The sequence below is a fragment of the Oryctolagus cuniculus genome, chromosome 2, assembly GCF_051225735.1.
Source record: "Oryctolagus cuniculus isolate XC-2025 breed Fujian yellow rabbit chromosome 2, ASM5122573v1, whole genome shotgun sequence".
Lineage (NCBI taxonomy): Eukaryota > Metazoa > Chordata > Mammalia > Lagomorpha > Leporidae > Oryctolagus > Oryctolagus cuniculus.
The window spans coordinates 181460852-181582747 of NC_142868.1; the positions used below are offsets into that span (position 1 = coordinate 181460852).

At 50.9% G+C, this 121896-nt stretch overlaps 4 protein-coding genes and 1 long non-coding RNA gene across 17 annotated transcripts in view; 3 read left to right on the top strand and 2 right to left on the bottom strand.

Moving 5' to 3' along the window:
- Positions 1-3816, top strand: part of ADGRF3 (adhesion G protein-coupled receptor F3) — an 11592-nt gene extending 7776 nt beyond the window's left edge. The window contains exons 4-8 of one of the 2 annotated variants that reach the window (XM_089326703.1): positions 1-423; positions 1550-1591; positions 1679-1741; positions 2146-2201; positions 3276-3816. The exon at positions 1-423 is cut by the window's left edge and continues 945 nt beyond it. In XM_089326703.1, the coding sequence (XP_089182829.1) occupies positions 1-423; positions 1550-1591; positions 1679-1741; positions 2146-2201; positions 3276-3291 (600 nt within the window). In that variant the 3' untranslated portion in view covers positions 3292-3816. Of the gene's footprint in view, positions 424-1549; positions 1592-1678; positions 1742-2145; positions 2206-3275 lie in introns of those variants that run through there. The other variant, XM_008254656.5, reaches the window with a different exon arrangement.
- Positions 3817-9926: 6110 nt separating this feature from the next.
- On the bottom strand, positions 9927-47121 carry HADHB (hydroxyacyl-CoA dehydrogenase trifunctional multienzyme complex subunit beta). 7 transcript variants are annotated; one of them, XM_002709975.6, is made up of 16 exons: positions 47059-47121; positions 37691-37765; positions 37538-37582; positions 34126-34225; positions 32311-32355; positions 26463-26562; positions 20967-21054; positions 19094-19281; positions 18613-18793; positions 18012-18133; positions 15339-15418; positions 15215-15262; positions 14464-14551; positions 13731-13805; positions 12700-12864; positions 9927-10465 (listed from the first exon to the last, which is right to left on the bottom strand). In XM_002709975.6, the coding sequence occupies exons 2-16, from the start codon at positions 37755-37757 to the stop codon at positions 10430-10432; spliced, it is 1428 nt and encodes a 475-aa protein (XP_002710021.4). In that variant the 5' UTR covers positions 37758-37765; positions 47059-47121; the 3' UTR covers positions 9927-10429. The 7 variants fall into 7 exon arrangements, with proteins under 7 accessions (XP_002710021.4, XP_008252879.4, XP_089182835.1 ...); XM_008254657.5 differs by having other exon boundaries at positions 46798-47121; XM_089326709.1 differs by lacking the exon at positions 20967-21054.
- A 299-nt stretch (positions 47122-47420) lies between these two features.
- On the top strand, positions 47421-99203 carry HADHA (hydroxyacyl-CoA dehydrogenase trifunctional multienzyme complex subunit alpha). The gene is made up of 20 exons (XM_002709814.6): positions 47421-47523; positions 53013-53054; positions 53148-53218; positions 56202-56335; positions 58958-59096; positions 59699-59818; positions 60721-60823; positions 73879-74001; positions 74463-74581; positions 76770-76826; positions 81223-81332; positions 84170-84304; positions 87707-87878; positions 91009-91095; positions 95747-95887; positions 96558-96626; positions 97215-97410; positions 97922-98036; positions 98485-98630; positions 98717-99203. Exons 1-20 carry the CDS (start codon positions 47457-47459, stop codon positions 98860-98862), a joined length of 2292 nt encoding a protein of 763 aa, XP_002709860.1. The 5' UTR covers positions 47421-47456; the 3' UTR covers positions 98863-99203.
- Positions 99204-100190: 987 nt separating this feature from the next.
- GAREM2 (GRB2 associated regulator of MAPK1 subtype 2) lies at positions 100191-111777 on the bottom strand. 2 transcript variants are annotated; one of them, XM_089326704.1, is made up of 7 exons: positions 111522-111777; positions 109223-109363; positions 105016-105146; positions 103480-104481; positions 102700-102869; positions 102236-102320; positions 100191-101488 (listed from the first exon to the last, which is right to left on the bottom strand). In XM_089326704.1, the coding sequence occupies exons 1-7, from the start codon at positions 111631-111633 to the stop codon at positions 101300-101302; spliced, it is 1830 nt and encodes a 609-aa protein (XP_089182830.1). In that variant the 5' UTR covers positions 111634-111777; the 3' UTR covers positions 100191-101299. The 2 variants fall into 2 exon arrangements, with proteins under 2 accessions (XP_089182830.1, XP_069925444.1); XM_070069343.2 differs by having other exon boundaries at positions 100191-102320.
- Positions 111778-112348: 571 nt separating this feature from the next.
- On the top strand, positions 112349-119963 carry LOC149128170 (uncharacterized). 5 transcript variants are annotated; one of them, XR_016229535.1, is made up of 3 exons: positions 113999-114134; positions 114925-115534; positions 117647-119963. It is a non-coding gene; the product is annotated as an uncharacterized LOC149128170 (long non-coding RNA). The 5 variants fall into 5 exon arrangements; XR_016229537.1 differs by having other exon boundaries at positions 114001-114134; positions 114925-115144; XR_016229536.1 differs by lacking the exon at positions 117647-119963 and having other exon boundaries at positions 114001-114134; positions 114925-115144; positions 115296-115702.
- The last annotated feature ends 1933 nt before the right edge of the window (positions 119964-121896 follow it).

Genomic DNA, 121896 nt, shown 5'->3' on the forward strand with positions numbered 1-121896 from the left:
TTTGTCTTCCATCAGCTGTCCAAGCACCAAGTGCTCCCCATCATGGTGATCCTTGGCTACCTGTGCCCACTGGGGTTTGCAGGGCTCACCCTGGGCCTCTATCTACCTCGAGGGCAATACCTGAGGGAGGGAGAATGCTGGTTGGATGGGAAGGGAGGGGCGCTCTACACCTTCGTGGGGCCAGTGCTGGTCGTCGTGGGCGTGAACGGACTGGTCCTGGCCATGGCTGTGCTGAAGTTGCTGAGACCATCGCTGTCAGAGGGGCCCCCGGCGGAGAAGCGCCAGGCTCTTCTGGGGGTGGCCAAAGCCCTGCTCATCCTCACACCCATCTTTGGCCTCACCTGGGGGCTGGGCCTGGCCACTCTGCTAGAGGAAGTCTCCATAGTCCCTCATTACATCTTCACCATTCTCAATGCCTTCCAGGTAGGTGGTAAGGTGGTGGCTGTGTGAGCTGCCCTTTCTCAAGGTGGATAGGTTCAGGATAGAACTGAAAGAGCAGGCCCAGGGACGATAGAAGGCTTAAGAATGGATCCCTTGGGGCCGGCATTGTGGCATAGTGGGTAAAGCTACTGGTTCGAGTCCCCGCTACTCCACTTCCGATCCAGCTCTCTGCTATGGCCTGGGAATGCAGTAGAAGATGGCCCAAGTCCTTGGTCGCCTGCACCTGAGTGGGAGACCTGGAAGAAGCTCCTGTCTCCTGCTTCGGATCAGCACAGCTCTGGCCTTTGTGGCCAATTGGGGAGTGAACTAGTGGATGGAAGACCTCTCTGTCTCTCCTCTCTGTGTAACTCTGACTTTCAAATCAATAAATAAATCTTTAAAAAAAAAAAAAAAGAATGGATCCCAGTGCCTACACTGACCAACTGGATCACTCTGAACAGATTACATAGCCCCTCTGAGCTTTTCTCTCTCTCTCTCTCTCGCTCTCTCTCCCTCTTTTTTAAGACTCATTTATGTATTTGAAAGAGTTTTAGAGAGAGAGACACACACACACAGAGCGAGATCTTGTATCCTCTGGCTCCCTCCCCAGGTGGTCTTAATGACCAGGGCTGGGCCAGGCTGAAGCCAGGAGCCAGGAGCTTCATCCGAGTCTCCCATGTGAATGGCAGGGACCCAAGTACTTGGGCCGCCTTCTGCTGCTTTTCCCAGGCCATTAGCAGGGAGCTGGATCGGAAGTGGAGCAGCCAGGACTCAAACCAGCGCACTCATGGGATGCCGGCATTGTAGGCAGCAGCTTTACCAGCTACACCACAGCACCTGGCCCCTGAGCTTTGGGTTTCTTGTCTGTAAAATCCCATCTGGTTTTGCCAAAGAAATCAGGAAATTGCCAGTCCCCAATCCTTTAATACCCCGCTTTGGGACCATAGCAATAAGCGAAGCACCTGCGTGGATCCAGTGCGACAGTTGGGCTCATGTGCAGAGAGGTGGAGTCGGGAAGCCTCGGCACGTGGGTTACCAGGAGGACGGAGGCTGCGGGCAGACGAGGGGGAGCGAGGTGTCCGAGTCGGTCCCCTGCCGGTGACCAGCCTGCCCCACGTCCCTCTCTCAGGGTGTCTTCATCTTACTGTTTGGCTGCCTCATGGACAAAAAGGTGAGTCTGCCCACGTAGCCCCTGGCCTGCTTCCAAGTCCCACGTGGGGAGTTGGGCTGCCTACGTGGGCACTTCCCTCGCCTGCAGGTACGAGAGGCCTTGCGGAAACGCTTCTGCGGCACCCAAGCCCCCAGCTCCGCCATCTCCCTGGTGAGTCGCCGGCCTCCAGCCCTCAGCTGTCCCCCAGCAAGGCCACAGGGTGTCCCGCAGCTGCCCTCAGGGGCTGGGGAAGATCAGGGCTGACTTTGAGGAGCAGCTTTCAGGTTCAAGGTCTCCAACAGTGGAGGGAGCAGTCAGAATCAGCTTCCTGGGACTTGGACTCCTCCCGGCTCTCTGGTCGCTGATTTCCTATCTGAGAGGCCGTGTCTGGCTAGATGGGAAGGGAGAAGGGAGGACGGTGCTCATGGGAGCTGCTGTCGCCGAGAGCAAAGTCCCAGGATGACTGCAGCCCAGGCAGGAGGGCAGCAGGCCAGAGTGCAGAGTGGGCGCCCCTTTTCCGGGCGGAGTCGCCGGTGATGACCGCCCTGCAGCTGGGCCTCTCCACCTCTTCCCAGGCCACAAATGAAACCCAGGTCTTGGACCACAGCAGAGGAGGAAGTGAAGACAGCAGGTGAGACCCAGGGAGCAAGGCTGAGTGTAGCAAAGCCCCCAGCAAAGCTGTGACAGAGGCTTCTCTTTCTAGACCTGGCCCAGCCCAGAGGGTGGGGGCAGGCTTTTCTAGGGGAGCTGTTCCTGGTGGGTGGGGGCAGGTGCAGGCCTCAGAGAGCAAGGCACAGCCTCTTCTATCGTTCTCCCAGAAAGCTGGGGACTCTAACTACCAGCCTCCCCCGCCTCGGTTCACTCTGAAATTTTCCTATCATGCTATCAAATTTTTAACTCTTCTGAAACGCCTTGAAGCCTTGGTGGGCTTGGAGCCCTGGAACTGGGCTGGGGGCTGCCTGCAGAGGCTGGGCAACTTGTCCCCTCACCAGCACTGAACTTAAAGGCAAGCTCTTTCCCAGAGAAGACGGACGCTTCAGAGTGAGCCACATACTGGCCCGTGTTCTGCGAGGGAGTTGGCGGGTGCTGGCACCTACTAGATGGGCTCTGACCCAACACCCTGAGCCCTCGGGAAAGGCAGGCTGATGTTTCCATCAGTCACACTCAATCCTCTTGCAGCCCAGCTGTCCCCACCTCAAAGTACCTAAGCAGGAGTAGCATGAAAAACTGACTCACGCTACCTAGGGGATAAACTTGCTTATGATATGAAACTCATCAACAGAAGCCAAAGTCCAAAATAATTGGAAGTAAAGCAGTCTCAACCAGGTTTTAACGAATAGCAGTACATGGTATATATTTGATACACATAGCTTCCACTGTCCAGTGAGTTCTGTTTTGATGATTTCTTGTTGATAGTTATGAAGAAAAGACCACTTAATCAACAGGAACCTCTGATCTTCCAAGCTTCGGAGATGGAGGGCAGAATGTGGTATCTTTTAAAGGTCTAGGAAGAGATGCTCATTGGTTCCTCTTTATTTCACCTTTAAAAAGTATAAATATGAAATGCAAGTTGCAGAGACACTGATGGGGGCACATTAGTTAAAAATGCATTATGGGTAAGGCTATTGCCTGCAGTGCCGGCATCTCACATGGGTGCTGGTTCGAGTCCCGGCTGCTCCACTTCCGATCCGGCTCTCTGTTACAGCCTGGGAGAGCAGTAGAAGATGGCCCAAGTCTTTGGGCCCCTGCAACTGCATGGGAAAACCCAGAGGAAGCTCCTGGTTCCTGGCTTTGGATCGGCACAGCTCCAGCCATTGTGGCCATCTGAGGAGTGAACCAGCAGATGGAAGACCTCTCTCTCTCTCTCTCTCTCTCTCTCTCTCTGCCTCTTTGTAACTCTGCCTTTCAAATAAATAAACTTTCGGAAAAAATGCATTATAAAATTTTAAAGTAGTGGGGAAGACATCACTGACTGACGGGAACGAAAGAGAAAAGGTTGCAAACACTGGCGGTTAAGTGTCAGTCTTAGAGCTAAGACACTGAGGAATGACGTAAGGAAAGCTCTGAGGAGACACAGAATTAGCTACAGAATTCATGAGAGGAAGATGATGAGTTTCTGAAAACATTTAAAGGTAAATAAATAAAAAATCATATGCATCGGTCTTTTGAAATTACACAATTCAGGGATGTTTTTATAAAGTGGGGTGGGGACATTTTCTGTTTAAATAAAAATGGATTTGCTGGCACACGCTGTTGAGACATCTTTTCATGTAGTTATGTTGTGCCTTCACTTAATTACTTTCGTGACTATTTAAAAAATGTTTATTGTTTCTTTGAGGGAGACAGTTGCTCACTTTCCAAATGCCTGCAGCTGTGTCAGGGACAGCGTGCCCAGGGGCATGTAGTCTAGGCCTCTCCCACGGGCAGCAGGGGCTCACTCACAGGAAGCTGGAGGCTGGATGTGGAGCCGGGAGTTGATGTGGGCCGTCTCAAACGTTTTGTGTAGTTAAGAGTATAAGTATGGCCGGTGCCGCGGCTCACTAGGCTAATCCTCCGCCTGCGGCGCTGGCACCCAGGTTCTAGTCCTGGTTGGGGCGCCGGATTCTGTCCCGGTTGCTCCTCTTCCAGGCCAGCTCTCTGCTGTAGCCTGGGAGTGCAGTGGAGGATAGCCCAAGTGCTTGGGCCCTGCACCCCATGGGAGACCAGGAGGAGAAACCTGGCTCCTGGCTTCGGATCAGTGCAGCCAGCCGTAGCAGCCATTTGGGGGGTGAACCAACGGAAGAAATAAATAAATAAAAATAAATAAATAAAGAGTATAAGCATGACAAGCAGAGAAACAAACAAAACACTCCCCGGAAGTGATGATTCAAAAGCATCCCAGTCCCTAGCTGGAGCACTGCTTTGGGAATCAGTGTATTTGGTCGCGGAAAGCCCTTTAATTCCAGAGCTAGCAAGGGCTCCTGGTGGAGTCCTCGCAGCTCCCAACATTGCCTGCACGGCTCCACCCTGCTCCCTTTCCGCACAGTAGCTCCACTCACGGATTTTGTCCCCCCATCCCGACATCCTCTTGTTTCCTCTCAACTTGTGATCACTCTTCGTGGAAAAAGCAGAATGGACCAGTGTGGGGTCTCCTGTATACCCCAGTGGACGTACACGGAGGACCTCAGAGCCAGCCACTGAAATCAGACAGAGCCTGGGTACCCTGCTTCTGCCTTCCAGGTCTCAAGAGAGACCAGAGGGGGCCGGCGCTGTGGCTCAGTAGGTTAATCCTCCATCTGCAGCCCCTGTATCCCATATGGGCGCCAGTTCCAATCCAGCTCTCTGATGTGGCCTGGGAAAGCAGTAGAAGATGGGCCAAGTCCTTGGGCCCTTGCACTCACATGGGAGACCTGGAAAGAAGCTCCTGTCTTCTGGCTTTGGATCGGCGCAGCTCTGGCCATTGTGGCCATTTGGGGAGTGAACCAGCAGACGGAAGACCTCTCTCTCTGTGTCTCCCTCCTCCCTCTCACTGTCTGTAACTGTACCTTTCAAATAAATAAATAAAATCTGAAAAAAAAAAAAAAAAGAGAGAGAGAGAGAGAGAGAGACCAGAATTAGAGGGCCCTGGGAGAAACAACAAAATGAAGGCAGGGTTGCAGAAGATAAGCTGAGAAGGGGACCTTTTTTTGTTTTTATTTTAAAGATTTATTTATATGAAAGAGAACAGAGCAGAGAGAGAGAGAGAGAGAGAGAGAGAGAGAATCTTCCCTTCTCTGGTTCATTCCCCAAACGCCCACAACAGCTGGGGCTGGGCCAGGCCAAAGCCAGGAGCTGGAGCCCAGTCTGGGTCTCCCACATGGGCCATCGCCTGCTTCATCCCAGGGTCCACAATAGCAAAGAAGTTGGATGGAAAACTGAGGCAGGACGGAAGCCAGCGAACTCTGACGTGGGATGCGGGCATCTCAGGTGGCATCGGCACAAATGCCGGCCGCAGGGATTCTTTTCCCTGGAAAGACGGATGCAAGGAAGGCAGGGATTTTTGTGTTTTCTTGGCTGCAGCAGTGCCTGCTACACGGCCAGCACTGAATGTGTATCTGTGGGCGGAATGAACAGCGAGTGTTAGAGATCACCAGAAGCGAACAGCTTCCGAAGTCTTAATGGGGGGAAGAAAGCAAACACAGGGGCTCCAACCCCACGCGCTTGTTTGGTGGCACAGAGGGTCAGATCAAAGTTCTACATGAAAAGAGGCACTGAAGTGGGGACCTTTAAGAGTAAGGATCACTTTAAGATATCTAAGGACAAACATCAAGGGCCACAGTAGACAGAGGCCAGGTCGAGCCATGGATGACTTTGCACAGCAGTCACGCCAATGAGACAGCAAACGACTCATGGGAAGTTGGGTGAACCCACAGCCAAGAACTGGGACGCCAGCAACACCAGTGAAGCCAGCTGTGTCCCCAGCCCGGAGGACACCTCTATCCTGAATATGTCTTCCTCCCCTAGAACTCCTTAAAATTGCCCTTTAAACAAATATATTTTTATGTTCTTATATATTTTATTTGAAAGGCTCCCATTCACCGGTTCACTCCCCGAAATGCGCACAGCAGGGGCTGGGCCAGGCTGAAGCTGGGAACCAGGAACTCAGCCTGGGTCTCCCACATGAATGGCAGGGGCCCAAGTACTTGAGCCATCATCTGCTGTGTCCCAGGGTGTATATTAGCAGGGAGCTGAACTTGGGCACTCCAATGTGGGGTATGGGTGTTCCAAGCTGCGCCAAAAGCCCACCCCCATTTTAACCATTTGTAGGTGTATAATTCAGCAGAGTACAATGATGTCGCTATTCAGCCAATCTCCAGATTTCCTCTTTCAAAACCAAAGCCCCTCATCCAGGACACAACTGCTCCCTAGTTTCCCTCCCTCCCAGAACCCGTGTCCCATCACTGTGAACCAATTTTAGACACCTCACATTAAGCAGAAACATACAGGATTTGTCTCTTAATAACCGGATTATTTTGTTCCCAGAAGTCTGGTCCTTGTCGATGGTGCTGAATCAGAATAATGAAGACGAGGTCTGACAGTCAGGGAGAGAGCGTCCCCTTTAATCTACCGGGAGAAGGTGACGATCGCAGACGGGGTCTCAAGAACTTCTGTCCTGCTCAGTGAGGGTGGTCTGGGGTTCTTGAGGGGTGCAAAAGGGAGGTTGGGTGCCGAGTCAGGCTGTGGGTCTGATAACAGGGTATCTCAGACATCAACACAGCTTCTTGAGAAACTGGCTAGATGGCTCGACTTTATTGAGGAGGGAACAGCAGGAGATTCTGCACAACTAAGCAGCTACACAATGCTGTGAGGCTGAGACCTGAGAGAGGCCATGTATTCTGTTAAGATTTCAGTGTTTAACAGGCTGGAGCCCGCTCAGCCTGGAGCCTGGAGCCCGTGTTCACTGCGCCCTTAAGCTATTCATTCCCTTTTCATTCTGTTACAATAATTCAAACCTCTGGTCATGCTGACCCAGGAGGGCCGGATTACTGTGTAAGCGAGCATTAGTTATCTGTTTGAACACAGGCTTTAGTCCTAGGCTTGCAGTCATCAGAACAGGAAATGAGAAACAATGTGTCTGGTCTGGTTACAACTCCCTGAGCAGAATGGCCTCAAGACCCATCCGTGGGCATGTCACGATTGCCCTCTCTTAAGACTGCCAGTACACACAGTGTGTAGAGGTCACGCCTTGCCTACTCGTCTTATTTGCTGATGGACATCAGGGCTGTTGTGAATAATCCTGCTGTGAACGTGGGTATGCAAATATTTCTCCAGGACCCTGCCTGTGATGCCTTTGCATATCCAGCCGGAAGTGGAACTGCAGCTCTACGACTTTGCATCCCCACAAATACTGCCACATCCTCACGGACACCTGCTACCTCTGTTCCTCTGACAGCAGCCATCCTAGTGACACGAGGCAATCGCTCATCGCAGTTTCGATTTGCATCTACCCGGCCGTGAGCGCTGCTGGACGTCCTCTCACGTGCTTATCGGCTATCCGCATCCTTGGAGAAATGTCTACTCAAGTTGCTTGCCCGTTGGGTAACGGGTTGGTTCTAAATTACAGTTCTATTTTCTGGATATTAACACCTTACAGGATATAGGACTTGAATACATTTTCTCCCACTCCCTTGGTTGCCTCTTCACTCTGCCGACTGTGCTCTTTGATGAAGTGTAAGTTACCTCTTTTTTCTTTTATTATAGCCAAGAAATGAGGCAAAGTCCAGTGCCATTTACTTTCCCTAAGAAAATAATTCCTTCTAAGAGTTCTGTACTTCTGGCTTTCATGTCTAGTTCTTTGATCTATTTTGAGTTAATTTTTGTGTATGGTACGAGGAACCAACTCTTTCGGATAGCCAGTTCATGGAATGGATTTTTTGGTTGTGATTATAGCCTTTATATATATACATTTTTTATTTGAAAGGCAGAGTTACAGAGAGAGACAGAGGTCTTCCATCCGCTGGTTTACTCCCCAGATGGCTGCAATGGCTGGAGCTGTGCTGATCCAAAGCAAAAACTTCTGGGTCTCCCACACAGGCGCAGGGGCCCAAGGACTTGGGCCATCTTCTACTGCTTTCCCAGGCCACAGCAGAGAGCTGGATCAGAAGTGGAACAACTGGGACTCGAACCAGCGCCCATATGGGATACCAGCACTGCAGGCGGCAACTTTACCCATTATGCCAGAGCGCTGGCCCCAGCTCTTTATATATTTTTCGATATTAACCCCTTATAAGCATTATGACGTCCTTTCCCCATTGAATGGTCTCAGCACCCTTGTTGAAAATCGTTGGTCATATATGCAAGGGTTTATTTCTCCGTTTTCAAAAGTCCATGAACTAAATCTGAGTTTATTCGGATTTTACCAGTTTGTCCTTTAATGTCTTTTCTGTTTCAGAATCCAATCCAAGACACTGTGTTACATGTAGCTGGCAGGTCTCCATAGCCTCCTCTGGTCTGTGAGATTCTTAGTATTTCCTTCATGTGATCTTGATGATTTTGAGTACTGGTATTTTGTATAATGTCTTTTAAGCTGGGTTTGCCTGATATATTTTGTGCTCAACTGGATTAAAGGTATTTGGAAAGAATAGCACAGAGGTGAAGTGCCATTGTGACCCCATCTCCTCAGGAGACGTGTGGCAGTCACATCACACACTGATTTCTGTCTCTTAACTGTTTCTACCTCATCTGAAGGCATCCTAGGAATTACTTACCTGTGCTTGTGTTTGAACCTTTCCTGTCAATGAATGCAAGTTATTTACGGTATTTTTCGAGGAAGAGCAAGGCTCTGTGAACAGTCGCGCCGGCTCCCTGGACTCCTGTGCGAGTTTCTTTGGGGAATCCTCAAGAGGGGGCAGTGGGGGCCCAGACCTTGCATCACCCCTGGATCCATGTCCAAGGCAGCGCCACACTGTCCCCCCAGTGGCTGCGCCAGTTTACATCCTTAGCCAGTGCGCAAAGCTCCTACTGTCCACATGTTCACCAATCGCTATCCTCATCTTGTGAATTTGTGCCAGTCTGGGTATAAAATAATATTTCATTAGGACTTAATTTTTCTTCTGATTACTATCAAGCATCTTTTCATGTTATTTCATGTTTTCATGGTGACATTTGTGGATTATTTCCTAAAAAATGTGTGTTAAGATCTTTTGTCCAGGGGCCGGCACTGTGGCATAGCGGGTAAAAGCCGCTGCCTGCAGTGCTGGCATCCTATATGGCTACTGGTTCAAGACCCGGCTGCTCCACTTCTGATCCAGCTCTCTGCTGTGGCCTGGGAAAGCAGTAGAAGATGGCCCAGGTCCTTGGGCCCCTGCACCCACGTGGGAGACCCAGAAGAAGCTCCTAGCTCCTGGCTTCAGATTGGCACAGCTCCAGCCGTTGTGGCTAATTGGGGAGTAAAACAGCGGACGGAAGATCTCTCTCTCTCTCTCTCTCTGCCATTCCTTCTCTGAGTAACTTGTTCAATAAAATAAATATATCTTAAAAAAATTGTTTTTTTGTCTGGGGCCTGTGCAGCGCGTTAAGCTGCCATCTGCATTGCTACTATCCCATATGGGCACCAGTTCAAGTCCCAGCTGCTCCACTGCCAATTCGGCTCCCTGCTAATGCACCTGGGAAAGCAGCAGAGGATGGCTGGCCTGAGCGCTTGGGCTCCTGCACCCACAAGCGAGATGCGAAGGAAGCTCCTGGCTTCAGCCTGGCCCAGCCCAGTGCCGTTGTAGCCATGTGGGGAGTGAACCATTGGATGGAAGATCTCGCTCTAATCTCTCCCTCTCTCTATAACTCTGGCTTCCAAATAAATAAAATAAACCTTTTATTTTATTTAAAAAAAAAAGGCAAACAATTCTCCAGCACTTCTCCACTTTATTAAGGTTAAGTAGCATGGTATTTATGTATATAAACATTTAAGTCTTCAGTAATGTTTAGATTCTGAGTCATTCTCCATAATTAGGTTAACTTAGGCACATCGGTTTGTATTTTAGAGAAAACACTTATCTTGAGGACAAGGATAGGAGCAAGTAAAATCTGCAAATATTACGACAGCGATTCCAAGTCTCACTAACCTGCAAGCACTCTTTTAGTCTTTGTGACAAAAGAGACCCGAACTCAGTTCCTAAACTTATCTGCGTGGGAGCCTGGTGGCTTAGAAGTCCCTGAAGAGCAGTCAGCGGTGAGCTCCGAGAGGCTCAGAGCACTGGCAAAGCTTAATCGCAAAGCATTAACAGAAGCCCCACAGCTGTTTTCCTAGGAGGAGCTGGAACTGTGGGTGTCATCTGGGAATGCATTGGAATGGCACTGCCTAGTCCGAGAGTGGCACGGAGCTTCCGGTCGCCTCCTCTGCGTCCACTATTTCGGGTAGGCTTCCACGATCATAGCATGGCCCTGAAACAGAAAGCGGGAAAACTGTGGCTGCGGAGCTGGACGCTGGCCCTGCCACTCACCCACGGGAGTGCCGGCAGCCGCTCGGAACCTCGATTCCCTCCGTACGCGGGGCTCGCAGTGCTACTTCATGGGCTTCCGTGAGCGTCAGGGTGGCAGACAGTGTATGTGAGGGGCTTCAGAGTTGGTGAAAGTGCCGTTAGAAGGTAAATTTGTGTTGGTGGGAAAAATATTGAAATCTACACAGCTTTATCATAATATGCATGTTCATGAACTTTTTAAAAATTTATTTGAAGGGCACAGTTACAGAGAGACAGAGACAGAGACAGAGAGAAAGAAGGAGAGAGTTAAGGAAGTGAACAGCTGGGACTCGAACTGGGCTCACAGGGGATGCAAGAGTCCCAGGTGGGGGCTTAACCCGCCACGCCACAATGCAGCCCTTCAAGGACTTTTGAAAGACCTCTCATATACTTGGATTTCAACATTTTCTTGCACCAACATAAACTTGCCTTTAATTCCATGTTCCATGTACGTTTTGGAGTACCTCGTGTTTACACACACACACACACGCACAGAGACGTATCTATTTACAGACGTGTACGTGCCCACATCAGGCTCTGCCTGGCACAGTCTGATTCTAGTGGATGCGCTACACATGGTCGCGCTTCAAATGAGAAGTCACAGAGGCTTTAGTGGTACAGAAGTAAACACGTGAATGGCAGCAGATGTAACTTCTGCAGGAGAACGCTGAGGCTCTGAGAGGTTTGGGGCTCCCTCCAGTGACAGGGCGGGACTGGGAGGCGGACCCCGGCCTCCGCACTGCTCTGCACAGTGCTGTGTGCTGCATGACGCCGCACCCTGCCTCACTCACGTCCAACCCGGGGACTGCCTCCAAGGTTCACAGCTAGCTCATCTCCCTGCTTCTAGGCTCAACTTAATCCCCACAAATGTCTACGAGAAACTATTGCTTATAAGGCACCAAGCTGAGCACAGGGTGGGGTGAAAGACTTGCTACACACTCTGTCCCCAGTCGAGTACATTACAGTTCCGGACAGCTAAGTGTTTTGAAAGAACACAAGCCGAGCAAGAGTGAGAGCAGGGCCGGGCCGTGTGGCTGGCGCGGAGACTGCCCTGAGGGACCGTGACGGGCAGGACACTCCTCTGCGGCTTCATTTCAGGTGCAACCTGCATGGCCCAGCGTGCATTGTACTGCTCTCGGCGCCCCCACGCTCCTCGGAGGACGCGGGGCCACGTCTGGAGCCACTTCCGGTCATGTGACTGTGTCCATATGGCCTCAGGGAGGGGAGGGGAGAAGGTGGTTGCTCTCAGAGTCTCTCAGGGAGAGGCCCTGCTGGACACCCCACAGCACGCAGCATGGGCCCCTGCCACTGTCAGTGGTGCCTGAGGGAGAAAGAAGCCCTGCCCAAGAGCCGCGGTGACCCGTGCCTCCTCTCACCACCTGACCACGCAGGTGCCGCCCGCCTGGCTGGCGAGAACAGTGCCAAGTTGAATGGAGTTCCTTCTCACCACACCGAGGACCTCTCCCACACAGGTGCTGGGCGTTAGACTTTGCTCGCCCATAAAAGCATCTACTGTTGTGTAATTTTGAAGGGCCGCATGTCAGACGGAGGCCAGCCGGGTGAGGCCACACAGGGTGACCGCCCTCCAGCAAGCCTGGCCCGGGGGCCTGAGGGAAGGCTCCAGCCCACCTGCACTCACCGTGGTTTGGGGGAGATGAAGCTACACGGGTTAAGAACGCTTCTGACTGTGAGGCTAAACCGTCCCTCCTGTAAGTGACCGGCCCCGTCTCTCCGGGGACAGCATCGCCCGCGGGCTTTTCCGTGGCGGGCGTTTGTGCTTCTGAACACCGTGGCTACTCATCCTCACCAGGAGCAAAGGATCTGTGGGAAATGAATCTCTGCACAGCAGGGCAAAGCAGAGGAGCGGACTCCCCTGGATTTGACTCCCGGAGGTAGCTCCAGGGCAGGTGCGGGGCTGGTCTGTAGTGCACACGAGGGAGGCAGGCGGAGAAAACTGTAGGATAACACGCGTTCCCCCGGCTGAGCAGCAGGGACAACCCAGAGGTCGATCCACCTAGCTAAGGTGTCAGTCAGTTTTCCAGAAAGACAGTTTACCTCTTGTACAGATAAAGGCGCACGGGGATTAGACCAAAGGAATGGAAGTGCACCGCTGAAGAAGTGACTTTCTGGAAGCTCCCGGAAGCAGCTGCCACATACCTGCCCTCCAGCGGCACAGGCGGCCACCAGGCTGTACTGGCCACCTTCTTTCCGCAATCTGTTGGCAGCTGCCATGACCAAGCGGCAGCCGGTGGCTCCGAACGGGTGTCCCAGGGACAGCGAGCCGCCCCAGTTATTAAACTTCTCCAAAGGCAGCGATCCAACCTGGCTCCCACGAAAATGAAACAAAACAAGACACAACACGAAGATGAGTTAACTTACAAACCACGCCAGACTCTTAGCTTTAGGAAGTAAAGAGATGGAGGGATATGACGAACATGAGCCTCATCACAAATGATTTCACTGCAAAAGGAAGTCTAGGTCAGAACTAAAAAGACAAAGGCCTATTTACTCTTCACTTAATGCCTGGGAAAAAAATCATAGAACTTTTTTATATATATTTATATAATATTTATATATATATATATATATTTATAGACACAGCGAACTCCCATCCACTGGTTGACTCCCCAAATGCCCTCAATGGTTGGGGCTGGGCGTGGGACCAGAACCCGGAAATCAATCCTGAAACTATGTTTGTAAGAAATACAAATTCTTTGTAAGAAGCAGCTTCCCCCTCATATACTATATGTATATGCATATGAGGGGTAATATATATCTATAAATTTGAGAGACAGAAAGAGCTCCACTTGCTGGTTCACTCCCCACATGTCCACAACGGTCTGGCCTGCATATGAGGGGTAATATCTATCTATAAATTTGAGAGACAGAAAGAGCTCCACTTGCTGGTTCACCCCCCACATGACCACAATGGTCTGGCCGGGCTGGGCCAATCCAGACCTACCATGTGGGTGGCAGGAAGCAGTTCCTGGAGCCATCATGCTGCCTCCCAAGGCCCAACACAATCCATTACATGGGCTGACGTGGGACACGGGCACCTCCATCACTGGGCCAAGCAGCTGCCTGCTCCCCACCCCTGCACCCTGCCCCCAGTTCATATCCCCATTAACAGGCACACCCCAAACAGGAAAGTGGTTTGGAAATGCAAGTACTCTTCATCAGAGCCTTACCTTGGTTTTTCTACCCATGTAGTTTTGTGCAAACCAATCAGAATCCATGGCTTTGAAATTAGCCAAAATCTGACCCTACAAGGGAAAATAATTCCATGAGAAGCTTGTTGTTAATGTCCCTCCAGGCTTTCTTTCAGGCACGGGTTTGTCTGTGTAACTACAAGGTTGAGCCAATCTTTAAACCAGGTTTGAGTGAAACTCCTCGAGAAACAATGTGGTGCTTTAGAAGGTCTCCAGGGCATAGCTCCCAAAGGTGTTTCCAACCTCCCGTGTGCGACCTGTGGCTCCCTCCTTTTTTTTTTGACAGGCAGAGTGGACAGTGAGAGAGAGAGACAGAGAGAAAGGTCTTCCTTTGCCGTTGGTTCACACTCCAATGGCCGCTGTGGCCGGCATGCTGTGGCCGGTGCACCGTGCTGATCCGATGGCAGGAGCCAGGTACTTATCCTGGTCTCCCATGGGGTGCAGGGCCCAAGCACTTGGGCCATCCTCCACTGCACTCCCAGGCCGCAGCAGAGAGCTGGCCTGGAAGAGGGGCAACCGGGACAGAATCCGGCACCCTGACCGGGACTAGAACCCGGTGTGCCGGCGCCGCAAGGCGGAGGATTAGCCTAGTGAGCCACGGCGCCGGCCCCTCCTCTTTCACTCCTAATAAGCAATGCCAGGCTTTCTCCCACAAGCATGGGCTCTGTTTCCATGACTACATGTCCCTGGATGTGTCTGTCAAATGACTTACTGAGAAAGCTTCGTGGAACTCAAAGACGTCAATATCGTTCATGGTTAATCCTGCCTTTTCTAGAACTTTTGGAGTAGCATACGTAGGTCTGGAGGAAAAAAAAAAAGTAGTGTCTTAAAGCTTTAACTTTTAACCCAGGAGTTCCTTCATATTCCCCAAAGTGAGTTCTCCACAGTTATTACAATGTTCCTTGGTTCCACCGTGCAGATACCAAGCACTGGGGACACAACAGTGGACTGAACAGACGTGCCCTCTGCCATGACTCAGCTTATGCCATGGAGCACTGGGAACACGTAATAAGGAAGCAATGAGGGCAGGGACAAGCTAACAACAGGAAGAGCGCGAGAGGCGTGGGCGAAGGCGCAGCTCGTGTCAATGTCACAATGGAGGCTCGGAGGCGGGGCCCTGAAAGGGATGGGCCATGGTACACCCATCTGGAGGCTCTTACACAAGGTTCTAAGGAAAACTGGAGAGCACGGTGCACAGTGACATGAAAAAGTGCTTAGGACATCTGAATGGGAAAAAGAATACACGATCGTATATATGTAATAATTACAAGTACAAATGCGTATGGAAAACAACCCCAAACTGTGCAAGGAAAACAGTAACATAAAGAATTATTATTGTGTTTAAAAACCTACCATACGAACCTATTCTGAACTCAGGGCATAATATACTTTAAGATCTCCGTAATAAATGTGAGTAATCAAATGCTTTTGGTTATAGTCCAAGGATACACACCGCTACCTACCCAAGTAGGAGTTGATCTTTCGGATCCTGAGACACATACACAAAATCCCTGGAGAAGAACAGAGGGGTCAGCTCCAGCAGTGGCACAGTGACACAAGACAGTGCGCTCGAATGCTTTACCTTACCTCAAATACGCCTTCGGCTTATAACCCATAGCCAGAGCCTTTTCCTCCGCCATAATCAGCATTGCAGACGCACCATCGGTCTGAAAAGTTACCCAGACAACAGCGCTCAATTCTTCAGCTTCACTCATCTTCTAAGTCCTGTTCCAGAATCTACAAACTCGCCACACTTAAACAGTGATTCTAGGGAACAACCCTGACTTCTCTGCTCCATCATTAAATCGCAATTCAAACACACACTGACCCACTTTTGGAGGACAGGGGAGGGGCCGGCTCAGACACTATCACAAGTGCCAAAATAGATAAAGAGAAGAGGTAACTTTAGAAATATGTGGACTTATGGGGCCGGTGCAGTGGCACAGTAGGATAATCCTCTGCCTGCAGTGCCGGCATCCCATATGGGCGCCGGTTCTAGTCTCGGCTGCTCCACTTCCAGGCCAGCTCTCTGCTATGGCCTGGGAAAGCAGTAAAAGATGGCCCAAACTTGCATGGGAGACCAGGAAGAAGCTCCCATCTCCTGGCTTCAAATCAGTGCAGCTCCGGCCGTTGTGGCCATTTGGGGAGTGAACCAATGGAAGGAAGACCTTTCTCTCTGTCTCTCCCTCTCACTGTCTGTAACTCTACCTCTCAAATAAAATAAATAAAATCTTAAAAAAAAAAAAAAAAGAAATATGTGGGCTTTTTGGGGGCCAGCGCTGTGGCGTAGCGGGTAAAGCCGCCACCTGAAGTGCCAGCATCCCATATGGGCACTGGTTCGAGTCTCATCTGCTCCACTTCTGATCCAGCTCTCTGCTAAGGCCTAGGAAAGCAGTGGAGGATGACCCAAGTGCTTGGGCCCCTGTACCCACATGGGAGACCTGGAAGAAGCTCCTGGCTCCTGACAGGCCCAGCTTTGACTGTTGCAGCCATTTGGGGAGTGAACCAACAGATGGAAAATCTCTCTCTCTCTCTCTGCCTCTTCCTCTCTGTAACTCTCTGCCTTTCTAATAAACAAATAAATCTTTACAAAAAAAAAAAAAAAAAAAAGAAATACACAGGTTTCTTTTTTCTTTTTTTTTCTTTTGGCACAGAATCGGAGGATTTTTAAAATTAAAATCATTTCTCATTATTCAGTTATGTCTAAATACCTGGGTTATTTCTCAGCTGCTCAAGCCTGCTGATTTTAGGTGATTTTCTTCTGGTTCTAGACTTCACAGCAAGCAAATCAAAACATCAGAATAAAGGCCTGCCTTCTAGGGACACACTTTTCCCAGATGACAACTGAGAATTTGGGGGCCACAAAAGGAATACCACTGAGGGCAAAAAGCCTTTTACCATTATTTCAAAAACAAGAGCTGCCCCTAAAATCCAAAACTCCAAAGAAACTACTCTGTACAGTTTGCAAAATCAAAACTAGTTCTACCACACCCGACTACAGTTTGGTTAATTCGGCAACCCTGAAGAAACCACGGCCACCAACAGGAGGGACATAAAGACGGGGCACACAGGGCACTGCACAACAGAAGCGTGTGCTACTCCAGTAATAGTACGGTCACGGTGCCACTGTGTGAGTTACAATTATAATGAGTGCAGTGCACCACTCATTTCTAAAAGCCCATGTACCTGTGATCTGTGTCTCTGACGTTCGCTGAGTAAACCCCAGAAGTGGTCCAGGGGACTTAGCCCTGATGAGAAAAGCCCACGCCACGTGGCCCTGCCATCCAGTCAGCTCTGGGAATGACCAGCCCTTTACTGCTTGGCCTCACAGATGGCGTACCATGCAGTCAGAGCCAGTCCAGGGGCCTCCACCTAGCCCATCGACAACAGGCACTGGTCACTCACCGTGGGCAATTCTATCTCCAGACTTTATGGCTGGACAGGGGAGTTGTAGTGTAAGACAAACGCTGACCAGTCGGAGAATAGCCAAAGGCCATACCCAGGATGGCAGGAGACACACATCTGACGAGCACAGCAGAACTAGTATGGACGGTTCACTAAGGAGGTGGCAAGCAAGCAAGGAAGGCTATGAAGCCGCACGCAGACAAGTGAGAAAAGGGGGATAGATTCATTTCATGGTACCTTCAGGAAATAATTTTGAGGTCAGTAGAAAACCTCAAAATTTTCTAGCTCTCAGGGTTGGAAGAAGTATCCTGTTACTCTTTCTGCCTACTTTTCCATATCCTCCATGACTCCCCAGTTCGGATCCCATGCTGTACCCAAGCTTTTCCCCGAACAGGCCCTTGCCCTCAGATCTCCTGGGTTTGCATTTGCTGCCCCCCTGGCCTAGAAATGCCTGTGTTACGCTTCTGAAACTGGCTTTTCCCCTCCCTGGGAGAGCTGCTCGCTGCTCTCTGACCCCTGTTTGAGTCAGGGTCCTTTGTTTATTTTCTCCACTGGCCCACACAACCCCCACAGCACTTTCTCACCGCATCACAACCATCTCTCACATTCCTAGTGTTTTGCGTGGGCAGTACAAGTTTTCTGAAAAGCACAGCTTTTGTATCGTAACAGCGTGGCTGCATCAGATGAAGTCTCAGGCCTTGAAACTACTGTGCATCCTGTTTAATGATTCTCTTGTCACCTTATCTCCAGCATGAATGACTTGATTGTTAAGCCTCTGCTCCTAACACCCACAAATAAATCTCCTTTAAGCTTTTCCATTGAGAGTGCAGAAACACAAATAGCAGCGGTAGCTACCAGGAAAGAGGAGTTCGCAGCTGTCACGGTGCCGTAGGGCTTGATGAAGGCAGGCTTCAGTTTGGCCATCTGCTCCAGGGAGGAAGGACGGATGCCACTGTCTTTGGTGACAGTATCTTTTCCTACAGAAACACAGACTTTTTAACTCTAAGGAACTATAGGCGCGTGTAAGCTGTCCAGAGAAACACGCTTTAAAAATTATGCCAGATGAAAATGTGAACATCAACTACTCACTAGAAAGCCTTTTACAGTGACCATGAGATGATCACATTTTAAACTAAACCCCTAAGACAAGCGAAAAGGCAACGGAGTGGTTTAATAAAAAGGGCGTCCTGTCTTACAGAATTCATTCCCACTGGCTATTCTGTACAGAAGCTGGAGGAATCTGGAATTTTAAAAGTGGGCATGCACCAAAGATCTCACATAGATCCCAATGTGCACCTGCTGTCACAAGCGCAACCAAGACTCGACTCTCTGTTTAGGAATAAAGGCTGAGGGTTTAAAACAGAACCAAAAGGCTTGCTGAAAAGTCACTTGGGGTTTTGTTGAGTTTTGGGAGCGTTTGCGGCCACCTGGAAGTCCACGAGGCAGCTCGCTTTACCTGGTACTTTAAAGGGCACGACATCGGAAAGGAGCCCCTCGTCCTGCGCCTTCTTGGCCAGCGTGTGAGAGCGCAGTGCGTACTCGTCCTGCTCCAGCCGAGACACAGCAAAGGCAGCAGCCAGTCGGTCTGCGGAGTGGCCCATGGTCTCATTGGTGGAGAACTCGGCCACGGCGGGGAGCTGGGGATGGAGACGTGAGGACCAAGTACACAGTGAACAGGTGAGGGAGGACTCGCAGGACTGCGTGCCCCAGGGGAAAGCGGGTCTGCTGCTCCCCGGCTACCAGGCTCTGTGGGGCCTCTCTGCAGAGGGCTCAGCGCTCACATCCTCTAATACCTGGCCCCAGGCAACCACACCTCCCCCTGCTCTGTACCTACGAGGAGCAAGGCCAAACCCTGGGCTGTGGCACCTAATTCTAAACCTCTGCAGTGGGGTGCTCTGGAGACAAGTCTTTATCCACAGTAAGTTCACAAGTCGTACCTCAGGCGACAGGAAATTTAATCTGAATTTAGAGATCAGAGACAGTCGCTGGCCCAGAGTCTTGGCCTTATTGAGATCAAGCATCATCTTCCTCATTTTTCTTGAATGACGAATAGGGACATCAGACATTAATTCCACACCTCCTGCCACGATGACATCACACTGGCCGGAAGCAATCAAGCCAACACCTGCGGGCACGGTCGCACACACATGAACATCTTTTGCAGAAAAGAATTTACTACTGAATTTTAAGCTTTTTTTTTTTTAATATTTTTTTATAAGTCAGAATTATATATAGAGAGAGCGAGCAGAAGTGACAGAGACAGAGAGATCTTCCATCTGCTGGTTCACTCCCCACATGGCTGTAACTGGGCCAGACCTTCCTCCAGGTCTCCCATGTAGGTGCAGGGGCCCAAGAACTTGGACCATCCTCCACTGTTTCCCAGGCCACAGCAGGGAGCTGGATTGGAAGCGGAGCAGTTGGGACTCAAACAGACACCCGCATGGGATGCCAGCATTGCAGCTGACAGCTTAACCTGCTGTTGCCAAGCACCGGCTCTAAGTTTTTTAAAGAGAATTTCATTTGGTTAGTTTTAAATTTCTCATTATTTATTTATTGAAGAGGCAGAGACAGACAGCTGTCAACCACTGGTTCACTCCCCAAACTTTGCCTGCTATGGCAAGGGCTGGGTCAGACCACAGCCAGGATCTGGGAACTCAAACCAGGTCTTGCATGTGGATCTACAAAATGTCTTACAACTTTGCTTAAGTTTCTTAGGAGAAGTTGTAATGGTTTATAAGAATGCTAAAGATACAGGAAGAACGTGAAGGAAACAGTTGTAACATTTACTTCCTTATTTTTAATTATTTATCTTATTCATTTGAAAGGCAGAGTTACACAGAGACAGAGAGGTCTTCCATCTACTGGTTCACTCCCCAAATGGCCGCAACAGCCGGGGCTGGGTTGGAAGTACAGCAGCTGGGACTCACCGGTGCCCACATGTGATGCCAGTGCCACAGGTGGCAGCTTTACCCGCTACACCACACGCTGGCCCCGAGCTGTAGCATTGAAACCAGTGGCTTCCAGCCGCAGCAGTGAAGGAGCACTGCCCTCTGTGGGCTGTTACCACGCTGAGTCCTCTGGGGCCCAATCCTTCAGGACCCAGGATTCCAGCCCCAGGTTCTGCGGCAGCCGCCTAGGCAGTGTCCTCCAGCTGACGACCCCTGCAGCGGCCACACCCGCCACGATGGAGGACCTGTGCTGACGACCGAGTCCCCCGGCACGCAGGGCGAGGAAGAAGTCGAGAACCACTGTCAAGAGCTGAGGCTTTTCAACGCCAGCTAGTCTTTTCATACAGATTCTTCTCATCACTTTTTATAACATCTTTCCTCAGGCCCCAGCCATGCGGGGGCCACACATGGTGTTAGCCCCTAAACAGGGTCACACTGAAAAATACAAATGTAGGGGACAGCACTGTGGAGTAGTGGGTTACACCATCGCCGGCATCCCACATGAGTGCTGATTCATGTCCTGGCTGCTCCACTTCCAATCCAGCTCCCTGCTAATGTGCCCAAGGAAAAGCAGCGAAAGGTGGCCCAAGTACTTGGGTCCCTGCACCTAATGAATGAGATCCTGATGAAGCTCCTGGCTCCTGGCTACGGCCTGGCCCAGCCCTGGCTGTCAAGGGCATTTGGGGAAAAGAACCAGTAGAAGGAAGATCTCTCTCTGTTTCTCCCTCTCTTTCTGTAACTCTTTCAAAGAAACAAGCAAGCGCACACAAATGTAGGCATCGATGCAAGACTATTTTCTATGATTACGTGAAAGACAAAGGAAGAGGGTTAGCACACACCTCCCGCTTCCAGTCACACGTACCTGTGGTCATGGCCTGGTTGGCAGAGATGCACGCCATGGTGACAGTGTGAGCAGGGGTCTTGTCAGAGAAGCCAGCTCCGAGGGCGGCCTTCAGGAGACACAGTGAACAGACGATCATCACAAAGGAAGGGCGGTGGGGACGACACTCTGAACACTGCTTCCTTATTCTCCAGAGCCACATTTAAAAGGCAATTTAGCCCATCACAGAAATGGCTTACTGACCTTTCATCTGCCACTCACTGACAGGCACCTGTGCAGCTCCCAGGAGCCCCGTTTCTCCTGCACCAAACAGGGCTGCCAGCTCTTCTAAACCACCTGTCACGCTTTGCTCAGAACCTTCGAGGGTATCAATATGCAATTTGACTTGAAGTTTTCAACTTTTCAAACACACTGAAAGCAGGTGTGATGAATACAATGCATAGAAGGATAAAAGGTGATGGGGTGGGGGTGGGGTCTCAGAACCTGTGTCCCTGTGAGTCGTCAGGTTTAGCAGCAAAGCTGAAGCCATGAGATATGACAATGATCACTGAACTGCCCACTCACCAACAGTGCCACTCAGCACTGCTTGCCATGCACCGCCCCTCACTGCCAGGCAGAGGCTCCCAGCACTGCAGACCCAGCACTGCATGCCCAGCACAAACCAGAGATGGCAAACTTGCCAAACACACGCGAGTGCACGTTGATGAAAGACACTTTGGAGAGCTGCCTGAGTTACAAGTCTCTGACGAATAAGCGTCAGACCAATTCAGCACTAGAAAACAGGAAACTGGCCAGGATAACGACACAACTGCAGATTCATAGAGAGAATCCTCTGCAATTTGAGGGGCACTGAGAGAAACTCAGACCCTCCATTACTCTTGCAAAACATGGCCTCCATAAAAGCCAACCAAGAAATGAGTACATCTATGATTTTTATTGCACTACTGAGGAAACTGCACTATTTACTGTTGCAAAAAAGAAAAGAAAAGAAATCAATGCCTGATTTCATTTTTACTGATGTAAAGAATTAACACAAGGCACAGTGGTTAGGATGCTGTTTGGTGGGGCGGGATTGTGGTGCAGCAGGTTAAGCCGCTGCCTGCGACACTGGTATCCCATATTGGAGTACCAGTTGAGGCCCAACTGCTGCACTTCTGATCCAGCTTCCTGCTAATGGTCTGAGAAAGCAGTGGATGATGGTCCAGGTGCTTGGGCCTCTGGCACCCATGTGGGAGACCTGGATAGAGTTCTAGGCTCCTGGATTCGGCCCAGGTTAGCCCTGATCATTTCGGCCATTTGGGGAATGAGCCAGCAGATGGAAGAGCTCTGCCCCCAACTTCCCTGTCTCTGTCACACTGTATTTCAAATAATTAAGGAAATAAACCTTAAAAACAAAAAACAGACACCACTCGGGTCACTCACACCCCATACTGGAGTACTGGGGTCCAATTCCACTTCCTATGAGTGTGTATCCTGGAAGGCAGCACAGGACCACTTGGTGCCAAGTGAGAACTCAGTGCTTGAGTCCCTGTCACCCCACAGGAGATCCCAATGAAGCTCCTGGCTCCTGGCTTCCATCTGGCCTAGCCCTGACTGTTGTGGCCATTTGGGGAGTAAACCAGTGGAAGAAAGATTTTTCTCTGTCTCTCCCTCTCTAACTTTGACTTTCATATTAATAAAAAAACTAAAACAAAACAAAACAAAACAAAACAACCAACAACTATAGAATCAATGCATAGGTGTAATTACAAAATATTTACTTCTGGGCCGGCGCCGTGGCTCAATAGGCTAATCCTCCACCTTGCGGCGCCGGCACACCGGGTTCTAGTCCCGGTCAGGGCGCCGGATTCTGTCCCGGTTGCCCCTCTTCCAGGCCAGCTCTCTGCTATGGCCAGGGAGTGCAGTGGAGGATGGCCCAGGTGCTTGGGCCCTGCACCCCATGGGAGACCAGGAAAAGCACCTGGATCCTGGCTCCTGCCATCGGATCAGCGCGGTGCGCCGGCTGCAGCGGCGGCCATTGGAGGGTGAACCAACGGCAAAGGAAGACCTTTCTCTCTGTCTCTCTCTCTCACTGTCCACTCTGCCTGTCAAAAAAAAAAAAAAAATTTACTTTTATAATGTTAAATTTTCATTCTCAAAAACAAAGCTCATGGGGCTGGGGCTGTGGCATAGTGGGTAAAGCCCCCACCTGCAGTGCCAGCACCCCATACAGGTGCCTGTTTGAGTCCGGCTGCTCCACTCTGAACCAGCTCTCCACTATGGTCTGGGAAAGCAGTGGACGATGGCCCAAGTGCTTGGGCCCCTGAACCTACACTGGAGACCCGGAAGAAGCTCCTGGCTCCTGGCTTTGGATCAGTGTAGCTTTGGCTGTTGTGGCCATTGGTGGAGTGAACCAGTGGATGGAAGACCTTGCTGTCTCTCTCTGTAACTCTGCTTTTCAAATAAATACATCTTTAAGAAAGAAAAAAAAAAAAAACCTCCCCAAACCTGTACCCCTGCTCACCCATTTACCATGAAATTCTGAACTCCATCACAGGGATTCATTTTCAGTGGGCTTTTTCTGAAACTCTTTCTCCCCAGAACACAAATTCCCCTGCAGTTTGATAAACTTGATAAACTACACGTTTTCAAAGTCTAGGTTAAAGAGGCTCCATGTTTCTTTACTGATTTTGCCTTTCATACTGTGTTACCTTTATACTGTTCACCACAATCTGCAGAAGTACAGTGTACTTGCAACACCCTCCCATTCTGGTCTTTCCAGGTTGGCCTGACACGAAATGCCCGATTGACTGGACTGACAGCTATCACCTGGCAACTGCACGTCAGCCTCGCCACATAACCCAACAGGGAAGGAAATGGAGGCCAGAGTTCAGGGTCAGGGCAGGGCACCACAACAGGGCAAGTGTAAAAGGCACTCGGGTTGCAATGGCCTGATCCTCACGAGGGCCTCGCTAGCACGCGTCACCCCTGGCTCCGGCTGCCCTTCAGGATTGAGGCAGCTTTAAATAGAAGTGGTGCTGGTGCCCTTGTCCTCAGGTTTCTATTTAAAGTCTGAACAGCTCTCGAGGCGCCAAGGGAAAAGGAAGATGATGATGCCTCTGGCTGAGCTGGAGAACAGCGTTTCCAGCAAAGTCAGGTTCACGAGACACCGGAAGCCTTTGAGGATTTCTCGTTGACATCATTACTGCGGACGAAAGGCCCTAAAGAAATTCCTTAGCTGGAAACGTTAGCTTTTAAGTCACAATACAACTCTGAAGTGACATTCTCGTAACATATCCACGCCCTCAACTCTACCTTCACTCCAGTTACCACAGGAATGACCTGCAGTCCCCAAAGTACCACCAGCCCTGCTGGTGTTGGGAGAGGGCACGGGAGGGGCCCTAGCTCGCTGCCAATCAGCTGAGATTCGCACATACATGTAAAATGTCTAGAGAAACACTTACAGAACATTATGACTTCCATTTTAAGAAAGAATAAGGATATAAATGAAACAGACTTAGTGTTTAGTTTTTAAATGCTCTATTAAAAGTCACTTATTTTCAGGATATAAAGGTTGAAAATGTATTATGAACCACCTCATGGCTGGATGCACTCATGAAACTGCTGCATCTGACATATTCAGCTACCTGTAAGTTCCGGGAAAAACAGATTCCGGAGGGAAACCAACTTCTATCCGTTCTTAACTCTTCCCTGTGCCCCGACAACAAACACCTGCTTTCTGTGGGCTTCTGCAGGGCAGGCCTTCAGCATTGCCCACAGGCAAAGGGAGCAGAACCCTTACGTTCAGTCTGCCACTCCACCCTCTCCTCTCGGCCGTCACCCTCACGACTACCCTGAGCCCTACAGTGTGGCAGGCACAGACCCGAACTGAGCAAAGCGCTCGGCCACTGACACGGGCTTGAGATTGAACTTTACCCAAATAAACACTTTCAAAGTGAGAGCAAGCACCAAAGACACGCTGGAACTATTCACGGTGAGATGTCTCAGGACACGTGGCAGCTGTGCCCAGGCCCGTCTTAGTCCCGGTTGCCCCACACCTCCTGGAGCCATGCCAACTAGGGTAAGGGTGAACTCCTGTGAAACGGCTTACAAAACACCACCGTGTGTCATCTAGGCAGTGAGAACAGGAACGAGCAAGGTTACCTCCACCCAACAAAAACTAAGCCTTAAAATGGCTTGGAAAATGCTGAAATTTTAAATTAATTAGAAGCCATGATATTTAACGTCACTAAAAGTAGTATCAGCCACACTGCGGCATAATCTCTATCTTCCTACCATGACAGACAGACATATGAACACTTCCTAAACCTGCCCAAATAACTTATTTATTGTAAAGTATGAATACATGTTAATATAGTTTGTATCATTTGATTCATAATATAATTCTTTTAAATACTATTATTCAAATTGTAAAATCACATTTTAAGTCAAATGTAACTTTACTCAGATTTTAAAGTCTTTAAAAAGTAAATTATAGCAGCCGGCACTGTGGCGTAGCAGGTAAAGCCGCCGCCTGCAGTGCCGGATGGACACTGGTTCAAGTTCAGGCTGCTCCACTTCCAATCCCGCTCTCTGCTATGGCCTGGGAGAGCAGTGGAAGATGGCCCAAGTCCTTGGGCCCCTGCACCCACAAGGGAGACCTGGAAGAAGCTGCTGGCTTCTGGCTTCAGACTGGCACAGCTCTGGCCGTTGTGGCCAACTGGGGAGTGAAACAGTGGATGGAAGACCTCTCTCTCTGCCTCTCCTTCTCTCTCTGTGTAACTCTGACTTTCAAATAAATAAATAAATCTTAAAAAAAAAAAAAGTAAGTTATAGGGACCAGCACTGTGGCATAGTAGGCTAAGCCTCCACCTGTGGGGCTGGCATCCCATATGGGCGCCGGTTTGAGTCCCAGCTGCTCCTCTTCCGATACAGATCTCTGCTATGGCCTGGGAAGGCAGTGGAAGATGGCCCAAGTGCTTGGGCCCCTGCACCCATGTGGGAGACCCGGAAGAAGCTCCTGACTGTGGACTGGCTCAGCTCTAGCTATTATAGCCATTTGGGGAGTGAACCAGCAGATGGAAGACCTTTCTTTGTCTCTCCTTCTCTCTGTCTGTAATCTACCTCTCAAGTAAATAAATAAAATCTTAAAAAAAAAAAAAAAAGTAAATTACATTAGTTGAAACTTAAATTGGTTCTCCTACCAATCCCTATCTCTTCTTTTTGTTCCCCAGAGAAGAGAGACAGCTCCCATCTGTCACTCCCTGGGTCACTCCCCACTGTCTGCAATAGCCTACTGGCTGGGGCTGGGGCCAGGAGCTAAGCACTCACTCTAGTTCTCCCACGTGGTTGGCAGGAATCAAATTACCTGAGCCATCACTGCTGCCTCCCCAGGTCTACACTGGCAGGAAGCTGAGTGGGGGCTGGGGATCAAACCCAAGTATCCTGATATGGGACATGTGCCATCTGAACCATTATCTTACCCACTACGTCAAACACCGGGCCCTATTTAAACAACATAAAGTTTGCTTTACTTACCTCTCTAGCAACATTGCTTGTTTTTACTTCCTGAACAACTGTGCCAAAGATGATGTAATCAACAACTTCCTTTGGGACATTGGTCCGATGCAACAAGCCCCTGAAAGCAGAGATCCAGAGCAAAGAAAAATTTCATACATCAAGGTACTGCCAGAGATCATCATGTAAAACACTGTACGTCTTTAGAGGGTAAGCACTGGATTTACAAGGGCAGAGACTATATCTTATTTTAAAATTATTATTTATCAGAGGCAGAGAAAGATAGACAGACAGAGAGTGCGCACATGCTGCTAACCACTGCTTTGTTCCCTAGTTGCCTCTGACAGCAGGGATTGGCTGGGCTGAAGCTAGGAGCCGGTCACTTAATCCAGGTCTCCCACGTGGTGGCAGAGACCTGACGAGTTGAGTCTGCACTAGCAGGGAGCTGACGTCAGGAGCTGAAGGAGGGCATCAAGCCCAGGTACTTCAATATGGAATACGGCTGCCGTAACTGGCATCTGAACCAGTAAGCCAAATGCCCACCCAGAGACTGTATCGCTTAATTTAACAAGCATTTAGCACCTTATCAAAGGAGAAATGAATCAGTGATTTAAAAAGTCAACATTTGATGCTCAATTGGTGATGAGAAATCACAGAGGAAAAAGAAATGATTTGGAATAGGATAAAAATGGGTAAATAAATACATAAATGTTAGCAGGAACCAGTTTTCAGTAAAAAGAGGAAGACAGATACAAATACAAAATCAAAGAGAAGAAATAAAGTCCTGGTCATATTAAATTTAAATTTGAAATATCAACATAAACACATACTTGAAAAAATACACAAGAGTACTTCAAAAAGTGTGTGGGAAAATGGAACTGAATGTTTATTTTGGTGCAAAAATATTGAAATTCATGGATTTTTTTCATAATATACATTTTCCATAAACTTGTATGTACTCCAGACTTCTTGTATATACTCTAGGATAGAAACTAGAAGTAGGCCGATACTGCAGCACAGCAGGTTAAGCTGCCTCTTGCAACACTGGCATCCTATATGAGCGCTGGTCTGAATCCCAGCTGTTCTGCCTCCAATCCAGCTTCCTGCTGATGCGCCTTGGAAGGTGCGGAAGATGGCCCAAGTGCTTGGACCCCTGGGATCCACATGGGAGACCCAAACGGAGTTCCAGGCTCCTGGCTTCAGCCTCAGCCCAGCCTTGGCTTTTGCAGTCATTCGGGGAATGAACCAGTAGATGGAAGACATCTCTTCGTCTCTTTTTTTGCGGCTCTTTTAAATAAACACATAAATAAATCTTAAAACAAAACAAAACAAAAAACCTAGAGGTAGTAACACTCCAACAGGAATGAGTGTTCCTTAAACCTACACTTGGTTTGTAATGAAAACAACTGAAACAAGTCTGAAACCAATCTCATTCATCCTTTTTGTGCTGAAGATAAACAACACTCAAAGACAGATAGGACTGTATCACACACAGGAACACTGGAATACAAAGTTGTCAAAACTCAACAAATTATATACTTAAAATCTGTATATTTTACTGTATGCAAATTATACTAAAAAGCAAAAGGGACAGAAAGAGCCAACTTGAAGGAGCTTCCATGAAAAAATGTACAATAATCCAAATTTTGAAAAGAATAATGATTGAACTTGGCTATAGCTCAAAAAATAAAAATCGATAAATCCTCATCAATCAAAAATAAACAAATGAATAAATAAAGCGAAAGCTGTGCTTTAAAGAAAAATGCCCACCAGTTAATACAGGGGGAATAACAGAAAAATCACAAATTTGTGATCTCTAACGTAACAAGTGATTCAGCCCAAAAATTATCAATGGATGCTAAAAAATTATTCATTATTGGGGTGCTGCCATGACGCAGGTTAATCTTCCGCCTGTGGTGCCGTCATCCCTTATGGACGCCAGTTCTAGTCCCAGCTGCTCGTCTTCCAATCCAGCTCTGTGTTATGGCCTGGGAAAGCAGTAGAAGATGGTCCAAGGGCTTGGGCCCCTGCACCCACATGAGAGACCCAGAAGAAGCTCCTGGCTCCTGGCTTTGGATTGGCACAGCTCCAGCTGGCCATTGTGGCTATCTGGGGAGTGAACCAATGGATGGAAGAACTTTCTCTCTGTCTCTTCCTCTCACTGTCTGTAACTTACCTCTCAAATAAATAAATAAAAATTAAAAAAAAAAAACAGATTATTGAGGAATCAGATATTTGCATGGTGCTAAGATATCACTTTATAGATTACTTGTGAATTACAAAGGAAAGCGAGTACCTTGAAACCAAAAGATCTGGCAGTCTGACCACCATGACCAAGAGGCCAGGTTCAGCATTATACATAAGCCTCTTATTCTAAAAAAAAATAATAATAATAAAATTTATTTATTTAATTGAAATTATTTAATTAATACAGAGGTGGGGAGAGAGAGAGAGAGAAAGAGAGAGAGAGAGAGAATCTTCCATCCACTGGTTCACTCCCCAGATGGTTGCAACAGCCGGGGCAGGGCCAGGCTGAAGCCAAGAGCTTGACCCAGATCTCTCCCGTGGGTAGCAGGGGTCCAAACACTTGGGCCATCTTCTGTTGCTTTTCCCAGGCCATTAGGAGGGAGGTGGACCAGAAGTGGAACAGGTAGGACATGAATTGGTGCCCATATGGGATGCTGGTGCTGCGGGTGGCAGCTTCACCTGCTATGCCACAGTGTTGGCCCAATCATGTACCTCTTAATGTGATATGATGCACTGCCTTATCCACAAAGCGTTCTTTTCCAAAAATCTACGCTAACTCTCAGTTTACAAGAAATTCAGAGAGAGCAAAGTTAAATCTCATCATGAAGAAACATCCAGAAAGCAGGAAATTCTATGGGACAGCTGGCCGAGACTTTGTACAAAGTCCATGTCAGGCAGGGAGGGAACAAAGAAAATGTTCTAAATCAAAAGCGATTCAAGAGACTCTTACACAGCAGGTAAAGCCACAGCCTGTCATGCTGGCATACAACTGGGCACCAGTTAGTGTCCTGGCTGCTCTACTTCCTATGCAGCTCCCTGCTAATGTGTCTAGGAAAGCAGCAGAAGACGGTTTGGGTATGTGTGTGTGTGAGCCCTTGCACCCACATGGGAGACCCAGATGGAGTTCCCAGATCTTGGGTTTGGTCTCGCCCAGCCCTAGCCTTTGCAACCATTTGGGAAGTCAATCAGCAGATGGAAGATTTCTTTGCCTATGTCTCTCCCTCTCTCTCTCTTTCTCTCTAACTCTGCCTTTCAAATAAACAAAAAAAAATTTTTTTTTTAAAGAGAGGGGTTAAAGAGACACATTTGTAATATGAATCATGATTAAGTCCTGGTTTGAAATTTCTTTTTAAAAGGCATTCTTGAAATAATTTAAGATGATGTGAACATGAACTAGATACTGGAAGTTACCATGGAATTATTGTTATCTTCTTAGCTATAGTATTGTTATCTTCTTGGCTATAGTAAGCTATAGCTATAAGGGAAGGTCCTATTCTTTCCTTTTTTTTTTTTTTTTTAAGATTTTATTTATTTATTTGAGAGGCAGAGTTAGAGGTCTTCCATCTGCTTGTTCATTCCTCAAATGGCTGCAACAGCCAGAGCTGGGCTGATTCAAAGCCAGGAGCCAGGAGCTTCTTCCGGGCTTCCACGTGGGTATAGGGGTCCAAACACATGGGCCATCTTCTGTTTTCCCAGGCCATAAGCAGAGAGCTGAATAGTAAGAGGAGCAGCCGGGACACAAACTGGCACTCATAGAGGATGCCGGTGTCACAGGTGGAGGCTTAGCCTACTACACCACAGCGACAGCCCCAGAGGTCCTATTCTTACAAGAAAAATGCTTGTGTGTTTAGGACTGAAGTGTGGTATCTGCAGCTGACTGGCAAATGGTTCAACTGAGATACAGCAAATGCGGCAGCATGGTAGCAATTAGAGACCCAGTTGTGGGGTATTTAGATGTTCATTGTATTGTCATTTCAATTTTACCTTATGTATCAGACATTTTCCAAAATAAAAAGTTGAAGAAAAATTTGCAAACTTCCAGCCTGGGATTAAAATAGCACCATGATGAGAAATGGGAAAAAAAGTCAGCTTTGGGGAAAAGTTAATTTTGGTTTTTATAAGCTGAACTTGAAGTGTCTAAGAAAAGAGGTCATATTTAAAGATTTGGGAGTCATATACATTTAAAAAATAAAGATTAAGTAGTTGAAATTCTTTAAGAAATTTTTAAAGTTTACTTTTGTTTACTTGAAAGGCAGAGAGTCAGAGATCTTCCATCTGCTGGTTCACTCTCCCAAGGCCCACAAAACCTGGGGCTGAGCCAGGGTTGGACCAGGCCTGGGCCAGGTTGAAGCCAGCAGCCAGAAACTCAATCCAAATCTCCCACTTGAGTGGCAGAGATCCAAATATTTGAGCCGTCATCTGCTGCTTCAAGTGCACATGAGCAGGAAGCTAGCATTGGATGCAGAGCTGGGACTCAGAGCCAGGCACACCAATATGGGATGCAGGCAGCCCGAGCAGCACCTTAACTGCTGCACCAGATGCCTGCCCCTAGCAGTTGAGATTTTAATGGGAAAGTGTACATACAGAGAAATGCAAATTCTAAGGACTCAAACTTGCAAAATACCCTTGAAAAAGATTAAGATTTCCTCTTTTTTTCTTTCAGAGTCAGTCAGGAAACAGAAGGAAAACCATAGAGGTATAACACTAAGAAGTCAAAGGAAGACAGTTCTGAGGACTGACAGTGTCACATGCGACATAGTCCAGAGCCAGAGGTCTGCAAAAAGACTGGTGTACAGAGTGCCGGAGAAGCGTCTGCAGCACGGCTATTGGACAGCAGTGCAGAGGAAAACCATTATCACAGGATCAGGCAGAGTGATGTGTGAGAAAGAAGAGCAATGCTTCACACAGGCTTGAAGTCTGAGAGGAAAAGAGAGAAAACCGGAGTTGAAAGTGGGAGAACGGTAAATGGAAGAATTCCTTTAAACTAAGACAAGCCTGGGGCTGGTGGAAGACACAGGTGTCATCGCTGGCTAATGAATGAGGTAATGCCTCTGGTGTTATGTCTACCCCAGAAACAGTCTTGTATTATATGACTCGGACAAAATCATTTTATACCTTGATCTCATTTAAGCATATCCAAATATTTTTAAATTTCCTTGAGATACAGAGAAAGAGACAAAGATCCTATTCACTGGTTCACTCTCCAGATGCTCCCAACAGATGGGACTGGGCCAGGCTGAGTCCATGAGAACTCGAGCCAAATCTTCAGGTGGGTGGCAGGGACCCAACTGCTCGAGTCAGCTCTGCTACTTCCCAGTTGACAGGCAGCTAGAACTGGGAGCAGAGTGGGGACTCAAAGCCAGGTATCCTGATGTGGAACACAAGGGTCTTAATGGCTAGGCTAAATGCTCACTCCTTGTTTTATTTTTCCTTGGTTTGCACATGAATCATTAGGTTTCTTTCTAGATAAATATCTACTTAATTGGTTCAGTCACCCTTATATGGAAATTGAGTTCCTAGGACAATCATCAAAAATATGTAAAAGTTTAGGATGACCATCTCATCCTGGGGCAGGGTACTCATGGAGGAACACTGTCACGCAGAGATACTGCAGACTGTTTCCAAGGTAATGACTACTGACACTTGCGAGGTACTCAAACTTCCAGAGTGCAAGTGGTTAAAATGAAGAACGAACTGATTCAATAAGAGCTAATCAGTAGTCAAAACCCTATAAAAATCTATATGCTAGATATGAACATTCTATAGAATATGCTATTTCAAGTGTAAAAGCTGGGAAAGTGCGTTTCAGGAAACAAGAACTAAAATGAAACTATGTACTTACGAAAGTGCTGCTCTAGCCAAATCGTGCGGCATCAGGTCTTTGTATCTGGGGAAAGAAAACAAATAATTTCAACCAAAAGCCTAGAACTCCAATAAAATTTTTCCTTTCTATTTGAAATACCCAAAGAGTATCTACCATATGCTGCTGCAAATGCATTTTACTATCCAAGGCATATCATTTCAAACGAATAAATAGTGTGACTTTGCCATTTGTCATCTTCAAAAATCTAGCAAGTCCTACCTCCTACTGAGCTTGCTAAGAATCCAACAAAAATGTTACCCAACTCTTTAATGTTCAGCATGACTGTGTTAAAGTTTCTTTAAGACTAAACTCTACCTTTTAGATCTCCTTTAGTAAAAATTTTAATGTGCTTTGCTTTTCAAAATTTATTTTCATTTTTTATTTGAAAAGCAGAGAGAGACACAACTTTCCTCTGCTAGTTCACTATACCAAATGCCTGCAACAGCCAGGACTGGGCCAGGCCAAAGCCAGCAGCCAAGAACTCCATCCTGGTCTCCCACCTGAGTCACCATCTGTTGCTTTCCCAGGATGCACTGCAGGAAGCTGGATAGGAAGCAGAGGAGCCAGGACATGAAGCAGGCACTCCTATATGGGACGCAGGTATCCCAGCCGGCAGCTCCGCCTGCTGCCCCATATCTGTCCCTACATTTACACTTTTTAACAACTGCTGAAATGAGGAATCAAATACCTACAGTTACACACACACACACACACATATAGTCTTCCTAGCAAAGATATTTCTTGATGGAACTTTCTTTTTCTATCTTGTTACTGCTAAGTACAAAGAGGAGCCCATCTCCTTCTAGTTACTACAGACTTCAGACTCTTAGTTTTACTGTTACTGTCTGAGTACAGAGAAGAGATCAAAAACATTGTTAAACGGGTCACCTCATGGATAAAACAGGGTGAATGAAGAAACTGATAGCACTACTTCTATAAGGAAATACAAGTACCTTCTAGGTTCTAAACTATTTAAAAAATATATCCTTCTTGTTCTTTGGTGTGTGTACAGGTATGGGTCTTTCACAAATCACGCAGTATTATACACAGTACTCTGCACCTTGATTTCTACACTGAACATACACACCTCAGATCTTCCATATAGATAGGCCTCACTAGTTTTAAAAGGTCTCTAATACTCCCCAGCAAGTTTTTGAATTAGTGACTGCCTGTTTAAAATATGAACATTAAAACAACCTTGACCAAAGAGAACAAACAGTTTGAGCCTAGTTACCAAAGTCCACAATCAGCCAGTGGAAAGACTGAGCCTCACTTGCAGACAGAAAAGGCTACAGGGTTCGGCTATTGGTCCTGGGGGAGTCTGGGGTGGTCTGAAAGCATTCCTGTCCCATTCACTCAGGGTTCTGCTGTGCCAAGGGTTTGGACTACTCCAAATCTCATTTTCAGGAGGTCAAAGCACTGGATTAGAGGCCCTAAAAAAATGCTCCTGGACCCACACCCTGAGCACTCAAAGTCCAAGGAGGCACAGAAACAGCACACCTGTCTCCAGCAAAGAGGAAAATGCCTGTGTAGGAAGTGAGCTACCTGGGCCGAGCTACACTAGGCTAGCAAAATATGGTTGTTTCAGGCTAAAACAACACTAGGCTTGTTCATGAGAAGGGATAAAAAACAAACTTTGTCATATTATTTCAGCCCTCCCTTGACTCACTGTATAATAATTTCATGGAGATTCTATCCAGAATATAGATATCTATCCAGATATCACTCCACTAACAGGACTGCTTTTGACAGTTCCTGAACAGAAGGGAAAATACGAGACTGTTTCATACTTACGAAGTGCCAGACAGCAAAAACGGGATGCGGACCCCATCCACCACCACGATGTTCCTTATATTGGGTTTGGCTAAGGTCTTCTTTGATTTGGTCTGGACAGCTTTAGGAAAAAGTCCAAAGAACTATTAATTGAAATATATGAAGTCAGATGACTTTTTACATTTTTAAAGACAGACATCCTAAGAAGAATTATGTCATTCACTGCCAAGTTGTGTTTGCCACTTATTAAACCAATTCAATATAAAATAAAAAGGCGGGATGTGCTACAAAATTGACTAGCATTTACTAGTTTCTAAATAATATTCAAGGTGAATAAAGATTATACCCAATGATGAGGGTTTTTATGCCATTAGCAAAACTGTTCTTTTTAACCAAGTGTGACAACCTAGCACATTAGAAGTAACCAATTTTACATGTGAGTCTGCCCATAATATTAGAGGCTGCCATAATACTGTATTCCCTTTACATAGCTTGAGGTTCATGCCTTTCTATGTAGAAATAAAGGCCATGTAGCTCATGACTATTGCTATTTTGGAAAACCCAGAATGCAACCTTATTCTATTTGACTTAATTTACCTAAATTTTTACTACTTCCTTCCCAGAGGTAAATGCTATTAATTTGGTGCATGCTTTTTCAAATTTTTTTTTAAGATTTATTTATTTATTTGAAAGAGTTACAGAGAGAGATAGAGGTAGAGAGAGAGAGAGAGAGGTCTTCCATCTGCTGGTTCACTCCCCAAATGACTGCAATGGCCAGAGCTGAACTGATCTGCAGCCAGGAGCCAGGAGCTTCTTCCCGGTCTCCCACGCAGGTGCAGGGGCCCAAGGACTTGGGCCATCTCCTACTGCTTTCCCAGGCCATAGCAGAGAGCTGGATCAGAAGTGGAGTAGCCGGGAACAACCTCCTGTATGGGATGCCAACACTGCAGGCGGTAGCTCCACCCACTACACTACAGCACCAGCTCCCAAATCCTTTTTTCTTTTACTGCATGCACATGCATACACTCATGTATGATACACACTTTTTTTTAAAGATTTATTTATTTATATGAAAGTCAGAGTTACGCAGAGAGAGAAGGAGAGGCAGAGAGAGAGAGAGAGAGAGGTCTTCCATCCACTGATTCACTCTCCAACTGGCTACAATGGCTGGAGCTGTGCCAATCCAAAGCCAGGAGCCAGGAGCTTCTTCCGGGTCTCCCACACAGGTGCAGGGGACCAAGGACTTGGGCCATCTTCTACTGCTTTCCCAGGCCATAGCAGAGAGCTGGATTGGAAGTGGAGCAGCCAGGACTTGAACTGGTGCCCATATGGGATGCTGGGCACTGCAGGCGGCAGCTTTACCTGCTGCTATGCCACAGCGCCGGCCCCAGGACAGGTTTCATTATGACTCAGCTCTGACTACTGTTTCTTTCAAACTGGTGGTAGACATTTATTATGAATATCTAAACTGCTAATTTTGAAATGATGGAGGGACGTTCGAGTGGATATACCCATTGGAAGATATTTAGAGATGTGAAACTAAAGTTCTAAAGAGAAGGGAAGCGTAGCTATGAAATATTTGAAGCTCAGAATACAGAAGAAAAGCAGAGACATATTTTGCAGAGGCTGCTTTCCCATAGCCCCCTCCGAATGATCCTGCTTATAGCCTCTGCCAAAGGGGCAGCCATGCCCCTAAGCCCATGGCAAAAGCTTATTCACTTCAGGGTAGGTGAACAGACCCATAACCACCAATCCAGAGCAGTCAACTAGTAGCCTGTGTCCTCTACCTACAAGTGATAAGTTGTGCCAGCCAGATTCCCTCTCTTAGGCATCTAAGCAATGAAGCATGGCAAGAAATGCAGATTAGTGAATCAGAAAAATCTAGGATGTGAGGAAAAACCTAGGAAATGATAAACTGAAGTCATCTGTAGGCGGAGTTATGGGTCAGCGAAAGCCCAGGATGAAGAGTGAAGAAAGATCAGTAGAGGCAAAAAGGCCAGGAAAGGCACACACCAGGAGCGGCATGAGAGAAAAGCTGTCAGTCCCCAGAGCTGCCTGCTCGGTCCCTAACACTTTCCACTCGGAGCACACAGGCATCCTCTCATCTTGAACTTGAGGGTCCATCACTTACAATTAAAACACACCTAACTTTGAGATTCCCCTACACTGAGAGGGCACCAAGGATGTGAGAAGCTACTTGAGCCCTTCAACCCACATGGGAGATCAAGACAGAGTTCCTGGCTCCTGGGTTTGGCCTGGCCCAGCCCTGCCCATTGTGGCCATTTGGGGAGTGAATCAGCAGATGGACAATCCCCCTCTCTCTGTCTCTCCCTTGTTCTACCATTCTGCCTTTCAAATAAATAAATAAATCTTTAAAAAAAATTCATTCTTCATCATGTATTGAACGGTCACCCACAAGACTCTTATCCTGTTTTGTCCGCATCAGCTCCTGGCTTCAACAAAACTCTCCCAAAGGCTAAGAACACGGCACCTTTGTATATATTCCAGAATGCCATGGGTACAAAATAGCAATGAACTGTGAGGATCTGAAATGCAGTTTAAAAGATCTGGGTCAGGGATCAGCGTAGTGGCACAACGGGTTAAAGCTCCAATCTGCAGAACCAGCATCCCATACAGGTGCCAGTTCCACTACCTCCCTTGGGTCTGCATTATCAGGAATCTAGAGTCAGGAATCCCACCAATGGGGGACGCAAGTATCTTAACCAAAGCTAAATGCCTGCGCCCCATCAGGGGGTTTCAGCAGTAGCCAGTAAGGACACACTTACAGCAGGTGCTGCCAAAAGTTTATATATCACCCAGAGATACTAACTCACTAAATTTACCAGAGGTCTAAATGACCACATCAAAAGCAGCAAATTTCCTTATTCTTTTGCATCATATTGACTAAACCAACTTCTTTTCACTAACAGGTCTATTGTATTTGGGATAAGTATATATTAATACGGTTCACAGAAAATTGGAACTGAAAGGTAAGTTTATGTTGGTGCAAGAAATTTTGAAATTCACGCCTACTCATAGAGAAAGCCTATCACCAACTGCAAATGTTTCAAGCTAACTTTTGGCCCCCACAGGTCTCAGATTGTAAGCCAATCATCTCCAGGACTGACAGCCAGAGGAGAACCTACTGGCCAACATGGTTTATGGAGACTCCAGGGCTCCAGTCTTCCAGGACTATGGACTCCAAAGCCCAGAAAGCAGCCCCTGCCAACACCCAAGTTCATTCCTAAACAATGTAAGGTCATTATTCATTGGATGCACAGTTTTCTAAATTGAAGGCAACAGTCATGTTCAAGCTGCTCATACAAAGGAAAGAAGTGGAAAACTAGTTTTTATTTTTATTCAGAATTTGCAAATGCAGTATATAACATTTAAGTAAAAAAATTATTGATGACTATTTTATAAGTTACCGTACCTGGAGCAGCCCATAGCTGGGAAGAACAGCTCAGGGGCCGTAGAGCTGCAAGACAAAATAAACTGTTTACAAAAAGCAGTATCACTCAATGTCTGTGCAACAAGCTTATAAATCTAAATCTAATCTTAAAAAGAAAGAAAAACGTAAACTTACAAAATCGGAGAGCCCATTTTGACGTGCTGGGAAGACTTTTAAATGTATATGTCAAGATGGAAGTCATGCTGAAATCTAAAGAGAAAAACAAAAGTATACTCCAGGTTATTCGAACAATTTGTAGCTTATATGAGGATACTTCAAAAAGTTTGTGGAAAATACAATTTAAAAATCAGTTTATTCTGATACCAAAATAAAACCTGAAAGCCATGCACTGTTGTCTCAGAATTTGAACTTTCTGAAGACTCCTTATTTTGTAGTCTTTGATCCGATAACCCTATCCATAGCTGATATGAAATATTATAAAATCTTATCTATTATCAACTATCCTTCTTCTCATATTGACACTACTATAACAGCCACACTGACATAGCTTCTCACCATGACCTATGGAGAGGGCATGGTTACTATACCCTCTCCACGAGATGGGAGAAACTGAGGCATGGAGGATGCAGTGACCTGCCCAGAGAGCCCAGGCAGCGCATGGCAGAGCAGGGAGCTGAACCCAGGCGGCAGGACTCCAGTGTTTGTGCGCCTCCCCTCTGCAGCTGAAGAAGCGGAGGCCGCTGCGCACGATCGTGGATCCGCCGCTGTCGCTCTCCTGCCTCTGGGAGCCCTAGCATGACGACGTAGGAGGCTCTGTGGAACCTTTGCACTTGAAGAGAATATTCAGGTATGGCGAAGCATCGCATCAGCAACTTACTCTCAACTGCTGCTTGGACAAAAAGTTTGTTGTACTGCACTTGCAACTTTTTTCAAAGCCTGATATTGCTTCAAAATCATAACAAATTTAAAAACTTACATATTAAAAAGTATTTAAGATATATTCACCACCACTCCTAATTCCTTCAAATCAGTAAAAAAAAAAAATCTGTAGACAAATGGTCACAGAATAAGAACAGACTGCTTACAAAGAAGGAAATAAAAAACCTGCTCATAACTATATGAAAAGATGTTCAATGCCACTTTTAAGAGAAATTCAAATTAAAACCACACAGATATAATCGTCTGTCAAATTGGCCAGGGCTTGGAGGTCTGACAGGCGTGTTGGGAGTTACAGAATGCACAGACACCCTTACACAGCCCTGCCAAGGCTGTGCGGTGATGTCACTCCTATAGAGGGCAGTTCAGCAGAGATCTGTCAAAACCACAACTGGTCTTAACTTCCGATCCGGCGATTCACTTCTGAGATTTCACTTCAGAGAAATTACTTGCACATCTGAAACCTGACCTTTGTTGTCACTAACAAAAGATTAGAACAACCAAAGATAGGTCATGTAAACCCTAACACAGCAACCCAGTGGAATACATATTCTGCAGTTTTAACAGATAAGGAAATGAAGGGGCTGGCGCTGTGGTGTGGCGCGCTAAGCCTCCACCTGCGGCACCAGCATCCCATATGGGTGCCGGTTTAGTCCCCACTGCTCCTCTTCACATCCAGCTCTCTGCTACGGCCTGGGAAAGGAGTGGAAGATGGTGCAAGTGCTTGGGCTCCTGTGTGGGAGATCCAGAAGAAGCTCCTGGCTCCTGGCTTTGAATCAGCCCAGCTCCGGCGTTGCAGCCTTTTGGGGAGTGAACCAGCGGATGGAAGACCTCTCTCTCTCTCCTGGTTTCTGTCTGTTACTCTACCTCTCAAATAAACAAATAAAATCGTAAAAAAAAAAAAAAAAAAAAAAAATAAGGAAATGAGTGGCCGGTGTTGAGGGGTAGCAGGCAAAGCCACCACCTGCATCCCATGTGGGTGCTGGTTCAAGTCCTGGCTGTTCCACTTCCAATCCAGCTCTCTGCTAATGGCCTAGGAAAGGCAACAAAAGATGGCCCAAGTACTTGGGTCTCTGTCACCCACATGGGAGACCTGGAAGAAGCTTCTGGCTCCTGGTTTTGGCCTGGCCTAGCCTCTGTGGCAGTTACGGACATTTGGGGAGTGAACAAGAGAATGGAAGCTCTCACTCTCTCTCTCTCTCCCTCCCTCCCTCTCTCTAACTCTTTCAAATAAATAAATAAATCTTTTTAAAAAAAAGATAAATGATTATGTACCAACATGGAACCATTTCCAAGCTCGATTAGTAAGAAAGTCAGGTGCAAAATACCACAATATGTACATTTCCTTGTATCAGTATAAAATATTCCTTGAAGAATAAAAACACTAAAAATGATTACTGGCTGCAAGGAAGGGAGCTGAGTAAGGGGATGAGGTGGAAGATTTGTTGTTGCACATCTTTAATAATTCCTCAATTTTGAAACAAGTTCTAACTTAAAAAACTCAACAGAATTTGCCAATGAAGGCTATGTCCAAGTTGGCCCCCCATAGTCTCTGCCTCTCAGGTTCACACCCTTGTCCAGGTGCCTCCACACTACAGCATGGTTGGTCTGAGTGAACAAAAGCCTGTGTCAGAAGGGATGGAATGTCACTTCTGAGATTGGGCTATAAAAGTTACTGAGATTCCGTCTTGGTCGGCCTCACATCCCTCACTCTGAGGGAAGCCAGCTGGCAGGTGAACAGCAGCCTTTCAAAGGGGCTCATGTGATAAAAACTCGCATCTCCTGCCAAGGGCCGTGGGCGTGATCCTCTAGTGCGGGCAAGCTACCAGAGGACTCCAACCCTGGCCAGCGTTCCAGGAGCAACCTCAATCCCAGGCAACATTCCAACTGCAACCTCATGAGATGCTCTAAGTCAGAACAACCCAGATAGGAGGCTCAGATGTCAGACCATCATAAATGGTAGGAGATGAAAAATATTTGTTTTAACCTGATAAATTTGGGGATAATTTGATACATGGCAATAGATAACATAAAAGTCTTAAAGTTTAACTTCTCTTGGGTCTTTGTACACTAAAAGAAAGATGCCTTATGGCTTTCAAAAAGAAAAAAAAAAAACACATGTTGCAAACGTGGATTGGAGAGAAATGAAGTCTAACTTCTAGGCACACCGGCCTAGGTCTATTCAAAGGACCCTGGCCAGGGCAGCACAAAGAGGCTCATGAGATGGGCGCCACCATTTCTAGACACTACTATAATGTCACAAGGGGCTGCCCCACAAATTCCCTAAGTTCTTCTTGAAATAAAATTCATAAAAATTAGTCGAGAAACTTTTGATAACAAAAAGGGAGACCCTGCTCTAATAGAAAGCTTTCTATAAAGCGCCAATCATTACAACTTCTTGAGCAGTTCTAGCACATGAACAAATAGCAACTGGGCAGCAGGCAGGAGTGAGCAAGCTCAGAATCGCGCTCATGCGTATGAAAACTGAGTATATGATAACCGCAGCATCTCAAAGAAGTGGGAGGGGTGAAGTAGTCAGTAAGTTTGCTAGGAAAATGGCTAACCACATATACACACACATATATATGCACACACAAATTTTTAAAATTTAATAGTTCTAGCAAAGAATATTTTTATAATCTTAGATGCAGAAGGGATTCCAACACATGGCACAAGACTCAGAAACCACAATAGAAAAGAGTAACTGGCTGACGCCGCGGCTCACTTGGCTAATCCTCTGCCTGCGGCACCAGCACCCCAGGCTCTAGTCCCGGTTGGGGTGCCGGTTCTGTCCCGGTTGCTCCTCTTCCAGTCCAGCTCTCTGCTGTGACCCGGGAGTGCAGTGGAGGATGGCCCAAGTGCTTGGGCCCTGCACCCGCATGGGAGACCAGGAGAAAGCACCTGGCTTCTGCCTTCGGATCGGCGCAGTGCGCCGGCCATAGCGGCCATTTGTGGGGTGAACCAACGGAAGGAAGACCTTTCTCTCTGTCTCTCTCTCTCTCACTGTCTAACTCTGCCTGTCCAAAAAAAAAAACCTAATAGACCTGATTATATAAACATTTAAAATATACACATAGCAAAAGATACTAAAGTCAAGTTAGAAGACAATTAGAGAAAATACTTATAACATGTAAAACAGAACAAGGTTAAGGCCCATAATACATACAGATTTTGTGCAAAGTACAGGAAAAACAGTAACAATCTGTAATGGAATCTATGGGTTTTGTTCCACTATCTCTTTCATCCCATTACATGGCTGCCACACATGATCTAGTCCAACACCAAGACTTATCTAATCAAGATAATCTCATTCTCACCACCAAAATCCTTGGTACAGGTAGCCAAGGCCTAGAGCAACCACGCACAAGACTGCCTTCACCACTGCTATTGATTTAGGGATTGTTCAGTCATTCTTTTTTTTTTTTTTTTTTTTTTTTTTTGACAGGCAGAGTGGATAGTGAGAGAGAGAGAGACAGAGAGAAAGGTCTTCCTTTTGCCGTTGGTTCACCCTCCAATGGCCACTGCGGCCAGCGCGCTGCGGCAGCCGCACCGCGCTGATCCGATGGCAGGAGCCAGGAGCCAGGTGCTTTTCCTGGTCTCCCATGGGGTGCAGGGCCCAAGCACCTGGGCCATCCTCCACTGCACTCCCTGGCCACAGCAGAGGGCTGGCCTGGAAGAGGGGCAACCGGGACAGAATCCGGCGCCCCGACCGGGACTAGAACCCGGTGTGCCGGCGCCGCTAGGCGGATGATTAGCCTAGTGAGCCGCGGCGCCGGCCAATTGTTCAGTCATTCTAACACTCAAGTCTTCTACCTGGAATTCTGAAACACCCATTTTTCCATCTGTGATCTGATGTGACTACAGCAATCTGCAAACATAAGCAAAGCTAGCCTAGGATACAAGTGACATCACAAGATGACAGAGCCAAGAATTTCAGGAAAAGAAATCAGTGCTCTGGTCGGCTCCCATCTGAAACCCATCCTCTTATTGTGCTATGAGCCAATAAATTCCCTTTAATAAGTAGATTTGGTTTGAATTTTCTGTCACTTGCAACTGAAAGGCTCCTTCCTGATATATGACCAAAAGCAAAAAGGAGCAAATGAACAATTCACAGAAGAAATTAAAATGCCAAATAAACAACATAAGAATGTTCGACCTCACTAACAATGAAACTCTTCAAAAATTAAAGAAGGTAAGATTTGGGGTTAACAGATTGGCAAAAATTAAGAATATGGCTAATATACAATGTTAGCAAGAATGAATTCAACTAAATACGCATTTCCATGTACTAGCTGATAGAAGTTTAATTGCTATGGACTTTTTGGAAGACAATTTTGTAGCCAGCTACCAAAATTTAAACTGCAAATATCTGAGTTGGATAATTCCTTATTGATCTCTAACCTGTAGAAATATTCAAAATGTATGCATAGCATACATAAGTCTTTAGCCTACAGAAATACCCAAGGCAGTCATAACAGAAAAGTGGGACTGATCTAAATGCACACTAATAGAAAACAAATTATAATGTGAACATACAATGGTATGCCGTTCAGTATTTTGTAAAGAAAATATGATGTAATGATATACATATACATACTGATATGGACGGAGGCCCAAAATATTCATTAAATGAAAAAGCTAGCTGCAGACATTTGCGTAGGAAAATCCCATTTGTGACAGAAAGAAAGAAGAAAGTCAAGGTTTCAGTGCCTGTTCGAGTCCCAGTTGCTCTACTTCCTATCCAGCTCCCTGCTGTATAAATAAAAAATTACATGACCTGGAAGATGCTCCTGGCTCCTGGCTCAGGTCTGGCCTAGCCCAGACTGTAGCGGCCATTTGAGGAGTGAACCAGCAGATGAAGCCCCCTCTCTTTGTAACTCTACTTTTCAAATAAATAAAGTCTTAAAAAAAAAACAAAGCCCATAAAGATGTAAGTCTGGATATGAAAGAAATAAGAAGATGCTTTTATTTAATATTTTTTTTTAGTTTTATTTGAAAGGCAATGAAAGAGAGAGAGGTCTTCCATCCATTGCTTCACTCCCCCAAATGGTCCCAATGAAGCCAGGAGCTTCTGGGTTTCCCACATGGGTGCAGGGGCCCAAGCAGTTGGGCCACCTTCCACTGCTTTCCCAGGCGCATTACCAGGGAGTTGTATAAGAAGTGGAGCAGCTGGACTCAAACCGGCACTGTGGGTGGTGTCTTAACCTGCTAAGCCACAATACTGGTCCCTCTTTAATTTAATTTTTTAACTCAACATTTTGCTTTTGTGTACAGTATAATTCTAGTTTTATTTAACATTTCTACATATACTACTATCTTATGTAAGTATAAAATATACAAATGCATGAAAACTATACAGAGGAACACACAGGAAGATGCTATCAATAGTGTCTGAGTGGTGGAATTACAGATGTATTGCTTTTCTTCAGACTTTCCTGTAGTTTCCAGGAAAAAAATTTACATGACACAGATTCCTTCAATAATTAACACAAGGGGCTGTCACTGTGGCGCAGCATTTAGGCCTGGCCTGGAAGCGCTGGCATCCCATATGGGTGCTGGTTCTGAGTCCTGGCTGCTCCACTTCCGGTCCCGCTTTCTGCTATGGCCTGGGAAAGCAGTGGAGGATGGCCCAAGGCACCCGTGTGGGAGACCCGGAAGAAGCTCCTGGCTCCTGGCTTTGGATCAGCTCAGCTCTGGCTGTTGCGGCCATTTGGGGAGTGAACCAGTGGGTGGAAGACCTCTCTCTGGCTCGACTACTCTGTGTAATTTTGTCTTTCAAATAAATAAAATAAATCTTAAGAAAGAAAAGAATTAAAACAAAAGTAGAGATTTCAAAAGTCAGAGGAACAACACAAACTATCCTATGGGAGGACTGACCACGACCATCACTTGCAAAGCTGCAGAAAACAGAAATTCTGCCTCCAGAATATTCAAAGCATGGAGACCCGACCCCAGGGAAGGGGGGGGGGGGGCGGTAACTATGAAAGATACAGGAAGCTGCAGGCACCTGGAAGGAGCACAGGAAGGGGGGGGGGGGGCTAAGCAAGCAGCAGAAGCCAAGGCTCATTATTGTAACATCACCAAGACACAATGTAATAGCTACCAGCAACCCTCTCAAACCAGGCCAAGTCAAATCCTGGCTCCATCAGAACCGTGTGGCTTCACGTTCCTCTTGGAGCCTTCAGGTATGAATGGAGATAATCTTATTAACCACCTGGAAGGGCTGCTATGAGTGAATACGCAGCCACGTACAACTTGGCGTGACATGCTGCTACCCAGGTATTTGCTTCATCTTAGCAGTGGTTATTCAAATACACTTAGTACCCCTGAGAGACCAGGACACATTCTAACACTTCAGCCCTGAGGGAGTTTACAATTTTGCTGAGAGTTCAGGGCATAAAATGGTGAAGCCAAGAGGGTGATCTATGTCAGAGGCTGGCAAGCTACAACCCATGGGCCTCTAGCTAGCAAGTTGTACACACCTCCAGAGTTGTCAGCAAACAGTATCTTACACTGACAACCGTACCCTTGCAAAGTGCCAACTGCAATCTGGCCCTTTACATAAAAAACTGCTACTCTTGATCTATGTAATCAAGGCTGCAGGCAACTGGATACAGAAGACAGCATTACGTGGGCAGGAGGCAGGCTACAGAACCCCCCAAATCTCATGATGTCATCAAGAAACCTTCTTGGGGTCAGCGCTGTGGTGCAGCAGGTTGAAGCCCTGGCCTGAAGCGACGGCAACCCATATGGGTGCCGGTTCTAGTCCTGGCTGCTCCTCTTCCGATCCAGCTCTCTGCTATGGCCTGGGAAAGCAGTAGAAGATGGCCCAAGTGCCTGGGCCCCTGCACCCACATGGGAGACCCGGAAGAAGCTCCTGGCTCCTGGCTTCAGATTGGCTCAGCTCCAGCTGTTGCGGCCATTTGGGGAGTGAACCAGCAGATGGAAGACTTTCTCTGCTTCTGCCTCTCTGTAACTCTGCCTTTCAAATAAATAAATAAATCTTTTTTTTTTTTTTTTTTTGACAGGCAGAGTTAGACAGTGAGAGAGAGAGACAGAGACAAAGGTCTTCCTTCCGTTGGTTCACCCCTCAAATGGCCGCTATGCCCGGCGCTGCGCCGATCTGAAGCCAGGAGCCAGGTACTTCCTCCTGGTCTCCCATATGGGTGCAGGGCCCAAGCACTTGGGCCATCCTCCACTGCCTTCCCTGGCCACAGCACAAAGCTGGACTGGAAGAGGAGCAACCGGGACAGAATCTGGCGCCCCAACCAGGACTAGAACCCAGGGTGCCGGCGCCACAGGCGGAGGATTAGCCAAGTGAGCCGCGGCACTGGCCAAATAAAATAAATCTTAAAAAGAAAAAGACCCTTCTTACAATTTACTCAGAAGTGGTCATCCAATTTCTGTTTAAAAGGCTAGGCTCACAGAGCTGGAGAACTCATTTCAAATAAAGATGTATTTTATTTGAATAGCAGCATTACAGAGAGTGGGCGGGGGGTAGGGGTGGGGAATGAATCTATCTTCCTTCTGGCTCACTCCCTAAACGGCCACTACACCCAGGCTGGGCCATGCCAAAGCCAGCAAAGCCAGGAGCCCCATCAGGGTCTCCCCGTGGGTGCAGGGGCCCAAGCACTTGAGCTACCTCCTGCTGCCTTCCCAGCCCCATTAGCAGGAAGGTGGAGAGCCAGGACTCAAACTCGCGCCCAAATGGGACCTCAGGCGGCACCTGCTGTGCCACAACGCCGGCCGAGGGCTCACGATCTGACTTCATCTTAAGTTCCCTGCCCTTTCCCACCGCAGAAGCCTCCTTTCGGCGGGGTTCAGCTTCATATCCGAATCCTGGCAATCTGAATCCCGGCTCTGCCAAGAACCAAAAAATTTACATTCTCTCTCCGCGCCTCCCAAACTTCGTTTAGAAAAATGCAAAGGATAACAATGATTTTGGGATCGTGAGAACTAAACAAAATGGTGTCAAGGTGCCCTACAGGAGGCCACTAGTGTCACCTGCTTTTGAGGCCCATTCCCTTTAGAACACGATTCCAAGTCTCCTTTCCAGCAACAAAATAGCTGTCCCGCGATGCAGAGCTCTCGGGAAGAAGTTAAGACTGGGGCCCTGGTCTCACTTCTACCACCTGTGGCCATAAAGTCACTCTGATCCGCTGGATTCAGTTCCTTCACCGATAAAGTGAGGGAGAGAATGACCAGAGGATCGCCGGGCCCCTCCTGGGTTAGAAAACCCCCGGAGCAACGGATCACCACGCAGGACCGAGGGCTGAGTCAGTTCCTTCCACCCTCATCCCAGCCCTTCCCCGAAATCGGGTGAAGCTGGCGAGCAAGGCACGCACCCCAACACGGCCCGGGCTTGAGGTCCCCACACACGCAAACAGCTCGTCGACTTGCGGTGGTAAATGAAGACGCGGGTGACAGGCTCAGAGCCAACCCAGACCCCTGCCCGATCTGCAGCTGGTGCCGTCTTCCTCCCTCCTCCTCCGAGCTCCCTTCAGCTCGCTCGACCGCGACTCTCCCGGGGGCGAGAGGCGGGCGCGGGCCGGGAGCTCGCCTGCGGGAAACGCTCTAAGCACAGCCGAGCACACGCCGCCGCTCACCTCAGTCGGTGTCGACGCGGATTCTCGCTCCGGGCAAGGTTCGGATCCAAGTACCAAGACTGTGCAGGACCCCGGGGCGGGTCCTGCCTAGAAAGGCCCCCTCATCCCCGCCCGCGGGCCCGGCAGGCCTCGCAGGCTGCCCACTGACCGCCTGACTGGAAAAACTCGACCCTCCGCCCCCTTCTTTCTGGGCCTCTGTTCTCCAGCGGAGAAAGCGTCCTTCCGGCCCCGTTACGCGGGAACGAGGCGTAGGGTTACGGGGCTGGCGGCAGCCCGGCCTCTGATTTTTAGTCAGGCAGTGCTTCGGCCGCCTTGGCGTCGCGGCCACGGGAAGAAAAGTCCTTTGCCGCTCCGCCCCGGCTAGAAGCGCTTTCCACTTTTCGTCCTCTTAGCTCAAGATGGTGGCCTCCCGGGCAATTGGCAGCCTGAGCCGCTTCTCTGGCCTCAGGATCCTCCGCTCCCGAGGTGAGCCCTCTTTGAGGGTGCCCCCGAACCAGGGTGGAATTCCGGGGTCTGGGGCGGCCCCGTGCCGCGGCTGCCTGGTGTTCCTTCGGGCCCGCAGTCGCCGGGGGCCCAGCCTTCGTCGGGGGGATACTGCCCTGGGACCCCGTTTGCTGTGTCCTTGCGGAGGGGCTGTCTCTCCTGCCTCCCGTGTCGGTCCTGCGGGCTTGTCAGGCTCTGCAGCCCCTGGGTTTCTGAGTCCTCTTCACCCGGCACGGCGCCTTTTCCGCAGGGCTCGCGGGCTGCACTTGCGGGCTCACGCCCCTCTTGCTTGCGTTGGTGTTGGTCTTAGACCAGGTGCGACTAGACTGGGAGCTCCAGGAGCACCCGGACCCAGGCTGTGGCGTCTTTGTGCCCCCACGGGCAACTTGCTTCCTGCTTGGATGTCTTTAATACCAGCCTAGGAGATCGCGGCCGCTCCCCTAATCTTTACATCACAGCCATTTTTTAAAAAAAATTATTTCTACGTTTCAGTAGGGAGCATAACTCTTGCAGTTCTAGTACTTACAGTGTTGATAGAGAGTATGTTGAATTTGAGGCTCTGAACTTACTGGAAGGGACATTTTTAAGGTATGCAAATAGCTAGAGTTCTTAAGGAATAAAATGTTAAGTCGTGTAAAGAACTGGCTCTAGTCTTGTTTGTGACTGTTCCCGGCTAGCCTATATTAACAATATTGTCCTTTTCTCCTCGGGCTGGTATTAAAACGATTAAAGTGGGTGGTTGTCTAAAACCTAGCCTTTTCCTTCCACCCCAAGTCTGTAAGGTCAGGCGTAACTTTTTATTGCGTGTTGTATGTTATGTCAGTTACTCAATTAGACATTTTTACTTTTAGCTTAATTTGTAATATGAATTCCTTTCCTTACTCCTGAACCAAGGGGGAGCATGCTTTTATTATTATTATTTTCTTAAAGACAGGTAGCTGGAGTCTTCCCTTGCTGAAAGGGATTCGTCGAATGCGTGAATCTTGTTCTACTCATGTTTTTAGTCTCCGCAGGACTGTCATGTGTTATTCCAATCGTAGCATAAACCTATTGCAGAAAACTGAAACGCACTGAAGATCAGGGAGGGGTTGAGAACGTGGGATCTTCCAGCGTCTGTGCCTGCCTTAGCCTTAGGCTGTGTTTCCTTGCAGGTTTCCTACCCCGTTTTCCACATTCATGCTTCATGCTTTTGGAGGGGGGGTCGTGTCATTGACTGTGCCCCTGCGTTGGCTGTAAGGTGTTTCTATGGACTGGCAGCTTGTGAAATGCTGAAATGATAGGTCATGTGGGGTCTAGTCACTAAGAAGCCGTGTGACTTTGGACACGCACCCTGATGTAGACGGGATCTGTGCCCGTTTGCAGAATGAATAATTGAGACTAAATGTCTCTGGCATGAGAAGTAGCGTGACATAGCAATCAATGGCATTCGACTGGGAGTCTGACTTCTGGTTTTGAATCTAGTTCTGCCTTTCACCCTCTGGTGACCTTGGGCAGTTCATCTGTCTGTGTTGTCATCTTAAAATGGAGAATAGTGCCACCTCCTGAACTCTACCTGAGTTATTCTAATTCTGAAGCAATTTTCCATAGAATAAGTACTCAGTAAATATAAGCTATTATTAACTCCCGCCTCAGAGAACCATGATTATGTATATATGAGAGATTTTTGGAGCACATTTTTCCATTTTGAACGTGTAATAAAAAGCTATCAGCTTAATTTTTCTGTTTTCTGTATAAACACATATGCATGCACATAAATGGTGTTTTCCCCAGTTAAAAAATGTAGCTTGTTATTGGTAAGGCCTCTCTTAATAGCAATTAAAAATGTCTTGAAAATGAATTTAAAATTACCTGCACACCTGGATTCACATTTCGACACAACGGATTCATACTTTACCTTGTAGGTCTGTGTCATGACATTGCCCAACATTTAATAGATGTATGACATTTATTGGTGGGTGATTAAATTATCTGAAAATTGACTTGTGATTCTTGAAATTTTAAAGCGTTCCCACTGTACAAGTGTACTGTTCTAAATAAGACTATTGTGACTATCAAATGAAAATTTCGTCTTGACCAAGATACCTTATCTGATTCCCATCCCTACCCTAAAGCCAAACTCCTAATTATGTTAAGTGGTAAAATAGTTTCACAGGAAATGAATTAGAGGCAAATACCTTAGATACTTTAGTCGATGGTATCTCATTTTTAAATTTGGCTTTCACTAACTTAATCCCGTCCCTTCTTGAATTTTGAGAAAAGCTGTTGATTGTGAATGACCAAAGTGACATTTTCAAATTTGAAATTGGTGTCAGCATAACCCAGCTCTGCACTGCCTGTAGTCTTAGGAGATCTTAGAGGATTTTTTTTTTTTTTTTTTTATTTATTTTTTTGACAGGCAGAGTGGACAGTGAGAGAGAGAGACAGAGAGAAAGGTCTTCCCTTGCCGTTGGTTCACCCTCCAATGGCCGCCGCTGCAGCCGGCGCACCGCGCTGATCCGATGGCAGGAGCCAGGATCCAGGTGCTTTTCCTGGTCTCCCATGGGGTGCAGGGCCCAAGCACCTGGGCCATCCTCCACTGCACTCCCTGGCCATAGCAGAGAGCTGGCCTGGAAGAGGGGCAACCGGGACAGAATCCGGCGCCCCGACCGGGACTAGAACCCGGTGTGCCGGCGCCGCAAGGTGGAGGATTAGCCTATTGAGCCACGGCGCCGGCCTTTTTTTTTTTTTTTTTTAGTTACATCACAGCAATGATTAAAAAGTAGGCCAAAGGTTTCTTTCTCCTTGGCTGGCCCAGTAGATGTAGGCCAGAGTTCACACAGCTGCTGTGGAGTCAGCTTTGCTGTTTGGTTGAAGGTTAAGTCTAGATGGCCAAAGCCAAGCTTCCGTGTTATCTAATTGTGGTTTGGAGTTCTTTTCTGAACATGTTTGTGTATTTACTGAGTCTCTCCTCTCTCCCCTCCTCTTGTCTCTATTGATTTAGAAGAAGTTATATGTGGGGGTGTGTGCAGCAAGGGTATGTTAGGGGGAAAGAGTTAAAATGGCTTAAACTGTAGGCTGATGAGCACCAACCTGTTGTCTCAAATATGTGATCCTTACCTTGCAGCTCATGAGCATTCTGGTTTCTCTTCATGCTTAGGCGTTTATCTGTGCTTTCTTTTTTAAAGAGTCACAGAGAGAGGGGAGATACACAGAGAAAGCTTCTGTCTGCTAGTTCACTCCCCAGATGTCTGCAGTAGTCAGGGGTGGGCCAGGCCAGGCTGAAGCCAGGTCAAAGCCAGGAGCTGAGAACCTCATACCCTTCTACTATGTGGGTGGCAGGGACCCCAAATGTTTGGGCCATCTTCCACTGCTTTTCCCAAACCATTAGAGGGAGATGGTTCAGAAGTGGAACAGCTGGGACTCCGAGCCAGCGCCCATATGGGATGCCAGTTTGCAGGCAGTGGCTTTATCCACTGCACCAACAATGCCTGCCTCTCTAGCATGCTTGCTTTACATATTTATTTTTCTTGGTTTTTACCTGTCCACCTCAACACTTCCAACCTGCGTTCCCCGTTGGTCAGTTCCTGCTCTGATACACTTTACCTTGTTCCAGTGAGAGTTACCTGTCCTCTGCCTAGCTTCCCACTAGAATTTCAGCTTACAGGCAAATCCTTTTTTATGCCAGGTCTGTTTCCACTACTTCATTTCCACCTTCAGTTCACCTCATCTCCCCTGAGTAGGAGCTGATTCTTCCCACAGATTATATCCTCTGCTGCTCAGGAATGTAAGCTCCATGAAGACACATTTTTGTCGTGTGTGTGTGTGTGTGTGTGTGTGTGCCTTCCAAGTGCACTCAAAAGCTTGGGTCTCAGTCACCCATGTGGGAGACCTGGATTGAATCCTGGGCTCCTAGCTTCAGCCTGGCTGTTGCAGGCTTTTAGGGAGTGAGCAAGCAAATGGAAAATCTTTCTCTGTCTCCATTTCTCTGCCTTTCAGATAAAAATGAAAATAAAGATTTTAAAAGAAAAAGTTTTTATGTTACTAGTTGAAAATTAGCCTACTTGGAAAAAGCTAGTGCTACTAGGAGATGCATGAAGGAAGAACTGCATAGTATTAAAGTATGAGTTCTTTATTATATTTGATGTTATTTTAAGATATATATATATGCCTTCTCCTGGGTACAAGTATTTCATTTGTACAGCTACCAAGCAATTAAAGGATGGTTTGGGCCGGTGCCGCGGCTTACTAGGCTAATCCTCTGCCTTGCGGCGCTGGCACACCGGGTTCTAGTCCCGGTCGGGGCACCGGATTCTGTCCCGGTTGCCCCTCTTCCAGGCCAGCTCTCTGCTGTGGCCAGGCAGTGCAGTGGAGGATGGCCCAAGTACTTGGGCTCTGCACCCCATTGGAGACCAGGATAAGTACCTGGCTCCTGCCATCGGATCAGTGCGGTGCGGCGGCTATGCGGCGGCCATTGGAGGGTGAACCAACAGCAAAGGAAGACCTTTCTCTCTGTCTCTCTCTCTCACTCTCCACTCTGCCTGTCAAAAAAAAAAAAAAAAAGGATGGTTTGGTTTTATTTTTAGAACCATAGGTAGAAAATTTTCCCTAAGACAATTGGGCAATGGGATTGGCACCTGCAGTGCGAGTATCTCATATGGGTGCTGGTTTAGTCCCGGCTGCTCCACTTCCGATCCCACTCTCTGCTATGGCCTGAGAAAGCAGTAGAAAATGGCCCAAGTCCTTGGGCCCCTGCACCTGCATGGGAGACCTGGAGGAAGCTCCCTGGCTCCTGGCTCCAGATCAGCCAACTGGGGAGTACACTAGCAGATGGAATACCTCTCTCTCTCTCTCTCTCTCTCTCTCCTTCTCTCTGTGTGTAACTCTGACTTTCAAATAAATAAATTTTTTTTTAAAAGAAAATTTATTATCTCAGGGAGATCAGAAGTCTAACCCAGGGATATCACTGGGCTGAAATTAAAGGTGTTCGTAGGGCTGTGTTCATTCTGGATACTCTAGGGGAAGATCCATTACCTTACATTTTTGTCTAGCTTCTAGAAGCTGCCTGCATTTCTTGACTTTGTCCTTCTCCAGAGCTGGTAACATGCCCATGTCTTTCTTACACTGCCATACCTGTAGCTTTTTGTCTCCCCTTTGTGATACACTGAGTCCACCTGGATAATCCACAGTAATCTCCTTATATTAAGACCGGTTGATTAGCAGCCTGAATCCCTCTTTGCTATGTAACCTAAAATATTCTCAGCTTCCAGGGACATGGACAACTTCTGCCTACCTTGTTTAGTATCTGAATAAGCATATGGCCTTGATAATGAAATGAAATAGAGAGGGTAGTAGTCACAAATAAAGGCCTAGAATACATTGATCTGTTTTTGGAGTTTTGTTGAGTTATAAATCCCAGCTTTGTTATATGCACCAAGTGTCACAGAAATTATGTTCTGTAAAATAATTAATTTTGAAATACCCTTTTCTTACAGGTTATATTTGCCGTAACTTCACAGGGTCTTCCGCTTTGCTGAGTAAGTGTAATTGCTTGTTGACATACTTATGTTGCTTTTTAGATTTATTTTGGAATAAACATGTTTGTGAATTAAATTTTCTTCTCTTTTTAGCCAGAACCCATGTTAACTATGGAGTCAAAGGGGACGTGGCCGTTATTAGAATTAATTCGCCCAATTCAAAGGTACCTTATTTAACTTGCTGCAATTTATTGCTACTAACTGCATTTGTAAATCCAGTCCTGAATGGGAAAGAAAGAAACCCTCCAGTGTGGTAGTGATTTTATCACATGGATCCGTAATTTCGATAATCAAATTAGTCAGCAATTGACATGTTGCCCAAAGAGAGCACTTTTCTGAAGCAGAATTCCTAGTGCAAGAATTCCTTCTTGTTGACCTTGGGTGTCAGATTACCATCAGGAGTTAGTAAAACTAGCTTTCTGCCTCAGAATTAGGAGGAGCACCACGATACAAACTATCTCTGAGAGTCAGAATTCACCTCCCCATCTTATCTACGAAGTTATCAAGCCCCTCCTCATTGCCCGCCTGGCGGATGTCATTCATGGTTCATTGCCTGGTTAAATGTTGACGGTGGCCCTCAGGCTTGCTGAGTGATCCAGATGACTCAGTACAATTCCCACACTGGAAATCAAAGAAGACCCTCAATATTATGCTTAGATAGAAGCAATTGATGACTCACACAGAGGAAGGAAAGCATAAACATTCCCTGGCACTAGAGTAAATCTTAGTGCCTGTTAGCCAATGAGTGAAGCTTCAGATATTTCTTTTTTTTTTTTTTTTTTTTTGACAGGCAGAGTGGACAGTGAGAGAGAGAGACAGAGAGAGAAAGGTCTTCCTTTGCCGTTGGTTCATCCTCCAATGGCCGCCGCTGCAGCCGGCGCACCGCGCTGATCCGATGGCAGGAGCCAGAATCCAGGTGCTTTTCCTGGTCTCCCATGGGGTGCAGGGCCCAAGCACCTGGGCCATCCTCCACTGCACTCCCTGGCCATAGCAGAGAGCTGGCCTGGAAGAGGGGCAACCGGGACAGAATCCGGCGCCCCGACCGGGACTAGAACCCGGTGTGCCGGCGCCGCAAGGTGGAGGATTAGCCTATTGAGCCACGGCGCCGGCCTAAAGCTTCAGATATTTCTAAAGAATTTTCTGAAGATGAGCATTCTTCTGGGGCCAGCGCTGTGGCATAGCAGGTAAAGCCACTGCCTGCAGTGCTGGCGTCCCATATGGGCACCAGTTTGAGTCCCAACTGCTCTACTTCTGATCCAGCTCCCTGCTAATGGCATGGGAAAAGCAACAGAAGGTGACCCAAGTCCTTGGGCCCCTGCACCCACGTGGGTGACCCAGAAGAAGCTCCAGCTCCTGGATCTGGATCAGCCCAGCTTTGGCTGTTGTGGCTGTTTGGAGAGTAAACCAGCAAATGGAAGATATTCCCTGTCCCTCTCTCTAACTCTGCCTTTCAAATAAATAAATAAATAAATCTCTTTTTTTAAAGATAAGCATTTTTCCTAGACACAACAATATTACACACCTATGGTAAGAAATTTTAAAATGTAATAAATTATAAAGAATAAATATGGCCGGCACTGCAGCTCACTAGGCTAATCCTCTGCCTGCGGCGCTGGCACACCGGGTTCTAGTCCCAGTCGGGGTGCTGGATTCTGTTGCCCCTCTTCCAGGCCAGCTCTCTGCTGTGGCCTGGGAGTGCAGTGGAGGATGGCCCAGGTCCTTGGGCCCTGCACCCGCATGGGAGACCAGGAGAAGCACCTGGCTCCTGGCTTCGGATCAGCGCAGTGTGCTGGCCACAGCGCGCCAGCCGCGGCGGCCTTTGGAGGGTGAACCAACAGCAAAGGAAGACCTTTCTGTCTCTCTCTCTCACTATCCACTCTGCCTGTCAAAAAAAAAAAAAAAAGAATAAATAATAATTTGTCATCCAAATCCACTCTAGTTTCGTTTCGTTTCTTTTCTTTTTTTTTTTTACTTATTTGACAGGTAGAGTTAGTCAGAGAGAGAGACAGAGAGAAAGGTCTTCCTTCCGTTGGTTCACCCCCCAAATGGCTGCTGTGGCCAGTGCACTGCACCGATCCGAAGCCAGGAGCCAGGTGCTTCCTCCTGGTCTCCCATGCGGGTGCAGGGCCCAAGCACTTGGGCCATCCTCCACTGCCTTCCTGGGCCACAGCAGAGAGCTGGACTGGACGAGGAGCAACCAGGACTAGAACCTGTGCCCATATGGGATGCCGCAGGCGGAGGATTAGCCAAGTGAGCCACGGCGGTGGCCCAAAATCCACTCTAGTTTCAACAGATAGTACTTACAAAGCTAAAGTCATGCTGTAAATCTGATTTTTTTTTAACGTTATCCAAACATTGTCCATACCAAAAAGTGTTTGTAGACCTGTTTATAATTTGCATACAGTTAAAACTCTTAGAAATGTAACCTCGGCCGGCGCTGCGGCTCACTAGGCTAATCCTCCCCCTGCAGCGCCGGCACACCAGGTTCTAGTCCCGGTCGGGGCGCCGGATTCTGTCCCGGTTGCCCCTCTTCTAGGCCAGCTCTCTGCTGTGGCCAGGGAGTGCAGTGGAGGATGGCCCAAGTACTTGGGCCCTGCACCCCATGGGAGACCAGGAGAAGCACCTGGCTCCTGGCTTCAGATCAGTGTGGTGTGCCGGCCGCAGTGGCCATTGGGGATGGAAATCAATGAAAAAGGAAGACCTTTCTCTCTGTCTCTCTCTCACTGTCCACTCTGCCTGTCCAAAAAAAAAAAAAAAAAAGGAAATGTAACTTCCAAGTTTCTGCTTTGAGTAGACCTGCTTTTTTTTTTTTTGGACAGGCAGAGTTAGACAGAGAGAAAGGTCTTCCTTCCATTGGTTTACCCCCCAAATGGCCACTATGGCCGGCACACTGCACCAATCCGAAGCCAGGAGCCAGGTGCTTCCTCCTAGAGTAGACCTACTTTTTAAGGAAGAGATGGGAGATGGTTGGAGTTGGCCAAAGCTGCCTGATCAGAAAGCTAGTGAATTTGGGGTTTTAGTTTTTGGCTTCTTTTTCTTGCTTCTAACAGTATATTCATTTGCCATAATCAAAATAGTATTTGTTCATCATGCATACATCTTTTAGTTCAAATTTAAATGCCTAGGTTTATCTATTTCTCTTTGCAGGTAAATACACTGAACAAAGAATTACAGTCAGAATTCATAGAAGTAATGAATGAAATCTGGGCTAGTGATCAAATCAGAAGTGCCGTCCTTATCTCATCAAAGCCTGGCTGCTTTGTGGCAGGTGCTGATATCAAGTAAGTTTTAGTCAACTTGAAGTCACTTTTTATCTTAATTAATAGTATATGTCGAGACCCAGAAGAGGCTCCTGGCTCCTGGCTTTGGCCTGGCCCATCCCTGGCCATTGCAGCCATTTGAGAAGTAAACCAGAGAATGGAAGATCTCTATCTCTCCCTGTCTCTAACATTGACTTTCAAAGAAGTCTTAAATATATATATATATATCATATATCATATATATATATAAATTATGTATTTTATATATTACATATTTATATATGTATTTATGTATTTGAAATACAGTTACAGAGAGGCAAAGAGAGAGAGTGATCTTCCATCTACTGGTTCACTCCCCAGATGGCTACAACTGCTGGGGCTGGACTAGACCAAAACCAAGAACTCTATCCAGGTCTTCCACATGGGTGAGAGGCTCAAGTCCTTGACCATCTTCCACTGCCTTCCCAGGCACACCAGCAGGGAGCTGGATCAGAACTGGAACAGCCAGGATGCAACTGGTGCTGTGATTATGGGATGCCATCATAAGCGGCAGCTAACCCCTTGCACCACAATGCTGGCCCCTTTTTCCCTTTTTTTAATGATAGAATGTATGCTTACATAATTTGCTTATAATTTTAAAGTCATATTTCTGAAGAAAGTGATACTTCAGTATTACTAAATGTTAGCAGACAGGGCTGGTGTTGTGGTATAGCAGGTTAAGCAGCTACTTGCAACGCAGGCATCCCGTAGAGGCACTGCTTCATATCCTGGCTGCCCTGCTTCCAGTCCAGCTGCCTGCTAATGAGCCTGGGAAAGCAGCAGAGGATGACCATAAAGATCCTGACTCCTGGCTTCAGCTTGTCCTAGCCCCAGCCATTGAGGCCATTTGGGAAATGAACCAGCGTACAGAAGATCCTTCTCTCTATCTCCTCCTCCCCCATAATTCTGCCTTTCAAGTAAATAAAATCTTAAAAAAAAAAAATGTAACTGTTAATTCTGTTAAAATGTAGGTATTATGTTATTACTTGTGTGATTACTTGATGATAGCCAGTGTTGTACTTAGGTATTTAATGTATTTTTAAGCCTTGCTCCACATTGTGTATCCATTTTTGTTTATGTATAGTAGTTAGACTTTGCAAATGTTTTGTTGATTTATATTTTTAGGGAAAAAAAAAGATCTTCTAGCTCAATTACTTGAGCCTGTTGAGGCACTGTGCAGACTGTAGCTACCAGTATCCACAGGAAAATACATACAGCTCCTGTGAGGACAGCTGAGCAACCCCAAATATATGAAATGATAAAAACTCTAGTCATCCTTCGTAAAAAGTTCAGAGTACACCACATCTTTGGTGTGTTCAGGAACAAGTTGGCAAATGAAGCAAACTAAAATTAAAGTACATTGATTCCAGCAGTATTGTACCTGTTATTTTTTAGTCACTGGGGGATTTCAAGGATTTTTTTTTTTTTTTTTTTTTTTGGCTGTCATTTTGATTGCTGTTTACCTGATAGCTACCTGTTAGTGAAATGTGTAATCCTATGCTGAAAACACTTACCAGTGGACCTAGCGCTGTGGTGTAGGGGCTAAAGCCACTGCCTGCAGTGCCAGCATCCCATATGGGCACCAGTGCAAGCCCTGGCTGCTCCACTTCCAATCCAGCTCTCTGCTAGGTCCTGGGAAAGCCGTAGAAGATGGCCTGTCGCTCCCCCTCTTCGTGGAGGAGCAACACTAAACCCTGCCTAGGCTTCATATCCGAGTCACGGCACCATTATGTCGCTCCCCGTCTTCGTGGAGGAACGACACAGGACCCTGCGCTGTTCTTTCGTCTGCTCGGCCCTCCCCGGGTTTGCTGCTGGTTCTTCCCGGGTTGGCTACTGTCCCTTCCACCTCCGTGGAAGGGCGGTTCCCCCTGCCACATTCCCCACTTCCGCAGGGGAGCGGCACACCGCCGGCCGGCTCTCTCGGGGGCTGCACAGGTTCCCTTAGATGTTCCCCTTAGATGTTCCTCGTGCATGCCGTCTCTCTCCTCCTTTATAGTCCTCCTCTGCCAATCCCAACTCGGCTGCCCACACGCCGAGTACGCTGCTCTCCTCCAATCAGGAGCAAGTCCTACAGTTTATTGGTTGAACTGGAGGCAGCTGTGTAGAAGCTGTTTTCTTCTCTCCCAGCGCCATATTGTGGGAGAGCAGGTGTATAGAATAAGTCTTAATTCCAGTAACAGTCTAGTCCGAGCTGCTCCCCACAATGGCCCAAGTCCTTGGGCCCCTGCACCCATGTGGGAGATCCGGAGGAAGCTTCTGGCTCCTGGCTTTGGATTGGCCCAGCTCCAGCCATTGTAGCCATTTAGGCAGTGAACCAGCAGATGGAAGACCTGTCTCTCTGCTTCTCTCAGTAACTCTGCCTTTCAAATAAATAAATAAATCTTAAAAAAAAAAAAAGTCAGACGATGTCTCCATGTACAGAGCTTATAACCTAGTGATTTGTTATAGAAGAAAAACATTACATAACATTTTTGTCTTCTTTGAAGATGCATTACCAAATATTGACAGATGAGTGGGGATGATAAGGTGAGTATACAGGTACTGGAGAAAACAGGCTGCCGTTTCACCCTTGTTTTCTGTTGTCCACTTTCCTGGACCTTGCAGCATGTTAGCCGCTTGCAAAACCCCTCAAGAAGCAGCACAGGTGTCACAGGAAGGACAGAAGATGTTTGAGAAACTTGAGAAGTCCACAAAGCCCATCGTAGCTGCCATCAGTGGATCCTGCCTGGGAGGAGGACTCGAGGTACAGATCTATTCCTGTCATTGAAGCTGTCCAGTTCCATGGTGGGTTCAGCAGCAGTACACCTTCACGTTACTATTTGTCTGAAAACAAGGAGCAAAAGAAAATAACATTTGCTGAGCATATATCACATGCTGGGCTCCATGCTAGACACTCACATGCCCTAAGGAGATTGTGGCTGGTTCTAAAGATGGGCAGGAGTTGATTAATCCACGAATGGTGGAAAAAGCATTTCACATGTGGTGTGGTGTGAACAAAAGCAAGTCTGAGCAAACCCTTCTAGGGTACCACAGGTAGGCCTGCCTAACTGGAAAGTGTCTCCAGAGGGTACAGGCCTTCTTTACTTGGAGTCCAGATAAATTACCTGTGCGTTTTTATATTGAGAACAGCTGTAACTTTCAGCAGAGTTTTTTGAGGATATCCTTAACCAAAAAAGAGGTTAATAAATCAGGAAAAAGTTATTTAAAAAAAACATGAAAAGGTAAATTGTGGAAGGCATCAAATGCCAGCCTGAGGAGTTCCTGGGTATTTGGGGGGGTACATTCCTGCTTTATAAGTAATCAAAGCATTTTCTGACATTTGAATTTTCTTTGATTTGTTTGAAGCTTGCCATTTCATGCCAATACAGAATAGCAATAAAAGATAGAAAAACAGTATTAGGAGTCCCTGAAGTCTTGCTGGGGATCTTGCCAGGAGCAGGAGGCACACAGAGGCTGCCCAAAATGGTAAGTTTGAGACCCTTCCCACTTTGTGAACTTTAGAATTTCAGCAACCGTTTGCCCCTTCACATCTATTTCCTCTTGTACAAAATGCATAATATTTCATTGTAGAATTTTGAAATCTCAAATAATATATGATTACATAGGATCAATGACAGATTTTTATTCTTGGTATAAGTTTTATCAATTCCACAAAAACTTTTTTTTTTTTAATATTTATTTATTTGAAAGGCAAAATGACAAGGTGAGACAGAGAGAGAGAAATCTTCCATCCACAGGTTCACTCCCGAGATGGCTATAACAGCCAGGTCTAGGCCAGGCCAAAGCCAGGAGCCAGGAGCACCATCTTGGTCTCCCATGTTCCACTGCCTTCCCAGGACACTGGATCAGAATTAGGGTGGCCAGGATTTGAACTGGCACTCTGATATGGGATTCCAGTGTTGCAACTGGCAGCTTAATCCTCTGTATGCCAGCCTCACCAGGAATTATTGATCAGAGTCCTTTTTTAGTCTCTGAAAGGGTGACAAATAAGAAATATGTCTTTTCTGAAACTTACAGTTTGTTCCTTGGTCCATATTTCATGGTAAATCTAAGAGATAAAATCTGGTTCAGCATTTTTTTTAAAGAGAGATTTATTTATTTATTTATTTGAAAGGCAGAGTTAGAGAAGGGGAGACAGAGAGTGAGGTCTTACATCCGCTGGTTCACTCCCCAGATGGAACAGCCAGGATCGAAGCAACAGCCGTCTGGGATGCCGTCACTGCAGGCGGCCGCTTTGCCCACTGTGCCATCAGGGCTGGCCCCAAATTTCTTATTTTAACATTTAGTCATTTGAGTGTTAGTAAACTATAATCGTTACTCTGATTTTTTTTTTTTCCTCTATAATGTGATCTTTGCTTGCCTGATAGGTAGGTGTGCCTGCTGCTTTTGACATGATGCTGACTGGTAGAAGCATTCGTGCAGACAGAGCAAAGAAGATGGGACTAGTTGATCAACTGGTAGAACCCTTGGGTGAGTGTTAGCCTATCTCATAGTCGGGCTTAGGAAGTTATTTACTTTTTTAAAGAGTTCATCTCTTGAATATCAGAGTAAAGTCAAGCTTTTTAAGAAATGAGTAATCATTTTGAGTGACATATTCTAAACTAGTTAACACTAAAAATCATTTTCAATATTGACCTAGTTTCTTTTTTATAATTTGGACATCAGGAGTACAGTATTCAATTGAGTCATTTTTGGCTTTTAAATTGCCCATCTCATTATCCATTCATAATATTCTTTCTGGTTTTTGTGTCAGTATTAATAGTATAATAAACATATGTGGAACAACCAATCTGGGAATTTTAACAATAATTGACATCTACTTATCTGCTATTTCCTCCCATACAATTTCTTTCCCTCCCTTTACCCAAGGAAACCACTATTCTGAATTGCATGTTCATCACCCTCTTGTATTTCTTAATAATCACGGGTACTTCAAAAAGTTCATGGAAAGTGGAATAAAAAATCTGTTTCTTTTGGTGCAAAAAATTTTTTGAAACCCATGCCATCTTTTTTTTTTTTTTTTTTTTTTGACAGGCAGAGTGGACAGTGAGAGAGAGAGACAGAGAGAAAGGTCTTCCTTTGCCGTTGGTTCACCCTCCAATGGCCGCCGCGGCCGGCACGCTGCGGCCGGCGCACCGCGCTGATCCGATGGCAGGAGCCAGGTGCTTTTCCTGGTCTCCCATGGGGTGCAGGGCCCAAGCACTTGGGCCATCCTCCACTGCACTCCCTGGCCACAGCAGAGAGCTGGCCTAGAAGAGGGGCAACCTGGACAGAATCCGGTGCCTCAACCGGGATTAGAACCCGGTGTGCCGGCGCCGCAAGGCGGAGGATTAGCCTAGTGAGCCACGGCGCCGGCCCGCCATCTTTCTTAATTCACATTTCCTGTAAACCTTTTGAAGACTCCTCTTGGATTTCAGAATTCTTTTGCACCAAAATAAACTTACTCTTTTTTTTTTAAAGATTTATTTATTTATTTGAAAGAGTTACACAGAGAGAGGAGAGGTAGAGAGAGAGAGAGAGAGAAAGGTCTTCCATCCGATGGTTCACTCCCCAGTTGGCCGCAACGGCTGGAGCTGCGCCGATCTGAAGAAAGGAGCCAGGAGCTTCTTCCAGGTCTCCCACATGGGTCCTGGGGCCCAAGCACTTGGGCCATCGTCTACTGCTTTCCCAGTCCGTAGCAGAGAGCTGGATTGGAAGTGGAGCATCTGGGGCTAGAACCGGTGCCCATATGAGATGTCAGCACTTCAGGCCAGGGTGTTAACCCACAGCACTACAGCGCCGGGCCCTAAACTTACTCTTTAATTTCATTTTTCTATGAACTTTTTTTTTTTTTTTTTGACAGGCAGAGTGGACAGTGAGAGAGAGAGAGACAGAGAGAAAGGTCTTCCTTTGCCGTTGGTTCACCCTCCAATGGCCTCCGCGGCCGGCGCGCTGCGGCCAGCGCACCGCGCTGATCCGATGGCAGGAGCGAGGAGCCAGGTGCTTTTCCTGGTCTCCCATGGGGTGCAGGGCCCAAGCACCTGGGCCATCCTCCACTGCACTCCCGGGCCACAGCAGAGAGCTGGCCTGGAAGAGGGGCAACCGGGACAGAATCCGGCGCCCCTACCGGGACTAGAACCCGGTATACCGGCGCCGCTAGGCGGAGGATTAGCTTAGTGAGCCGCGGCGCCGGCCGATTCATTTTTCTATGAACTTTTTGAAGTCCCCTATGATCATGTTGTTGTACAATCTGAGTTTTGACAAATGTGTACAACTGTGTGAATAGCAAGACAGTCAAAACGTAGAACGTTTCTGAATGTAGCCTTCTGTGTCTTCATTCAGCCTAACCCTTCTGAGATGCATCCATATTGTTGCATATGTCAGCAGTGGTAGCTTAACCCACTGTGCAACAAAGCCAGCCCCAAGTTTATCTCTTATGGGTCATGATGCTATTGGTATGGTATTTAAGAAATATTTTTCTAACTTCAAGATCACAATGATTTTCTTCTGTGCTTGCTTCAGGTTGTTTTCTAGTTTTAGCTTTTATATTTTGTTCTGTGACCCATTTCAAGTCTTTTGTATATAATGCTGAGGTAAGGATTGAAGGTCTTTTATTCTTTTTGCATGTGAAAATCCAAATGTTCCAGCACTATTTGTTAAGACTATTCTTTCTCAAGTGGAGTAATTTAACATTTTTGTAAACAGTTTGTTGACCTTATGTGTTTGAACCTATAATCTGGGTTCCTTATCCCAAGGTATCTTTCTATCTTACCCTAAACCAGTATCACATTGTCTTTATTATTATATTTTATAGTAAATCTTGAAATCAGGAAATACACATCCTCCTACTTAAAGTCATTTCCTATGTCCTTTGAATTTGCAAATAAATTTCTTAACCATCTTGTCCATATCTACAAAAATACCTGCTAGGATTTTGATTAGAATTACATGGGATCAATATATCAATTTGGAGAGAGTTGGTATCTTTAGAATATTGTTATTTCATCTATGAACATAGTAGAGCTCTCTATTTATTGTATTTCCCAGTGAACAGCTCTTCCCCATATTTGGTTAAATTTTTAAAAAATATTTATTTATTTGAAAGGCAGAATTACATAGAGGCAGAAGCAGAGAGAGGTCTTCCAATCGCTGGTTCACTCCCCAGATGGCCACAATGGCTGGAGCTGGGCCTGTCTGAAGCCAGGAGCCAAGAGTTTCTTCTGGGTCTCCCATGTGGGTGCAGGAGCCCAAGCACTTGGGCCATATTCTACTGCTTTCCCAGGCCACAGCAGAGAGCTGGATCGGAAATGGAGCAGCCAGGACTTGAACTGGAGCCCATATGGGATGTCCGCACTATAGACAACGGCTTTACTCGCTATGCCACAGCACCGGCCCTATATTTGGTTAAATTAATATTTGGAAATTTCATATTTTTAGGTCATTAAATTTTTTAAACCTTCAATTTTTTATTAATGTCCAGGATGTATAAACATAGTTGATTTTCAAGTGTGGACCAGAATCCAGTGACTTTGTTAAACTCATTTATTTGTTTTTTGGTAGATTCCAAAGGATTTTCTATATAGGTAATCATGTTGTCTACAAATAAAGTTAGTTTACCTTCTTCAAATTCTTTCAAATCTGGATGCCATTTATTTGTTTTTCTTGACTTACTGCAGTGGCTAAGACAATATTGGATAGAAGCGATAAAAGCAGCTATTAACATGATTTCAATTTTAAAGGGAAAGTGCTCACCAGTAAGTATAATGCAGCTGTGATGTTTTTCTTTTTTTTTTTTTAAGATTTTATTTATTTATATGAGAGGTAGAGTTACAGACAGTGAGAGGGAGAGACAGAGAGAAAGGTCTTCCTTCCATTGGTTCACTCCCCAGATGGCTGAAATGGCCGGAGCTGCACCAATCCGAAGCCAGGAGTCAGGTGCTTCTTTCTGGTCTCCCATGCGGGTGCAGTGGCCCAAGCACTTGGGCCATTTTCTACTGCTTCCCAGTCCATAGCAGAGAGCTGAATTGGAAGAGGGGCAACCATATGGGATGCTGGCACTACAGGCGGAGGATTAACCTACTGTGCCACAGGGCCACCCCTGCTGTGATGTTTTTCATATATGCCCCTTATGGGCTGAAGAGGTTCCCTTTTATTTATAGTTTACAGAGAATGACTGTTGAATAATGTCAGATACTTTTCCTGTATCTATTGAGATAATTGTGTATGTGTTTTTTTTTCTTTTTCAGTCTATTAGTAGTAGTGTCACTTAGAGCAATTTTTTTTCAAGATTTTATTTATTTATTTGAGAGGCAGAGTTAACAGAGAGAGTCCATCCACTAGTTCACTCCCCAAATGGCCACAGCGGCAGAAGCTGAGCCAATCCAAAACCAGGAGCGAGGAGCTTCCTTTGGGTCTCTCATGTGGGTCTAGGGGCCCAAGGACTTGGGCCATCTTCTCTGCTTTCCCAGGCCACAGCAAAGAGCTAGATTGGAAGAGGAGCAACCAGGACATGAACCAGCACCCATATGGGATGCAGTGCTGCAGGCAGAGGCTTAACCTACTAAGCCACAGCACTGGCCCACTTACAACAATGTTTTTATCATTAAAACAGCCTTTCATTCCTGAAATAAACTCCACATGGTCATAATGTATTTATCCTTTTTATAAATTCCTAGCTGTATCAGCTAAGAATTTTTTTTTAAGATTTATTATTTATTTTAAATGCAGAGTTACAGAGAGGAGGAGCGAGGTCTTCCACCTGTTAGTTCACTCCCTGAATGGCTGCAACAGCCTGGGCTGGGCTGGACTGACTAAAGCCAAGAGCCAGGTCTCCCACATGGGTAGTAGGGGCCAAAACACTTAGACTACCTTCTGCTGCTTTTGCAGGCACATTAGCAGGAAGTTGAAAAGCTGAGACTCTGACCGGCACCTATATGGGATGCTGGCATCACAGGGAGTGGCTAACCTACTGCACCACAACACCGACTCCCATATGTCTAGTTGGGAGGGGTAATGGTCTCAAGATTAATTATTTTGTGATATCTTTTGCCTGGTGTTGGTATTAAAGTAATGTAGCTTCATAAAATGACTTGGGGGCGGCACCACGGCTCACTAGGCTAATCCTCCACCTGGGGCTCCGGTTCTGTCCCAGTTGCTCCTCTTCCAGTCCAGCTCTCTGCTGTGGCCTGGGAAGGCAGTGGAGGATGGCCCAAGTGCTTGGGCCCTGCACCCTCATGGGAGACCAGGAGGAAGCACCTGGCTCCTGGCTTCAGATCAGCACAGCGCCGGCCGTAGCGGCCATTTGTGGGGTGAACCAACAGAAGGAAGACCTCTCTCTCTCTCTCTCTCTCTCTCTCTCTCTCTCTCTCACTGTCTAACTCTGCCTGTCAAAAAAGAAAAAGAGAAAGATTATTCATAATCCTTCCATGTTATTGTTTCAATGTGTTTGTACTCTATAATGACATCTCCTCTTTCTTTCATGGTATTGAGTGTTTGTTAACTGATCATGAACTTGTCACATTTATAAAATGCCTGCATAGCAACTTCTAGACTGGTGTGTATTGAGTAACTAGAGATTGTAGTCTATCTGACTACATTCTAAACTGACACATTGGAAAACTATCACTGTGCACCCCTTGTCAATTTGACAGCCACACATGTCTCCTACCCTACTTAATCTCAAAGATAGACAGTAACAAAGTCACCCTTCCAGCACACTTAAGGTAGCTGTCCTGCACGCTACCAAAACTACTTCCTTTCCCCTGAAGAAGATGCCAAGTAAGTCCTGGGGTGAACTTCACTCTCCTCTGAGGCCCTGTAACACAGTGCTGTGATAAAGTTAACAGTTACCATCAACATCCGATGGGTGAGAAGAAGCTAAGAGAGAAGAGACACTTGCTTACTTAGGTATGAACCTGCAACAACAGAAAACAGCAACACTGTGGCTGTTGGAGTGCTCATTTCCATCAGGAGCTCGGCTGTTCTGGAGAGTGGGCTGCCCTGCCTGGGGCAGAGGAGCTGATTAAAACAACAGACCCAGCTGAGAGTGACCAGGAAGCCTTTACTCCCCGAAATTTCACTGAAAGGTTAAAGCCAGAGAGAGCACTGCGTCTCCCTGCGTGGTTTTCCCTGTGGAATGGTGCGCAGGCTGTGGGTTAGCACACAGCAGAGCTCGGCTCGCTATCAGGGAGCCCTGGACGAGACTCGTGCTTTACGGACCCCTGGCTGGGCGCTGGCTGGAGCAGGAGGAAAACGTCTTAAAGATGTTTCCTTTCCATCCTCAGTAGCAAGGTCTTGGCCGGAGGCCCCCTGTAGGAAGTGGATATGGAGAGGTCTGTACTGGGAGTAGGAATGTGTGTAAGAGGCCCGAGTCCTTCACTGCCACCCCCTCGGGGACTGCCATGCACTTGCACACCGAGTCTGGTGTGGGCAGGACAGGAGTTCCACTACCCATCCTGTGTTTCCTTTGCTCTTTGGAGAACCTCAGCTGGTCATGACTCTGCCTGGTGGGGTAACCCTCATTGCTTAAAGGTCAAAGCCACGAGCAGTCTGGTTTGAATTGAATTGTAGCTTTCCACTGCCCAATTGCATATCATGGAAGTACTGAGAGACACCCTGAGGGACCCCCATATTTGAAACATTGTTTTCCACCCAGATTCCCCTTGATAATCAGATGAATCAGCCCAGCCTGTACAGTAACAGTCTCCTCTGCCTGATGATTCAGAAACGTGAGAAGTAGCCAAATGGCAGGCAGTCTTAGCTCCCAGTTCAGTAGGACCGTTGTTTCCTGGTGGGAATATTCCTGTCTTTGGAATTAAATCCTCTGTACCAGCAGAACCTGAAGTCACAGAGACAGGAAGCAAAGATACTGCTAGTAGGTGAAGTCACTAGGGTTAATAGCAGAACCATTTCTCCTTGTTCACCTTGATTCTTTAAATCCTGGATAAGGGAGAAATTTCACCAGGTATTGCAGACTGATTTATAACATGCATACACGGCCTCCTGGAGGACACTGACCCAGTCCTGCCAAGTATGACCACTTGGCTGGCACTGTAGTTGAATTTTTTTTTTTTATTAAAGATCTATTTATTTTATTTGAAGGGCAGAGTGACAGAGAGGGAAAGAGGGATCATCCATCCCACTGGTTCACTCCCCAAATGGCTGCAGCGGCCGGAGCTGGGCCAGTCTGAAGCCAGGAGCCAAGAGCTGCTTCCAGGTCTCCCATGTGGGTTTAGGGGCCCAAGCACTTGAGCCATCTTCACTGCTTTTTCCCAGGCCATTAGCAGGGAGCTGGATTGGAAGTAGAGCAGCTGGGGCTGGAACCTGCATCCGTTTGGGATGCTGGCACACACAGCAGGTGGCAGCTTTACTTGTACACCACAGTGCTGGTCCCTTTAACTGAGTCTTCAGAACTCCTTCCACATTTCCAGCCAGCCAGCTGCTACATGATAGTGGGGATCATGGTGAAACCAGTGTGTCTCATTAGCATGGCCCATTGCTGCACTTCTGCTGTAAAGTGAGGGTCTTCATTAAAAGCAGTGCCTGGAGCCAGCACTGTGGTGTAGCAGGTAAAGCCGCCACCTGCAGTGCTAGCATCCCATGTGGGTGCCAGTTCGAGTCCCAGCTGCTCTACTTCTGATCCAACTCTGCTATGGCCTGGGAAAGCAGCAGAGTATGGCCCAAATCCTTAGGGCCCCTGCAGCAGTGTGAGACCCAGATCAGCCCAGCTCTGGTTGTTGCAGTCATTTGGGTTGTGAACTGACAGATGGAAGACTTCTCTCTCTCTGCTTCTGCCTCTCTGTACCTCTGCCTTTCAAATAAATAAAATGGATCTTTTTTGAAAAAAAAAAAAAATTTAAAAGGCAGTGTAGTATAGAACACCGTAGTGGTGGGTACAGCATTCTGAAAGTCCACAGCAGTAGTTTTGCAGAAGCTTGCATTGGAGACAAATTCAAATCCACAGTAAGTGTTTCTTGCAGTAAGAATCAGAGCAGTGCCCTTTCCCTGAAGGACAGTGCGGTGTGGTCAGCCTGCCTCCAGGTGGCTGCCTGCTCACTCTGGGGAGTCCTCGTCTGAGGGATCCGGTGTTGGTCTCTACTGCTGGCTGACTGGGCAGCTGACGGTGGCTGTAGCCAGGCCCATGATGCATGAATAAGCTCCACGCCTGCCATCACCTCCGCTGTACTCATGAGATAGTGACAGGAGGGCTTGGGGAAGGGGAGGAACTGGCAGCCACAGATCAGATCACCTGACCCCTGCATCATTGAAATCCTCTGCTGAGGTCATTGTTGGGTGAGCGTTAGCTTGGGTCACACCTATTTTCACGTTCTTTGCCTGTTCAGAGAGGTCTTTCTGTAGACATGCCATGTGTACTTGTGTACTTGCTAGGGCTGCTGTAAAAAAATCCCACAGAGTGGGTGGCATGATTCAACCACACATTGATTTTCTCACAGTTCTGGAAGCTGGAAGTCCAGATCAGGTGTGGAGGTTTGGTTCTTCTGAAACCTGTTGAGCTTGCAGATGGCTGCACTCTCCGTGTGTCTTCTCACATGGTCTTTGCTGTGTGTGCATATGTCCTTGCTGTCCCTTCTGTGTGTCTGAATTTCCTCTTATAAGGACGCCTGTCAGATAGAAATAGTGTTGTGGGACAATGAGGGCAACCCGGGTTCTTGTGTCAAATTGAGAATTTCCACGCAGTGAGCCAGTGAGGTGTGTTGAAGGCAGTATACCTGCTACAGCGGTCAGGAGGGGACTCCAGAGGGCGGATTGCCAGAGAAGCTCTCAAGTACTGCTCTTTTATATACAAAGTGGCCCCTTTCTAAAAAAGTCTGGATTTAACCAATCAGGCGAGGGGCAGGATGACAAGCAATCAGGAGGCAGGGACGTTATTTCACACACAGCTGAGATACTTAGAAGAGTACACTTTGATTTTTCCCTCTCCTTTGTGCTGTTTTGTTAAATATTTTCTGTTTTTAAAAGATTTGTGGCCGGCGCCACAGCTCACTAGGCTAATCCTCCGCCTAGCGGCGCCGGCACACCGGGTTCTAGTCCCGGTTGGGGTGCCAGATTCTGTCCCGGTTGCCCCTCTTCCAGGCCAGCTCTCTGCTGTGGCCAGGGAGTGCAGTGGAGGATGGCCCAAGTGCTTGGGCCCTGCACCCCATGGGAGACCAGGAGAAGCACCTGGCTCCTGGCTTCGGATCAGCGCGATGCACCGGCCGCAGCGCGCCGGCTGCAGCGGCCATTGGAGGGTGAACCAACGACAAGAAGACCTTTCTCTCTGTCTCTCTCTCACTGTCCACTCTGCCTGTCAAAAAATTTTTAAAAATTTAAAAGAAGATTCGTTTGGGGCTGGTGCTGTGGTGTAGCGGGTAAAGCCACAGCCTGCAACACTGGCATCCTATATGGGTTCTTGTTCAAGGCCCAGCTGCTCCATTTCCAATCCAGCTCTCTGATGTGGCCTGGGAAAGCAGTGGGAGATGGCCCATACACCTGTGTGGGAGACCTGGAGGGAGCTCCTGGCTCCTGACTTTGGATTGGCCCAGCTCCAGCCGTTGCGGCCAGTTGGAGAGTGAACCAGCGGATGGAGGACCTCTCTGTCTGCCTCTCCTTCTCTCTCTGTGTAATTCTGACTTTCAAATAAATAAATAATCTTAAAAGATTCATTTATTTATTTATTTGAAAATCAGTATTATAACGAGAGAGGGAGAGAGACAGATTTTCTACCTGCTGGTTCCCTCCCCAAATGGCCACAACAACCAGGGCTGGCCAGGCCAAAGCCAGGAGCCAGGAGCTTCATCCAGGTCCCCCTTTTGGATACAGAGGCCCAAGAACTTGGGACATTTTCTGCAGTTTTCCCAGGCACATTAACAGGGAGCTAGATTGGAAGTGGAGCAGCTGGGATTCGAACCACTACCCACATTGGATGCTGGTGCTGCAGAGAGCAGCTTAACCTGCTGCAGTACAGCACCGGCCCCTATACATCTTATTTTTATATATGTTATAAATTCAACCTATTGGTTTTTCTGTTTTAAATAATTGTCTTATTTATTTATTTTATTTGAAAGAGCTACACAGAGAGAGAAGGAGAGGCAGAGAGAGAGAGAGAGAGGTCTTCCATCCACTGGTTCACTCCCCAGTTGGCTGCAACGGCCAGAACTGCACCGAACTGAAGCCAGGAACCAGGAGCTTCCTCCAGGTGTTCCCACGTGGGTGCAGGGGCCCAAGGACTTGGGCCATCTTCTGCTTTCCCAGGCCATAGCAGAGAGCTGAATCAGAAGTGGAACAGCCAGGACTTGAACTAGTGCCCATAAGGGGTGTTGGCACTGGAGGCGGCAGCTTTACCCACCACGCCACAGTACTGGCCCCTAGATAATTAAAGAAATTAAAAATGGGGGAACAGCATTGTGGTACAGTGGGTTAAACAGCCACCTGCAACACCACATCCCATTACGACTGCTAGTTTGAGTTCCAGCTGTTCCACTTCCAGTGCAGCTGCCTACTGTTGCGCTTGGGAAACAACAATAGATGGCCTAAATGCCTGGGTCCCTGCCACTCCAGGTGGAGTTCCTGCCCCTGGCTTCGGCCTAGCCCATCCCCAGCTGTCGTGGCCATTTATGAAATGAACCCGCAGATGGAAGATCAATATCTATCTCTCTCTCTCTCTCTCCCCCCTCCTCCCTTTCCCTCTCCCTCCTCCCTCCCTCCCTGTAACTCTGTCTTTCAAACAAATAAAGTAAACCTTTACAACAGGCGCATTCTCCTATTTTAAAAAGTGCTTGTTTGTTACCATATGTGGCACTGTTTCTCCCTGTGTAGATCCAGAGTCCCATCTTGTTTGGCTTTCTCTCAACCTGGAGAACTCCTTCAGCACTGTTTGTAGCGTGCATCTGCTGGCAGTTTTAAATCTCTTGCCTTTTTCTTCTTGTCTGAATCAGTATTGCAACTTCATTTTTAAAGATATTTTTGTTTAGTGTAGAATTCCAGATAGCCAGTGTTTTCTTTTGGTGCCTTATAGATGCCTCCATCATGTTGTGACTTGCTGTCCTGGGATGAAAAGTACTGTTGCGGGGGTCTGTTCTTTCACGGATCATGTGTCATTTGTCCCTTCTGGCTGCTCTCAGATTTCCCCTTTAGGACTGGTTTTAGTAATTTGTTTATGATGTGCCATGATCTGTTGGTTTTTCTTTTGAGTGTTTGTTGTGTATAGGATTCATGGGACATCTTGCATAGGTGGGCTTATAGTCTTCATCAAAATTGGAAATGTCTGTGGCCATTATTTCTTCAAATATTTCTCCATGTCCCTCACCCCTTTTCAGAGATTGCAGTTTCACACATATTGGCTCAGTTGATGTCCCAAAGTGAAGCTCTGGGTTGTTTGTTTCAGTCTTTCTGTTTGTATTTTTGTAGTGCCGGTATTTTCTATTACTGTGTTTCAGGTTTCCTTATGTTTTGTTGATTGTATAATCTATTAATTCAATCCCATGCATTTTTCATTTGGGACATTGGTTTTCTCATCTCTAAAAGTAGATTTGATTCACTCTTTTTAAAGATTTATTTATTTATTTAAAAGGCAATGAGAGAGAGAGAGAGAGAGATTGTCTGTCTATTGGGTCATTCCCTAAATGGCCATGATGGCTGGAACTGAGCCAGGCTGAAGCCAGGAGCCTGGAGCTCCATCTGGGTCTCTTGTGTGGGTGACAGGGGCCCAAGTACTTGGGCCATCTTCCACTGCCTTTGCAGGCACGTTAGCAGAGAGCTGGCTCAGGAGTGGAACAGCCAGACGTGAACCAGCCCACGTATGTGATGTTGGCGTCGCAAGTGGCAGCTTAACCTTCTGTGTCACAATGCCATCTCCTTGATTTATTTCTACATCTTCAATTTCTCTTCATTGTTTTCCCATTTTCCTCAGCATAGGCATGAATTTAAATATCCATTTTAGTATCATATCAGCTAATTCGCCCCCACCCTCCTAGATTTGCCTTTCTCAGTTGATTTGTCTCCTGCCTAGGGCTCACTTTTCCCATGCTGCTCTTCACCTATTTTGGTGGTGCTTGTCCGGCCACAGGTAGTTTCCCGGGGTACATGCACAGAGCAGTACCCAGCCCCGGTGTGGGCAGCAGCAGCAGCTCTTCAGAATAACACTTCACAGGTGCCTGTGGCCCTGCCTCCCTGCAGGGTTATAACCATGTTGGGATTTTTGTGGACCCTTTGTATTTTTACTATTCAGAAGTTTTGGTTTGAGTTATTTTTCCTCCTTCCCTACACAGGTTCAAAACAGGGCACAGGTCTTATGAGAGAGATTTTTGCACCCTTGTTTCCCAAGTTTCACAAGCTTGCACGAGATTGCCTTTTTGACCCCAGCCACTTTGTGCAGCGTGACTCTCACAGACTTTTTTTTTTTTTTTTTTTTTTTGACAGACAGAGTGGACAGAGAGAGAAACAGAGAGAAAGGTCTTCCTTTTGCTGTTGGTTCACTCTCCAATGGCCACCACGGCCGGCGCACCGCGCTGATCTGAAGGCAGGAGCCAGGTGCTTCTCCTGGTCTCCCATGGGGTGCAGGGCCCAAGCACTTGGGCCATCCTCCACTGCGCTCCCTGGCCACAGCAGAGAGCTGGCCTGGAAAGGGGCAACCGGGACAGAATCCGGCACCCCGACCGGGACTAGAACCCGGTGTGCCGGCGCCACTAGGCGGAGGATTAGCCTATTGAGCCGCGGCGCCAGCCCTCTCACAGACTTGATTGAGAGCCTGGCAGGTGTCTGTTCCCAGCCCTGTAATTCTGTCCTTGGGGCTGTTGGGAGCCCTGCTCGTTAATCTCCTGCCTTAACTAGGAACTCAGTTGCATGTTTATTGCAGCCCCTTCCTCCGCTTTGTGTACTAAGCATTGTGATGCCACCACGGGAGACAGCGCCCTGCCTTTCGGACGCAGCCCCTTCAGCCTTCTGCAGTGACTTAGAACGTCGCACATGTTCACAGGGAAAGCTGGCCGTGCACTTGCTTTCTTCTAGCTTCTCATCTGGAGCATATGACCACCAAACACTCAGATGGTTTCACGTTTCCCCAGTCGGAGCCCTCTGCTCAAGGCAACTCCAGCCGTTAGTCCAAGCCCCGACACACGTCGCATACACCAGAAAGAAATGGCCAGCAGTCACTGGCTGCTCTTCCTGCACAGGCGCTTCCTGTGCTGTAATTTTAGTTCACGTATTTGTGTCTCCACAGCTCTCCGATGTCTTTACAAATGGCTTCGCATCCTACCGTGTTTTGGTTTTCTTTTCCCCAGTGTTGCAGGGAGAGAACAGGCTGCACTACATCCTACTCAGAAGTAAAAGTCAGACTGGAATTCCTGAGTTCTTATCTGTGACCAGCTGGTACTCCTTTGCTCAGTGTATGTTCTTTCGTTGAGTCTGTAGTTCATAACTGCGACCAGCCTGTCTCCAGTCCAGAATGCAAAGCTGTGCTGGAGCCTTCACCTTGGCCGCCTGGCTGTTTCCCCGCCTGGGACTGGTCTCAGCCCGATTTGCATTTGAGTCTGCTACATTCGTTTTCACAGGACCAGGACTGAAGCCTCCAGAGGAACGGACAATCGAGTACCTGGAAGAAGTTGCAGTTTCTTTTGCCAAAGGATTAGCTGATAAGAAGATCTCTTCAAAGAGAAACAAGGGATTGATGGAAAGTGAGTGTCACTGTTCCAAACAAAGGCAAAGCTTCCTTCCTGGGAGTTTAGTTTTATTTGCTATAGATTGAAAATGAGCAAGAGGCAAATGTGTCATTTACTCAAAACATAAAGCCAACCCTAAGTGGTATAATAATTTGATTCTAGGATCAAATTCTCAGCCTTTTACGGGCCAGTTAAAACCAGTTTTGGAAACTTCATTTTGAAAAGTTTTAAATATTAATACAGAAATAGAATAGTGTGACAGTGTAATGAACACCCATCTACCCAGGCCAGCTTTAGCCTTTATCAGCTAATTACAGCATGTGTGGAGGAATGCTTAGGTCGGTGTTTAGATTGTATCAGAGTAAAGAGCAGTTCCTTCTGATAGCTGGACCTACTGCTTGTTGGTGCGGTTTGCAAGGCTAACAAGGAAGGGCAGGCCCTTTCCAGGAAGTGTCTGAAAGCATTTTACCTTACAGAATTGACATCGTACGCCATGACCATTCCATTTGTCAGGCAACAGATTTACAAAAAGGTGGAAGAACAAGTGCAAAAGCAGACGAAAGGCCTTTATCCTGCGCCTCTGAAAATCATTGATGTGAGTCTTACCCTGGGCCCCCACTTTCCTGCATTCCCTCCCTTTGTGAAGGGAAATGCTGTGTGTGTCAGACTGCAGTTCTTTCCTTTTTTTTTTTTTTTTAATTTTATTTATTTATTTGAGAAGTAGAGTTACAGACAAAAGGAGAGACAGAGAGAAAGGTCATCCATCTGCTGGTTCACTCCCCAAATGGCCGCAACGGCTGGAGCTGTGCCGATCCAAAGCCAGGAGCTTCTTCCGAGTCTCTCCTATGGGTGCAGGGGCCCAAGCACTTGGGCCATCTTCTACTGCTTTCCCAGGCCACAGCAGAGAGCTGGATCGGAAGAGGAGCAGCCGGGAATAGAACCAGCACAGGATTAACCTACTGCGCCACGGCGCCTGCCCCATGCAGTTCTTGTTCCTGCTACTACAGTTAGTGAGCTAAAAGGGCTCATAGAAAGTGATACATATGGGAGAGATCAGTGCTAAATATATTCACTGATTGATGGGTAAGAAAGTAGGAAAGGGACCTAAGTCATACCAGTGTAACGGGCAGGAAAACACTGGGCACTGATGAAGAAGTCATTGAAACAAGATTGGGGGGTGTATTCTGTCCTTAGTCAAACCTTGTCAGTACCTGAAATCTCTCAAGAACTTCCCCACTGCTGTAATTAGTAAAACGGTGTGATGGTGTAGAGAAGGTGTGAAAAGGATCAAGAACAATTAAAAATGCTTACAGGGTGGAGAAGCCTCTCCCTAATGGTGGACTTCAAACTGTAGAGCGCCTCAGTCTAGAAAGTCCAGGATTAAGAGAGCATATAATCCGAGACTTCTGATTGGAGTATGGGTTGGTTGACGAGTTATTTTGAGCAGAAGACGCTGGAGTACATAAACTATGCAATGTGACCCCTCTGTAGTCACCTCCCAGGCCAGGCTGGGGAGATTAGAAATGCCCATTCCACCATCAGGGCCGAGGGACATTGCCTAGTGCACAGAGGAGGAAGCACTCCTGTGAGCCACAGAGATTGGGACGAGCCTCAGGGGAGCTGATCCGAGCCCCGGAAAATGGGCAGAGGAGGGCAGGCAGAGGAAGGTAGTGCCATGGCCACTTGGGTGGGCAAGCTGAGCAAAGTTAAGGCAGCTGGAAAACTCGATGCTCTTCAAGGAGCATTTAGTGGGGCCGGTGTTGAAAGGGATTAGTGGGATGGCAGTCTCCGGAATCCTAGTAAAGCAGGAGTTCAGAAAGGTGGCAAAAGTGAATCGACACATTTGCCTTTGTCCTGTATTGCTATAAAGAGCCATTTTCATGGTGCAGTGAGTCAAAACAAATGAGGAGAGACAAAATAGAACCTGAATTAGCAAACTGTGTTGGTAATTTAGGCTTGAAGTTTGAACAAGACCCTGAGGTGTAAAAGTAAAAATAGGAAGATAGCAAGAAACCTCCCAAAGAGAGATTGTGAGTTAAGTTTAGCTGTATATTCAGTTTAGATGTTTCAGGGAATTCCAGCGACATGGTTCAGACAGAGAGGCTAAATTAGGATATAGATTTGCTTGGTATTTATTTATTTATTTATTTTTGACAGGCAGAGTTAGACAGTAAGAGAGAGAGACAGAAAGGTCTTCCTTCCGTTGGTTCACCCCCCCAAATAGCCGCTACGGCCGGTGCTGTGCCGATCCGAAGCCAGGAGCCAGGAGCTTCCTCCTGGTCTCCCATGCGGGTGCAGGGCCTAAGCACTTGGGATTTGCTTGTTTTTTAATTTGTCATTCCCATAAATTATAGTGCTTGGGTACAGGGTTACTTCTTTGTCTTTTATACTTGCATTGTAGTTAGGATAGCACTTACCCTGATGGCAAGCTGCACTTTGGCGTTCATGACTGATGAGTTAAACTGGGTCGTGGATGTGAGAGGAGGAAAGCTCACAGAGAGGAAGAGGCAGAAAGAAAGTGGAAGATGAGCATCTGCCTGCACAAGAGTAGCAGGGAAGCGGGAAGAGGAACGTGAGCTTTCTCTTTCCTTCTGTTTCCGTTTTCTGCTTAAAATGTGGCCTTGGAGATGGAGAACTAAGTCTCAAGCGACCACTCAGTCCCGCTCCTTCTCAGCAAACCTCGACGTCTTCTCCACAGACTGGCCACACGGACAGTCTCCTTCAGCCTGTGGCACATGTCGCCACCTGTGCTAGCACTGAATAGTATTTTCAATGTTTTGTAGGTGGTCAAGACTGGAATTGAGCAGGGAAATGATGCTGGTTACCTCGCCGAATCTCAGGTAAAGTTGCTTCCTCCCAACTTTTTATTAGAAGTTACAGGAAAAGCAAAGATCCAGTGCTTGCTCTATTTAAAGCCAAATACAGAAAAAAAAATCTTAAGCCTAACAAAATTTTTTTTCTTCCAGTGCCTATGATTTCTTACGATTTTTCTCAGTGAGCAAGGAGATGAGGAGACTGTGGTGATCTGCAGATGGTTGAACTAACTCTCTCTCTAAGATTTATTTATTTGAAAGGTAGCATTACAGAGAGAGAGAGAGAGAGAGAGAGAGGGAGGGAGAATCTTCATCCATTGATTCACTCCTCAAATGACCACAACAGCCGGGGCTGGGCCAGGCCAAATCCAGGAGCCTAGAACCCTGTCCAGGTCTCCCACATGGATAACAGAGGCCCAAGCACTTGGTCCATCTTTCACTGCTTTCTCCAGCACACTAACAAGGAGCTGGCTCAGAAGCAGAGCAGGGGCCAGCGCTGTGGCGTAGCAGATAAAGTTGCCGCCTGCAGTGCAGCAAAGTCCCAACTGCTCCTCTTCCGATCTAGTTCCCTGCTATGGCCTGGGAAAGCTGTGGCAGATGGTCCAAGTGCTTGGGCCCCTGCACCGTGTGGGAGACCCAGAAGATGCTCCTGGCTTTGGATCAACGCAGCTCCAGCCGTTGTGGCCAATTGCGGAGTGAACCAGCAGATGGAAGACCTCTCTCTCTCTCACTCTCACTCTCACTCTGCACCTCTGCCTCTCCTCTCTCTGTGTAACTCTGACTTTCAAATAAATAAATAAATCTTAAAAACAAAAAAAAAAAATGTGGAGCAGCCTGGACTTGAACTTGTGCTCACGGGACGCAGGTGTTGCAGGTGATGGCTTAACCTGCTGCACCATGACACCAGCCCCTGAACTTGCTCTCTGTTTTGAGGCTGTAACGAAAAAGAACAGGAATGGTTATCATCATTTCAAAATGAATTACTTGGTTATTTTGTTTGTTTTAAAGATTTATTTATTTATTTGAAAGGCAGAGTTACAGAGAGGCAGAGGCAGAGAGAGAGAGGTCCTTCATCCCCTGGTTCACTCCCCAGATGGCCACAACAGCTGGAGCTGCGCCGATCCAAAACCAGGAGCCGGGAGCTTCTTCTGAGTCTCCCACGCTGGTGCAGGGGCCCAAGCACTTGGGGCCATCCTCCACTGCTTTCTGAGGCACATGAACAGGGAGCTGGATTGGAAATGGAGCAGCCCTTATGGGATGCCAGCATTGCAGGCCAAAGCTTTACCCGCTACGCCACAGTGCTGGGCCCAGCTTGTTTCAAAGCTTTAAACTATCTTTGGAAATTAAAAAATAGGATGAAAGGTATCAGGACAGATTGCATAAAACCATTTCTTTTTTTCTTTTTCTTTTTTTTTTTTTTAGATTTAATTTATTGATTTGAGAGGCAGAGTTACAGACACAGAGAGGCAGAGACAGAGAGGAAAGTCTTCCATCCGCTGGTTCACTCCCCAAATGGCTGTAAAGCTGGAGCTGGACCAGTTGGAAGCCAGGAGTCAGGAGCTTCTGCCAAGTCTCCCATGCAGGTGCAGGGGATCAAGGACTTGGGCCCTCTTCTACTGCTTTCTCCCGGCCATAGCAGAGAGCTGGATCGGAAAAGGAGCAGCCAGGGCATGAACTGGCACCCATATGGGATGCCGGTACTGCAGCTGGGGCTCTCACCTGTACCGCAGCACCGGCCCCGATGTGCCTCTCTCTTTCAAAAGCTTGTGTGCTACAGCACCAGCCCCAGAAAGCCGTTTCGTAGGCTAGATCATTTCTTGTGCATGTCTGGTTTTCCCAGCATCATAACCAGGCACACATATGCAGATGCACAGAGAACGTGAAAGCATAAGCACTAGTCCATAAGAGCCCTCCCTGGTGTGCTGGGTTCTGTGCTTTCAGGGCACGGTGGGACTTCTGTATCATCCTGGGGCCCTCATCCGCAGTCAGCCAACTCTGGAGGGAAAATCGGGTCTGCACTAGAAATGCAGACTTTCCTTTTTCTTGTCATTACTCCCTAACCACCGTAGTGAAATAACTATTTACACAGCATTTACCTTGTGTTAGATATTGTAAGTAATTAGAGATTAAGTATATGGAAGGATGTACATAGGTTATGTGCCACTGCTGTGCCATTTTATAAAAGGGACTTGAGCACACTCATGGAGGGAGGTGTCCTGGATCCAGTCCCCCATGGATCCAAGGTGACTGCTGCTTTTCAGAACGTACGTGATGCGTATCACAGCCTACTGGATTCATGACCACGAGGGGATGCATGCCCACAGTTTGGGAAGCAGTGGTTCATTGGATAGACTCTGCTCTGTCAAGATTAGTGAAGCATGGATTCTGTGGAAGATTACTCCGTGTTCTGTTGAGGCGTGAAAGCAACTGTATTGTGGCGATTCCTTCTTGGCAATGCTGTTTGTGACGTGTCCTCTCAGCAGTAACATGTAGCCAGCCTCAAGACCCAGTCATTTACTCTAGGCCCTCTCAGTCTCAGCAGTGACGCTGTAAAGTAAGTGTGACGTTTCCCATTGTAAGGATAAAGGAGGCTTCACAGTGGGGAGATGGCAGAGCCAGGAGTCAGACTCCGCTCCCAGCCTTATGCTTTTAACCACTAAGCTGAGGTTCATTCTCCGTAAATGTTCAGGCACTTTTATTTGGGGAGTGGGGGGTAGATTTCCCATCCACTGGTTCACTTCCCAGATGCCTGCAACAGCTGGAGCTGGGCTGGGGCTGAACCTGGGAAGCAGGAGGGCAGTCTGATTCTCTGTGTGGGTGGCGGGAACCCAGTTACTTAAGCCTTCATTGCTGTCTCCCAGGATATGCATCGGCAAGAAGCTGGAGTCAAAACCGGAGCTTGGGGCTGGCATTGTAGCGCTGCAGGTTAAACTGCTGCTTGAGGCACACACATCCCTTAGTAGGGTGCCAGTTTGAGTCCTGCTAATGCACCTGGGAGGCAGTGGATGATGGCTCAAGTGTTTGAGCCCCTGCCACCCACATGGGATACCTGACATTTGGGGAGTGAACCAGCAGATGGGAGATCTCTGCCTCTTTCTCTCCCTCTGTCTCTCTGTCTGTCTGTCTCTCTCTCTCTCTCTCTCCCTGTGCCACTCTGCCTTACAAATTTAAAGAAAAAAAAAGAGCTGGAACCATGACTCATTATTCTCAGCTACCCCGATGAGGGATGCATGCCGTCTTTCTTTTTTTTTTTTTTTTTTAATTTATTTATTTGCAAGGTAGGGTTATTCAGAGAGAAAAGGAGAGGCAGAGAGAGAGAGGTCTTCCATCCGCTGGTTCACTCCCCAGTTGGCTGCAACAGCTGGAGCTGCACTGATCCGAAGCCAAGAGCCAAGAGTTTCCTCCTAGTCTTCCCACGTGGGTGCAGGGGCCCAAGGACTTGAGCCATCTTCTTCTGCTTTCCCAGGCCATAGCAGAGAGCTGGATCAGAAGTGGAGCAGCTGGGACTAGAACCAGAAACCATATGGGATGCGGGCACTGCAGGCGGTGGCTTTACCCGCTGCGCCACAGCCCTGGCCCCGCATGCCATCTTAACCACTGGGCTAAATGCCCGCTCCTAAGGTATCTTTTAAGTGGCAGGTGTCATATTGGGCAGCCTGCAACAGTGAGAGAGCTGGAGCTAGGAGTCTTACTGCTGGATGCAAGTTCTGTTTCTGCCACTTAGGGTCAGTGTGGCTTTGAGCAGAGTCACTCTGAGCCTTTTTTCCCAGTCTGAAATGAGGAGTTGTTTGAGGTGACTGTGAAGGCCCGCTTCGGTGCTGACTAATTCTATGAAAAGGTTGCCACACCTCTGTTATAAAGAGTCAGGACAGGGGCTGGCGCTGTGGCGCAGCGGGTTAACGCCCTGGCCTGAAGTGCTGGCATCCCTTATGGGCGCCAGTTCAAGTCCCGGCTGCTCCTCTTCTGATCCAGCTCTCTGCTACAGCCTGGGATAGCAGTGGAAGATGGCCCAAGTCCTTGGGCCCCTGCACCCACATGGGAGACCTGGAAGAAGCTCCTGGCTCCTGGCTTCGGATCAGCACAGCTCCGGCCATTGCGACCATCTGGGAAGTGAACCAGCAGATGGAAGACTCCTCTCTCTGTCTCTACCTCTTTCTGTAACTCTGTCTTTCAAATAAATAAAATAAATCTTTAAAAAAAAAAAAAAAAGAGTCAAGGCATTCAGAAAGTGTTCCACATTGGAAGTGTGAGGCAAGGACACTTCTGTGGGAGACAGAGACGCCGCTGCAGCACAGACCCACCCCTCCCGAGAACCCCTGGGAAACAGCTCTGTGTGCCTCTGCTCTGCAGAGAAAACCAGCTGAGGAAGCCACCTCACCCAAACTGAAGTCCTGCCCTTCTCTCGTTCCCTTTTGCGTTTCAGAAATTTGGAGAACTTGCAATGACCAAAGAATCAAAGGCCTTGATGGGACTTTATCATGGTCAAGTCCTATGCAAGAAGAATAAATTTGGAGCTCCGCAGAAGGAAGTCAAGTAAGTTCGACACCTCAGAAGCGCTGTGGATTTGTGTGCACGGTCTTTGACGATTCCCAGAACTAGGCCCGCTTGGTAACTCAGTCTTGCCCTGCCCTGTCCCACGCACATCTGAGCACTTAATCCCACTGGTGTAGGCTTGGGGGCTGCTGGCTGGGCTGCAGGTTCTCCCTCCGCACATGGAAGCATTCGAAGCTGGAGGCATAAAGCTGTACAGAGAGCAGGATTTCCGTGGAGCAAAACAAAAAAGTACAAGTTCAAGAACCAAGCCATGCACAAACAAAAATTCCCAAAGGCCTCAAGGAGAACCCCTTTCCTAGGAACAACTGCTGACAGTGAAAAAGCCCCATCAGCAAGGTTAGGCTTGGGGCAGGGGAGGTCGAGTCTGGGGTGGGGCTCTTTGGAATATTCAGAAGAGGACGGAGCTAGGAGCAGGGTATAAGCACCGCCCAGTTCTGTGTCCTTCTTGGGAAATAGCAGAAATACCGTGGCATTGGATGCATGAGAGGAGTGGTAACTTCATTATTATTTAATGTATTTATCCATTATCCATGGTCATTTTATTGTATTGACGGTTTAATGACCTGAAAGCCATGGGGGAGGAGGGACTCCTGCTGCAGCCATGTTGGACGTTTCCAGCTAGTGCTGGTTGTGGCTTGGCAGCATTGTGGATCTTGGCAGTTTCTGCACCCAGGAAGGAAAAGGAGCCTGGGTGGTGCACAGAAGGAGACCTGTCATACAGGCCAGGCCAGGCTGTCATATGGGCCAGCTGCCACTGTCCAATGGCTGATCAGCCACAACCATCAAAATGCAAATCTTGCGACGCCGGCACACCGGGTTCTAGTCCCGGTCGGGGCGCCGGATTCTGTCCCGGTTGCCCCTCTTCCAGGCCAGCTCTCTGCTGTGGCCAGGGAGTGCAGTGGAGGATGGCCCAAGTGCTTGGGCCCTGCACCCCATGGGAGACCAGGAGAAGCACCTGGCTCCTGGCTTTGGATCAGCGCGGTGCGCCGGCCACAGCGCACCAGCTGTTGTGGCCATTTGGGGGGTGAACCAATGGAAAAAGGAAGACCTTTCTCTCTATCTCTCTCTCTCTCACTGTCCACTCTGCCTGTCCAAAAAAAAAAAAAAAAAAAAAAAAGGCAGATCTTCATCCTGGGGAAATGGGGTTCAGGTTTCTTGAAAGTCAGCCCTTGACACAGTGTTTGTAACAAAAAAAGAAAAGATAACAACATTAAGAAAACAAACAACAACAAAAACAAATTTCTAAATGCAGACCTGGAGCTGTGATCTCTGACCCCTGTGGGGCTGCCAGGAGCAGGAGCTGTTAACCCAGGTTGGCTGGGGCTGTCAGTTACCAGCCCCCGCTGGCACATGGTTCTGCTAGGAGCTGTCAGTCATCAACCTACGCTGGCCTCAGCTCCTCCCCTAGCCACCTACATTCCCCCAACTCGACCAAGAAGTGTCTTGGCTTTCAAAGTTCTGGGGTTTCTCCAAACCCCTCTAGGGAGTCCTACAGAGGCATTCTTGCCTCATAGTGATGGCTCCTACATACTTGGTTTTGGTCTCCCTTCCTACACAGATACACAGCTTTTGCAGTGTTCAGTGACCTTCTGTCCCCATGACTTGAAATGCTGTCTTGGAATCTGACAGCATAAAGCCTCACTGCGATTGGTAAAGGCTTGTCCTCCTCTCAGCCTGCAGCCTGAGCATCGGAGAGCCTGCTTGCTGATTTCATGTCTGATCTCATCAGAGGCCTTTCTCAGCAGAACACTGCCTGGTAGCTGTGCAGGGTCTGAGGTTTAGTGGTGCCCCAGGCTCACCACCGATCTCAGTGATTCAGCATGGATAATTTGACATTTGCCTCCGTGTGTGGATGTTTTTGGTTGTTACAAGTGGGAAGAGAGGAGTACTACTGGCATTTAGTAGTTAGAGTCACCAAACACTCTGTGTCACGTAGGGTGGCCTTCGGTGAAGACTTATCCAGGCCAAATGTCATAGCATCAGGTAGCTGAGTTACTGTGAAGGGTTTAAGAGAGTGCTTAGTAGGAGCTTCTCCATCTTCTCACCTGTAGTGAGATTACAACCCAAAGTAGACAATAACATGGATAAGAAGCCTGGGAGAGACAAGGTAAGATTCTGGACTAGAGGCCTGGTTTCCGTGTGGACTGGAGTCCAGCCATAATTAGTTCTCCAGCTTACTTCGTGGTTAGTGTTGGTCAGAGCCAGTTGCGGCTCTTCCGCCTAACACTGACTGGCGTTCCATAGGTGGGGTAAATGACTGCTGTGGTGCACTTAAATCTGTTTCTCATCGCCCATTCACAAAAACCAACCAGATTAATAAGGAAGACAAAGCCACCTCTTCACCATGCACTCCCTAAATGCTACTAACTTCTGATTATGTAAGAGGAGAATTTATTGTGATGGGAAAGAAAGTAAAAAACAAAAATATTAGAGACCGGCAGAGTCACAGAAGTCCAAACATACCAACCCCTACCCCACCACCGTACCTTTCCCTGTCCCCCACAGACACAACACTGTCAACTGAAGACACTGCACGTCACGGCAGAGAGCGCACCGGAATCTGAGAAGCCTGGTTAGCAGCTTCAGGGTGCTGCTTCCATCCGCGTGTGCCGCTCACTGCTGCAGGCAGATGAGATACGATACCAAAACAAAAAGGCAGCATCCTCATCAAGTAATATAAGAAGTATTTTTATAGAGGAAAATTATTTGAAATAACCCTCTGTGTCTGCTGTAGTTGGCTTATTGGATGATAATGGGTGCCACATCCCCTTTTACTGAAATCAGTCATTTATCAAGCTTTTATCCTTTCCTTTCAGGCAGCTCGCTATTCTTGGGGCAGGGCTGATGGGAGCCGGCATTGCTCAGGTCTCTGTGGACAAGGGATTGAACACCATCCTTAAAGATGCGACACTAGCCGGGCTGGGCCGAGGACAGCAACAAGTGTTCAAAGGGTAAGCCTGCTCTCTGGTTTTGCCAGGAGTAGAATGCTTTGAGGGTCTTGTCTGTTTGATTTGGTCTTCATTTTTATCATTGCAAATTCCTTTTCTTTTTTTTAAAGATTTATTTATTTATTTGAAAGGCAGAGTTAGAGTGTGAGGTCTTCCATCCACTGCCAAATGACCACAATGGCTGGAGCTGTACCAATCCGAAGCCAGGAGCCCGGAGCTTCTTTTGGGTCTCCCACGCGGTTACAAGGGCCCAAGGACTTGGGCCATCTTCCACTGCTTTCCCGGGCCATAGCAGAGAGCTGGATCAGAAGTGGAGCAGCCGGGACTCAAACTGACACCCCAGGTGGGATGCTGGCATTGTAGACGGCAGCTTTACTCACTATGCCACAGCGCCAGCCCCAACACAAATTTATTTTCTTGAACACACTGGCTCCTCCAGATTTAAGCCAAGTTTCTTTTGATTTTTAGAAATGCCAATTCCTTCTTTGACTTCATCCTGTTTTGTAGCCTTTTAACATGTTTGGCGTCTGTAGTCTTTGCAGAAAGGAAAACCTCATCTAATTTGGTCTTTATATTTTTTTATTTTAGTTTTTTAACTTATTTTTTAAGATTTCTTTATTAATTTGAGAGGCAGAGTTACAGAGAGAGGGAAAAACAGAGAGGAATTTTTTTTTAACTTTTTAAAAAGATTGATATATTTATTTCAAAGAGTTAGAGAAAGAGAAAGAGAGGGAGAGACAGGGAGAGATCTTCCATCGCTGGTTCACTCCCCAGATAGCCACAGTGGCCAGCACTAAGCCTGGTCGGAGCCAGGCGCTTTCTCCCACATGGGTGCCAGGGCCCTCACACTTGGGGCATCTTCCTCTGCTTTTCCCAAGCCTTTACATGGAGCAGCTGAAACTAGAACCACCGCCCATATGGGATGCCAGCGACACAGGCAGAGGCTTTACCTGCTGGGCCGCAGCACCGGCCCCTGGATGGTCTTTTTTAATGCCATATATGTTACAGTTTAGTATGAGACTAGTTTCTCAGATCGGAGGTTTTGGCATTGGCATGTCCTTGCTGTGTTGCTGTGGATTACTGAAACAGCAAGGCCCCTGTGTGTGAGGAGCGCTGAGGTTAGGGGATGAGGACATGTGCGGGACTGAGGGAGAAGACAGGGCCAGGATCTAAACTCCTGAGCCTTGTTCTTCCTGACAGACGATAGAGCGTGAGGCCCTTAACTGCTTAGTCCACTCATCCGAGTTCCCACCTTACCTCTGGATTAGCAAAGGGGGACTGTTTTATGCCTTCTTCCCTGCTTAGCCCCTCACTTATACACACACACACACACACACACACACACACACACTATGCAGACAGGAAGGAGGAAACGGCACCTTGGCCGCACTGGGGGTTGGCTTCAGCACAGTTTTCTGCTCAAGTATAATGGACAAGCTGTCTGCACTTCAGACGTCCTGCATGTGACTTTTAGCTGAGTGAGCTTTTCCTGTTTCTTAAGTGGTCGTAGCTTAAGCATTGTGTAATCTGTGTGCGCACAGAGGCTCATGCAGTGCTTCCATGATGCCCACACGGACCTGGCAGGTGTAATAATGTTAGCACCTTAGAATGAGACACTAAGGAGTCACAGGAAGAGTCTGACCCAAAAAATACCCGTGCTTCCAGAGCGTTGCCCTGGACCGGCGTCAAGCATCCCGAAGCAGCGTTTCTTACAGTCACCAAAATTAATTATTGCTCTAGAGAAGCTTCCTCCCTCCATGTCTTTTGGATACAACTGCTTTGGTGTCGCTTTTAGTCTTAGAAATGTCAGGACTGGCATTGTGGCATAGAAGGGTGAACTGCCACGTGTAATGCAGGCACCCCATAGGAGTGCCAGTTCAAGTCCCAGGTGCTCTGCTTTCAATCCGTCTCCCTGCTAATGCACATGGGAAAGAAGTAGAAGATAGGGCTGGCACTGTGGCGTAGCATGTAAAACTGACACCTGTGGTGCCAGCATCACATATGGGCGCTGGTTTGAGTCCCGGCTGCTCTTCTTCCCATCCAGCTCTCTGCTGTGGCCTGGGAAAGCAGTAGAAGATGGCTCAAGTCCTTGGGCCCCTGCACCTGTGTGGGAGACCCAGAAGCTCCCGGCTTCTGGCTTCAGATTGGCACAGCTCCAGCCATTGCAGCCATCTGGGCAGTGGACTAGCAGATGGAAGACCTCTTGCTCTCTTTGCTTCTGCCTCTCTGTAACTCGGCTTCTCTCTCTCTGCCTCTGCCACTCTGGAGCTCTGCCTTTCAAATAAATAAATAAATCTTTAAAAAAAAAAAAAAAGAAGAAGGCGTGAGTACTTCAGTCCCTGCCACCCATTGTGGGAGACCAAGATGGAATTCCAGGCTCCTGACTTAGCCTGGCCTAGACCCTGCCGTTGCAGCTGTTTGGGGAGTGAAGCAGCGAATGGAGGATCTCTCTGTCTCTCCCTCTCTGTCTCTGTCTTTCAAGTAAATAAAATAAATTAAAAAAAAAAAAAAAAAGTTAGCAAGTGCTGCTCACATGCTCACAATGCTGCTGACGTGGCCCTGATGTTTCTGTCATCTCAGGAACAGGCGTCCAAGTTAGAGCAGGTAAGATGTTTGGAACTCTGACTGACAGATAACGTTCTTTGCTGACTGTTGTCAGAAGCCAAGAGGGTTGAACTCATGCCTTTTTTTTTTAGGATTTATTTTATTTATTTGAAGAGAGGTGGGGAGAGAGGTCTTCATCTGCCTCAAAGCATGGATTTAAGTCCTCAATTGAGTACTTGCTTGAATTTGTCTTTGGACGTATTTTTCTTTTGGTTAAGGAAATTACTGATTGGGGTTTAGCTTCACTCTTCATTCAGAGGAAAACTGCATCATTAATTCTGAAAGTGCGGTCAGATTGAACCTAGAAGAGCCTGTCTTCTTTGGCAATAAAAAAAATGGCTGTCTGAGTAGCAGGAGTCCTTCTTAGCTCCAGTGGAAAAGAGAAACCTTGAGTTAATATTTGATGTAATCAGTGCAGTGTGTTGTAAGGTGCTGAGTGGGAACTGATTGAGAATAAGAGAAATGATGTGTGCTTCTGTCCTCTGGAAGGTCACAGCTACAGAACCACACGGGGCACGACACGCTCACGCCGCTTCTCCTGTTTGGGGTGGGAGGGGGAGTTACCAGAGCTGTTTCTTTATTTTGCCGTGGTTACTCCTCATGGCATGTGTTTCTGCTCTGTGAGTGATAGTGTTCGCCCTGTGCGTGCCGGTACGCTCCCTTCACTAGCAGCTCAGCTCACGCACAGTGGGAGTGAACAGTGTCTGTGAGTTGGTGAAAACCACACCCAGCCAGGTCTGCCCCGGACACTCAGTGAATGTCAGTTCCTTCGTCTCCTCTGATAGGGCTGTGTTTTTCTAGATTGAACGATAAAGTGAAGAAGAAAGCTCTGACGTCATTCGAGAGGGACTCCATCTTCAGCAACCTGACGGGCCAGCTAGATTACCAGAATTTTGAGAAGGCTGACATGGTGATAGAAGCTGTGTTTGAGGACCTCAGTCTTAAGCACAAGGTGCTCAAGGAGGTGGAAGCGGTGAGTGAGGCACCTGCAGTGCTGGAGTCTGGGTGTTGGGGGTGGGGGGGCGGGGCCAAGCGGATCTGTCAAAGAATTACAGGAGGCTCTCAGTTCTCCTTGTAGAACGTTCATCTCCAAACACAGTTTCTGTGTGAGCTCACTAGGCAGTTATCAAAGTCAAATCTTAATCCTACAGGGAAAATTCAGGCTTCAGCAGCCTCATTCCTGTGGGAATTCAGACACACAAACATGCAGAGAACCTGACGGGGTCTGGCCAGATGTTTTTTTTTTTTTTTTTTTCCAGATTTATTTATTTTTATTTGAAAGTCAGAGTTATACAGAGAAGAAGAGGCAGAGAGAAGGAGAGAGAGAGGTCTTCCATCCGCTGGTTCACTCCCCAGTTGGCCACAACAGCCAGAGCTGCGCCAATCCAAAGCCAGGAGCCAGGAGCTGCTTTCAGGTCTCCCACGTGGGTGCAGGGGCCCAAGGACTTGGGCTGTTGTCTACTGCTTTCCCAGGCCACAGCAGAGAGCTGGGTCAGAAGTGGAGCAGCCAGGACTCGAACCAGCGCCCGTATGGGATGCTGGCACTGCAGGTGGCAGCTTTTACTTGCTATGCCACAACACCGGCCCTTGGCCAGTTGTCTTGAGATTGGCTGGCTGCCTGCAAGCCTTCACCAGGCTCCTTCAGGTCAAGGCAGCAAAGGACGCAGCGAGAAAACAGTTTGGGCAGGAGTCAGACGCTTGTCCTGGGGAAATGCTGCTCTGGTCCTGCTCCCGAATGCCCTATATAGCCAGTTCTTGAGTTGGGGTCACGTGAATAAAATGGGTGCTTGATGCAGGCATTATAAAGAAGGAGCCCTTGGGGTCAGCGCTGTGGCTGAACGGGTAAAGCCGCCTCCTGCAGCGCTGGCATCCCATATGGGCACCGGTTCATGTCCCAGCTGCTCCACTTCTGATCCAGCTCTCTGCTGTAGCCTGGGAAAGCAGTGGAAGATGGCCCAAGTCCATGGGCCCCTGTACCTGTGTGGGAGACCCAGAGGAAGCTCCTGGCTCCTGGCTTCGGGTCGGCACAGCTCCGGCCATTGCGGCCAATTGGGGAGTGAACCAGCAGATGGAAGACCTCTCTCTTTCTCTCTCTGCCTCTCCTTCTCTCTGTGTAACTCTGACTCTCAGATAAAATAAATCTTTAAAAAAAAAAAAAAAAAAGAAGAAGGAGCCCTTGGGTGGACACCTGCATCCCATATTGGAGTCTCTGAGTCAAGTCCCAGCCGCTCTACAGTTTAATCCAGCTTCCTGCTAATGAGCCCAGGAGGCAGCAGATGATGGCCCAAGTCTCTGCCACCCACGTGAGAGACTTGGGTGGAGTTCTGGTTCCTGGCTTCAGCCTGGGCCAGTCCCGGCCTTTGCAGGTGGAAGATCTCTCTCTCTCTTCTCCCTTTCACCCACTCCCCCAACGATTGTCATTCTGCCTTTCGAAAACATATATAAATCTTCTAAAAAACAAAAAAGGGAAGGAGGAAGGAAAAGAAACAAAGGAAGAGGCCAGGAAAGAAGAAATGGCAGTAATTGAGGCACGCAGTAGGGGCAAGGCCTAGACTGGCCGCGGCTGGATACGGGGAGCAGGGAATGGTGGTGGCTCGGCGGCCCATGCAGCGTCTGCATGCGTGGACTGTGATGATTCCCCTGCCCGTGGGCATCAGCCCTGCCCCACTGAAGCTCAGGAGAAACCAAAGGCAGGTGCTGAGGGCAAACTCCACTTGCGAAGCACATATTCCAGAATCTGCCCTTTAGCACAGTGAACTCAGCTGAGGCAGAAACTCTGGAGAGCTGGGAAGATTGTGTCCCATCTGTGTTAGGTGACACTTCCAGCCTAGAGCCTTAAGTGGTAGTCCCAGGGCTGTGGGATCACCGCTGGGCCAGTGGAGGTAGGTTCTAGAAGCGTCAGAAGCAGTCAGGGCAGGGTGGGGAGAAGTGCCCTTACTGACGGGGATGTGGCCTTGCCACTGTGCGCCCTGGGAGGCAACATGCATCCCATATCAGAGTGCTGGTTTGAGTCCCAGCTACTCGCAGTCCAGCTTCCAGTGCACCCCGGGAGCCAGCGGATGATGGCTCGAGCGCTCGGGCCCCTGCCACCCAAGTGGGAGGAGCAGATTGAGTTCTAGGCCCTGGCGTCAGCCTGACCCAGCCTTGCCTGTCGCAGACATTTAGAGGGTGAGCAGGCACATCACAGACAGGAGCTAGCTTGTTCATAGACTTGAGGATCCCATGATTTTGGTTACTCCAGAGTGGGATGTGAGGGCCAGCATTCCAGCATATGGGGTCAAGCTGCTGCCTGTGATGCTGGCATCTCGTATGGGTGCTGGTTTGATTCCAGGCTGCTCCACTTCGGATCCAGTCCCTGCCAATGGCTTAAGGAAAGCAAATGGCCCAGGTGTTTGGGCCCCTGCCACCTTTGTGGGAGATCTGGAAGAAGCTCCTGGCTCCTGGCTTTGGCCCTCTCCCCCTTGCTCTGTTATTTTTGTGAATAAATAAATTTAAAAAAAGAGGGATGTGAACAGGTATTACAGCAAGGCTGTAGGAAAGCTAACATAGCCTGAGTTCTATCAGCAGGGGCCTGGTGTCTAATGCTTAGAGTACAGTCCTCTAGGAAGAGCAAACCGAGGGCTCCAAAGATGGCCGGAAACGTGACTGCTCCTTGGACCTGCACGTGTCGTCCCCCACAGAGAGGAGTCTGTTCCCCCTCTCCTGGGACCTGGGCTGTCTGTGGGACTTGTTTCTACCACTGGAAGCCAGCAGCCATGCTTTCCGGTGCTGGTGAGATGGAGGCCAGGCCGCAGGTGACGCCAGGCTGGGGAGGTCATAGCTTTCAAACTCCAGCGCAGATCCAAACAAGGAGAGGGGTGGGCCCGTGCTTGCTTGATTCAGGGCCATCTTCTCAGTGTTCGTCAAGGGCATTTTACCTACTCAGCTGCTGAGGTGGGGTCTCCAGGTGGGCATCAGGTGGGCTTATGACAGCCCATAGCCCGGGTGCTCCGTCATTGTCTGAGTGTGCAAGGGGGCGGGCCCAGGGGTCACTCACAGCTGTGCTGTGCTCTGCCCTCATCTCCCAGGCCGACATGACCCACTCTGACATGCTCTTCCTGCAGGTCATTCCAGATCACTGTGTCTTTGCCAGTAACACATCTGCTCTCCCCATCAATGAAATTGCTGCTGTCAGCAAAAGACCAGAGAAGGTAAACTGAACAGAGGAAAACCCAGCGATGCTGTACTGCTCCAGGCTCATGATGCGGGCAGGAGCGTGGACAGAGGGCCGGCTGTGGGTCGTGAGGCCGTCACCTGCCCGAGATGCGGGAGTCAGTGCAGTACAATAAGGTGTACTGTCACGGGGCACTGCATCCCTCCTGGGTATTAGTTTTCAAGTTGAGACGACAAAGCCCACTGTTATCCTGCAATTAGACGCTGAAGGTTAAGCCCTGAAACAGGGGACGCGGCAGAACTTGGATTCACTGCGGAGCATCGGTGACTGCGGAGGGTGGGTTTGGTTCTGCCTCCAGCTCTGGGAATGGAGGGTCAGAAGTTGTGGCAGCTGCGTCCACTCTGCTGAGATGTAAAGGCTGAGTAATCCAGGGGAGGAGAGAGCATTCAAGCAAAGAGAAGGCGGCTCACGTCCCCGGAGCGCACCAGGTACCCTAGCTAACCAGACCAGCCAAGGGAGGCAGGAAACAGAAAAGCCCTTGAAGTAGCTAAAGTTGTTCATACACAGTGTGCTAGAAGCACAACAGCCTGTTCTTCGCCTCTTCCAGCTTGCTGACGCAGGGTGACAGCGCGGGGCAGAGGCAATGTGGCGCTGGCAGGGGCAGGCCAGTGACGGCAGAGGAGCAGTTGGTAGCCGCCCTGCAGCACCTGACAGCACTAAAGGAGCGTCCGTGCTGCTCCGGTCCTCCTGTGGGCGCAGCAGGCGTCACACTGGCGGGGCCTTGGCTAGCTTGCCTCACCTGCTGGCCAGAGGGGCTGGAGGAGGGTGACCAGCTGTGCTGGTTCGCCCCTGACAGGGCTTTCTCAAGACACAAGACCATCAGTGCTTCAGTCAGGATCAAAGATGGGCTGACACCCTTGGCACAACCCTCTGAGTGACGTAAATGTGTTTTGCTCAAGGTAGTGATTACAAGAGGGTGTATACAATCGTCAGAACACTCTGAACACTTTAAGATCTGTATGCTTTATTATGTAAATATTACGTATGTCAGAAAAGGCTAATTCCTTTTACACAGGAATACTCAGTCTAAATCAGGTCCAGGGTACTTTAGACCAAAGTGCAAGGACAGCTTGGGGGTTGGAAGCACTGGGTCGATGGTTCCACACGCTGCTCACCGAGCCGTGTGCAGCTGGCCCTGTACAGCCACAGGGTCACATCCGCGGATTCCGCCACTGCAGAGCCACACCCTCGAGGGAGCGCCCCTCTACCGATCACGTTCACTGTTTTTTCTTGTCGTCATCCCTACACAGCACAGCATACCATGTTCTCTTAGCATCTGCGCTGTGTCACCTATGAGACGTCATCTGTGTCGCTCCCCCTCTTCGTGGAGGAGCAACACAGGACCCTGCGCTGTTCTTTCGTCTGCTCGGCCCTCCCCGGGTTTGCTGCTGGTTCTTCCCGGGTTGGCTACTATCCCTTCCACCTCCGTGGAAGGGCAGTTCCCCCTGGCCGCATTCCCCACTTCCGCAGGGGAGCGGCACACCGCCGGCCGGCTCTTTCGGGGGCTGCACGGGTTCCCTTAGATGTTCCCCATAGATGTTCCTGGTGCATGCCGTCTCTCTCCTCCTTTATAGTCCTTCTCTGCCAATCCCAACTCGGCTGCCCACACGCCGAGTACGCTGCTCTCCTCCAATCAGGAGCAAGTCCTACAGTTTATCAGTTGAACTGGAGGCAGCTGTGCGGAAGCTGTTTACTTCTCTCCCAACGCCATATTGTGGGAGAGCAGATGCATAGAATAAGTCTTAATTCGAGTAACAGTCTAGTCCGGATTGCTCCCCACAAATCCCCCTTTCTTTTTATTTTTTAGCGTTGATACGCGCCTGTCTTCGGTGTCCCGCGGCACACACTCTGCTCTACTTGCTAGAGTTGCCACAGGCTCTTACAAGTCCTATCAATCAGGAAAACCGAATCCGGGTCCTCTCTTCGCCATTGTGAGGAGGTTTTTAGGCGCTGATGCGTGCCTGTGTTCGGTGCCCTGCAGCGCATACTCTGCTCTGCTAGAACTGCCTGCAGGTGTTTACAAAACCTATCAGGCAAACCGAATCCAAGCCTTCTCATTGCCGTATTGTGGGGGAGACTTATTAGTGTTAGTTTGTGCCTATCTTCGGTGACCTGCAGCTCGTACTCTGGTCGAGCTTTGCTGGCGCTTACCGCCTTAAATCAGGCAGACCGAATCCAAGCCTCCTAATTATTGCATTGTGGGGAAGCTTTACTGATGTTAATTCGTGCCTGTCTTCGGTGACCTGCGGCTAGCCGCCCAGGTGCTCATCGCCTCACTAATCGGGCAGACCGAATCCAAGCCTTCTAATTGGCATGTTGAGGGGAGGCCTTATTTTTCTCTATTTCTCTATCTCCGGGCATTCCTACCTCTCCCATTTCACTTCTATCTTCCAGCATTCCCATTTCTCTTTTACTTCACTTCCAAACTTCTGTTTCTCTTATCCCCGCAGCTTCCCGGCACCTCGCCCCGCCGGCGGGTTCCCGGCTCTGCGCCGCTTCAGCCCGCGCGCCTCTCTCATCTGCGCAGCTTCCCGGCTTTGCGCGGCTCGGCTTTGCGCGCTCCGCGGTCTCCACGCTTAACCCTTTCGCGTCTGAACCACGGCCTACGCCAGCGTTCCCTATCTATTCACGCCCCGTGCTCTCTCTGCACGCGGCGGCTTCCGCGAGTAACACAGCGTAGCTTGCGTGTCCGCCACTAGCATTCAATCTAAGTTCCCCGGGCTAGCCTGGCGAATTCAACCCAGCGTACGTCTCCGCCCCACGGTTTGGCTTCCCGTCCTTTGCTCCCCGGGCTAATCAGACGGATCCCAACCTGGCTCACGTTTCAGCTTCTGGTTTCAACTTTTCGCCCCCCATTCCCGGGCTAACTTGAGAACCCCAAAGTGGCTTCCGTTTCCGCCTTGGCCTGCCCCCTGCGGCTTCAATTTCCCTAACATTTTTCTCTACCCGGTATGTTTCCCCAAGCTTTCCTCCAACAATACTCCTCCCTCATTTCTCCTGGCCTCTCCCCACAGTCCGCGTCCGAGTCTGTTTGTTCTAGCTTTCACTTTCGCTTTCGACCTTAGAGATTTCTCCCAGCTTCCCCCCGTAGTCCGTATCCGAATCTATGCCTAGGCTTTCAATAGCTTCTTCCGGCTCCTTTTTCGTCCGGCTTTTCCCTAGGCTGTTTGCTAGTCTCTCCGATATTTTCCCTAGACTGTTTGCTAGTTTCTCTCTCCGATATTTTCCCTAGTTCTTCCCGTTTCTTCCCGTTTCTTCCCTCCTAAGTTTCATATCCGTCCTAAGTTTCCTATCCGTGCTAGGTTTCCTATCCGAGTCAGGTTTCCTATCCGAGTCACGGCACCATTATGTCGCTCCCCCTCTTCGTGGAGGAGCAACACAGGACCCTGCGCTGTTCTTTCGTCTGCTCGGCCCTCCCCGGGTTTGCTGCTGGTTCTTCCCGGGTTGGCTACTATCCCTTCCACCTCCGTGGAAGGGCAGTTCCCCCTGGCCGCATTCCCCACTTCCGCAGGGGAGCGGCACACCGCCGGCCGGCTCTTTCGGGGGCTGCACGGGTTCCCTTAGATGTTCCCCATAGATGTTCCTGGTGCATGCCGTCTCTCTCCTCCTTTATAGTCCTTCTCCGCCAATCCCAACTCGGCTGCCCACACGCCGAGTACGCTGCTCTCCTCCAATCAGGAGCAAGTCCTACAGTTTATCAGTTGAACTGGAGGCAGCTGTGCGGAAGCTGTTTACTTCTCTCCCAACGCCATATTGTGGGAGAGCAGATGCATAGAATAAGTCTTAATTCGAGTAACAGTCTAGTCCGGATTGCTCCCCACAATCTGGAGATGACCTAAAGTATGCAGGAGGCCCAGCGAGGATTATGTGAAATACTGCACCGTTTTATAGGAGGGACTTGAATGGGGATTTTGGTACCCATGGGTCCCGGAACCAGTGAGCCTCAGGCAGATACTAAGGGACAAATGTGTCGTGTTATGTAGTAGTCAGTGGTCGGGCTTCGGACACAGACCTGGGATGGAGTCCCTGCTGCCCCTGAACAACAGACCGTGAGCTGCTGATTTTAACCTTGATAGACTGACTGGTTCAGGGTTACAATGGAGTAGGGAAAGGAATGTGGCACAAATGACTAAGGAGCAGGTGGATGGTCCCAGCTGCGCCCTGTAGCTGAGGTGCGGGAGAAAGCACAGTGCCAGGTGAATGGCCTAGACGGCTCTGGCCGTTCTGCTTACTGAGGAGCTTCTCAAACCTCAGCCTGCATCCAGTTCACCAGAAGGGCCTACTGGAGGCAAAGTCCGACCTACTCCTTCCGCTTGTCCTCCCTGCAAACGTGGACCTGTCACCTGAACCAGCAGGCGGTTACGCAGTGGGGCCTTCGCTCGCTCATCCCCGACAGACCTTGTTTGGCCTGGGCTGTGGTTTTGGCACTGACTGTGGGTAGAGGGACCAAATGTCCCGGAAGTAATTAAGAGGGGGGGATCCCCATACACTCTCTGTAAGCACATGAGGCCAAGCCACTTGACTGCCTGTTCTGGATGCACCCACCTTTCTCGGTGTCCCCCAGCGGGAGGGGCCGTAGGAGGGGACTGCTCAGCGCTCAGTCTGCCGGCCTCGTCCCGTCCCCCCAGGTGATCGGCATGCACTACTTCTCCCCCGTGGACAAGATGCAGCTGCTGGAGATCATCACCACCCAGAAGACCTCCAAGGACACCACTGCTTCCGCGGTGGCAGTGGGCCTCAAGCAGGGCAAGGTCATCGTGGTGGTCAAGGTGAGGGGCTGTGTGTCTGGCAGGCAACTCCAGGCCTGGCTGTGCTCATTCTGGGGCAAACACCCCCGCTCTCCTGGGTGCTTTCCCTCGGCTGTGTCCAGGATGGACAGTGCAATTGACTGCACCCCTGAGAGGAGGCAGGGGTGGGCAGTGTCAGGTGTGCGGAGCCTTGAAGATGACCAAGGAATGACAGGGTGCAGCAGGCCACCCCTGGGAGGGCCTCCCCGCTGTTTGGGGTTTGGGTTTTTGGTTTTTGAGATTTAAAAGGCAGAGTTAGAACTTCCATCTCCTAGTTCACTCTCCAAATGGCTGCAGCAGGAGGGGCTGTGCCAGGCCAGAGCCAGGCGCCAGGAGCTTCATCCGGGTCTCCCACATGGGTGCAGGGGCCCAAGCACTTGGGCCGTCTTCCGCCACTTTCCCAGGTGCTGGATTGGGAATGGAGCGTCAGGAACTCAAACCACTCCCACACGGGATGCTGGTGTCGCAGACCGCAGCCTAACCCCCTGCACCACAACACTGGCCTCCTCGGTTTAGTTTTAAGACTTCAGATTGAGATTTCTAAATCACCTTAAATTTTGAGATGACACCTGGGGCAGTGAGGCTGGTTTTGGATTCGGGAGCGGGGAGGAGGAGCGGCGATGGGCAGTAGCTCCCGTCCTCTCCCTTGCAGGATGGACCTGGCTTCTACACCACCAGGTGTCTCGCCCCCATGATGTCCGAAGTCATACGAATCCTCCAGGTAGGAGCGCCCTGCCGTGTGGGGGGATGAGGAACGCGCGTCCCTCTCACGCACCAGCCCCTGCCACTTCCTCGCCGCGTGGCAGTGGGAAGCCGGGGCTCACCCCACACTCAGCTTCCTCACTGCTCCACGAGCCAGAGGCCTCCCGCCACCCTCTGCCGGCTTCGCGGCTGGGCGTGGACCTTCCACAGCAGAGCCTGTGGGTCCACCGTGCTGCCTGTGCTGCTGCTGCGTGCCGCGTCTCCCGTGGCCGTCCAGGGCGTGCCCCGGCAGGCACTTACGCACACGCAGGTCCCGGGGCTCTGCCCATCTGCCGTGGGACCTCCCTACTGACATTAGACGTGTAGACAAAAAGGCAGTGCGTCATTTGGTCTGCTCTACCAATCTCTAAAGTGTGACAGATTCCAGGTTCAGACTTCCCACCCACGGCCCCAGACCTCTTTGTGCTGTCCGGGACGGTGACCTGGCCGCGCGGCACCCAGAAGGGAAGTGGGTTTCGCAAAGGTTGTGTCAGGATCTGCCCTGAGGGACTTGGTGGGGGCTCTGGGATGACCTTCCCCTGAGATCCCGCCTTCACTTCCTGTGCAGGAAGGAGTTGGCCCCAAGAAGCTGGATTCCTTGACCACAAGCTTCGGCTTTCCCGTGGGTGCTGCCACGCTGGCAGATGAAGTCGGCGTGGATGTGGCGAAACACGTGGCCGAAGACCTAGGCAAGGCCTTTGGGGAGCGGTTTGGAGGCGGGAGCCTGGAGCTGCTGCAGCAGATGGTGGCCAAGGGCTTCCTGGGTGAGTGAGCTCGGGGGACCTTCCAAGAGGTCTCCCGCCCCCCAGAGTCAGGGGGCGCATGGGGAGTCTGGCCATGGGGAATTTCACGTGAGTTCACAAGAACTATCTGGGTGGGGGACGGGTTATGCCCGAGGACGGATCTCACCGTGCTGTCTGGCCTCCTATGGGGAGACAGTGAAACCTCGTGGTGCCGTGCACACGGTGGAGGCACACAGACACGTGGCTTTCTCTGGGCAGAACAGCAACACCAGCGCTAGGCCCTGGCCCTCCTGGCTTGTCTGTGTGAACGTTAAAACTTGTCCAGTGGTCCTTCCTCCAGACACACGGGTCCCCACGCTCCATCCCTGCTCGCTCTTCTGACGGAGCCTGAATCGCTGCTGGAGTGAGCGACACACCCACGCCAGCTTCAGACCGGAGGCCGGCGCTGCATGGCCAAGCAGCAGAGACGAGAATTCTTGGACCAGGGCTCTGAGAAAATGGAGCAGTAACGCCGTCATTTCTTGTTTTTCAGGTCGCAAGTCTGGGAAAGGTTTTTACATCTATCAGGAGGGTTCAAAAGACAAGAATTTGAACTCTGACATGGACAGTATTCTGGCAGGTCTGAAGCTGCCCGCCAGGCCTGAGGTGTAAGTCCTGTTGAGTGGCTCGTGGCACGGAAGCAGCCACTTCTGGAGGTCCGGAGCGGCGCTGTCCCTGTCCCTGTCCCGGACTTTCACACCCCTGAAGGGAGTGTTCCCAGGCTGGCCCAGGGCTCTGCAAGCTGGGAGCCTCCCGTGGGCCCCCTGGCTCCAGCCTTCCCCCTGGGGGGTCCCCAGAGCAGTGGCAGGGCCCCTTCCCCGTGGAGACCTGTATTCTCACTTGTAAGCACTTGACATTGCTGAGGTCAAGAGAAAACTGATCTAGGGACTCCGTTCCATGTGAATCAGGGCAAGCGACGCTCCCCTTTGCCCAGCGGACAGGCGGGGCCCCCGGCCTGCACCTCTGTGCAGCACCCAGCACCCCCCTCACTTCCCACTGTGCACTGGCTCCTGCTTGCCCCCTCTCCCTCTCGCTCATCCGTCTTCCGGTTCACAGCTCCTCCGACGAGGACATCCAGTACCGCCTGGTGACGAGGTTTGTGAACGAGGCAGTCATGTGCCTGCAGGAAGGGATCCTGGCCACCCCCGCAGAGGGGGACATTGGTGCCGTCTTCGGGCTGGGCTTCCCACCTTGTCTTGGAGGTTGGTCCTGCGGGCTGGGAGGGGCTTGTGTCATCCTGGAGCCCGTGTTGTCTTCACCTTCAACTGGGTCGCCTTTCTCCATCCAGGGCCCTTCCGCTTTGTGGACCTGTACGGAGCTCAGAAGGTAGTAGACCGGCTGCGCAAGTACGAGGCTGCCTACGGCAAGCAGTTCACCCCGTGCCAGCTGCTCATCGACCATGCCAACAGCCCCGGCAAGAAGTTCTACCCATGAGCGGGCCCGCTGCCGGCAGGCTGCTTCCCCACGAGCACTGTAGCGTTAGCCCAGGACCAGGAGGACGCGCTGCGACGTGGGCTTGCTCTTATCAAAGTGCCTTCAGCTGTGACCACATCTCCTTCCTGCTGAAGTCTGACTGTGACGGAGTTTGTACTTCACGCTGGAAGGTGGGACCCACTGTGCCCCATTTGTAAGCCCCAGGGCCCGAAGTGGCTGCTGAGAGCCGTCTGGAGCCGTCTTTGCCGCCCATTCTCCCAGGAGGCCCATGGTAGCCAAGATGGCGGGGGCAGTTCTGCACCCAGCCAGACACGGGCTAACAATAAAGCCTGACAACCTAAGCCTGTCTGCTTGTTCCTTTTCCTTGTCGCTGCCCTCTGGTCCGAGCCCCTCCTTCTGGAAGCAAGCTGGAGGGAAGCCCTGTGCTGGGAGGGTTCTAGGCAGCTGTCATGCGAGAAGGGGACCTGCTGTGCCTGATTCAACACTGAAACCTGATCTTCACATCAGCTGGGCCAGCGTAGCCTGGGGAGGCGGCCCGGGGTAGCCAGAGCGCAGAAGTGGAAGCGGCTGGCGCACCAGGATGCTGAACGAGTACCCACTGTGTTCCTCGGGGTGCTGTTTGCACTGCCCCGGAGGTGGAAGGTGGACGATGCCCTCGCAGGGAGGGAGGCAGCGCGGGCAGTGACGCAGTCCACGCCACCTGCGCTCTGCTGTGGCCTCCCCCCACCCGTGTGGAAAGTTCCTGCTCGTGTTCTGGCAGAACAGTGCGCCGGCTGGGTAAACAGCACTGGAGCTCCCGGCCGGGCCTGGCAGAGGGACCCACACTGAGTACTGGGTGTGTGCGGAATCCTAATTCAGCGCCCTTCACGGTTAGCACAGTTCTTCGTGTTGCCCTGGGCCCAGCAGACAGGGAGCTTAGTGTGGGCTCCACCGAGCACTGCCGGTGACTAGGAAGCCAGTCATTGCCGAGTTGAGGTTTTTGGATGAGTAAAAGGCAGAGAACTGATCTTCAACACCAAGGCCATTAACAGGCTTCTACCTCCGAGGGTCTGGCCCTGGTGGGTGGCACTGAACTTTGACATCTGGGTCTTTGCATTCAGTGATACCAGGTAGGTGGGACTCACTGTGACACATCAGTGGGAGTTGGAAGGTTCCTCCAGGGCAGAGGGAATGAAGTCTGCTTCCCGCTGCCTCCAGGAACGTGAATGAGCCCTGTGCCCACCCACGTGACTCCCAAGTCCTCGGCTTCAGAACACATATGCAGTGCCCATTGAGCCCCACGGCCCTCAGCAAGCAAGCAGCTGACCCCCAGAACGGCACCTGCACCCTCCGTCAGCAGGCTGGCATTTATTTGACTAGTCCTTGAGGATTCATTGAACAGTCTGCAAGAAAACCAGCTCCCATGCCCCATCTCCCTTCACCACCGCCTGCATGGGGCATGGGCACCTGCGTGGCTTAAAACTGAAGGAAATAAATATCTAGGAAGACTAGGGAGGCCCGAGGAGGAGGCAGGGAGCTCTGGGCCCTGGCGCTCGGCACGAGCAGCAGCTGGTGTGTGCACGGTGTGGGGCTTGTGCACAGGGAGCAGCGCTGGGTGCCAAGCAGGTCACCATGCCTGCGATTCAAGGGCACAATGACCCGCCCCAATGCGTGCGACCCAGTACAGGACTGAGCTCCAGAGGAGGAGGGGAGAGGCAGGGTTCACCCAAGCCACCGAACTTCCTGTCCCAACCATACCCTGCTGTGCCAGTGCCAGAAAACCAGGGGAGTCAAACAACAGCGGGCAGGAGACCAGTACGAGTGGGGGCGACTGGCCACCTGTCAGTTCTAGACTTGAAATGGACCTGCTCTTGCTGGGGCAGTCTCTGGAGACAGGGATGGGCGGAGGGGTGCAGTGAGGTCTGTGCAGAATCCGGGGAGCTACAGAGGTCTCCCTGGCTAGACAGGCCTGCGCCAGAGCTGTGCTCTTCCAGAGCTGTCCCATCGCAGAGCCAGAACCAGAGGTGGAGGCTCCCGGCACCATGGCACAGGCTTGGACTTAAGTCACCTGCACTCAGGCCCAGGCACTTAAATCGAGGCAGGGCTGCAGGGCATGGGGAGGGTCCCAGAGAGACAGAAATCAGCAGCCCTGACTCGGGGGCACTTTTAGACCAGATGCCATCAGAGCACAAGGGAGAGAGGGCACTTGGGGGATTTGTGCTTAACCTAATGCACGGTCCTCCTCCCTGTCTAACCCGAACCTATGGTGCTAGAGAAGTGCAAGGCCGCGGAGGAGGCCTGTGTGGGCGTGGGAAGGGGAGCCCCTGTGGGCATCAGAGCCAATGCCCAGCGCTTCCCGTCCCCTGCCCACGTATTCTGCACACTCGAGGCAGGGAGGCCCCTGGGTCACGCAGTCTTGGCACAGGCGCGCCCAGGCTGTGCGGCCACGGCGGCCGGTTCAGATCTTGGGCCGCCAGCCCTTGATGAACTGCATGACCTTCTTGACCTGCAGCTTGGTGAGGTGGAAGTCGTCCGCCAGGATGTCCTCGCTGAGCTGCACAAAGATGCTCCCATCAATGCGCTCCCGGGCGAAGAAGCTCACCACGTCCTCCGAGAGCCCGATGAACCGCAGGCTGCGAGACACCTCCTCCAGGGAGAGCGCGGACAGGTCGGCGGGGGGCTGCCACGAGGAGGCGTCCCGGCTTCCCAAGGCCACGGCTCCATCCCGGGGACTGCCCGGGCGCCCTTGGCCGAGAAAGAGCCGGGCTCCCCCTGCCTCGGGCCCCGGCAGAGTAGTGGCAGGTGACAGCGGGGTGGGGGCCTGCCGCAGCACCAACCCTTCAGGCTCGAAGGCCTTGAGGGCGCCGAGTGGTGAGAGGCAGGGTCCAGGCCCGGGAGCCCCCGCTGCCCGGGGCTCCGCACAGCGCAGCAGCTCGGGCTCTGGAGAACTGCCCTGCCCCAGCTCAAAGGGATCCACAGGCTCCAGGGGGGGCTCCTGCCACTCAGAGGAGGAGGAGGAGGTGGGGCAGGAGGGGGGCGGAGCAGCTGCATAGGCCTGGCCTGGGGAGACTGGGCCTGGAGAATAGGCAGTGCTGGAGGTAGCCAGGGGGCCCAAGGAGGTGGTGGGCGGCCCGGAAGAGGCGGCCGCTGAAGGGCCCGAGGGGTAGGGAGGACCCGAGAATGGGTTGAGAGCTCCAAACGGAGCAAAGCGTTTCTGGGGATGAGCGGGCTTGAAGAGAGGCGGGCAGCCATGGAAGCTCTTGCCGGTGGCATCCGCCCCCAAGAGGGAGGCAGCTCGGCTGCTCAGCGGCTCCGCTGGGGTCCGGGAGGCCTGGCTGGGCTGTGTGGTGGAGGGCAGGGGCCCTGGGGGCGGGCGGCTAGAGGTCTCGCCCACCTTGCAGTCTCCCCAGGTGCACGGGTAGCAATACAGGGAGTAGGCGTCCGGCGACGGAGAGCCACTGCCACTGCGGGAACCCGCCCTGTGGGCACAGACAGGCCCACACAGGCCTGTGTCAGTCCCAGGGGCGCTCACCCACCCACCCCCCGTTCCTTCCTGCCAGCTTCCCCAACCCAGGTCAAAAAAAAAACAGAGAAAACTAAATGTTTGCAAACAGCAAGGGACAGGCTCTCCACAGCAGACTCCCAGCCTGGAGGGAACCAGGGCAGCACTCCCTGCGTCCCATTTAAGAAAGCAAGCGGCTGAGGTGGGACAGTGCGGAGTGGCCCTGGGCTGCACTGCCCTCGGACCCTCCCAGGCCCGAAGCCCAGCTCGTCCTGAGCCCTGGCCCCACCCCACCGCATCCTGCCGTGCCTCGGTCCCCCTCGGGAGAACCAGGGTGGAGAGAGGAAGGGACTCACCCATCCTGGACGCCAGCAGAGTAGAAGGAGAGGCTGGAGCTGGGTGAATGGCTGGGCTGCAGCTTGGGGAAGCGAGGGGGCACCGGGGGGCTGCCCGAGAGGTGGCCGCTGCCGCTGCCACCGCGGGGAGGCACAGGTGGGGCATTGAGCAGGCGGCACTCCTCCTTCACCTGCAAGCAGAGGGCCGTGACCTTGGCCCGGTCCCAAGCAGCTGGGCACAGCAGGTGTCGGGGGCTGACTCTGTGCCCCACTTTGCCAAGAGCTGCTTTGCCCTTCCCCAAATGCCCTAGCCTCTTGGGCCTATTTCCCCCACAACACACAGGGCCTCCTGTTGCCTTGGAAACCCATCCCACACCGGGAGAAATGTGGAAGCAATCAGGGGCAGTGGGAAGTGCCCCCCCCAGAACTGGGAATAAAAGGGGAGTGGGAGGGAGGCCTGTGAAGTCCCCCTAGGCGAGCACCCCGGTGTGGCCGCTGGGAGCGGGACAGGCGACCCCTGCACTCCGCGGGCAGATGTGTTCGGGAGAGTCTGGTTAGCCAGGTTTCCTTAGTGTAGAACTTGCACAGCTCCGTGCTCTGGGACTCCCAAGGGAGGGAGAGTCTGGCACGTGTCATGGCCAAGGACTCCTGCTCCGTAAAACCTCTGCGTCACAGGTTCTAGGCTCATCCTGCCTCCTGCAGGGCCAAGGACCCAGCGGCACCTTTGCGCCCACACCGCCCCAGGCCACCACGTGGGGGTCGCCGCACTTTCACCCTCTCCTCCCCTGGCTGGAAACTCACCGCCTCGGACTTGGGAGGCACAGGCGGCGGCGTCTCGAGCTCCCGACGCGGCTGCCCGGAGGCTCCGAAGGAGATGAGGTCGGGCCCGGGCGGCGCCTGGTGCGCCCACAGCTCCTCGTAGGGGATCTCGGCGGGCGCCGCGGTGGGCTCGGGCGCAGGCGCGGGCGCGCCAGCCCAGTCCGGGCTCACGTACTCCTGGTCCCCATCGCCGGCGGGCGCGGGCGGACCGGGGACGCGAGCGGGCAGAGACGTGCGCGGGGGCGCGGGCAGGCAGAGGCGCGCGCGGCGCGGGCTGGCGCAGTCGTCGGCGAGCTCGGCGGGCGCCTCGCGCACGGCCGTGGAGTACTCGTCCGGGTCGAAGCGCTCGCGGCAGTAGGAGGCGCTGTCGCGCACCAGGCGCTCGACGCGCGGGTCCCCCGCCAGCAGGCCCTGCGGCAGCGCGAAGCGCGGCGTGTCGGTCAGCAGCAGGAAGTGCAGCGGCGCCGGGCCTTCGCGGCGCAGCGCCAGCCCCAGCACCACGGTCTTGGAGATGATGCTGACCAGCTTGTAGCAGTGGCCCTCGCGCACCGGGTGAAGGTCGTAGGGGTTGCGCGGCGGCCGGCTGGGCACCAGCACGTTCACCGGCAGCCGCACGCGCTCGATAATGGCGCGCACCGTGTGCTCGCCCTCCTGCATCTGCAGCTCCAGGGGGCTGCGCGTGCTGAAACGGCCCTGGCACTGGAAGGGCAGGCTCAGGCTCTCGTTGGTGCGATGGTTCATGCAGATGAGGCAGGGCATCTTGCCTTTGATGGGCCGTGTCCCCGCGCCACCACCACCGCTGCTGCCCACGCCCGCCAGCGCCCCGGCCCGGCCCAGCCTGCGCAGGAGCGTGGTGAAGCGCGAGCGCTCCTTGGTGCTCTTGGCGCACAGAATCTCCGCCTGGCCCATGAGGGTGAGCTCGTCGCCCGCGTGCAGCGTGAAGTTGTACACCTCGCTGTCCTCGCTGAACTCGCCAGACACCACCTGGGACCCCGGAGACAGGGTGGGGCCTCAGCCGAAGCCACGCGGCCGGCCCTGCGGGGCCATCTGCATGGAACGGGGCAGCAGCCGCGCTCCGTGGCCCTCCCAGGCTGAGACCACACCCCGAACACGTCGCTGCAGCTTAGGACACCCACGTGGCCTCCTGGGGCTGCCCCCGGCAGCTAATTGCGTGAGCTTTACCCTGTGGCCGGTGATGCTGCTCACCCCCCTAACAAGGCGACTCCAGAGCGGAGGAACTAACGGGAAAGAGGCGTTTGTAAACGGGGGCAGCCACTGGGGCAGCAGCTAGGGTGCCCTTGAAAGGCCCCCAGGTTGGGGCGTGACCCCTGGGCTCAGCACATCCGCCTGCTGCTCTGCCTTTCACCGGAAGTCCTGGGCCCTGAGCCCCCTGCGCCGGATTTTCAGGAGGTGGTTGATGGTCCCCGGAAGCCAGGTCGTAGCCCTCCCCCTCCTGGTCCCTTGCCCCTTAGGAAGGGGCAGTGTGGGGTCACAGTGCTGGGCATGGGAAAAGCTGACCTTGACGCTGAAGGTGATGGCTTCCATCACAAAGATGCGGTCCGGGAAGACGCTGGCCACCTCCTCCACGCTGCTGAAGTACCTCACTGGCTCACGCACATCCCGGGCCTGCTCCAGGAGCTTGAACTTGCCTGCCCGGGAAGGGGGAGCAGCACAGGCTGCTGGGAGCCACGCCTGCATCCTCACACCCCCACGGTCCCCCCTGCTCGCTGCTCTGATGTCAGCCGACCCCTCGGGAACTCAGGGCACAGGAGGCAGCTTTGCACAGCACGGGCACCCCAGCCTCAGTGAGGAGGTGAGCACAGATCCCCGGCGGCGAGCGCCCAGCCTGCACCCAGGGAGAGCTAGTGGTGTGCTGAGGCCAACAGAGGCCTGCCCAAAGAAACCCTGCGCCAACTGGCCCCACACTCCCAGGTGCAGAGCTGGCCTCTGCCCAGCCATCCATGGGGCCCGACGGCCTGGCTCCCGGCTTGTCCCCAGCCTGTCCTCTGCCTCTCTGGGTCCTTAAGGGCCAGAGGTCCTTGGTCCCTGCCTGGTTCTGGCGTCCTGGGCATCTGCTCTGGGCTGCTGGTCCATGGCGACTCAACGGGCAGGCAGAACAGAGGCCCCGGGAAAGCTGCCCTGAGCCCAGAGCTCTACCCTGGTCCAACATCCCATCCACTGTCCCAGAGTGAGGCCACTTCCCGCAGAGGAGGGAGGCCTGCCCAAGCAGCAGACGTGGACTTCAATGAAGTGGTCCCAGTGCATGCTGGGACATCCCCGTCTGCATGAAACTGGCTCCCCTCGTGGCTGTACCTTTTGTGTGCCCACCTACAAGCGCACCAAGAGGCTGGGACCGCCCAGGCATCAGAGGGACAGCCTCTGCACCGGCCTGCCCCATGTAGGAGGCAGAGAGGGAGGTGGAGCAGACAGCAAGGGGCTGCAAAAGGGCGGGGCATGCTGTGCCAAGGCGCAGGACTTCACGCCTTTGGAAGGGGCGTTTCCAGCGAGGAAATCCCATGATCCAGGCTGAACTCTAGGAGGGTAACAGAGGCCAGCGGACAAATCATCCAGCCCCAGGTCCCAGGGAGGAGCCTAACAGGAGCAGACCGCCAGGTACTTGGAGTCAGGGAGACGCCTCAGACCCGGGGGACTGAGTGAGGGCAGGTGTGAAGGGAGGAAGGAGGGGGCTGTCCTTCGGCCCCCAGCCTCGTCCCACGTGGCGATGCAGAGCCGTCAGGCAAAGATCCAAACCCAAAAAGAGCACGTTGTGGGGCCGGGAAAACCTGCAACCCTGCAACCCTGCGGTGGCCGGGGGAGGGGGACAGGCTCCAAGGTGCTCCTGGGGCAGGAAGAGGAAGAGCAGAGGCTGTTAACCCTTCTGCTCCCTGAGACACACACACACACACACACACACGGGTGTCTGGAGCCCTGCAGTGCAGCCAGAGAGCCAGATGGAGATGCCCTCATGCAGCTGTGAAGAGCAGAGAGCCAAGGGCAGAGCCTGAGGCACCAACATCTAGGAGTGGGACCAGAAAGGACAAACCAAGACAGACCAGGGAAGAACAGGCGCCGGTCCTGCCGTCACCAGCCTGGGACCCTCCTGGGATGAGGCCACGGTCCTAGCAGGCGGCAGGGGTAAAACCGGAGGGATCCAGGCAAGGAGCAGGGGTCTGGGAGTGAAGAAGCAGGCCCCGCAGGTCTGCCGCCATCTGACCGGGAGTAGCCCTCCCCCCGCCCCGCCGGGGTCCACACACAGCACTCCGGCTGTAAGCAGCCAGGCAGTGCGAAGTGGCCGCTGCCCCCCACCCCCGCCCCTGTGGGGAGATTTGGAGCCAAGTCAGGGCTGGAGCCGGGGGGAGGATGTGGCAGGCAGGATCGATGTAACCATGGCACCCAGCACCACCCCCTCAGCCACAGCCCGGAGCCCAGCAGTGGCCATTACTGCTGGGAGGAAGGAAGGGAGACCTCCCGGGACAGACGCTCCGGCCACGGCCAGCCGCTTCCTCCCCCTACGGCTTCCTCTCCTGCCTCCCGCTAGGTGGGACCCCTGGGCTGTCCCCTGTGTCTCCAGGGACCTACCCTACCCTGGCCAGCCCCTTCTCCCAGTCCTCGCCCCCTCCCCCAGGACACAGTCATGTTCCCCTGGTCCCCCTTCCAGCCTGAAGCACTTTGCCTGCTGGAGCAAGGTCTGGTGTCCCCCCCCCCACCTGGTGTCTGTCCCGCAGCTGGGGTGACAGCACAGGCTTTGGAGTCCAACAGCTGGTTAGCTGTGTGACCTCAGGCAAATTACTGGCTGTCTGGGAGAAGCAGGTGTCCCTGACTCCTGGAGAGATGGGCCTAGGCCGGAGTCACCAGGCAGCGCCCCCAGCCCCTCCCCTCCCCCCCTTGCTCTCTCCTCAGTCCACAGCCGGCTCCCCTGCCGGCCCAGGGCCATTATTAATTCATTAAGAGGAATCGTTACACTCAGAGACTCCCCTTAACCCACCAGCCCCTCCCCCACCCAGGGCTCTACCTTCCCGCCCCCCCACCAGGAGGAGAAAGTTAAGGCCTGGGCCGTGACACCCCACAGGCCTGCAGTCACCCCACTGCTGCAACTCGACACAGACAGTGATGAGGAAAGCAGCTGGTTAGGGGTCCCTGGGGCGGGGTCCCCCAGAGATTCTGTGCCTTGGTTTCCCAGTTTTAATGACACAGTGGAGGTGGATGCCTGCGGTCACATTTCCACGGGGGCTTTTGCCAACGTGTGCTTCTTTTTTGTTTTTGTTTGTTTGTTTGTTTTTGGTTTTTTTGTTTTTGTTTTTGACAGGCAGAGTGGACAGTGAGAGAGTGAGAGAGTGAGAGTGAGAGAGAGAGAGAGAGAAAGGTCTTCCTTTTGCTGTTGGTTCACCCTCCAATGACCGCCGCGGCCGGCGCGCTGCGGCCAACACATCGGGCTGATCCGAAGCCAGGAGCCAGGTACTTCTCCTGGTCTCCCATGGGGTGCAGGGCCCAAGCACTTGGGCCATCCTCCACTGCACTCCCTGGCCACAGCAGAGAGCTGGCCTGGAAGAGGGGCATCCGGGACAGAATCCGGCGCCCCGATCAGGACTAGAACCCGGTTTGCCGGCGCCGCAAGGCGGAGGATTAGCCTAGTGAGCCGCGGCGCCGGCCCAACGTGTGCTTTTCTTAGCCCCAGGAAGACGGTCGGGGGTGCCTCCCTGAGCACGCTCCTCTGGCCAGGCCACTCCTAGTCTAAGCAGCCCCCAAGGGCTGCAGGACCACCACAGACCCAGGGACACTGGAGAGCTGCCCCCTCTCTGATGGTGCATAGGACTGTAGGGGTGCCCACTTCCTGGGGCCATGGTAAAGAGCAGAGGTTTGGTGGGGGGCCCAGCCTGTCCCACTGGCTCGGGGAGACCTGGGGAGACCAAGAGCCACAAGGGGCCCAGTCCTCGCTAGGGGCACAGGCAGTGCGCCACCTGGTGGCCGACCCAGAACTGGAGCTCCCAGAGCCTGTTTTCCTGTGAGCTACAAGGATTTGACTTCTCCCAGGGCTGCTATGAGGACGACCAGACGCGAAGGCTCAGCCCAGTGTCTGAACCCAGTCGCTGTGGGGTCCTGGGCTTACATAGGGGCGCTCTGCCATGGCTGCCTCGCAGGGTCAACAGCCTTGCAGTTCCGGCATGGTGCAGCAGGGGGCATACCTTCGCTCTTGGGGAGCAGGAGCCTTCACACCTACACCATATATACAACAGGCCAGCAGACTCTTTCAAAGTCTAAGATTTTAACGTTCACTTATCAAGTCACCCAATGAAAACAGTGAGCTTGACACAAAAATTGTGGGGGCCAGGAATCGAGCCCCTGTGCCATGAGCACCCCTGCTTCCGTGGGCTCCAGTGGTACCACCCTGCTGGACACTCTATGAAACTCTATGCAAAAAAGGACGCGGATGAGGCCGCGCCAGGCGCGCACTGAAGGTCTCTAACGAGGGGTGAGGTCTGACTGCTGGCGACTGGAGGGTGTGGATATTTTCTCATCCTTACTGTCAAATCTTTTCTGAGACAAACTGTGAATCAAACGTTTGTAAAACCGTGAGCCACCCCAGGGCTCCAGTGAGCAGCATGGGAATTGCTGGCCTCCTACCCAAAACCACCAGCCCCACCAACCATGCCCACGCTGCCCCCGCAGCTCCAGGGAAAGGGGGTCACCAGCCCCCCCCCCCCCCGCCACGGCTCCCACCTCCCACCTGGGTACTGCAGAGGGATGTCAATCTTGGGCCCGATGACATAGTGGCCCTCCTCCAGCGTGTGGGCTGTCACCGTGGTCCACTGGCGACAGGAGTGGATGAGCAGGACATCTCGCTCGCTGACGCCCTCCGCGTACTCCCCTGGGGGAGGAGGACAGGGAGAGGGAGGGTCAGGAGGGGCCTCCCCTCCACGACCCCTGGCCAGATCAGCAGTGCTCCAGGGACAGGCGGCTGCCAGCTGTGGCCTCAGGGCTGGCTCCTGGCGCCATCCCCACAGTCCCTCCCCTGTCCCCCCCCCCCCCCGCCCGCCAGACCCGGGCCCCTGGGGAGCAGGGTGTGGAGGGCTGGGGGGGCGGGGAAGGACTACGGAGCAGGGTGACAGAGGAGACCCTGGAGTGAGCTCAGGACGACAGCAGAATCCTCAGCTGTGGGTCACCAGGGCCAGGAGAGCGCAGGGCTCACAGGAGAAGCCCCTGACGCCCAAGCCCACCCCGGGGACGTGCCTCTCCCTCTCCCTCCAGCTGCTCTTCACCCTCCAGGTCACAGGGCCCACGGCTGCAGGGGGAGCCGGGTCTGGGGGGAGCTGCACTGGGACTGAGGTGTTGGGAGGGGCCGGGCTCCGGGGCTCCAAGCCCAGCCACGGTTTCCAGGAGAGCAGGAGGAACGGCGATTCCAGGAGGCCGAGGGGCGTCTCCTGGCTGCAGCGGTGGACGGCGGCGAGCAGTGACTCTTCCCAGACAGAACTTATCAAATTCCTGCCACCCAAGCAACTGGGAAATGGTTTCCTGCCCTGCCTGGGGGCTCCATGTCCTGTTTCTTCGTGGGGTGCAGGGAGGGGAGAGAGTTTGGCTCCCACTGTGTAGGGGGTGCAGGGTATGGCCAGAGCCTGCCCCTCACCTCCTGGGGCACAGGGAGCTCTCTTCTGTCTCGCAACCCCCTGCTACAGCCCTCCGCAGGGACAGGCTGCAGCCACACAGACACATGCATTAGCCATGGGTCTTGAGCAGAAACCCCCCAACCACAACAGCCGCCGACAGGGGCTGTCACCCAGGCCACAGGCGCCGAGTCCCCCCAATGCGGGGGTGCACGCGGTTCCCACGCGGCACTCATGTTCCCATGGTGGCGACGGCCACAGCCACGTCCTGCCATCCACAGACGGCTGGGCACAGGCATTCATTCAATCAGGAGTTTTTGTCCGGCAAGGATGCCCTCCCCCCACAGTAGCAGGCACAGCAGGGGTGCTCCCAGGTGCCCAGGGAGCCCCTGCGGAGGCTGCTGGGCACAAAGACCCCCCCCCCTCCAGGAGGTGGAGAGGCCAGGCCGGGGCGTGGGAAGTGGCTCATCCCACTCACAGGCAGGCAGCTTCAGGCTCACTCGCCGACCATGCTGCAGGACCCCCGCAGGATGACCAGACAGTCTGCGCCCACCGGCCCTGCGCCCGCATCCGCGCCCACCCTTGCTGCAGGGCTGGAGGAGGGGCTACGGGCCCCGGCGAGAGGCGAGGAGCCTGCGGCCCGCGGGCCCCATTAGCATTCAGGGAAGCGAGTGTGCCAACGCGGGCCAAACCCCTATTCTTCTCGCACACAAAACCCCCGGCCTGGCTGCCAGCCCCGTCTCCCTCCCCTCCCCCCAGCCAGCAGCCCCCCTCCCCCCAAACGGTTCCCTCGATCCCTGCGGCCTCCGGGCGTCCCCTCTCGGGCCCCACGCACGGTCCCATCTGCAGAGCGGTCCCTTGGAGAAGTGGGACGAGACGTAAGAGGGCCAGGGTCCCGGGGGGCGCGCCCGGCCGCCGCACCCGCTAGCTCCGGCCGCTCCGAAGGTGGCCTGCGCGCCTCCGGGCCCCGAGGGTGCTCCCTGGGACGCGAAGGCTGAGTGAGAGGAGGGTCCCGAAGTGGCCGAGTGTGGGGGGGCGGCAGAGCCCGAGGCCCCGAGGGGTGCGGGAGGATGGAGGTGAGAGGCGGAGACAAAGGGATGGAGGGGGCGCGGCCGAGGCGGGGGGCCCCAGCGCGGCGGGGAAGGGGTGCACCGACGGGGCGGGCGCGGGGCCCGGCTGCGCTGCGGGCTCCAGCTGCGCCGGGAACTCTGTTGCGAGCCCCGTCCGCGGTTTCTGACCCTGCGCTGGTCCGCTGGGCCCAGGAGGCGGACCCTGCGCTCCTGGGCCCCGGGTCTCCCCCCGGCGGCGCGCAGCGCCCGCGCGGGGAGCGGAGAGACAGCGACCGCCCGCTCCTCCCGGCTCCGCCTCAGCTGCCCCGGGATCCTCGGCTTCCCGGGGACCCAGGCCCTCCCTGCGCCCCGGTACCTGGCCCGAGGCAGGCAAGCGTGGGCAGGCGGCAGCGGCTGACGATGAGGTCCAGCGGGAAGGCGCCCATGCTCCAGCGCAGGCCGGCCAGCCCGGCCGCCAGCTTCTCCATGGCATGGGCGCGCCCGGGGCCGCCGTCCCGGGGCCCCGACGGCCAGTCCCGCGCGGCCGGGCTCCCGTGCCCGCCACCTCCCGGGGCCGCCGCGGCGCTCCCCCGAAGCCCGGCCGGGCGCGGCGTCACGTGCTCGGCCTCCCGCGGGCCCGGCGCCCGCCCCTCGCCCCACCCCCGCGGCGCCCGCCCGCGGCCGCGCCAGTCCCGCCCTGCCGGCCCGCGGCGCTCGCGAGCGCCCAGGTGACAGCCGGCGGCGCGGGTCCTGGGGCGCGGGCCTGCCGGGGCGGAGGGGCCCGGCCCGCTGTCCTCGTCGCGCCCGGGCGGGCCCCGGTGCGGCGGCCGCCTCTGGGACATTCACGATCCCATTCCGCCGAGGCCATGAAGCAATCAGGACTCGAACCGGGACCCACCAGGAATTCCCGGCCCGGTGGAGCTCTGCCAGGCCCCCGCGTCCCCGGCCGCCCCACGCGGCGCGCGGATGGGGAAAGTGAGGCTGGACGCGCCGCGGGTGCGGGGTCCTCTGGCTCGGGGCGCTCCGGGATCCCCGCCCTCCTCGGAACTCGCGCCTCCTTTCCCGCGCTGCCTCCCCTCGGGGATCCCTTCCGGAAGCCGCGGTCCCGCGGCGCGTGTGCGGCGCCCTCTGCGGGTAGCCCGGGCTGTCCTTGCGCGGTCCCGTGACCCGCACCCAGCAACGCACACCGCACCCCCTCTTCCAGGGGGAGTGGCGTCTGCCCTGATCCCCAGGGGAAGGGCTGGCGGGAGGCGCACCCCGCGCGGGCGGCAGGAGGTCGTGGGGCCGCGGGTCAAAGTGGGGCGCCGAAAGGAATCAGAGCTGTGGCCCGCGGGCCGCCTGCCGCACCCAGCCCTTCATCCCTGACCCGGCTCGAGCGCTCGGGGCTTGTACGGGCGGTGTCGGAATGAGGTCTTTCCCAGGGCAGTGGGAAGGAGAAGCTGCAGGACGGGAAAAGAGGGGGTGATTGTTAAGCAGCCACAGGGGTGCGCACTGCCCATCTCAGAGTGCCGGGTTCGAATCCTGCCTCTGCTTCCTGCTTTTGTGCGCCCTGGGTGGTGACAGGGATGCTCATGTCCTTGGGCCGCTGCGCCTGCGTGGGAGACCCACACTGAGTTCCCCGGCATGTCTGGAGTGAGCCAGCTGACAGAAGTTCTCTGTCGCTTTGCCTTTTGGGTGAATTTAAAAAGTAAAGCTTTGGGGCCGGTGCTATGGCATAGCGGGTAAAGCCACCACCTGCCATGCTGGCGTCCCATATGGGCAACGGTTGGAGTCCTGGCTGTTCCACTTCCCATCCAGCTCTCTGCTATGGCCTGGGAAAGCAGTGGAAGATGGCCCAAGTCCTTGGGCCCCTGCACCCGCGTGGGAGACCCGGAAGAAGCTCCTGGTTTCGGATCAGCTCAGCTCCTGGCTTCGGATCAACACAGCTCCAGCCATTGCGGCCAATTGGGGAGTGAACCAACGGATGGAAGACCTCTCTCTCTCTCTCTCTCTCTCTCTCTCTCTCTCTGCCTCTCATTCTCTCTCTGTGTAACTCTGACTTTCAAATAGATAGATAGATCTTGGGGGGGGGGGCTTTTTATAAAAAAAGTAAGGAGGGACTGGCATTCCATATTAGAGTGCTGGTTGGAGTCCTGGCTGCCCCACCTGCGTCGAGCTCTCTGCTGATGGCCTGGGAAGGCAGCAGAAGATGACCCAAGTGCTTGTCCCCTGCACCCATGTGGGAGACCCGGAACGGGTGGCCCCTGGCTTCCCCTGTTGCAGACATTTGGGGGGGAAGCAGCAGATGGGAGATCTCTCCCCCTCTCTCCGTGCCACCGAACCTGTCAGACTAATAAAGCAGAGACAGAGAACGATGAGGAGCAGGAGGCCAAGCAAGGGTTGGGGCTCGAGGCTGAAGGAGGCAAGGAAGAGGGCCCTGCCTCAGCCCCCTCTCCACCCTGCAGGGTCTCTCCTGAGTGAGACCCACCCCAACCGAGCCAGGGGGCGGGGCTACACCTGCAGTGGACTGCTGCCCACCTGCTGCCAGCTGTGCCCCTCCTGCCCCACCAGAGCACCCCAGGGACCTTCCCTTCTAACAGTCACACCTGAGCCTCGGCCACTTTCATCTGTCCCAGCGAGGGACATCGCCCCGTCCCGACCCGTATCGTTCTCCTAACACCCAGTCCTGGCAACGCTGCCTCTATCCTGTCCCATGGTTGGAGCAGGATCTGGCTTCTGAACTCACGCAGACTTTAAATCTGGAGTCATCAGTGAATGGTTCCTACAGGGGGTGGGGGAGCTGGATAGGTTCACGGTGATCACAGGTGGGGCCCCTCAGGGCAGCGGGGGTGTGCCTTGGAGAGAAGTCGTTCTCGCGAGAGTGATGGTTATAAAAGGTGAGTTGGGTGTAGCTGCTCTGTCTACCTTCTGACTCCCCTGTGTGCTCTGCCACCCTCGCTGGAAGCCAAGCAAGGGGACCAACCCGATCCTGGACTTGAACCCCCAAACCGTGAGCTAACTAAACCTTCTAAGTCAGCTATTGCATTAAAGTAACGAAAAGCCGGCGGCCCCAGTTCCCCCTCCCTGTTTCCTTCTAACACCCGGTGACCCCGGCCTTGGGCTGAACTTGGGATCAACACAGGTGTGAGGCATCAGGCAGCTCCTCCTAACTGGGCCAGCTGATGTAGAATGTTCCAGGCCTCTCCAAGGCTGCTTGATGATTACAGACCCTGCCCCCCCGCATCACCCCCAGGAAGATACCCAGACACACAGGTGCTTTGATCTGCTTGAGGCTCAGGAGCCCTGGGAGTTGAAACTCAGCCTCACTTAGAATCAGAAATACTGGGGTGTCTCTTGCAACGATTGCTGGAGGAGGAGGGTGTCCAGCCCAGAGGCCAGACAGCCATGCACAGCAGCCTGCGAGCTGGGCAGAGGAGGCCGTGCCTACCCTTGACCCTCCCGGATGGTCTGTGAGCACATAGAGGGCTGGGAGCAGGGGAAGCTCTGGGGTCTACTGTGAGCTCCCTCACACAGGGTTGGCCCCAAACCAGGGTAGTCCCTTGCTGGTTGGGGGGGGGGGGTGTCACAGCCCTGTGGGAGATGTTGGCTATGCTGCCGGCAGGTGCTCCCAGCTGGAGCCTGGAATTCCATCCAGGTCTCCCATGTGGACGGCGGGAGTCCAAGCACTTGGGCCAGCTTCTGCTGGCTTCCCAGGCGCATTCGCGGGCAGCTGGGTCAGAAGCAGATCAAGCAGGATTCAAACCAGCCCTCCGGCCCCTGTGTGTAATTTTCTATTGCAGAAAATTCTAAATGGAAATAGAAGTCGAGCTGTTATGTAATCAGGCCCTGGCTGCCCGCCGCTGGACAGCCAACGCGCAGGAGGTGAGAATTGCTAAGAGGAAGGAGTTAGTTTCAAGAAGCCCACGGCCTTGCGGAAAGAATGACCTCTGGATCCGACATGTCCTCTTTGCCTCCCAACAAGCCAGCAGGACGGGGTGGCCGCAGGTGGAGGCTGGGATGGTGCGTCCCATCAATTGATCACCAGGCCGGTTTTCGGGTTCCTGCCGCCAGTGGTCCCGGTGGAAGCAGCTTGACAATGGAGCGCAGCTGTGCGTGGTTGGCGGCTGCGCACTTCCCTCTCTGCTGGCTCCAGGTTGGCCTCTCCTTTCAGTAGGTGCCCAGGATTCCCATGCAAACGCTGTACCAACAGGCACGCTGGCAGCCAGAAAGGTGGGAAGCGAAGAACTGGTAGCACTGTGGTCCCCACATGCAGTCTCACAGCTTCAGCAACGCGCCGACCTGTGGCTGGCCCGGTTGCTCTGCACCTGCTGACGCCCCTGCCTCACAGACCTGTGTAGCAGTTGGAGATTTTATTCCCATGCTGTGCAGTTGTATGAGTCTGTGTTGCTGGTATGTTCAGCGTGTCAGACATCCATCGCCATTGGTTTCCATGCGTGTTCCTCCCTTTGAGGAAAACTCAGATCCATGAACAGCCCTGAGCAAACACTCCTCTAATTCCTGTCTCAATGAATTTGCTGATTCTCATACAAGCAGTAAAATACGTGTTCTTGTGTAGGTGACTTCTTTGAGTTCATGCAGGTATCAGAAATTCACTTCTCATTGCCAGATGGCGTCCTGTAATATAGATACACTTAACTTATTCCTGTGTTCATCAGCTGGTGGATATTTGGATTGATGGCACGTTTTCGGCTACCTGTATGAATTTTGGGGTGACTGTATTTTCATTACCTACAGATGGAATTGCTAGGTCAAACGTTTAACCCTTTGAAGGACTCCCCAGCTGTTTTCCAAAGTCTTTATTCCATGTAACACTCTACCAGCAGTATTTCATGGCTTCAAAATTTTTTAAACAATTTATTTTGAGGCCCACACTGTGGCATAGTGGATAAAGCCACCGCCTGCGGTGCCCCCATCCCACATGGGCACCAGTTCGAGTCCTGGCTGCACTGCTTCCAGTCCAGCTCCCTGCTAGTGTACCTGAGAGGGCAGTGGAGGATGGCTCAGGTGCTTGGGCCCCTGCACTGATGTGGGAGACCAGGATGAAGCTCCTGGCTTTGGCCTGGCCCAGCTGTTGTAGCCATTTGGGGACCAGATCCCCCCTTTCTCTCTCCCTCCCCCTGACTCTGCCTTTCAAATAAAATAAATCTTTTAAAATTTTTATTTATTTATTTTTGACAGGTAGAATTAGACAGTGAGAGAGAGAAAGGTCTTCCTTTTCCATTGGTTGACCCCCCAAGTGGCCGCTACAGCTGGCGTGTTGTGCCGATCCAAAGCCAGGAGCCAGGTGCTTCCTCCTGGTCTCCCATGCGGGTACAGGGCTCAAGGACCTGGGCCATCCTCTGTGGGGAGCAACTGGGAGCAACTCGGACTAGACTAAGTTACTGGAATTAAGACTTATTCTATGCATCTGCTCTCCCACAATATGGCGCTGGGAGAGGAGCAAACAGCTTCTACCCAGCTGCCTCTCACCAACTTGACAAGCTGCAGGAGCTGCTCCTGATTGGAGGAGAGCAGCGTACTCGGCATGTGGGTAGCAGAGTTGGGATTGGTGGAAGAGGACTATAAAGGAGGAGAGAGACAACATGCACCAGGAACATCTATCTGAAGGAACACCTGTGCAGCCCCCCGAGAGAGCCGGCCGGAGGTGTGCCGCTCCCCCGCGGAAGTGGGGAAGGTGGCAGGGGGAACCGCCCTTCCACGGAGGTGGAAGGGACGGTAGCCAACCCGGGAAGAACCAGCAGCAAACCCGGGGAGGGCCGAGCAGACAAAAGAACAGCGCAGGATCCTGTGTCGTTCCTCCACGAAGAGGGGGAGTGACAATCCTCCACTGCCCTCCCGGGCCACAGCAGAGAGCTGGACTGGAAGAGGAGCAACCGGGACAGAATCCAGCGCCCCAACCAGGACTAGAACCCAGGGCGCCAGCACCGCAGGTGGAGGATTAGCCTAGTGAGTTGCGGCGCCAGCGAAAGGCATTCTTTTGCATGTGGCTATCCAGTTGTACAGCACTATTTGTGGAAAAGGCATTCTATTCTCTTTAACATGTATTTGAAAGAGTTAAGCATATTTTTCTGTTTATTTAGGATATAACCTTTTTTAAATAAAAGATTTATTGGTAAGGCAGAGTTAGAGAGAGAAGGGGGGGGTTGGTTTTTTTTTTCCCCCATCTGCTGGTTCACTCCCCAGATGGCTGCAACAGCCAGGGCTGGGCCAGACAAAAGCCAGGAGCTTCTTCCAGGTTTCCTACATGGGTGCAGGGGCCCCGCTGCTTTTCCAGGCCGTAAGCAGGGAGCTGGATGAGAAACAGAGCAGCTGGGACTCAGACCGAAGCCCGAACACGGGATGCTGGCATCGCAAGTGCAGCTTCACCTGCTGTGCCCCGGGCGTGGCCCCGGTCCTAACAGCGGAATACAGTCGGTGCTCATGTTTCCCCGGTCGTCTTCTACACTGTGTGCTTATTGAATTAAAGTCCCAGTGCACTCATGCATTTTTCATCTATTACAGCAATGAACTTGTAGAAGAAACTAGATCATCTGTCCTGTAGTGTTTCCCACAGTCCCTCGGGGCAGTCGAACCTGTTGCTCTGTCTTCTGATCTCTCAACTGGGAGTGGAAGGTGGTGACTCAGATTCAGCCGCTGGAGTTTTGTCTGGGGCATGTCCCTCCACTGGAGGTGGGGGCATGTCGGGGGGGCCTCGCCTTGCAGCGTCTGCATAACCTGGCTGTCACCCTTTTGAAACAAATCCCCGTTGCGTACAGACCCGGCTCTCCCTAGTGTGCCCGCCTCCCCCTGCCGCAGCTGCCGAGTCACGTGACGTCCTTAACTCTGCTCGTGTTTGGGTCTCCGCTGGGACTCAGAGCCTGGGAGGACGACATCCTAAGTCAGTGGCTGTGCGAGTGACTTGGCCTTTTCTTAGTGGTGGCAGAGCCCCTGCGCACAGTTCTGGGGACTTTGCAAGTGGATTATTAAACTGAACCATTGTTGAAAACGAATAGAATTAACTTGTAACTTTATAATTCCAACAACCATAATACTTGTTTAAGTGAGATTTAAGAAAAAAGATTTATGTATTTGAAAGGGAGTTACAGACAGAGACAGATCTTCCATCCACTGGTTTACTCCCCAAATGGCCTCAACAGCCGGAGCGGAATCAATCTGAAGCCAGGAGCCTGGCGATTTTTCTGGGCCTCCCACGTGGATTCAGAGACCCTAGCACTTGGGCTATCCTCCACAGCTTTTCCCAGTCCATATCAGAGAGCTGGATTGGAAGTGGAGCAGCCGGGATTTGAACCGGCACCATATGCACTGCAGGCGGTGACCTCACCTGCCACGCCACAGCCCGGACCATGATATTCAAATACATTGCTTGATTATTACACTGGACTGTTTCCTGGGTTCTTGAGATTATTCACCCTCATATCTGAATGGCAGATAAACTGTATGGTGCTGTGCTACTGTGTGTCCCTTCCTAAGTTCACAGTTATGTTGACAGCTTGAAATTGACCATGGCAGGAATAATCCCAGCACCGAAGTTGAAAGTGCTGAGTCAGGGCCTTTTTTTGTTACTTTTCTAGCCAGCGGCTGCAAACTGACAGCTCATTGTAAAATGGGGATAAAAATAGGGACTCAGTGTGGGCTGTGCACAGAGCACTTAGCACAGTGCCTGCTACACACTTTAATGAACAGTAACTATAAATAGTGCTACTTGTGTCTACTTATCTGGGGGCTGGGCAGCTAAGAGCATCCGCACTGCCATTAGACGTGTCCAAGCAAATATACCATGGAATACATTTCTAATCATTAGACGTGACAGATATAAAAAAAATTGTAATGATGCGGGGAAACTCATATAGTGTTATGTCAAGGATATGGGGCGGGCCTTGTGGTACAGTGGGTTAAGCCAGTGGCGGGAACACCTGTGTCCCATATCAGAATGCTCGTTCGAGACCCAACCACTCGACTTCCAATCCAGCTTCCTGCTAATGCACCCTGGGAGAGAGCAGATGATGCTTCAAGTGCTTGGGCCACCCATGTGGGAGACTCCAGTGGGGTTCTCGGCTCCTGGCTTTGGCCTGGCCCAGCCTTGGCTGTTGCTGCCATTTGAGGAATTAACCAATGGATGGAGGTTCTCGCTTTTGCTCTGGCCCTCTCTTTCAAGTAGATGAAATATTTTTAAGAGTCAGGGGGCCAGCACTGTGGGGCAGTGGGTTGAGCCCCGCCCAACAACTCTGGCATCACAAGTGGGAGGCAATTTGAGTCCTGGCTGTTCCACTTCCCATCCAGCTCCATGCTAACGCACCTGGGAAAGTAGTAGAAGATGGCCCAAGGGCTTGGGTCCCTGCCACCTCTGCGGGAGACTGGTTGGAGCTCCTAGTTTTGACCTGGCCCAGCCAGAGCCACTGAGACCATTTGAAGAGTGAACCAGCAGATGAAAGATCCTCCCTCCCTCCCTCTAACTCTGCCTTTCAAATATTTTTTAATGAAGGATGTATTAGGAAAGGAACAACCAGAGGATACATAGTCTGATTTTTTTTTTAAAGTTTGTGTCTGGGCTGTGGAATACTAAGTGATCCCTTGGGGGCTGGCATTGTGGCACGGCAGGGTGAACCACCTCCTGCAACACTGGCATCCCATATGAGTACCAGTTCAGGTCCATTGTCAATCCAGCTCCCTGATGATGTGCCTGATGACGGCCCAAGTCCTTGGGCCCCTGCCACCCATGCCGGAGGCCTGGATGGAGTTCCATGCTCCTGGCTTCAGCCTGGCCCAGCCCTGGCTGTGGGGTCACCTGGGGAGTGAACTAGAGAATGAGAGATCTCTTTCACTGTAACTCTGCCTTTCAAATAAAATAGAAATCTTTTTAAAAACAGTGACACTGTTCTTCTGTTTGTAATTTGTATGTAGTAAAGAGGCATTTTTATGTTTTGTGAGGCTGTCATTGTGGTACAACAGCTCAAGCAGTGACCTATGGTACCACCCATCCCATATGATCACTGATTCGAGTCCTGGCTGTTCCACTTCCAATCCAGCTCCCTGCTAACACACCTGGAAAAGCAGTGGAAGATGGCTGGGGTACCTGGTCCCCTCCAGCTACTGGGGAGACCTGGATAAACTCCTGGCTTCAACCTGGCCCACACCCAGCTGTTGCAGCCATTTGGGGAGAGAGTCAGTAGGTGGAAGATCCATCCCTCCCCATCCCACACCCCAATAACTCTGCCTTTGAAATAGGCTGAACTCCATCCGGGTCTCCCACGTGGGTGCAGGGGCCCAAGCTCTCAGGTCATCTTCTGTTGCATTCCCAGGTGCAGGGAGATGGATTGGAAGTGGAGCAGCCAGGACTCGGCCTCAAACTGGTGCCCATATGGGATGCTGGCCCCAATAAAAAAAAATCTTTAAAAGCAACCTAGCCTTTGGCTTCAAAAACTGGTTTACTCCCCATATGGCCACACAGAGAGGAGCTGGGCATCCGGGTCTCCCGGGTGGAGGGAGGCAGGGGCCCGAGCTGCCTTCACAGGCCCATTAGCAGGGAGCTGGGTTGCAAGGCGCAGCCACTGCTCCTTGAAGGAGTATTTCGCATTTCGTTTTTGAGCGCGGCTCTGGCCAGCAGTCAGGTGCTTGTTCCCCCAGCAAGCCCCGCGATGCCCACCAGGGGGCGCTGTCGAGCGCGGCAAAGCGGGCGTCGGTGCGGAGGGCGCCTGCGGCCAGGTGCTGCCTGCAGTGGCCCTCGGCTGTTGCTGGCGGTCACGCGGTGACTCCCACGGAGGCGGTTCTGCGGCTCCCCATCGGTGCCTTCATCTCGAGTCCCGGGGACTGCTGAGCCACTGTCCCGCGTGCGGCGGCCTGGGCCCGGGACAGCTGCAGCCACTTCTGAAGACCGCAGACCCCGTGTCCTGGAAGGTGACCGGATGGTGGGGGTGTGGCGGGCGTGGGACGTCGGCTGGTCTGTCTGTACCTGGATCGCGTGGTCAGGGTGCTGTCCGCCGGGTGACCCCGCAGGAAAGGCCCTCTGTCCCCTGGGGTTGGCGGAGAGAGTTCCCTGACCGGTGGCGCTCCTGGGTGCACCGTGCCAAAGTCTGTTGATTCCAGGATGGCAGAATGGTTGATTCAGATAAATAAATCTTTTTTTTTTTTTTAAGTCAGAGTTACACAGGGGGTAGGGGGAGGGAGGTCTTCCATCCGCTGGTTCACTCCCCAATTGGCAGCAATGGCCGGAGCTGCACCGATCCGAAGCCAGGAACCAGGAGCTTCTTCCTGGTCTCCCATGTGGGTGCAGGGGCCCAAGGACTTGGGCCATCCTCCACTGCTTTCCCAGCCATAGCAGAGAGCTGGATCAAAAGTGGAACAGCCGGGACTCAAACCGGATCCCATATGGGATGCCGGCACTGCAGGCAGAGGCTTAGCCCACTACGCTACAGCGCCGGCCCCATAGGTTGCCATCTGTGCTGAGTTCCCTGTATTCAAGGATCAGTGTTCTCTAGTAACTGACCTATGAATACGGCCCTGGGTATGCGTGCTGTGCCGCACGGCTGTCTTGCTCCTCGGGGCCCCGGTTGGGAGTTGTGACCTGTGTTTCCATACTTCTCCTAAGCGGCTCCTTGTGGTCACCATTAGAGGTAAACAATGGCACCGACTGCTGTTCGCTGAAACGCTGTGTGTCGAAAACACGAGGAGGAAGATCTCGCAGATCTGCTGGATTTCAGTAGAAGGATTGCTTGGCTTCCCTAAAGCGACGCACAGAGAACCTTCAGGAGTGA

What these genes read in the sequence shown, in the direction of transcription:
- HADHB (XM_002709975.6), bottom strand. Translation starts at nt 37,757, where the DNA reads ATGACTTCCATCTTGACATATACATTTAAAAGTCTTCCCAGCACGTCA. An exon ending in CAACCAGGCCATGACCACAG is followed by an intron (nt 19,282 to 20,966) that starts GTACGTGTGACT and finishes CCGTGCCCGCAG; the next exon opens with GTGTTGGCTTGATTGCTTCC. An exon ending in CTGCGAACTCCTCTTTCCTG is followed by an intron (nt 15,419 to 18,011) that starts GTAGCTACCGCT and finishes GTAACTTTTCAG; the next exon opens with ACCGATGGTGCGTCTGCAAT.
- HADHA (XM_002709814.6), top strand. Translation starts at nt 47,457, where the DNA reads ATGGTGGCCTCCCGGGCAATTGGCAGCCTGAGCCGCTTCTCTGGCCTC. An exon ending in AAACAAGGGATTGATGGAAA is followed by an intron (nt 74,002 to 74,462) that starts GTGAGTGTCACT and finishes TTTACCTTACAG; the next exon opens with AATTGACATCGTACGCCATG. An exon ending in CAGCAACAAGTGTTCAAAGG is followed by an intron (nt 84,305 to 87,706) that starts GTAAGCCTGCTC and finishes GTGTTTTTCTAG; the next exon opens with ATTGAACGATAAAGTGAAGA.
- GAREM2 (XM_070069343.2), bottom strand. Translation starts at nt 111,633, where the DNA reads ATGGAGAAGCTGGCGGCCGGGCTGGCCGGCCTGCGCTGGAGCATGGGC. An exon ending in GCTTGCCTGCCTCGGGCCAG is followed by an intron (nt 109,364 to 111,521) that starts GTACCGGGGCGC and finishes CTCCTCCCCCAG; the next exon opens with GGGAGTACGCGGAGGGCGTC. An exon ending in TGCCTCCCAAGTCCGAGGCG is followed by an intron (nt 102,870 to 103,479) that starts GTGAGTTTCCAG and finishes CTCTGCTTGCAG; the next exon opens with GTGAAGGAGGAGTGCCGCCT.